Below are 118377 nucleotides of genomic sequence, written 5' to 3'. Positions count from 1 at the left end.
AAATCAACACTCATAAAATTATGAGTTAAATTACTGCCTAAACAGATCGTTGGAGAACTCGAAAAAATCAATTGTTAGTCTGTATAAAAAACGGCAGAATCGTGAACTCGATTAAAAATTATTTAATGTATCATATATTACCCTCTGTTCTAGTGAAATGGTATTCGATTGGTAAAGCTTGACGAAATAATTAGCAAACAAAACTCCACACGGTAATCAAATTAATACCCTATATATACCTATACCGCATAGTATGCACGGTGTACGCCAGGGAACGGTCAGTTTACTATCTGCGGAGCTATAGTAAATCTAAAATACTAAGCAATGGGACGTGGATGATAAAAATAAAAAGGCACTGCAGCCAAGAGAGCAATTTGACTCGTACGTAGAAGCTAGGCGCTCGAGCGATCCCTATAGATCGCGTATACGTATAATCAAGCTCCGTAAAAGCTGGTGCTTTGCATGTGCGGGTGATGGTGCGCGCGCGAGGGTGGTTGTATCGTGTATACATACACATACGTCCCGAGTCGACACCGCGTCTACGTATAATATACGATACTTTTACACACGTGCTCGCCTATGTACGCGACAGTAGCAAACAGAGGTGCACGTATATACACGCGTATCGAAATACGCACATACACACGGCAATATAAGATCGTCGGTGCACTGCTGCGCTGCTGCTGCACACCTCTCCGCGGACTGGTGCACACGACTAGCGTGGTGTAGGCGCTTGCGCAGTCGCGTCTCGCAAGCTCGCAGTCGAGCCGCGCGCCGACACAAGACAGCAGCAGCAGCAGAGGGAAAGAGCGAGAGAGAGAGAGAGAGAGTGTGTGTGTGTGCTCGGCGGCGCTGAAAGCGAGACGCGGGCGGTGCTGTGTCGCTAGTACTCCACCGACAGTAGACCCGGACGCGATAGAGAGAGAGAAAAATTGAGAGTGCGAGAGAGCCGCGAGCAGCTTCCTCGCGCGATTTTCGGTGTGCATCTAAACATTTGAAAAGTAAGAGGCCCGTCCGAGCGACGATTCTCGCAAAGGAATTTTACGCAAAGTAACCAACGCTCGAGAAATTCTTCGAGCAACCCCCTTGATTCTCTCCGTCGCAGTCTCGTGGTCAGTTCTACGTTAAAAATACAAAAAATAAAAAGTAAATAAATAAATTCACGATAATCGATCCTCTCCCCCCGGAGTTAACCGAATACGAATCGCGAGGCCGGTGCTTGTGTGAAGAAGAAAAAAAACTCGTTAGCCCGTGCGCGAGTGCCCATCAGAGGCTCTCGGATGCCCGCGTGCAGCCCCAGCCCCCCAGGTAGCGGTGCAGCAGCGGTAAGCAGCAGCAGCAGCAGTAGCAGCGGCCAAGCCGACCAACGGGCAGTGCCGCCCTCCTCCCATGCCAACAGAGGCCTCGGTCGGCGGCCCACAACAACAACAACAACGTCAAGAACAAGACAAGCAGCAAGACCCTGCAGCTGCGCCGATGCTCCAGCCACCGGTGTCGCTGCTCGAGATGGCCTCGTTACGACTGCCCGACTCGGACGAGTTCGACCTGGAGCGTAGACGCGGTCAGGCGGCGGTGGCTGCGGCGGCGGCCGAGGCGACGAGGCAGTCCTCGCAGCAGCATCCCAGCGTCGTCTCCACGACCGGTGGAATCGTCGTCGGCGGTGGCGGTGGCAGTGGCCTGACGGCTCTCGGCGAGCTGCGCAACCTCGTGGGCTCGCGGGCCGAGCTGCTGGCCGACTACGTCAACGGCTCGCTGCAGGATCTCTTCGTGCTGGCGAGCACCCACAGGCCCGGCAGTTCACAGTCGATGTCGCCCACCGAACTCGGCTCCGGTGCTAGTGGCAGTGGTGTTGTCGGCAGCGGTGCCGGTGGTCTGAGTCTGGGCGGCCTCGTGGACCCCACCTCGGCCGTGGTCGACGACGACTTCGTCCTCCAAGCCCTGTTCAACGCGACGACGAGCGCCGCCGGCGGCGTCAACAATCTGTCGCTGGAGCACGTCTCCGATCGCTACTACAGGCACAGCGTGGCCATGTCGGTGGTGTACTTCGTCGCCTACTGCCTCGTCTTCGTGGTGGGCCTGATCGGCAACAGCTTCGTCATCGCCGTGGTCTATCGGTCGCCCCGCATGCGCACCGTCACCAACTTCTTCATCGTCAACCTCGCCGTGGCCGACGTGCTCGTCATCGTCTTCTGCCTGCCGGCCACCCTCATGAGCAACATTTTCGTTCGTGAGTAGCAATTACCGCACCAACCTCTCTCAGCTTTGTATACGTTCGTTTGTTTGTGTATATTGGACAGGGGAGAAACTTATTTTGAAATTTGCCGCGCTTTTTGCTGCACGCGTAGGTGCGAGCGACAGCCGAGCGGGGGCGCAGTTATAGTTCGCGCGAGAGAAATAGTTTCGAAAAGATACAAATTGCCGATTTGTGAAAAATATAATAATGTTTAAACGTCATTGGTTTGCTTCAATTTTCGAGGCGATACAGTTTCTTGACTTCCAAAAAGAAATTTTCTTTTGTTAAGCATTCGGGTGGTGAAATACGCTCAAACGTTGAGATAAATTTTAAACTAGCCCTAAAGTACAACCAAATATTGTTAGAAATTGGCACAGACGACTTGGAAAAAAAATAACAGAGTCGACGCGCGGATGTACTCCTGACAGCGCGAGTGGAAATTTTTATCGAAATTTTTTTGTCGTCGCGAAAATACGCAATTGTCAATCGTGACGAATAACCAGGCAGCCGTCTTTTTTTTTTACCGTACTCGCGAACGAACGCAAATGATTCATTAATCTTGCTATTTTTCAAACAATTTGCCGCGCACTTTTTCTCGCGTCGGTACACACAATGATTCGATCGACGAACGCACACAAAAAAAAGGTACAACGAGCCGTCCAATTAAAATTCCTATGTACGAAATTGAAAAAGTACTGGAAAAAGTACTCCGAAAATTGGCGGATACATCCCAAAAAACTAACACACACACACACGTGTACACGTTATTGCATATCGTTGCGGCTCGACGAAATGTAAGTCAAGTTTTTTTCATACGTTCGCGAGCGCAAAGGGGAACGAGACGAGAGGCTCGCGGGCACGAATGAGATAGAGTCCGTATTAAAGACCACTCGTAATACTGCGACACTTTTATTATACACACACACACACACACACACGTGGTGTACGTATGTATGTGTATGCCCTATCGTAATTCAACACACAGCTTGAAATACTGCGCCACCCTCTAACTTTCTCAGTACCTGTCTATGCTCCAATATATACACACGGCGCAGTAGAGCTTGCAAGTGTGCAAGTTCGATAGTAGTAGTGGTATTATACACGCGGATGCACAGAGAGACAAGAGATCCGCGCGTCTTGACATGCCCGTTACGTATATACATAAGCTTCGTCTCGCTCTCTCTCTCTCTCTCTCTCTCTTAGCTTCCGTATCGTACACTACATGCTCTCTATACATACGCAAGATGTATTATGCATATTAATAGCGCGTGTAGCATGTATGTATACACGAATATTTTGTCCCAAACACTTGGCTATGCAAACAGGCGAGCAACTGCTGCAGCAGTGGCAGCAGCGACCCATGTATCTATCGTATATTATTATGATGTACACGCTTATAGCCCAGCAACGAGCTCGTATATATACATTATAATATTAGCCGATACGATCGCGAATGATACGGGTACAGATAGACGCGAGTTTGTGTGCGTATGTTATTATAAAAGATCGAGTGATGCAATCGAGAGAACGAGACAAACACGCGTTGCGGCACACGTTTTGCGCGAAATTCGCTAATGAGACATCATTAGTGCCTTTCCACGCGCGCAAAGTCGACGATACACACGTATGTGATACGTGTATTCCATCTTCTCTCGCGACTCGCTCTAGCTGCCAAAGACTTAATAAATGACGATGAAAATTTGCGCGTGTACCGACACGTATTACATGCTCGTGCGGGCAGTCGCGCGTTTCGAGCTGTTTTAGTCGCGAGTGCATCGGTGTGTTTGTACTGTACTTATTCGTACGCTTTTAGCGATGAAAAAGAGAGAAAATTTACTTTGGCTCGAAAACCGACCGTACGTCGTGACGGCTGGCTCGTGGTCGAGCTTGCGATCGTTGAAAAATTAATGCAATATTGTATATCGCGCGTCGCGAGGAAAATCGCTGTACACGACGAAACGATCATTGTAATATCTTTCGATTAATCGATCGTTCGTCTCGATGACTTCGTTGAAAGGTAATATCAAATATAGCCGGTTAGCCCGAGTCCGCAAGCATATAAGAGCTTTTTCGAATTTGAAGTACGTCGTTTTCCAATATTATTTTATTGTTTTTGGCAGTAAGTCGAGCGCGTCGCGCCCGCTGCTCGAAACTTATTTTCCCGCAACCGATTATTGGACGCGTACACACAGACTCGACGTACAGACTCGTCGGAGAGAGAAGCGGTAAAAACACGTCGCACGTCGAGTCAACAAATTTTCCTCGCGTTTGCTCGACAGTTCGACGAACAAAAAAAAATGCACTCGAACGATCGAGCTGCGCCGGTTGTATAGAACGCGCACGAGAAATATGTATGAAATTTTTCTGTATGTGCGAGTAGCAGCAATCGAGGCGTCATTCATGATGTCCTGCCCTGCCAACGGCCTTTAAGCGCCCGCATTGTTGGGCTTTTCTTTTGTTTTCGTTATTTTATTTTCGCGCGTCGCTGGGCAAGGGCTGTATCATTGACTGGAGAACGACTCTGAACGTTACGGTATGCGAAGATCGCCACGGTCCTGAATACAATATACGGCAGGCGTGTGACGTTTGCGTGAGTGTGTGTGTACGATAAATACTCATACATAGGCTCGAGGTGAAGGCGACGATGGACTAATGAGCTAAAAAAAATAATATCGAAATTCCCCGTGTCCTATGATTTTCCTTGCCGCGGGGGGGATGATAGATTAACCGTTATACTTATTTTTTTAACCCGAAACATTCGATGCGATATTTTGCAATGAATTTTCCTTATTTTGAATGGCTCGACGTAAAGTAGGATTACGAACTTGAAAATCGCGACGCGTCCACGTTTGGATTGAACGAGACGAGTCTCGGTCAAATGTGAAATTCGATATTGCTCGAGGACGAGAGAGAATTTTTATCGTGAAATTCTTTTCTATTAGAATATGACTTGATTAAAGCATTTTATTCAGCGATGATCAATATCATCATTGAAATTTTGCGAACTTGAATCGGGCTTATGCGGAATAAAACGTGACAATGTCAAACTGGCATCGATGAAAGAGCAGAGAGCAACAGCGCCCATATTTGCCTTATGCAAACAGAATCTCTCCTTCGTTTCTATTAGATCAGTGTATAAATTAGTAGAAAGAGGGTAAAACACCGAAATCCAATTAGCTTGTTCAAATTGATTTTATTTGACAAAAGATACATCAATTTTCAAATCATCGCATCGAATGTACATGAGTTAGGGAATACGAGAATTATGTATACAGGACTGTATGAAGTACATAGGAAAAATGAAAATTCAGATATACATTTTTCAAAATACTATAATTTAATAATTACATTTTATGCTTTATATTCATGAAAAAATCACAAAATAATTGATGTACGTAAATAGCTTCCGTTTTTTGAAACAAGTTGAAATAAACGAAAAAAGTTTATCATGCTTAAAAATGCGTAAGGTATTCTTGCAACGTTTGATAATGCATATATCCAGTTTTTTTTGATATTTAAGAGGCAGATAAACCAATTGTTTCAGACAAAGGATATAATTATTCGAACTTTTCAAGGTTGCGCAGCTTTTTTTTAAGCCGCATCCCCGATGCTCCTTTGATCAGTCGATATCGAACGTTCAAGGTTGCCCGTTTCCCGTTGCAGAAAGAGCTAGAGCTGCACTTGACTGCGCTTTTTCGCTTTATTATTATTATTTTTTTTCTCTCTCTCGCTCTTGCGATACGAAAGCAAACGGATGCAGAAAGGGAGAGAGGGTGAGGGGGGATCTCGTTCGATGCAACAACACACCGGAGGGGCTCGGAAGATTACTTTTGATACAAACAAGCTATTAAGAGCTACTTCGTGCGTATAAGAGCGCTCTCGACGTTAAGGAAAATTCAATTATTCGACGAGCGCTCGATTCCGCTCGGCCAGGATTAAACAAATGGAAAACAATATTTTTCTCTCGGGATCGTGACTACATCGAAACGCGAGCTTTCGTCGATTTAACGATGATTTTTACACCTGTTTACATCTGTCACTTCATAAATAAACACATCGATTTCGAATGATTTACAATTAATAGAGAATATTCAAATCAAATATTGACGAATTTTCATAGATACTACGGCTTTATTTACGTTTCGGGTGAACCAATCAAAATAATTATCTAAGTAACCTCTCCAAACTAATTACGAGACATAAGTTAGCCTCGACGTGCAATCGTCACAAATATCGATGTATTACATCGAAACTCGCGAAGTTAAAAATCCAGCCGCATTGCCATCGACCATATTTTTTCAAAATTAAAAGATTAATCGCGTGCTTGCGAACGGGCGACTACTTACTCGCCGTTCGTAATGAAAATGCCGCCTCTCGGAATAAAATTACACCACTCGCGCTCGGCTAAGGTAGCTGCACAGAAGTTTTAAAACCACAGCCTTGACCAGAACCTACGTATAGATCGTGCTTGCGGTTGCGGACGCGCGAGAAATCACGGCGATGTTCCTTGCTACGTACATACTTTCGTGCACGCGGCTAATCTCTCAGCGAGTCGGTCAAATTTGTTCTTTTTGATGTCGATACCGCGGAGCTTTTTTGCGAGTTGCTAATTTTCATAAAGGGGAAAAAAACGTACGACGGAGAGTAATTGACTTTCTAGGCTGCGAGAGCAAATTTTCTTCTCTCTCTCTCTCTCCTTCTCCACGTGGTGCGCCGCGCGGCTAATAAAATGAAATTTCAATGCCGTCAAAGTGTATTTAATTCTCGTGAAAATTGTATCACTCGGCTCGTTACTCACGCTTATTACAATTATAATTGAGAAAAAAATGTGCACACACACACACACAAACGACCCACACACGAGTTCACCAGTACATGCATACATCATTAAGCGCGAGACTCTATAATGCGAAAATGATAAGTCTTGAACTCGCGGGCGCGCACACGCGGCGGCGGCGGCGGCGCTAAATAAACTTTCAATGTTAAATTATACAAAACTAGATCAAGCTCAAGTTCGCGCTCATCTTTCAGCACTTCATTACAGATAGCTCTCTCGGCTGTGGCAATGTAACTTTTCAATTAAATCATTTCGATGCGTATCTGCGCCGCCGCCGACACCGCTGCAATGTATAATACAACGAATCTATTAATCGTATCCACTTTTCCAACTTCGAATCGCAAGGAATATGCATATATATAGCCGCGAAATGAAAAGTAATGCACTTCATTTTCGAGAGAGAGAAAAGAGAGAACATGTCACAAAAGTCAGTCACGGGCTAAGAGGTTTAAGATTAGGCACCGAGCGCGAGAAAGAGAGAGAGGATTAACCTATTTTAAGCTACTGTCGAGTGCATAATTTATCGATTCACCAATTGTTTTAATGAAGAACTCGGCTTCGGATTTGTTTCTTTCTCGAGGATTTATATATAGTTTTAGATGATTTTGTAAATTCATCAAGCTTTATATGAATTATAACGTTCTACATTTGCGCGCTTGCGAAAACTCGTCACGTTCTACAAATTTATCATTCGTTATGTGTCTATTAAAAAAACGGAAAGAAAAACATTATTAATAACGTTAACAACGCAAGCATGCATTGCTTAATCTAACTTTGATTTTTATAACAGTGGTGAAGGTTAAAATTCGCAGAAGGCGATTAATGTGATTAACATTATAAACCATGTATGGTATCGTCACAATTATCACCTACATTCTTATCCTAATTATCCTCGAGCCATAAAAAAAAAAACGTTGTCAACTGCATTATAGGTCAATTTCACGATTACTTGTAAAACAAAAACCGCGAAGAAAAAATGATTTGGTATTCCGAGCATGAAGCGCGAGAAGTCATGGAAGTAACGCGTACATACACACACACACAGAGTATAACGGCTTCCCCGGCAGCAGCAGCGTAGACTGAAATGAAAAGAAACCTTCACCCATCGACATCGTTTTCCGCGCTGCTGCTGCTGCTGCCACTGCTCCTGCCGCTGCTCTCGCGAGCGATGATACGATGAAGCACCCCTGCGAGTAGTATATCTACACTCGCAAACGGCGGAGAGTACCAAGTCGGTTATAGATATAAAAAAAAAATTATGTATCGTGAGCTAGGCGAGGCGAAAAAAAAAATCCGCGAATATGCATTACTTTTATTATATATATAATAGCACACGGAGTGGGAAATGAGATCAGCCGCGTGTGCGTCCAATAAACCCTATACTTTAGTTCGGCTGTTGCAAGCACGCATATGTGCACTACTGTGCACTACCAGCACACAGGGTTTATAGTTGCTATGTGTGTATACGCGCGCTGAGGCTGAGGTCGATTATATACCTCGGCTATTCGCTACCTCCTTTAAATACGTATTATATATATAGTTCGCTATTTATTTACTCGCGATATGCATCGGGCACTAATGGAGCGCGAGTATAACGTAATATTTGAGCGCAGAAAAGAGTCAATTTGAATATAATCTCTCTCTCTCTTTCTGTGTAAAATGGATCGCGAATACAGGGAGCGATCGCGACGCGCACCTACCTAGGTATTTGGGACTCGACGCGCTGCTCTATATGATTGCGTTCAGGAGACCCAGAAATCGCGATGGATGCAGAAAAATAAAAGTTCAACTGTCGAGTTTAGAGGAAGCATTCGTTCGAAACGAGGCACTTTTTGGCTTAATCTTTTCTCTCTTTTTTCGTTTGTTTGCATACTGTACGCGGATTAGATTCGTACGGTGTCGTTTTTTCATTGTCGTCGTCGTCGTTCGTTGAAATTTTGCATTCCGTGCGTGCGTCGGTGGTATTATACACGCGCGCGTACATCATACAAGTAAGTGGTTTATCAGCTCTCGGCGCGCAACAAGTTATACTTTTTTTTTGACATATATATACAATTGCTCACAACACACGCGGACAACGTATGTATCTATAACTCGTGCTGTGTACGCTTTCACGGTTGCGTACTTCTTTTTTTTTTTGTTTTTGAAGCGATTACGTTTGTCGCTGCACGCGGTCGTGTTTATTGTTTTGTTTTTTTTTTTTCAATGCCTTCGCGAGACAGAGGTCCCCCCGTATTAACGTTCGATTCAGTTATTAATTTTTCGCGTACAATGTTCACAGTTGTGTACGGGTTTTGTGCGCTCGAATAACATCTTGTAAAATCCAACGATCCATAAAACTCGTTAACGAATCCGCGCGCGCAGACGCGTTAAAGCTCCCGCGTTATAATTGCCGACAGAAAAACATACAGTTGTATATAGCGTAACTATCATTAGCCTATAGTCGTTAAATTTTCCACCGCTAAAATGAGAATCCGAAAGTCAATTACACACTCGCAGTACTGCAGGGTAATTCAAACTGCGATTTATTATAACTATCATCGCGCGCGCCGGATCGTTGTTGTATATATAACGCCATATGATTAAGAGTCTTGCTCTCTCTCTCTCTCCCTCGATGCATCGGACTGATAAACGCGAACTGTGTACGTGCGTGTATATGTGCATGCGTGTGCTAGCTGTGTGGCCATGACGATGATGTGGGTGCATGTGTGTGTGTGTGTGTGTGTGTGTATAATACACACACGCAGTGTCAATAGCCGCGGTTGACCGAGCACGTTCTCTCTCTCTCTCTCGCCGATACACACTGCTGCTGCTGCAGTCTCTTGTACTGCTGCTGCTGTTAGACAGTTGTAACGGCGCGGAAACTAGGACTCAACCCCCTGTTCGCTCTCTCCCACCCAACCCCTCCTACCCTACCCCGCACCTACCACCTAGCCACTACCTGAGCGCGCGCCGTGCCGCGATTTCTCGATCTGCGCGCCCGGCGTATATATATATACCCGCAACCAAATCAACTTTTGTAGGCCACGCTCGCGCCCGCGAGCTCTCTCTCTCTCTATATAACACAACACAGACAAGGTTGACGAAGATGTTGGATGACTCGGTGCGATCTGTCGTTGCCGTTGTAGATTCCGCATCGCTGCACTTCTCCCTTTTTTTTCCTTTTTTGATACTCTCACATCGAAGCGGCAGAGCTGCTTCTTAAGCCGCGCGACTTCGTTAAAGATATATTCTTCTTCCTCTTCTACTACTTTTTTTTTTTTGGTGTAAGGAGGTCGAGTGGCGGTACGCGATTTTTTTCATAAGATCTGTAAATTTTAAGCCGTTTTTCTCTCTTTTGAATCGAGATTAATTAATCAGCTCGACGACGACGACGACGCTCAAATATTCCTCGTTCACCCATTTTTCTTTTGTGTGTGTTTTTTAATGGAACGCTTGGGCTGCGATGATTACGGCCTGAACTCATTTGATATATCGCGCGAGAGCTTCGAGCTGAATCGATTATACGAGAGTAGGATCGCACTAGAGAGCGAAACATTCTTTGTGATCTCTCTCGTCTTTTTTTTTCTTGTCTTTGATTCGCGTCTCGAGACAAAAATGAGTTAATAGGCGTTCGTAATTGAGATAGTGGAAAAAGTTAAATTATTCTATCAAAACCACTATGCTTACTGTACATCTTACTACGTACTATACTTACTTTATATCTTTCTAGAATTATTTTGCCACTTGCGAATTTACAATACGCCATCTTTTGATGGAATCAAGAAGCTCATGATCAAATATACGACACCTTCGCTCGCGATAAATCTTGTTCAAATAAAAAACAAATTTTCGACTGTTGCTCCTTGTCTTTTTCTATAAAAACACTACTTCCTTTCGTCGGCGCATAAGAAGTTTTACGTCAAAAAATGTTGACAAACTATTCAAAATAGCGTAAAATCATCCTCTCGATCTGCTTGCGATCGCTTCTCATCTAAAAATAAAAAAAAGTACATAAGCGTCAGTGCACACGCGCACAGGCGTTCCATTCTTTGATGTTTTTTATCGGAAGATACGCGCAGCAACGAAAACGGTCGAAAGCTTCAATAACAACGCGGCGCAGCAGCTGTGCATAGCGGGACTCGGGCTCGAGTTATTATCATCGCCCGAGATCGATTTCATAATCGAGAGGTATGAGCGGCAATAACTACTTTTTTTTTTCTTCTCTCGACGCGCGATCGATTCTTTTTATACGCGCTGTAAAAACGGAGGGGGGGAAATGATAATTTTCCTTACAGTGGCAGGCAATTATTTCGATGATGAAAGCTCGTTGCATCGCGGCACTCGGACGCATCTCCGCATTGATGAACTTTATTTGAAAAGGCGATCGCTCGACAAAAAAAGGCGAACAAAATAATAGCTGTCGAAGATGCGCGCGATTTTTCGAACCTTCGCACAGGCATATAGTATTATAAAGCTCGAGAGAAAAACCTTCGCGCGTTTCCATCGTCCGAGTCTTTTGACTGTCGCATAGACATGAATTCGAAAACGCCAGTCCGCGGTCATCTTTTGTGCCTATGTAAATGTACATTAAATACGCTCCTATACGATATCATACAGACACACGACTCTGGGGGAAGGGCGGCTCGTATTTATGCAGCTCGTGTATACGCGTGTAACGAATTCACAAAAGCTCGCCAGCAGCGAGCACTTAAAAGCGACTTTTCAAGGCCTAGGTCAAAGCTCATCAGCCGCTGCGCTGCTCTGCTTTTACCGGCGCCCAACGTATGTATACAGACATGGACTCGCATTACCAAGAATCGTGTTTGCCTTAGCTAACTCGTGCATACAGCACTGCGAGCGAAAAAAGCTCGCTCGTTTCTTTCTTTCTTTCTTTACACACGACGCGCCGAACTCGATACATTTCGTGGCTAATATCACGTCCGTCACGAAGCAGAGGCGCAGATGTAGCGAACGTTCGGCAGGGCAAGAGAGATACACACAGCGAAATCGCTGTTCGAGGCGCACGCGGAATGTTGGAGGTCGCGGAAAAAAACGTGTATTTGAAAAGCGAATGAACGGACTTTTGAAAATTCACCGCGTGCACAAAAATAAAGATGAACGATGCCCGAGATGGTGCGCAGAAAGAAGACAATAGCTTGTTTGTTTAGCGGGTATGCGTGCAAAGCGTGTCAATTCAAAGTATACAAACTTACTTTCTTGAGAATGGGCTGTGGAGCTTTTTTGGGCTGTTTCTAGTTTCGGCGTGTGTATAGTGGCTTTGGATGAGGAGAGTGAATTTTAAAACATTACAATGTCAATATACATTTTACATAATGGGAGGAGCACCGCGTAAAAAAAGGGCTATAAAAAGTTTAGAAGATCGCGTTGCAAAAACGATGCGTATACGTTCACTTTTATTAGCTCATCCATTACGAGCTCTTATAACCATTTGATCGGACTTAAAAAAAGGGTAGGAAATTAATTTAAAAACAGAGTCTTCTGATCTTTTCTGTTGGAAGCAGAAAAAAATATTGCGAGTCCTGAATTTCTATTGTGACATATCATGATCGATTTATTCGAATGATAAAGTTTTCGAAAAAAAATTTATTTGATTGACGTCGGCTTTGTGTATTGGTCGATAAGCTACGCGTCACTCGACAGCAACAGATGGGAACTCCAGCGTATACACATACGCGCGCGGCACAATAAACTGGCACTCGCGCATGCATACACGTGTGTGTGTGTATAGAGAGATGCAATGCATTATGTATAGATATTATATACTCGCGGCTCTCGTAATTGAAATCAATTGCTCTCGTCGAAAATTCAATGTCAAGTATCAAGTGTTATTACGCAATATGAGCAACTATGATGGTAATACTGAATTGTCTTTTTGTCAGTCGCGAGCTTAACGAAAATTTGTTTCGCGCGAAACTCGATCGAACGCAAACGTTATCATCGATAGGCTTGTTTTTGGTGATCTTTCTGTTACAATGATGTATACAAATATTGAGAGCATTTTATATGACCCGAAAATGACCCTTTAAATGCTTCAAAGCATGTAGAACAGTTTCCAAAACAACGTTAGTACTGTAATACCGCTTCAAGCTTTTGCCATTAGATGGCGAGTACCTTCAAAAGTAAATCTACAAGTGGCAAAGTGAAAATAATTGTATAAGTTATAAAATTTAGAGCCACGTACAGTTTTTAAAAAGACTCTCACTCTCCATCGAGGGGAAAAAAAAACAATTTTTTGGCCATTCGATTTCGACAGAGAATCGGCCACACATGCACAAAAGTTACAGAAGACAGATACGCCAAGCAGACAATGGCACGATGGGCGAAGGTCGCGTGAAATTTTGCGGTGACCTCCACGCCTAGGATCGTAGAGCCGCGAACATATATACGTGTATTTAGCATGAGTATGCATACATACACACACACATAAACGAGGCAGGGAATCGAAGAAAAAGAGAATAAAAAGTCGCAGCGCGGGCGAGGTACATATAAGAGAGAGAGAGAACGGGTCCGCGCACGAGTCGAGGCGCAGATAGAAAGAGAAGCAGATAACCTGCAACGATGTCATGGCAAAATGCTCAGGCCAACACACTCTTGCCTGACCTACATTCAGGCAGCGGCAAAGCACACCGTATATACCGAAACACCACTACCCTCCTCCACCTCCTCCGCGTCCTCCGCGCAGCTTTCTATATACCTCCACCTCCTTATTTTCGCACTAAACCATTATCGCGAGCCGAGGGGGTGGCATGCAAACACGCACACACACAAACACACACACACACACGTAGACGCATGCAAATTACACACATTTATATATAAAATGTGTGTGTGTAGTTATATGCTCGAGCGCACTTTTACATATACGTGTGTAACCGAGATTCTTAAATTTATGCAGCCCTTCTTCGCGGCGCTATGTTGTATGTGCATACGATCGCACACAACGTGTCTGCGTGCGAGGCCTGCCGCACATTATATGGAGAGCGTGTGTTTGTGTCGTTTGTGGCCGCACACAATAATATATTATATCGTGTGTGTGTATGTGTGTGTGCGGCCAACGCTCGTTATACGTTTTGCGGCAAACGATTATTTGACTTTTGAGCGAGGTAACTGACTCGTCTCCTCGGGCGCTTTTTTTCCTTGTTTTTTTTCGCCGTCGTTTCTTTCTCTTTTTTTTTTTAGCATATCGTAATGACTTTTTTTGCCGCGGCGCGACGATATATTATAACGTCGTTGTGTGTGTAAGTGTGTGTGTATGCACGCGTGCACGGCACTTTATTATACCGGTTGGCCTTTTTTTCTCTCTCGGTATCTTTTATCACGGCGTGCAAACGAGAGCTGATTTTTTCCCCACTTTTCCAGGCAGGGGGGACGAGAAAAAAAATTATCTCTTGGAGCTTTTATAAAAGTATACCCGCGCGCGCGCGCTCTCGCAAGCACATAAACAAAATCACTTATGGAAATTTATCGTTATATTATTATTTTTTTTTCTTCCAGCATGCGCTCGTTAATCTTTCGGCTGATTACGTATGTCTTTTTTTTTGCCGCGCGGCTCGTTTTTGATCACGTCGCATCTCTTATTACGCAATTTTTTCAGATGCGATGCACCTTGCGCATCGTCGTCATCAAACGCAGCGGACGTATAGCGCGCAGACGCACACACACACACAGACAGTCGATGCAAAATATTTATATTGACTTCTAGAAGGTGCAGCAGCACACTGTGTGTTTGCATTGCGAAACATCGATCAAGCGCGAATGGATCATCGCGAAAGAGAGAGACTCGAGCAGATGCTTTTTTTCCCCCTTCGACGTATATATGTATAGATGAGAGACGAGATCCAACGAGCGAAGGAGAAATATATGGAATTAATGTATTTTCGAGGCTGGAAATAGTTCGGTCCGAAGTAGGTGTAATCGTCGTAAAACGCCGTGCGTATATATACGTCAAAAATATATATACGCGTCGAACAGGAAACAATGCGGTACGTCCTCGATTTACAATTATCTAATACGTCCCGTGCGTACCAGGCCAAAAACACAGGTGTCCCACTGTACTCTGCGCGAGGAGATTCGCAGACGGCTGTATACGAGTGGAGATAAAATCCGCACGGTTGCGTGTAAGTTATTTGCTTAAAAGCTCTCGTCTCGAGGTGCTGAGACGTCCAGTCGTCACTCGCGGCCGGGTGACCTTACGGTGAAAAGACGCTCGTGGCATATATGTGTATGTGTGCGTGTGTGTGTTATTCCAAGCCGTCGATCACGTATCGGCCCAAGACGCGGACCGAGCGAGAATATATAGGACAGAAATAGTCGACAACATTCGTATCATCATCATCATCGTCGTCGTCGTAGTCGTCTTCGTCGTAAATACACTTTCGCAATGTTTTTCGTTACGTACCTCTCACTCACTCTCTATTCAAATAAATCAATAAAATTGACTTCGACGTCTGCTACCGTCCATAATACACGTACATATAATAGAGTCAGAAGCCCCCGTACGCGCGGGATTAATTGTCGTAATAGCCGATGAATCAGTGAATTTTCCTTTACGCATGCGACGACGACGACGACGACGAGGCCAATGTACGCGCATCGGTGTGATTTCGTTTTACAAGCACTCGAGTTGTAGCAGTACAAATATAGCGCCAAACCGCACACGTGTGTTTACGTGATGGGTGTGTGGGCGCCTGTCTCGAATATAACTCTCTCTCTCTCTCTCTCTCTCTCGCTGGATGCTTCGGTCGTTGGATTTTTTTTTTGCTTCATTTTCTCGAGACTTTTCGGACTTCCGAGGAAAACTTTTACGACTGTTTGTGTACTTTGTCCTGTATGTTTGTAGGGGCTCGGATGCATTCGCTACTGGACGCGAGCCATTATTTTTTCTCTTTTTTTTCGTATGTACACGCTGCTTAAAATATTTCCATTATAGCCAAAGACGGAAACCAAAATTGTGATTTAACGGTTGTTTAAACCACCACTTATACTGTAATTTTCACTTTGCCACTTGCAGATTTAAAGATAAAAGGGTATACGCCATCTAGTGGTGGATACTGGTTTTAGCTATATGATTGATATTATGTTTTCATACTTTTTTGGGCAATCAAAGAGAATTTTTAATCAGTATTGAATCATTGATTTTCAACCAAAATGTTTAAATTTAATTTAACCGCTTCCGTACCTTTCGATGTATTATATACAAAAACGAAGCAGTTTCTCCAGTTTAACGATAAATTTCGTGTGAAATGAAAAAAGAAAAAAAAAGTTCAAAAATGAAAATTAGAACGTGCTGATATATATTATAAGCAAAGAACAGCTTTGAGATACTGCATATCGCCTTCCGCCTTTTTTTCTTTAATGAGTTCGCGCGAGCTCGCTGAATTTGCGTAAACTAGAATTATAAGCTCCGAGAGAAAGAGAGAGATAAATTTTAGCATGTCTCGGTTCGAGTGCAGTGATGTAGCGTCTCTAGTCGCGATGCACGTATTTAAGAGCTGCAAATTTCGAATTCTACATGTAAGCACGAGAGAGTCGAGGTTCACAGGTGTTATAGGTTCGTTGTATTTTTTTCCTCCCCCCCATCTGCGGCTACTTCAAACGTATAAAGATGTCGATAGAGACGAGCGAAGAAATAAAATAGCCGCGGCCCACCCCGCCGTACACGACCCAGGAGCTTTTGTAAATTGAATCTTCGCTCTCGCGCTTTCACTTTTTTTTTCTCCTTCCTCGAGTTAAAGGCACACGCCTCACGTAAGAAATTCGACGGAAGTCGAGGCTCACAGAGGAAGAGAGAGCCTATTGGGCTTCTCTACTCTCGAAATCAACTTGCCTTCGTGCAAGTATAAGCGCAAGAGAGGAGTGAGAGAGAAAGAGGGAAAGATCAAGAGTCGCAATGAAGAAAAAAAAGTTCAAGAGCTCTCATGTGCGGCTAATCTAGTTTTTGCTCTTTGAAGGATGTCATTTGAGAGAGTAGTTTTTCGAGCAAGTTCCTCGTAAGCAATTTTTCTACCTTCTACCTCTCTTTTATCGATACCGATCGTCAGGATTTTTCGAAAGATGTATTATTTTGTATCATAGAACTAACATTTAAGCTTACTCATTGTATTGTTAGATCGTAAGAAAAAAGTTTATCGTCCGCAGAAAAAAAAACGCACTCAATTGACTCCATAGACGATTATATCTATGCATACAAATCCATAGTACAGTTTAGAGGCTCGTTAACGCGTTATCATTATGCGCATCGTCGAGAACGAGAGAGGGTCAACTGCGCCGCGGCAGTATTATTGCAGAACGAAATTCAAATTTTTGCACATATCGCGTACAGCACAGGTCGTTTCAGCAGCAGCGTATAATGTACGTGTATATAGCCAAGGCCTATCAGTTCAAATAACTCTTGAATAGTTACTGGCCTAAGCGCGCACAAACTACGGTCAATATTAGAAGAATAAAAAAAAAGTCAGCGAGCGAGCGAGCGGCCATGTACTGCAAAACCTTAACACAGAAATGTAAGTGTGAGTGTGTGAGTATACGCGTTATGCTATACTTTGGTGATCGGTGACTCGATTACAAAACGAAACAAAACAAAAATTAACCGTGACCGTAAGAAATCAGAACATAATTCGTTAGAAGATATCAGGAGGTAATTATATGCACACACGCGAGTAGCTGATCCTTGTCGTATCATCGCGTCAACGAAAAGCAAAAAAAAAAAAGGGCAGCTACACAGCATTGCAAAAAAAAAACCACGTGTGAAGGGTTCTTCTGCATATTTTTATCATTAGTACCTTTTCCAAGAGAGAGAGAACTTTTTATTTTCTCATTTAAGGCACTCCAAGACGGCCGCTTCGGCGACCTTGACCTTTGCTTTCGGCGCGGAGCAACTTCGTTACTATGTCATGATACACAGCATTGAAAATATATATAATATATAATACACAGACACGAGCACCCGTGCGTGTATGTGTGTAACGTGTGTATCAACTTTCGGAGTTTAGAAGTCACGATAGAACTCGACTACCTCTCTCGTACACGGTACGTGGGTAGAGCGCAAAAATTTTTCATATTACATCGAATGCAAAAAAAAATAAATAAATCGACGAGAATCATTCGATAAAAAAAAAGAAAAAGGAAAGAAAATTGCACGAGCTCCGCGATTGTTTCGAATCGTATAAATACCGCGGCAAGAATATAGAATATAGTACGTAGTAGTAGTAGTAGTAGTAGTAGGATATATAGGAGTTAAATACCGAAATTGGTCACGGACACGGCGCGCCGGGCTGCGGCCGAACATAGCTATATAACCGTTATAATATATAAATATATATGCGCGCGTGTGTGTATCGTAAAAAATTCAAGTAAATTTTATTAAATTCAGTTAATTATATACTCATCTATCGGGTCTCGTCATCTAATTGACCTAAATAGTGCCACGCGCGCAGGTATATATGATATACCTGAAAATTCTCGGCGCTTCGGTGCCGAAAACTCGGATTCGATTCGACGAGGTTTTATCTACGAAAATCAAATTAAAGAATATACCAAACGAAATTGGGATATTCAGAGGTACTCGAACGTACCACCCACGCGTCGTGTCGCGCGGGGGCAATAAATTATCAATCAACGGTTAACGCATGGACGCGCTACTATAAAGCACTCTTCCTATATGTTATAAAAAAATACGTGCAATTATTATATTGGCGAAAAAATTTTACGAAAATCACACAAGGTAAAAAATTTACATTATACGGGAACCTCTCCTATCTCATATTTGATATACGGTTAAAAAAGCTCGCTCGCTCGTGCGCTTTATATTACATATCACGAGCATAAACTCGCTCGCTCGTCGTCGCTCGTCGTTGGTGCGATAACCGCAAAATAATTTCCGCTGCAATACACGATGACGGCCGTTGCCACTGCCAGTGCCACACGCGCGCGCAACGAACGAAACGAGCTGATAAATATAATTAAGTACTCGCATCGAAAGAGAGGCCACTTAATGCAAAGCACTCATCGGGTCGTATTATATTATTATACGGTCGCGCGGGCGTATCAACTCGAACGCGTTAAAACATTATATCGTCGTCGAGCTTGCGCATGGACGAATCTATTGCTGCTGCGGGCGCGGCGCTCGGCGATCCCGCGGACTCGTTGTGTCGTGTCGATTCTTGAATTATTGAGACATAATCAGCCTGCAAAAAGCGACTCGAAACTCTCCAATGAAAACTGTATGTATCGAATGTAGAACTTTGTGTCGACGTGTGTGTGTGTGTGTGCAACTGCGCATGGAAAACGATATGAAAGTCCAGTGCACGACTGCGCGTATAATACCTCGAGCCTGAGCTATATCGTAAGAAATCTAAAAGCAAAAGCTTGGTCGAGAAAATAGAATAACGATAATAGGATAAGAGAGAGAGAGAGAGAGAGAGAGAAAAGGAGAAAAAAAGGTAAACAGCCCGCGTCGTGTGTGCAGCTGCATATAGCTAGGATGTATGCGCGACGAAGGGGGGATGGTGGTAGTAGTGCTTGCCACATGTGCACATTTATGTGTGTGCGTGTGTGTGAGTCGCGGAGGTTCCCACAGTAGTAGCAGCAGCTCAAGGCCAAGATATGTATTCGTCGGCTCGAATTTCCACAAGCCCGAGCGGTACGCGGCGGCAGCAGCAGCAGCAAAGTCACGAGAAAGAGAGAGAGGTGCCACACAGCTGACCGGCCGCGTGAGGTCGCTACGGTGCAACTAGGTCGGCGACCTAGTTACTTGCACCTTTGAACGACTACGACGACGACGAGTGCACCGAGCCGAGCCACCCACTGCCAGCACCACCCCCTCGCGCGCACCTCCCCCGTTATAGTGTGCAGCAAGCACCCGCGAGAGACTATGCATATAATGGCACACGGCGAGTATCTCAGCTCACGTGCTTATGGCCTTTTATAATGTATAACAGAATGCGTGTACGTATACGTGTCTCGCGCTTTCTCGAGTTTGCGATCGAGGAGCTTTATTATATTTATCCGAACGTTTGTTCAACGGTCGCGAGTATACGGTATGTCGCTTGTGTTACTTCGATATTATATTCTATCCAGTTAATGATGATCGCGTCGTTTATTATTATCCAAGTATTCGGTGGAGAGGTTTGAAATTTGTCTAGGGTAATTCGGTTGGCTATTTTCTTATAAATAATTCATACACTCTACGATTTGTCAAATTTTACTATCGATTTATCGAAGAGCGTTTCATGAGTTAATTGCAATTTGAACGGCCATTTGCATTCAAGTAGATCGACCCAGCTTTGGTCAGACGGGGTGCATTTTGATATTGTCAAAATTTAATTCAATGCCATTTCGGCACATTTTAGTAGACTGAAAAAAGCCATATGATATTAATGAGTTGAATACCTAAAAAATGTCAAGTAATTACTAACTATACCCGTTTTTCAATTATTTTTGAAAATGATTAACAAATATAAAAAAATGTTTTCATTACTGGCATTTCTTACCTGTCTGAATAAACTCAATAAAAAAATAACGATTACACTTCCCCTTACTAACGAAAATAAAAAATTCACAGAAAAAATGCAATTTAAACTATTTTTCATATAAAAAATGTTTAAATATTTATAAGACAGTAGCTTTAGCTTTAATATCACAGAGGAGAAATTTTTCCAACGAAATCCCGGAGCAATGTCCAGCTTATTCGCCGTATAAATACTAGAGATCAGTCTGAAACAAGAAAAACACTTTCATTCCAAATTTAATTCGATGTCACGTACGCGAGCTAGGTGCAAAAAAAAAATAACAGAAAGAGAAAGAAGGCACGAGATAGAAGAAAAATAAACAAGCAAGAGTCAGCGAGTGTGTATAGGATTTGCGCTAAGAGGCTAAAATCTCGAGTGCGTTATTGAGTAGTGAAAATCGATTTAGTCGGACATTGAAAGCTTCGGCACGTTTCGTGGGTTCAAATCGTTCGTTTCTACTGCTGCTGCTCTCGACCGCTACTACTGCTACTATACTCTTTACTCGAGAAAATAGGCTAGTGTCGGAGCTTTGCTCTTTTTTATTTTGCTTTTTTTGAGCTTTCGAAGATTACTTTTTAATTTCTCGGAGTCGGAGAGTATTTTAACGCCGGAAAGCATAGAATTTTCAATTCATCGATTGGCTCGGCGTTAAAATACTTTTAAGCTCTCGAACGATACCGAAAAATGAGATTGGACCTTCGAAAAAGCTTTTATCTATATTCAATAAACTATATTTATGCTACGTTCAAGAGCGGCATTGATAACATTATGATTTATACATCCACGATTTTCTTGGAAAAGAATCAAGAGAAAATGAAAAAAAAACCACTTTAAACGCATAAACTTGGGTAATAGCAAGCATTAAGGAATAGCTAACATACGTATCTATATACCCTCCGATTTGGCCAGTGGCCCGCGGTGACCGACCATATTATACATACACAACAACAACAACAACCGACGACGAGTGTGTGTACGCGTGCAAACTTGAATTTTCCAACTGTCGTGTGTCGGCCAGTGCAGCAGCAGCAGCAGCAGCAGTAGTATAAGTAAGCTGCACGACTGGTCAAGGGTGCACAGGCACACAGGCAGTCAGGCTAGCGACGAATTTACGATGCGCATTCTCGCACACACACGGACAATACGTATTAAACGCACGGTTACACGCTTGTCGCTCATTCGCACGTATGCATTTATAATCGTGTGTATAATGTGCGGGGCCGCTGCGCTGGCGGCTTCACGGTCGTCTTATCTAAAGGCCATTGTCATCGCGCTATATACAGAAAAAAAAACTTTTAGACAAGATTTGAGGCACTCGTCGCGTGAATAAATTTCCGGACGCGCTTCGTGCCCGATAATTTACCTAACTTTTATAAAACGCTCGTTCTTTCAAAGTGCACAGCGGTGTATATAAAACAACGATAAAAAGTAGACGGCGCACAGCGTTGGCCGTATCGACGTTATAAGAAGAAAAAAAAAACAAACCAACGAGCTATACGAGCGAGCTATGCTACGCTTTAACTCTTCGAGGAAAACTTTTGGGGGGGTGCGCGCGCTCGAGCATATTGCCGAATAACATTGCGCACAAGTTCGATGGCCTTGAAAACGAAGCCGCAGGCTGGCAGGCTGGCAGGAGGCGGCATCCTAGGCATGCAGCTGCAGCAGCGAGGTACAACACACACATACATATACACGCGCGAGAATGCAAGGGATCCACTACGGGTAGTATTTTTGATCTTGAACCAGTGGCGCTCCGTGTGTAGGCGCATTCTCGCGCGCCTCCCGAGCGGAGGCGGAGGTGGTGGTGACACACAAATCTTGACATGTTCCACTTTTCAAAACGTTACCTACTTTTGCCGCCTCGCGCCACGAGTATAGGAGAAGTCGCATCGCCTGCGCCTGACTGCCTCTCTCTCTTCCACATAAGTCCTACGGATTTTCCGTTTTACTCTCTCTGTCCCTCTCTCTATATATCGAGTCATGGCAGAGAGAGAGAGAGAGAGAGAGGCTCGAGTTGATGTGCATGTATCAAGCGCGAGGCCTCCCGATATATGTATAATATAGGGATGGGGTCGCGCGCGGGAGTCTTTCGTGCCATCCCCCGCACACACACAGACATACACAGGCAGATAGATACACCGACTCTGTTGCTCGTGCGATCGCATTTAATATATTCGTATCATAAAAGCTCTATATATGTATACACACGCCTCGTTCGGTATATGCATATGCATCCGACACGCGCGCGTCTGCTCCGTTTCGTGTTTGTATATGCATCTATCTGCCCAACGCGATCGCTATATATTCAAAAGCGGGCAAGAGAATATCGTTGTCGATTATTCCTGGCAGTAGCCTAGCGACTGTGTGTCTGAAGCTATCCTTGAAACTTGCTCCGTTAAAGACTCTGCTGCCTCTCTCTCTCTCTCTCTCTCTATATATATATGCGCGGGAGAATTTTAAAGTTTCGAATAAGCCACGCACGCGTGCGACTACGACGACGAGGCATTGCGGCAGTGACTACATGTAGCGTGCATTTCTCTAAGTCCATTTACGGCCACGTACAGGCTCGCGCGCTCGGCGCGACGTTGGGATTCCTCTCCGACTCTGAAAAAGGCGCGTGTTTGCGAAACTAACGCGCGCGCGTGTGTGTATGCAAGCGAGCAGCAGCATCGTTGAAAATTTCGACGAGCAGCTCGCCGGCTTGGCAAATATTTGTACACACGAGAATGATATTTTATACGGTACGCAGCAAAAAAAAAAGTCGTAACGAGTGTACCTGATAAGCTTCGTTATTTGGGTTGATGAAAAAAAAAATCTACGTAAAATATATTGGGTCGAGTTTTACATATGCTGAGTTTGTGAAACAACGACAATTATCTATACGAATTTCGAATTTCGATGCGGCGATCGTTACACATTATATAGCTCGAGCGCCTGCGGCTATATTACATTATACACACGCGCGCGCATCGAGCTCGTGCCTATATCCATACAGCACACGAAGATCGGCTCGCATAGAGCTTTGTAGAGTAGGTATAGGTACACATGCGATGTATATACACGAACCCGACGACGACGACGACGACGACGACGACGACGGACAAGCGATAATGACATTCTGAAAGGGCCGAGGAAAAACAATGAAATGCCTCGGAGCGCCGAAGGTCGTTGCCTACTATCCGCTGCTGCCGGGGCGCAATCCATATTATTGTATGTATATACACACGCAGCTATGCGCGAGCGGGTTGGAGGTGGAGTAGGAGGAGGAGGAGGAGGTATGGATGCACTGCACACTGACACACTCGCGTACGGAGGACTAGTCGCGCGCGGGGGCCGTATAGGCCGAGTCGTGGAGCTCTGCACCACACGCACACACACACACACACACGATTCGCATCCAGCTAGAGGTTGAGGGCAGTAGGACACCTGTACCCGAGGCACACGAGAGAGAGAGAGAGAGAGAGCGATAGCAGCAGCAGCAGTTGGAATTCAGGTCATGTATCTCGGGCACTCGGTACTAGGTCACCATGCACACAGCTGCTGCCACTGCTGCTGCAACCGCTGCTGCTGCTGCTGCTCTCGCTCTCGATCCGGTGCAACCCCCCTAGTTCCTCGTGATCACTTTCTCTCTCGATTTTACCACCTCCCCCTCTCTATATGCAGCGGGTGCACGACGGCACCAACTACTGCTGCTACTACTACTACTACTAACTGACATGTCTCTCTAGCTCGAAGACGCGGGGATAACAATTTTTTCCTTATACTCTACTCTATACTCGCCTCGCGCGCGAAATAAAAAAAAAGTACTACGTCTAATTTGGAATTCCATCAGTACGCGTTCTAGATTTGCAAGAGAGAGAGAGAGAGGCGTGATGGGACTGTACAACGATGGGACACTTTGCGAGCGCGATGCACACACACAGGTGCCGGTGTCGGTATAATACACGCGTGCCACGACGTGTATATAAAGCGACGACATTATAACTAACGATAAATAAAGGTACAAGGACGAAGCTGTAGCTACTCGACCGTGTGCGATCGTGTGTCCGAATTCGGATGGCTAAATGCGCTCTGACAGACACAGAGAGAGATGCTCTCTTTTGCTATTTATGTACGCGATGATAATGTATGTTTTCGCTATATGCGAATGATTGCTGTCGTATCGGATAAACGATCATTTGATTTATTATTGACGACGATCGGGTTTTGTAGGGAAAATTTTTTGATTGGTTTTCATACCGAATAGTAGAAATTGTTCCGCACACAGTAGAAGCGGGGATACGGTTTTAATATTTTACCTAATTTTCGCAACAGAGATGGGTGTCAAGTGGACGCCTCTACAAAGCCACTTTCTTCTTTCTCTTCTTCTTCTTCTTCTCCTCCTCTCTCTCTCTCTCTTTCTCTCTCTCTCTTTCTCTCCGTCTCTCGGGAGGCTTTAAAATGATAATTTTCCAAAATGCTCTCGTGTCTGCAAAGAGAAACCTTGAAGAATGTTATCTCGAGCTTTTGTAACTCGTTAGCGGAAACTTTTCTCTCTCTCTCTCTCTCTTGGCGCGAGCGCGAGGGCGAGGGTCTTCTCTCGAGCTTTTGTAAACGTGCAGTCAGCTCGTTTCTTTCGCGCGCATCTCAATGCACGAATACTCCACTGTGCCGTGGAGCTATAGGCGAGAGAATAAAGAAAGAAAGAAAAAAGAAAGAAAGGAGGTGAAAAACTCTTGTGTTGTGTATGCGCGCCTCGAACGAACGCCCCTGCCCAACGTGTACAGCATTATGTAGGATACACGCAGTGGAGATACTTTAAAATTCTCTCTGCTTCTCTGTAAGAGATCTCTGATCTCCCTCGACTCGATCCTCTTTTTCATCGATCACGCGTAGAGTCTTAAGTAATGAGTTGCGCAAGCCGCGAATCATTTGGTTTTGGACAAGCTCTACATTCCAGCGACGAGCAGTCGCCTTACCTATACGTATAACTTACTTACTCGATCAAGAATTTGATTACAAATGGCTCTTCTGAGAATTTTCTCGCTTCTCCAAGAGCCTTATGAGCTGCGCGCGACGCTTGGCGCAAGATATCATTGTCGACGTTACAGCTTTTAATCATCCTGACATACATTCATTGCGCATAAAAAAAAATAAATAAAACGAAAGTAATCAGAATAAAAAGAGAGAGAGAGAGAGAAAGCAATGCTAAGAGAGCATTACAGCCGAAACATCGTGCATATAAAATTTGTCCGAGGGGTGAGGGATAAAGCAGAAAAAAGAGAGAGAGAAAAAAACAGGAGAGAGTGGAATAATCAATTAACCTTCGCCGTTAACACTGCCGAGTGCACATCGCCTGGCTGGAATTCTCTAGCTGCTGCTGCTGCTGCTGCTGCTGCATGCGCGCTCCTTTATAGTTCACGTGAGCCCGACCTTGAACGAAATCTGGTCAGGTCAAAGTGCGAGCAGCAGCAGCAGTGGCATATAATCCTGTGCACTTGTCGACACACACGCGCGTCCACCCCTTCGTACGGTACCGAGAAGCTTCCATATTAATTTTTATTTTTCTTTTCTCCAAACGTTCGATCCAGCTGCGCTTACGAGGTATTTGCCAAAGAAATGCATAAATATCGCGAAATGTTATAAAGGAAAAAAAAGTACAGAAAGAATCGTACGAATTCATTGGAGAAATGAAGCGTGTGTGTGTGTGTGCATTCGAAAGAGGGAGAGAGAGAGAGAGTCGAGCTCTGTGCTGCCGAGCGCGCGCGCGGGAACGAGGCGAGGGAGTGAAAAAGTGTATAAGGTGGGAGAGAGAGAGAGAGAGCTGCGAGGATGTGTAGAGAGAGTATCGAGCCGGCGAGACCTTGAAGAGGCAAGTCGAAACCGGGGCAGTGTCCGCTTAGGCCGTTGCGCCGGCGCAGCGCCGGTTTCAATAGCGCACCGGTAAGCCGGGCTGTCCTACTTTCCGGCGCTGCTCTCGTACTGTATATAATGCTGCTGCTGCTGCTGCTGCTGCTGCTGCTGCACGAGTGATGATGTATACATGTATATTATAAAACACACACGCCCGAGCGAGCACCTTAATACTATATATCGCTACACCTGATGTCTCTACCTGCGAGAGCGTATACGTGATATTTTTTTTTTTTTTTTTACACCCATTCCACCCTGCGCTGTCAAAGCTCGCTGCGATTTTTAACGCTGCTGTTTTTTTTCTTCAAGTTTGCGGTAATCGAGCTTTTGATGAGTATAACGTCAAGGTTGTTGAGCTTTTGTCGATTCGATTCGTGACTTTTCGATCTTTTATTTTTAAAATTACATTATTTATAAAAAATTAGATGTTCTCAAGGACTTTTGATTCGATATTGAAGGATTTGAAAAATTGAAGACACCCAGATGATGAAAATCGTTCTTGTTAACAACTCTAACTTGAAACGATCGCAGACCAAGCTCGATTCGATAAAGCGATACAATTTTCAATATTCTGCGCGCGCGTGCAAATTTCGGGAGATACCGATTTCCTTTTTTTCTCTCTCATACAGATATTCTATAAATTACTTAAAGAGCATAAAATAGAGGCTGCCCTTGATGTAGGTACGCGCAGTATACGTATATTCATATAGCCGCAGTGTTGTATGATTCGTCAAGGCTGCATACACACACACTGACAAGCCTCTCTGCGAGCGCATGGTCAATAGTCATGCCGAACTAATTACTAACGAAATGTTAGGCAAACTTTCGTCGAGTTAAGGCACAATTTTACCTTTTAATCGAATGCAAAATTTCACACTATCCATTGTATATAGATGGGCGATAAATGAAAGATTTATCCATGCAGGATTTCGATAAATGTTGAAATATTTTTATATCAAAAAGGAATGCGCGTACAATAAACGAACGCTCATTAGTAATATAAATCTTAAAATAGTATTCTTACAAAAACTAAAATAACTTAAAAATAATTAGGTACTGGTAAAAATCGAACCAACGTTCATTTTTTTTTTAAATTAAGTGTTACTGAGTAATTAAACATTCTTCAAAGAAGCTTCTTTCAGACTAACACTTTTTCGAATCTCTAAGCCCAATGCTTTCGCGAGAGGAGGAGGAACAGCGTTACCGATCTGACGATGTTTTTCTAAAATATTCCCATAGAACTGGAAATTATCTGGAAAACCTTGAGATCTTGCACATTCGCGAACACTGACCACGCGATCTTCTTTGGGATGCAGAACTGGACCCTAAAAATCACATGAACTTATAATCAATCTGAAGATGTATCATTTTTAGCGGAGAGAAGTGTATTACATGTTTTCTCATTGGCTCTGGATTAGTTATCGTAGTTAAATAGCCATTCCAATCGATGCGTCCGTAAACACCAGCCCATTGATTGTTCTTATCAGCTGTGTGTGGTAAACACCATGGTATCAGAGTGTTTGCTTGCCTATATTTTGACTGGCAAGATTTATTTTTGTCGACGCAACTGCACACGCCTCGCAGTGTTTCCTTAGTTCCTTTACCTTCTTTTTTAAACTCATAATAAACTCTGGAATAACAAATTTCAATTATAAGCTTTTCACTTTTAAGAAAACTTACGTAACAAAATAATATTTTTGTACAATTTATTTGTTAAGGATCCATCACTCAGTTGGACAACAATATTGGGTAAATCACGCCAATCAGATCCACTTCGAAGGGGAATATAGCTCATTCGTTTATTAGCCAAAGGTCCTAAATCTTTACAAATATGATCCATCAACAAAGATGGATTTTTCATATTGGCTCTCATCTGAAAAACACGAATACATATAGTTCAATACCTTAATTTCAATGATACTATTTAAAGATGAGAAGCATACCATTTTTTGGAAATGAGTTTGTGAGTCTTTGCTATATGTCATAGTGATTTCATTAGCTCCGCTAATAATAGATGGCAGATCCGACAAGGCATCTTTAACGGTAATTGCTCTAAAAGGCCCAGATGTAAGAGATTCATCGAAAGTAGAATACTAAAAGAATGAAAATTTTTGTAAATAATTATTTCAATTATTTTATCGTTTTTATAAATATATTACCTTTACGTTATCAATGACCATACTCAACTCACAAGCCGATTTACTAAAGGCATGCAGAGGTCTAGGGATGTTTGGAAGTATTTCTCCAGGAGCAGCGGCAATCAATATAAATCTAGAAGAATAACCCGTTTCAAAGAATGATGTGTTTTATGTAAAATGAACGAACCAAATGAAAAGTTACGTGAACAATGGTACCTTCTGCGAGTCTGTGGTACGCCATAACTACCAGCTTGAAGTATCCCAAATGTGCACTGATAACCCATACGCACCAAACAACTAATAGTTAATTTTAAAACGGAACTGTTTTTATACGAAACAAAGTTCCTGACATTTTCCATAACGAAAAATCTTGGTCTGTAGTAATCACAAAATGATAATAGACTGGCAATCAATGAGTTTTTAATGGATGAATAACTTTTGCGATCAAAACCATTCACGCCGCTCAATCGTTGGCAAGGTGGACCTCCACATAATAAATCTACTTCTCCTGGTTTAGGTACAGGTAAACTATTTACCACTGTTTCACCCTAGAAATTCGAATATTCAATTACAATTTACTTGAAGGGCGATTGCTAGAGTAAAAATACTAAGCAAAATTTTACACTCAAAACTTTTTTCAAAAATTGATTACAATCCATAGTAAAAACTTTGGCTTCTGAATTATTCAGACGATAAGCGTGGGCAGCAGCCTCATCTTGTTCAATAGCCCATAAGTTTTTAGTTAAACCGGACTGTTTTAAGCCTTCTGATAAACCTGTATTTTATAACATGGAATTTATTACTCTGCATGAATGTTGTAAAAGAATTTGGCAAGTGTGAATATACCTCCACAACCCGCAAAAATGTCAAATGTTCTTAATTTATTTGAAATTGGAGCATGTGCAATGGGTTCATCTAAATCCTTTTTGACTGCTCTGATACTTTTTGATTTTGATGTCTTATTTTTTGTGTGTATTAGTCCAATGCCCAGGGTATGATCGGGTAAATCTACCACCTTATCGTTTATACTATCGTAAGCACGGGTAAAATAAAAACGGTTTGGTCCTAGAGAAGACCACTTATCACAATCAGTTCCCTCTTCTAAATTTTCAGAATTCATTAAATAGCACTTTCCAGTGATTTGTTCCTGTTTAACAGTACATACTGTAAAAAAAATAAAGTATTAGTAGAATTATTATGTAAAAATTAATGTTAATTTAAATTAATACCTTCGTCACTCCAATACAATTTATTCAAGTCATCACTGTGAACTGGGGATTTTGTATTTTCAATGCGATACATTTTCTTTACCTCCAAAAATAAATTTTCATTTCTTACACGTTGGGGTTGGGTTTTGGAATATATGCGAGTCACATATCCTACATTAAATGGTTCAACGGTATCGAAATTTGAACCTTTTATTAAATTATTTGACTTTCTATATAATTCAGAGTATGTCGCAGCATCTGCTGTTTTAACAGGTTCCACTTGGTCACCTTTATTGTTGTGTTTAAAGGAGAAAGTATTTGGTTTCAAATAAACTCCACTACCCACTTTTATTTCTTCATTGTGAAGAGTGAAACTTGCATATTCCACCATCCCTTTTTCGATTTCTTTATCAATGGGTTTTGGAAGATTTTTTTGTGCACCTTTTAAACAAGTAGGACAACAATTCGGCACATCTTCAAATAATTCTGTTTTAGGAAGATCTTCAAATCTAGCTTGAACAGGATCATATCGTTTTCGATAAAATATTTCATCCTCTTTGATCGAAGCTGTATTGTTTCCTAAAATTAAGTTCATCATTGAAAAATAAAAATGATTACTTTTAACAATATTTACATTAAATGCAGATTCTGAATTACCAAAATGTTCTGATGAATCGTACTTGAGAACTTTAGCTTTTTGTTGAACATAAATGAGTGGCACATCTTGACATTGATCAACCATGAAGAGTTCGTTTGGATGAGCAGTTTCTGCTAAAATTGTTCCACTACCCCTCCACAACCAGGTACCATGAAACATTTTATCGCCTTTTGAGGATTCCCACATATATCTGACTTTCATTACTTGTATAGGCATAGAGGAATCTTCTGGCGTAATAAAAATATAATCATCTTTTTCTATAACTTCCGAATCCAACTTAATAGCAGAAAAAAAAATTCCCTCAAGGGGTTCTCCTATCCATTCGATAGAATCATGAGCTTTCTTTTTAAATGAACTACAAAGTTTTCGGTGAATATCTATGCTTGATTCAGTGACTTTGTTTGATTCACTGATGTCATCATAATTTTCGTCCTCAACGTCAATAGAGTCCTGAGAAATATATTTGAGAAAATTAAATAGAAAAAAAAGTATTCAAGATATAACTTACAATTACTTCCATGTACGGGCACCTTCGTTTTAGGCATGCTTGTTTACTAGTGCCAGGTCCACCGAATCTAGGCTTATCTTTGCACGAGGCACATTTTCCACAATCAACTTCCAAACAAGCTTCACAGGTTCCACATCTCCTACGTTTTAGAACAAGCTTGTCAGATATATTTTTTTCTTGATCTGGAAAAAAATTTTCAAAAAATTTGTCCACAAATTCTGTGGTTGTTGCTTTTGTCAAAGATAGCTTTTTTTGCTTATAAGATGGTCGAGTCATAGCATTCCAACCACCTTCATTTTTTTGAGAAATTTTTTTTCCAGCTTTCTTTGAATTTTTATTAAAAATCACACCGGGCGAATCAATGAGCATTTTAATGCATGGGGCATAAATCAATTTAACATCACCCTCATCAGCAGATTCATCAAATGAAAGAATTTGATCAACAATAAATTGAGCATGCTCTGTTAACATATTTTCTGTCAATTTTGATATTCCGTTTGGCGATGGAATCATCTAAAATACGTAATATTAAATATTAAGGTAACTATTTGATTAATAAATTATTTTATTAACTCATTCGAACATACATTTAATTTAGCAAGCAAATCTTCATATTCGGATTCTGGATCTTCTAAAAGTATCTCTATAACACTCTTACTTAAGAATGCCTTTTCTTTGACTTGTTTCATAAATGATGAATACTCATCAGATGGTTGTATCAAATAATATTCACTAGTATCTGTATTAACAGATATTACTGCATCTTGAGAACCATCAAATCCCGTTACGTACCATGCCGAGATGGGTCCAATATCTGCAGTAGGTATAGAATTTTCAATTGATGGATCATCACACCAAATTGCATTGGTATAGCCAGACATATAAATATCGACACCACTCTCTATTAAGCCAGTATCGAAGCGGCACAAATGCTTTTCTTTACAGTAAAAACTAAAAAAAAACAATAAGATGTTAAATATAATTAAACTTTATTTTTTAAAAATTGTATTTACCTATAAGCAGTTATTTTAAAGGCCGAACTTTCATAATCAATTCCTTCTATTATGATTCGCTTATCAGTCGCTACCGCAAATTGATCCAGTGCGTTATTGGGATGACCTGAGTAGACCTTCAAACTATCCAAATGCTGACAACAATTTATACAATGGGTTTGATTTTCTGCTTCCTCCATAGAGGAAGCTATTTTTTGGTTGTTTGTTTTACTATTGTTCACATTGTTTTGTGTTGGTATATTGTTTTTTCTGGGTCTTTTATTTTCCTTGCTTTTTCCTTTTGACGATCGATGCCTTTTGATATTTTCATCATTATTTTGTCTTTTTTCCGATCTGGCTCTCAAATTATGATTTTTACTTGTTGAAGTAGTTGGCTGGGGATCAAAATACCGATTTGACGTAGAAGCTTCCTGCAGTACTTCATATCCTATTGGAATCACTTCCCCAGGTTTTTCTTCTCTATGAATAAATTTAGCTTCACCATAACTATTGACCGGCGAGGTCAATTCTGTCAGGTCATATGATTGTATATTCTGTATGTCTGAACCTTCTAATGTTACGGCCACAGCATTAACCCTTTGCAGATCAACGAAAGCATCGGGTGAAATCATTTGATCGAATCCTATTGCCATGAAATCTACGTCATTCATTTCTTCATCCGACATGATTACAAAGTATTACGAGATTTTATCTTGTAGAAAAAATAAAAAGTATCACTTAAAATTGTCGAATCTTTGAAGGCGAATTGACGCACAATTGCAGCACAAAGAAATCACTTGCCGTAGTCGTCGAGATAATTCAGATTTACTTTTTACGCCACCACACAGGAAATCGTAACGTATATGTAACTGCACACGTGCACGAAGCTACACTATATACATGAAATCGTCGCCGGCACTATAAGTCCTATAAGTGGTGGTCACGAGAGCGCCGTAGTACAGGCGATTATATTCATCACTATTACCGACTATTAAAGTTATTTTATTAGTTTTTGATTAAGCAGCACTATCATTAAGATATTGCGGTGTCAACCGAAAAATCTAGTAGCAGCCACTACTGTTGTCACTTGCTCGGATTACTGGAACAGTCGGATTTAGTAGACAATAACTATGACAATTTTTTCAGAGCATAAGTGTTTTTAGGCACGCACACAGATACAGCTAGAAAGACACTGAGACACAGAAGGCTACAGAACTTTTTCAAAAAGACTACTTTCATCGCGTAATATCTACGCGCGAGAATTTTTTGGCGGGAGACTTCGCCGTTCGATCAGTTCGGAGCTCCACCCACAATGAGCACGAAATTCAAATTTTTTTAAAGATGTATAATTCAAAAAATCGATTGTAAATTTTTTTTCTATATTTGTCAAAATCAATATGATTACCACTCTTATATTATGGCAGTAATTATATTTTTAATTTAATAAATGCCAAAAAAAATTTTACAATAGATTTTTTTATTCAAAAATTATGAAAAACAAATTTTTGCATTAACGATTTTTTGTGAATTTTGTTAAAAAAAAAATTACAACTTAAAAAATATTTTCGGACCTTATAACCGATTCTAAACATAAAGGCACTCTTGTAATTTTTTTGTCCCACACCTTTTCAACGAATGAAAAATATTAAAAATTATTAAACTCACGAGTAATAGCAATTTTTGCTATTTTTTCATAAACGCAAAATTGTCTATAATTCTATTTTTCTAATGAAACAGCATCGTACTCTAATATCAATTTTTTTGTGTATTCATTCATCTTTTATGATTTAATTAGTACGGACTAACATATCTCAAACGTAATTTAATCCGTCACTTTTGTTTGACAATTATGTGAACAGAAAAAAATGTTGAACATTTTTCAATGATGATAAATTTTTTCTCGAGCACAGTTAAAACATTACACGAAAAAAGATTGCACAAAAATACTCACTAAAGATATTTTTTAAAACTTTTTCTCAATAGTAAACTGTAAACTAAGGTTTTAAATACCTCCCCTTCTCGCTCTCTTACTTGATTTCACGATTTCACTGCTTGTGCCCAATGCAATTCCGAAATTTTCACTTATTAAAAACCTCATTTACATTTTACATAAGACGCAATGTTTTTTATATCGAAAAATAGAAATAACGCGTAAAGCTCGGTGCAAATCTCAGATTTGTTTGCTCTTGTTCTCCCTCTTTCGCACACGACTTTGCTCGTCACCGCCAATGCTTTACTCGTCCATGAATCAGTATTTCTTCTCTCTCTCTTTCTCGAGCTTTTAAAGAGGATCGTCACTCGTGCCAAAAATATGAGATAAGCTCAGGGACACGGCTGCATGCGCGGCCGACGCTGGCGGTATACCGACACGAGCTGCAGCTTAGTATAATACGAATCGTCGTCCGGATCAACAAGGTTTTTCGATATCGCGAGCTTGCATTATACGAACCAATGCAGCCGCACACGCAGCTCGATGAGAGCGAAAGCGCATCGAGAATCGCGCGATCCTTCTTCTCTTTATCCCGGGATCACGAGTAGCGCGATATGAAAAATATTTTTTCCCGCCATTATGTATACTACGTAATGGCCGTTTAGAAAGAAAAGTTTAAGAAAGCTTGGACTTGGAATTGGAAAGATTTACAAAACCCCTGCTTTCCCTTCTCTCTCAACTATATATCATTAATTGTCCCATTTTTGGAGCAAAGATTTTTACAAAATTTCTCCAACTCCTAAAATATAAAGGATCATGCGTTCTCAGAATTGGAAGGGGGAGATCCTTGTTATACATTGTAGCTCATCTTTCTACGAGGAGTATTTCGACATTCATCTCGCCCAATCTGACAGGAACACATTGGCATATTATAAACGCGCTTGCGTGAATATAACAGTCGCGCGAGAAGCTGCGAAGGCTGGCCGCGCGCGCGCACATGTTTCGCGTACGTATATATACTCCGTTTTTTTCCATAAAGCCTCAGAAGTACACTTCTATAAAATGGGCTATGCTACGGGAGAAAACACAAGCTGTACGCGCACACCGTACAACCTATATTTACTGTGGATGTTTGATTTACGCGTTGCGCTGAATATCGCGTGGCAGCGGCGGCACGCGCGTCTATCATCGCGCGCGCGCACGCACGTTAGTTTGTCGGTTACAAAGTATATCTGCGTATGTGTGGGATTACATGTATATATGTAGATATAGATACAAAGAGCGCGCGAGTATCTTCGAGTATACGCGCGCGAGACGCATATACATAGGTTTATGTATACACAACTCGCGCTACTCTTACTTTCACTCGCGGCGTTTGCCTACATGGTACCGGTCTCGGACTATATATGTGCGCGCGTGTACACGAGCAGCTGTGAATCTGCGTCCGCTCAGCGCGACTATATATACACACAGCTAGATATTGCAGAACAGAAATTAGAAAAGTATATAGTACAGAATGTCGTGGCGCCCGCGTTGATAAGAGTCGTTGTATACGTGCACGTATACACGTATACGGGCCATTTTCACTCATACCTATATAGTTATTAAGTTTAATATGTCCCGTGTTTATAATAACAACATAATAGTCGAGCGCCGATGTTGGCTATAATATTTATCCATTATGAGGCCCGGCGCGGTGTACACATTAAGGCGAACCGCGAGAGAGAGACGCATAACTATTCAAATTACGTAACCGAATCTTGTGCGGGACATACGTATAATGAGATATTATAATGCACAATATAAGCACGAGACAAAACAACCTCGTTGTCATGTGCGTGTGTGCGTTACGGGGTGACCGACGAAAATTCCTAAGACTGTTTTCTTTCTTTGTAAATACTATAGATTGACAGATTATATTTTCGTTACACACTTGCATTTTTCTCTCGATAATTTTCATTGGGTCACTTCCTTACCGATCACCGTATATGATAAATTGCTCGGGTACGAGGATTATGTTTTGGGACAGCATATATATTCGATGTATGGTAACGCTTCTAATCGCTGCGCCAAGAAATCGCGGCCGTTTAAGAGGATTTAACGAGAATATGTATTCCATTAATGTGTGCATTAAAATTTCTCGTTGTAATTAATAATGTGTGCTTTAGTCCAGCTTAAAGATAAACACGGCGTGTCTATATATACTAGATCTGCGTAACGAATGCGCCGATCGTACTTAACTGAGTACGACTACAGGAAGAAATGCAACGTGTTGTATCGCACCGGCCCCGAACGCGCATGTAATATCGAATTTATGAGCGAATTTGATGAGGCGTGTCTGCGATATATTTATTAATAAACGATATTCATTGCAAATATTATTCGATTAATGTATCTCACTCGCCGGATGTAAAACGGCTTTATAATGCATATTTAACGCGCTACTATTCATACGGTCTCTTTATTTTTGGTACTTATAAGTAAGGATGTAGACGTAATAAGCAAACGCACACTTTGAATTCCGAGGAACGATTTGTAAACTGATCCGAGAGAGTCTTTCGCTCGCTATTATTCGCAGCCGGTGGCGAGAATCCGCTTGCTCATTTTTGCTGCGTTGCTGCTCTGCGCTGATACGTGCGGGAATCCCTCGGTCAAACGCGGCTACAGTGTAATTCACATCAGATTGGTTAGACTCAGTACACGTTGCGACCCCGTAGCTTGAACAACAAAGGAAGATCGCATCGACTGTAGCAATTGATAAAAATATTTCATTTTTAAGTGACTGTTGTGCGTGAGTGTACACGAAGATGTCTTTGTCCATGTTAAAAAGTGCGCGTGAAAGGATCAATTGGGAGAACGAAAGAGAGAGAGAACAATTTTATAAGGTTTTTGAATATTTAGTTCGAAATTGGAAGGGGCCACTTCCAAATCTCCGAGACTTTTTTCGACGGGAAGAAATCGATTGGCTTCTCACACAGTGCGTAATTTATCACGATGATAGGTTCATTGAAGTAGCAAAACCTATAGACTTTGTGATCAGATCCGGCTACAAGGACGAGCCCGACGTAGACGAAGGCGAAAAGCCATCGCTGCGTCGCACTACACCAGTGCATCATGCGTTTTATCGCAGGTTAACCTGTACCATCTATAAACTATTCCAAATTTATAACAGATTTGATATCGTCACCCCAGCGCAGGAAGGTATCTATTTGCAAGCTGTAGCAAGAAGGATACTTACTCGCGCGCAGAGGCAAAAAGGTATCTAACTCGAGCTCAGCGGCAAAAAGGTATCTAATTCGAGCGAGAAGCAAAAAAGTAGCTTATTCAAACGAAGTGGCAAGAAAGTTTTGACGCGCTGAATTTAGGTTGGCAACGGAGCCGTAAATGATAAAATTTTGTTTCAACATTCAACATTCAACATTTAATTCAAAGCTATATGTAAAGCCGATAACTTCTACTTTCCTTTCATAACATACAAAGTTCTCCATAAGTGGCAAATTGAGTCGAAATTATGGTGAGATTGATTTGTTTGCTCGCATTTCAAATAGATGTAACTCATTACACTAGTTCAAATGTTTTTCGTCTTTTTTGCTCTAATACAAAACAATATTTTATCATTTACGGCTGCGTTGCCAACCTAAATTCAGCGCGTCAAAGCTTTCTTGCCACTTCGTTTGAATAAGCTACTTTTTTGCTTCTCGCTCGAATTAGATACCTTTTTGCCGCTGCGCTCGAGTTAGATACCTTTTTGCCTCTGCGCGCGAGTAAGTATCCTTCTTGCTACAGCTTGGAAATAGATACCTTTCTGCGCTGGGGCGACGATATGAACTACGCCGACGAGGTCGGGTTTACACATTTTCATGTGGCTTGCGGGTGGGAGTGTGAAGACGCCGTCGAGAAATTTCTCGAACTCGGCCAGGATCCCAATTGTCTCGTACCAAAAACAGGCGATTCGCCGCTTCACTTGTCTCTGCAATGTACTAATTTCAAGATATGCGAATTGTTGCTGAGGAATGGCGCAGATCCAAATTTAGCCAATATTGATGGATCGACTCCGCTGCATATTATTGCCAAGAAATCCAAAAGCGGAAACTTGGCGAGGATGCTGTTCAAGCTCAGCGAAGCAAAATATCAGCCGTTGCACATCGATGCTCGGGACAAACGCGGCTGGACACCACTACGATACGCTCTGGGCACGGCCTGCTGGTCTGATGAAAAACAGACTATCGAAATCCTGATTCGAAATGGCGCCGATCCGAATTCAACCTATCAACATGGATCGACTATTCTGCACATCATTTGCCGGGAATACCCCAATGATAATTTGCTTATAAAGACATTCTTTGAGGTTTGCGATAACATGCAGCTGACGTTGCAGGTCGACGGCTTGGACAATTTGGGTCGGACACCGCTGCAATGGGCCGTAGCGAATTTTTCGCCCCGGATGGTCGATTTGCTCTTGGATCACGGTGCTGATGTGTCTAAATTCATTTTTCCCACTGAGTACTATTTTGGCAAGTCATCGAGTTTTCGGGCGCATAACTCTTCGTTAAATGCAGAACTTAGACTAGCGTCCGCCGCTCTGATGATCGTCGAACGTCTCGAGAATAGAGGATACGAGCTGGACCGAAGCGGCGCCTTAACTATCGTGAAATTTTTAGATAGGTTGAAAATTTTCAATAGTTCGAAGCATCTTCGGGTGCCTTGGTATTGTTACGGTGTCGGGTATTCCGCGAATATGTTGCCATACGACGTATTCCGGTTGCAACCCAAAGAAGCGACGAAACGTTTCAAATATGAGGACTACTATGAGTTCTCGGAGTCAGCAGCAAACCTTGGTAGTATTTGCGTCATTCAACTGTGCGAAAAAGTGTCGAGAAGATTTTTCCAGCGATGGGCACTGGAATTTTTCATGGAATTGACGCATTACACACTGCCGATTCTCTGCTGTGAAAAAATCATCGAAAAGCTGATGAATCAAGATTTAATTCAGATTTGTATGGCTGCAACAGGCCAAAGTAATTAGAACAGTAAAGGATCTTTTTTTCTTGTTATAAAATAGATAAAATAAGCGAAGCAGATAATGATTCATAGCATATTTATTAAGCGGCAAAAATATTTGCAGTTTTTTTTCAATATTTTGTGTTATTTTCAATGTTGCACATTTTCTATCTAGTTCGAATAAATAAACATAAAAAAATAAAATCAACTAATATGTCTGGATTTTAATTTCTTTCTTACTTCAATTTCGTTCACATAAAATCATCATCAAAAGTTTCACATCTTTTTCCTTTTGTGGGTCGGCACAGTCGGACCAATATCATTAATACATCATTGACACGTAAATATACTGTCCAGACCAGACTCTTGATCTCCCATTAAACGTTTATAAAGTAGTCACGCATTTTTTCCAATTCCCGTATAGTACAGTCTCGGGCGCGCGACCACTTAAACACACACACACACACACAGCACACGTTTATAAATAAATATAAATTATACAGGTTACTCACGCGTGTACAAAACTGCAAACTACTCTCGTGTACCCCGGCAGGCAGGCAGTTGTGCATTCACTTTTCGCGCACTCGATACACATATATATATTCGAGCGAGACGCCGACTCGTTGCACGAGTATAGAATTATCCCGCGCCGGTCGTTTGTCGATGATATAATTATGTAATTGTATAAATGCTGCGTGTGCCCGCACTATACGCGCTCAACTGTTGTAAATAATGCCATAAAGTTATGATTACGGGATTGGTTGGTTTATAGCGATTATCAATAAGACAATTGTGTATGTATACGCTAATGCCAATTAATTGTTATATGCAATACGGATATTCGGATTAGCTTCACGTTTACTTTTCCTATCTTTTTTTTCATTCATTCGTTGAGTCCGTAAAATATATCTCATAATTTCCGGGGTGTCTGCGAGTAGACGCTCAAATTAAAGAATCGACGACCTCATTTAATGAAATATTTTAACCAGTTACGAACAATGAAGTCGAAAGTTTTTAAATAAATCGTGAAAATTTCTAAATTTTCCACACGCCACCGGAGTACACACGATAATGTATTCACCTATTTTCAATATCGCGCCTAATGCGCTCGCGAGACGTAAACCGGAGAATCGATTAAACTCTCTCGGCATTTTGATTGGATTCCGGAAATGCGAATGACGCGCCGCAGCAAACTTTGGTGTGTGCGTGTGTATATGAGTGCGTGCCTTACGAAGCTCTGTGAGAAAAATGTCAAAAGTACGAAAGACGATATGATGCACATAGGGTCGTAGAAAATTTGCAAAAAGGGATCGGTATTAGAGCGGTTTTCTGGATCTCTGTTTCAGGAAGCTGCATCGGCAATCGTTTCACGCGCGTAATAATACGATATGCATAAATTAGGTATCGTATCAAAATGTTGCGCAATTCCAAGTTGCGTTACGAATTTCGTCGTCCGTCGCGCCAGACGCGATTATGAATATCGCGGATAAATAAAATGTAGTTTTTCAAGCCTGGAACTTGAAAATCGCAAGAAAATCACGGTATAATGATATATACGCAGGCACGCGCGTAAACGAATTTTGACAATTCCATCTATCTGTCGTAAAAAAAAAATGCTCTCGCACGGCGAGCTAAATACTACCAGTGCCAAACGTGTTTTTCCAAAAATGTCTCTGTCAAGGCGCCCCATTTGTTTTCTCCCAGTCACTTTTTCGCCATCGTTCGCACCGCCGATCCCGTGCGGGCAATTCGCACACGCAGTGCGATGCCTTTAACGTATACGATTCAAACCTGAAATTTGGCCATTTTCCATCGGCGGTCGCTGTAATAATGTTCGATTCGAAAATGCCAATAGCGCGAGAGAGTCAGGTCGTTTAATGTGTGTCGCGCACGTGAAATACTTTTTTACGCCGAGCGATTTGACATACCGGCAGTACGACATATTATGGTCCGATAGAGTAATTTTTTCAATCAAGTTCACTGGTTCTCAAGCTACTTAACTGCGCTATTTTATGGTCTTAAAAGTCTCGATAGGTATTTAGCGAGCGAGATCGTAAAAGATTCAAAGTTTTTATAACGTAGAGACGTTGCGATTTCCATTATATTCTCATCTCGCTCGCGACGATCGCAGCGCATGTTTTTTTTTCAACTCTTTCACTAGAGTCGTCCGGCATGTATCATATTTATGACTATACTCTTCAGCATTATATGATCCTTGTTATGATCTTTTCGCGAGTATACATACGATATATTTTCTTGGCAACTTAGTCGAATAGCGAATATGAAAAAGTGAAAGAAAGAGACCTTCAATGATACGCAACCTAATGTGGCCTCCAATTTTTTTTTCGGAGTGGCGGAGGTCAAAGGTGCAGAAAGTGGTGAGTACGAGGCTCCTGCGAGCTATTGCGGAAGAGCAGAAGCAGTACTACGGCCCGCGCGTTATACGCTTAGCTCGTTTTTTCAATATTTTTAGGTAGCTTCTCTCTCTCGGAATACACGCGTGTACTACGTGATGTATTTTTCGTGCAGGAAGCTAAACGCTAGGAGAGTAGAGTAGAGAGAGAAAGTTCAATTTTCAAAAGTGCAGTACACGTTTAGAGGTCGTGCAAGGCAGAGGCGAGTTTCTTCTTCTTCTTTTTTTCATACATACGTTTAAAGAAACTCGCCCGTCTAGTCTTTTAAAAGCTCTTCTCTCTCTCCCACTCTTCGTTTTATCTTTCTTTCAGCTTCCTCGGAGGCTGCAGCAAGCTTTCTTAAGGGTAAACACACAGACACTCACACACAAAGTATTTTATAGACAAAGCTGCGAACTCGTAAAATATTATATTGGCGCGTGCGTTTTATGCGTCCCCCCGCGCACACATAACTCGCGCTCGATTCGAACCGCGAACGTCCGGTACTTACTTCGCTCGGGCAAAAGAGTCGCCAATGGCACGGCATGCATTAGAATACGTACAACAGTGTGTCTGTGTGGGTAAACATTATATACCATTTTGCACGTGACATTGAGCAGAAAAAGAGATGGATGTGCGGTATGGCAGCGATTACTTTCTTGCCTTCCCTCATACACACACATACCGCGATTTTGTGACAAAAAAGCTCGCGCTCGAGGCTACCGCAGCACACGGCGTTTACACAGCGTGAAAGCGCGCACAACTGCCACGGAAGAAAGAAAAATCCGAATCCTTGTATGCGTATACAATGCGAGCGATTTTATTCCTGCGGCCAATATTATATGACTCGTGTGTGCACTTGCACGCGGCGCGGCCTTGAGATAAGACTCCTCGTCGTGTATATAGACGCTCTCCACGAACGAGTGACACTTTTGTGTGTTAATTTAAATGGAGACGCGTTACCCTGCGCGTGGAGAACCAGGTCTTTCAATAATACTAATTATTTTGGAATTAGTATATCTTGTACGATGTATCGTAGTCGCATGCCTGACTATATTGTTATTCTTACTACTGAGACAAAAAGCTCGCGCCGGACGGTCAACACGAGTTGAGATGCCGATGCTGTCGTGTCCTAGCCTTGTTTTCATAACCACGTAAAATATTGCACTTTATTCGATATAGAGCAATAGTCGTTAATCCCGCGGTATTTTAATACATATATTCCAATTGATGCAATTCATGTTTCGCACCCCAAACTGATGTAATATTCCCGAGAAGTTGCGTGCCCGCGTGCGTTTGTACTGTTCAAGGCTGACTAAACATTAAAATAACTCGACTGCGTGTAAATTAGAAAAAAAAATATAAAATGTATATTAGTATAGCCGTTGCACGACTGACCGACAATCTATGCGCCGATCGGTTGAAAAATAAAACTAAAAAAAAATAAATTATTAGCGGATCAGATGTATACAAAGAGGTTGTACATGTGTCAGTGAACGCGTAAACCAGTTATCTTTAGGACTGGATGATTAATCTAGGAACGAAGGATATTACAGAGCGAAGGAAATAAAATTGGATTAAAAATAAAACACAATGAAACACAAAAATATTCAAATTTAAACAAATGGATTCAAATTTTTTTATTCATTTTGATTACAATAGTAATGGTTAAAAAATAATAATAAGAGAGCAATTACAAACCAAGCAGCCAACACAAAAACATTTTAATTTTAGCAAATGGAAAAGATTCTGAATTATTATCTATATTTATTTTGATTGTAATAATAATAGTGGTTAAAAAAATAATCATAAGAGAGCCATTACAAGCCAAGCAGCCAACACAAAATTATTCATTTTTTAGCAAATGGAAAGATTCTTAATTTTTTATTTATTTTGATAGTAATTAATGTTTAAGAAATTATAATAAGAGAGTCGTTACAAGCTTTAATTAGTAACTGCCAAGCAAATACGATACAAGTCTTCGTTCATTAGCTGATCGATGATTTTCTCGCAGCACAGAATCGGCAGCTGTTGGCTCGTCAGCTCCACGAAAAAATCCACAGTCCATCGCCGGAAAATTTTTCTCGATAATATCTGGCATAGATCTGTAAAGTATATTGAAATGGGCATTTTATGTAACCATATAGAATTTTCTCCCCGTGCGAAATCGAAGCAATCCGAAAGTGTGACTAGCTTCGCCGCTTCCTCGGGTGCTGAACGGGTCGCCAGTTCGTAGATCGAAAGACCGGGCGTTATCATTGTTTCTTCCATCATTTTCGACGCCCGTTTGAGGCTGATTTCGCGCTGAGCGTGCTCAGTGAGTAACGCATTCGCGTACAGTCGAGGAGAGCAGCGCGCTATGTGGCGACAATTCATACTTCTCCTCGCACTGAAATCAATTGAATACAGGTCGAGGAGCCCTGATTACAGTCGAGGAGAAGTGTGAATTGTCGCCACGTAGCGCGCTGCTCTCCTCGACTGTATGCGATCCCGCAGACTCGAGCCAAGACGACTCGCTCAGCTCGCGTGCGTGTAGCCTGTGCTGTCTGCTACATGTCAAAGTGGCGGGCCGACTAGCGCTACCTTTAACCTCTCTTTCTTGAATGTAAACATATCTACATGAGATAGAAATGTCATTTTTAAGTCATGTTTGTGTTCGCACCAAACACGATGACTGTAAAAATGAAGCAGTAGAAACTGAATAATGGAAAGAAATGCAGCGTGACCGATGTTATACCGACTCTACTCATCAAGACACTAGGAAAATCAGTGTAATGAGATTCAAGTTGGAACAACTAGTGCTTTATGTAACCCCTCGTTTTTCAGAAAAAACATATCCACACAAGTTGCATATACAGTATGTACACGAGAGCCTAAAACTAGCGGCAAAGTCACAGTTTTTAGTTTAGAGTGCTATAAAGAAATTAAATGGAACATAACAATTATGCATGATATAGTTCTCAAAACGAGCTCTTATGCAGAAAAATTTTTTATACAACAAGGGCTGAGTAGCGGTGTGGATACGTCTCAGCGTGTTTGCAGCGTTGGAGACGCTGTAGTGCCTCGGCCGCTACGCGGCCTCGGCGACTACAGCGCCCCAACGATGCAAACACACCTCGACTGTATCCACACCGCTACCAGCCCTTGATGTGTAAATAACTAATTTTATCATCTCGTGTATTTTTTTTTTAAATTCCTTTTTTACGAAAAAAATTGCGACATTGAACTTGAACTTACTGGGTGTGTGTGTGTGTGGCTGTCGCAGCTGTTGATGTCGAGTAATTATTTTTAAATTACTCGCCAACGCACCTCCGGCACACTGTTTGTTGCTCTTGTTGATTCCAATGAAAATTGAATAATAAAACAAGTACATACTTCGAATACGTTTATTAATAATTTGTAATTTTTTATTTTCATTTCAGCTTGGGTTCTAGGTTGGTTCATGTGTAAAACAGTACCGTACATCCAGGGCGTCTCCGTGGCAGCTTCAGTTTACAGTCTAGTTGCTGTATCGTTGGACAGGTACGTAATTTTCCAAAGAACCTTTCGACGAATATCGGTCTAATTTTCCCATATTCACACGCGCAATATTATGCAATTGCACGAAAGCGTGCACATACCCGAAACGCGAGTCGAAAAAAGAAAAAATATCTCATTTCGTTCGTCGAACTGCTAGGAAATATTCGAACGAAATGTGCTCACTGTCTTCTCGTACGCGTGTCTTGTAAGTGTCAGAATCGGGCTCTCGACACTTCCGCGTGTGTAAAACGGCGCGCGCTTTTCGTCGTCGATGACATATGCGTGATTATCATCGATGCGTGAAGCTCTCTTACGTAGAAAAATCAATATTTAGTAGGTTTTTTTATTTGACAGATAGATTATGTAAAAAATTGAATAAGGTTGAGGGGTGTGTTTCTATTTTTGCTCAATAATTAACGTTTAGGATTTACTTGTACATAAAAAAGTGAAACAAAATTTATTGAATGAACTGGACATGGTTATTTAAATGTAAATATTGATCTTATAAAAAAACAATTAAATCACAAATGAGCTAAAATATGAAAAGATCCCTTATAGCAATCTTAAGAAATTATTTTTGAATTAATATAAGCATAACCACTCAGACAGCTACCCATCCATCCCCCCAAGTATGAAACTCGGAGGAGAACGATCATCGATGGCAGGCCGAGCCTCCGCAATGGGAAGCTCGAGGCCGCCAGCCTCACGCTCAGAATGGGCAGCCACGTCTCATCCTCGTGGCTGCATCGACTCCTACTTTGGGTAGAGAGTCTGTGAAGATACACTACAGAAATGATCCTGTGAAGTATGATCTTGTCTGATCGAACGAACGGCCCCAGTACTTAAGCGCCAAACTTTGATGTTTCACTTGCGAGTAGCGATAGAAAAACGGGTCGTAGCCACGTATCGTTGAGATCGTGAACTATTCGAGTCGCTTCGATGCTCGACGCTGTGAATGCGCAAGACGACACGCGTGCGCTTTGGTTCGGCGCGCGTTGTGGCGCGCACGCTCGACTCATTCATCGATCAATTTTATTCGTATGGTTTTATAGAAAAAAATTAAAAATTATATTTTTGGAAAAATAAGTCGAGACACACTGTAAAAAATTTTACGACGCAATAAATTAATTCTTACTAGGTAATTTTTATAACATTTTCAATCATATCCCTAGGTTGCTTTGTTATTTTTTTCGAAAAAATTTCCCCGGCTCGATCCTGAATCAATCGGGTATCGAATTATACAGCAAGTGTGTATAGAGCGCAATACTATATACAAGCAGTGCAACGTGCATTCATTCACCATAGTCGTCGTTGCACACGCCTATCTCTCTATAAACGAACCCGCCGGGATATATATCGAAAGTTTCGTACGAACAGGTTTATCGGCAACAGCCGCCCGTGTTGCACTGCTGGCCTGCTAACCAATAATATAAATGTATGTATATACCCATACGTTACGCTGCTCAGCTGTGTAACGCGACCGCCCACGCGTTGCATCCATATATACTCGAATATAACCCTGCTCATATGATATTCGTATTATTACGGATAGATCGCGAGTTCTCCCGTAACGATTTTCAACTCGTGTCAATTTGTCATGAGTTTGAAAATAGCGCGGATTATTTTTCAATGTGTTTTAACCTGTGTGTATACGCTATTTGCGAAACACCGGTTGAAAAATGCCGACTCCATAAAATACCGCACGCACGCAGTTCAAGCGCGACATCACAAAGCAGCTAGCTAAGGCAACATATCGTTATGATTATTAATGTTATTATTTTTTTGAATTATAATTATACTACGATCGTCGTCGCGTACGAATTACGCACGTGTTTAGCGTATCCGCAGCCCCTGTAAAGTTAGCACACGCGAGAAAAAATAAGGCCGCGGATCTTAAGTACGCCTCGATTTCGTTTGATTATGGATATTCGTTCGCGATTATTTTGCAATACATGTATGCTTATGTATATTATTAATACGCGTTTCTGTGACTGACCCGTACCTCTCCTGTGTTCTCGTCCAACACAACCTGTGCAGCAATCCACGCGATCTTTCGCAGCTCTCGACTCGCTCGACGTTTTAATTATTTATATTTCAATTACCTGCACCGTACGCTCGATATAATATACGAAAGAGCCGGAGAAGGATTATACCGCGTGTACGTACGATACGCGTTGCGTACGCGCCGGCCATAATGCAATATAGGTAGGGAAAAATGAATATAATTTTTTATATTTAACGAGACTAGAACTCGCGATCTGGCATTTAGATACGAGCGCGTAAAAAAAAAAAAAAAACTTTCGAGAAACGAATAAAAATGTTCGTACCGTATATGCATCGACTTGCGAAGCCATACGAAATACATATAGAGATACATTACGGACAGATTCAAAATATAATCGCTCATTCAGCCGCGCGTTGCGATGCATCGACGCGCCGTTTAGTAGAGGTGTGTATTTTAATAACGCGTCGATACTATAATATCCCCATAAAACGTCGATATACTCGATACAACGCAACACACACACGCACACACGATGATGATGCCCATTATAGTTTGCAGAATCGCTTTATAGCCGCGACTCATCGTACGTATACAGATGTAAACATCGCGCGGCCCATAATATACAATACACTCGTATAATATATCATATATTAATCAACATTCTTCCAAACGCGTGTATATACTACAACGCACGCAGTGCGCCGCGCGCGGTTAAATTTCCATTATGCAAGATTCGTACAAAAGTTTTTCTTTTTCTCTCTCTCTCTCTCTCTCGATACGGCCGATATTACATAATGCATTTTAATTTAATGTTTAAAGAAATTGAAGAAATTAACGAAAGCTTGGCTCTATGTTTTACGTAAGGTATAGGCTACTAGAGTCCTCGTCGTCGTCGTAGTAGATACGATGTTTGCCATACGTTTGCTGCACGTTGATGCAATCTCGCGTTTGAGAAGAAAAAAATAATAATAATAATAAAATGTAAGGGAAAAACTACAATTGCGATCGGTATGATAATTAATTTTGTCGACCCGCGGGTTTACGCATATAAAGTACATCCGTACGCGGCAGCGTATGTAATGCGCGTCTTGGCTTAGCTCGAGTCTCGCGCGCGCGCGCTCTGATTTATAACAGGGTCATTATACACACGATCCTGCGATGGCGATGGTCGCGCTGCAGCTGCGACCGATGTCTACACTTGCACACACGCGCATCCAGGACGCTGCAAAGTGACATGCACAAAACGTCGTCGCAATAATAGAGCCGAGCCGAGCCGCGCGCTGCAGAGCTGTAATTTTTATTTGGAAATAGCTTCGGCAATAGTCAGTGCGGCAGTGTCTGCGCGTTGTGCAAATTGGGAAAAATTTGCCCACACGCTCGATCTCCGTGCTGCAAACTGTATACATAGCTTTGCCGATCGTCCCTCGCGCACGATGCTCCGTATGTGTGTACTTGTCCGCTATGCGCGCGATCGTCGCAATTTTTGCCGTTTGCGAAAGCATCTCGATGCCAATTGCGCCGCATATATATATAGGCTCGTCGCCGTGGAGTGCGCCGATTGTCAAAGAGCCTTATATACTATAGTTGCGACGCGTATACGCGTATGGGACCCAGCTATATATATAATATACCGATTAGACTACCAGGCGAGCCTGGTGCAACTGCACACGCACACTTACACACATATACCTATATGTAGATGTGTGCCAAGGGGGGCAGCGGCTCATTGGTCGATCGGCCGTTCCCACCCCCCGTGTTTTACCTGCAGATTCGTCACTAATGTGCACTGTGCGGCGTTAGAGAAAGAAAGAGAGCGGCTGTGCGATTTTTAATTTCGGCGCTTAGGTATAAAATGCCAAATGCCAGCCGATCTGGACAAGCAGTATCCCGCTGTCTCTTGCCTAGGTGTACTCGTGTAGTGTGTGCCCGTATCGACTGATCTCTCTCTCTTAGACTTCCCCAAATCAACATGTTCAAGTTGGTAAGTCGAGGGAGCGCAGTTCATCGGCAGCGATAGTCACGTATAATACTTTGTTTTCGCTCGTTCGAAAAAAAAACATCGGAATAATATCGACGGGTAGTGCATCGGTTGAAACAGCATCGACGCGAATTGCGACTAACTAGTCTTTTTCATACCGAATATACGTATATACGACAAACACATACAAATGTAATGTATGGGTGTCTATCCGTTTCGCGAACTCGCTAACGTGACGGGCTCTTACGCAAATTTGTCGCAGAGTTGCGAAATAACCGTGAGAAATAATCATTCCTAATTCTCCTTGCAGCCGTATTCAAATACATGCGAGTGTATACGTTCGTGTTTCGACACAGCCATATAGTTATGGGGATAATAATACTCACGACGCGGTGACGATTAAAAAATAAATAGTGACTGAAATTTATTTCGAGCCCGCGCGTGTGCATAGAAACGAGCGAGACATAATCGTGGGCTCGGCGATCGCGCGATTAATAAATCTTCGCGCGTGTATGCATAAATTGTGTCGATCGAGCTCACCCGGGATCGATTGTATCGTATACGCACACACGAGTGACGCGATCGCGTGTCACGCACCGCGAGGATATTGAAACTCGCGCGCGAAAATTGATAATTGGCGCGACGAGATAAGTACTTTTTTTCGCGTGCTTTAAAATCGCAAGTAATTTCTCTTTTATCGTGAAGATTCATAACGATATAATAAGTAATAATGCACACGCGACGAGAGAGAAAAACATTTTCTCATTGCGATCGATTTTTGCGTTACGTATACGCGTTTCTGAAATATTATACATCACACGCACGGCTTGGAAAAAAGTACATAATAACGCGGTAACGTTGTAATGGTTTTAAATCTCTTCGCGGTGCTTATACAATAGAGAAGATTGTTAACGATCGCCAGTCCGCCGAGCTGCAAACGAATAATTCGACTTTAGAGCCAATATCAATTTCTCTCGATAAATGTCCTGGCAGGCAGTAATCGCAGCCCTCGTGTCGGTGGTGTGCGCCCGACCGGGCGGCCTCACCGGCCACATCCTCGACCACGGCCTCGGCCACATTCACGCGCCCAACGTCGTCAGCCACGATCACGGGCATCACGTGGCTGTGATCGCCCAGCCCGTCTCGCACGCCCATCACGTCTCGCTGCATCACGCCGCGCCCCTGATCCATCATCACGCGCCGATCGTGTCGCATCATCACGCCCACGTCGAGCCGCTCCATCTGGTCAGCCATCACGAGGTTCATCATCACGAGCACATCCCCCATCACCAGCCGCTGGCTCCCCACGTACACGTGGCGCCCATCGTGACCAAGACGGTGCTGCCCGGACACGACCACTACGTGCCCGTCCATCACGAGCATCATCATCATGGCTTGCATTAGGGCCCAACGCCCCGAGAGCTTAAAAAAAAGTGGCGATACTTTTTGTAAAAATCGCGTCGAGAGTCAATGTGTTTTTTTTTTGTTTACTCGATCAACGCTGGACTGTAGCGTTTTTTTAATTTTTCATATTTATTTTTGTACGAAAAAAAAGAAAGGAAAAAATATACCTTAAAAGCCGAGAGAGTCGACACGTTGAACCTTATTTTGTGATGTCCTCGTTATCCCTTGCATCCATCAAATTTTTCGCTAATAAAACTTTTTCAACTCGTGAAATATCGTTTTACGATCATTGAAATTTGCACTATGATGTCAGCACCAAGAAATGTGTAACATCTGCCAATGACAAAATAAGTTGTCTAACTTATATACGATTGTTTTGACTTCACGACTTGCAGATTCACAGATCCAGCCCACTCGCCGTCTAGCGGCGAAGGCCTGAAGTAGTATTTGCGCGTTGAAGTGCGCAATAATATTCTAACATAACTTCAATAGAAAAATTGCCAAAAACAAACCAGTTGGTCGTACGAATATTTCAAATAATTTTCGTCTGCAGAGACTCTTATCGATGCTAATTAGCATTTGTAGCAAGGATCTCCAGAATCAACGGAAATAGATTGTTCCATTTGAAGTAGTCAAATTTTTCATCAAAAGTATAACATCTGAACAATAAATGATAAAAAAAAATGTTGTCTCGAGGTATTATAAATTAAAATTTATTGTTCTTGAAAAATGTAAAAACTATAATGAGTTATACAAGGAATACTGAATACAATCGTGTGGTATCTGGCTCGAAGCGGTACACATAATTGACATGGATAAATTACATTGTAAAAAAAAAAAAACAGGATGATCGAGCGAACCTCGTGAACATCGCTTCGTTGGGTGAGGCGGGTGGCAAGATTTCAGACAAAAAAAAAAAAGAGAGTGGAGAAGACAACTTTTTGGAGTCGACGAAAGTATAAAAAAAAGCACAACATCGATACATGTGGAAAATAGACTGCTGCTTCCGCGTACATTACTCGCGTTATACATGTATACTTACATATCCTCAAAAGTCGTCTCTCTCTCTCTCTCTCTCTCTCTCTCTCTCTTTACGGCTCGTTCTAATCCGACACTTTTACACACACACTCATACATCGCGTGCATCTATGTGTGCGTGTATAAATTTACGTAAATGCATGCATGAGTCTTGTCGCGCAGGACTTGTGTGTGTGTACAAAATTCGTATTATGTAATATAACTGCAGCAGCAGTTATACGTATATAATTGCGCGCGCCTATACGTACATAATACTTTGTGAATTCAATATACGCGTACGCGAGTGTGTGTGTACAAATGCATTAGAAAGATCAAACCGAGCTCTGGCAGTGATTTTATCGCACGAATTACGATGATTCACTCGGTTGCGCCGCGGAGATATAGATACACACGTTTACGTCTATCGTCGAACTTCGTACGAAATACTAATACAGCTCTAATAGTACGAGACGTAGGGATAGCTGTAGCTGCTGAGCGAGCTGTAGGGATAGCCGTAGCCGTAGCCGTAGCCGTGTCCGTAACCGCCGTAGCCGTAGCCACTGCCGTAGCCGCCGTAGCCCAGCTTCCTGTAGTACAATCCGCTGCCGTGCGCCGGATAGCCGTTGAGCGGGTAGCCGCTGTAGAGCGAGCTGTAGCTGTAGGGGTAGCCGCCGTAGGCGTAGCTGCCGCCGTAGTACGGGTAGCCGCTGCTGTAGGCGTACGACGGGTAGTGCAGCACCGACGAGTACGAGTGGGCGCCGAGGCCGCCGTACACCGGTGGATAGGCCGACGCGGCGGCGACCGGCTCGGGGGCTGGTGCTGGGGCTGGTGCTGGTGCCGGAGCCGGGGCCGGGGCTGCTTTGGGCGCCGCCGCCGCGAGAGTGGACAGCAAGGCCAAGATCACCTGCGTAGAGAGATGTGTGTGAATGAGAGATATAGTTCGATGCGTCATAATACGTGCCGCGAAACAACAACACGTAGTATTATAAGCATGGTGTATAACGGCACTCGCTAACTCGAGCGCAAACGTGCAACAATAAGTGTATATAATACGGCGTATGTAGGTGAAGGAGTTAGGTTGTTACTTATTTCATGTGCTGTCATTATCACCCGAGCTTTTTACGTAAGAATCGAGAACTTGGTATAACTTCTTGTGTCTATATACATAAATAAATGAATGAAGAAGAGAAGAAAAAAAGAAAACAATGAATCGGCCTTAAGGATTACATAAATCGCGGCGCTTTTATTGACTATATAATCCATTGTGTCCTGTATGACGCTCGATTCGCGATATCTATTATTGAATGAAAAAAAATAAAAGAACAACGTTTCGAATCTAATTGAGACGCGCGTTTTGCATTGCCGAGAGAGCGAGGGAATCAGGACAACGGTCAATTAAAATTATATAGTTGAATGCTTATGTACCACGTCGAGATTGTATCTCTTCGTTAAATTTAAGTGTTTGATCGCGTCGTATTAAAATGAGCGAGATTTATATTTCTAATTTGTTTCGAAAGCCATTTTAAAAATTGCAAAACTAAAGTTTAGGGTGACCAAGTCAATAGATGGACGATCGGTGCAGAGAATCATTTTATGACATTCAATGATCGTGACTGTTTTATTAACTTGAGATAATTTTCTGATATTTTAAAATACGGCTCTGACCATTGAATATTATAAAATGATTGGATCATAAATTAATCATAAATTTAAATAATCATTAAAAACCCAATCGTTTATTTATTAGCTTGGTTACCTTCTACTTGTAAGCGAATTTAACCAAAATTAAAGTTTAAATAGCACAATTTAATAAGTTTAATAAAATAAAAAAGTACAAACATTTGGATATTTTTACAATTCAAACTAATGCAAATTAATTTCAATAAATAAATTTATTAATTGAATATTTTGAAGTATTGGTCAATAATATTAGAAAAATCTCAATGATTTGATTTTCAGCCCATACTAATTGAATGTAAATACATAATAATCATTTTTGATTGCCGTATTGAGTGCGATATTTATCAGTTAAAAAGATTTTTAAGGAAGAATCTGCACACTACTCGATAATTAAATGAATAATACGATTTATTTCATAAATATGCACATTGAAACTGAGAGCACGAAAGTTATTGATTTCTCGTAATTAAAATAATGGAAAGTGATCATACAGATAAAAATGAATTATAAAATTTGTTCATAAATGCAACTATTAATTTTTTTTTTGTAAAATGCAATAAGTAAGTAACACAATCAATTAAATTTTAAAAACGATCGAGTATCATTTTAATCTTAAAAATCGATCACTTCAATTAAAAATTGCAACAACAAAACCGTAAGATATCAAGCTCTGCACGCGGCATTATAATACAATCGCTAAGTACTCACGATTTTCATCAGCATGGCGATTGTGTATTAAACGCAGATAATCCCTCTGTCGCACAAGAGAAACTCGAGATAGAGCCGAGATGAAAAGCCGAGCTTATAATCCGTCGTCGAGAGCACAGTCCGAACTCGAATCCCGGAGCCGAGAGCGTCGCGTCTTTTATAGGCAAATAGCTTCAAAACAACAGCAGCAGCAGCAGCAGCGGCTCACCACTACGCGCAGCACAGCGATCCGTATAGTCAAAGGGGGATGAGCTTCGCGCGCGTAAAGCCACGCCGCGATGCATCATTGTTTACCTTGGACTATCTGTAAGCTATAAGCTAGCTAGCTCGCTCGCACACACACACACACACACACACACACATAGGTGTAGAATATAGCTGTAAACGCGAGCGCGATAATCCTTCCCTGGTGCGCGCGAATCTCTGGCGCGAGACGAAGAGAAGAAGAAGAAAAAAATGAGAGAAGAGAGAGAGAGATTCGATTTATTTACGCGACCGACTTATAATACTTAATATATAATCTAATCGGTAAGAGATCGGTACGAGATGGCATGCATTATAAATATGGGTAACGCACACGATCCATCGTCGTAATAAACATAAAGCATATGTAATTATTCGCACGGATAAGTGCGGCTACACCAATACACATATAGATTCTATATATACCACGACGACACGACGATGTATAATAATAAGAAGGCGCTTTTAATGCACAATGAACCAAGGACCCATGGCTGGACTTGTAGGAGCGAGCCTCACCCGTGAATATTCTCACGCGCGCACATATATTTGTGAGAAAAAAAATCCCAAGCGCTTTAATGAAAAAGGTCTACAATCTACATACGCGCACGCACACACACACGCACGAATCCTCCTTTGCGTTTACGTTACATGACGACGATGATCACGGTGCGTAGCCGATTATGCTGCGCGCCTCTGCGGGAGGTGACTCTCTTGTCAATATACACAAACGCATAAACACACGCATTCGTAAAAGAGGCGTTGGCTCGCGGACAGTATAATTACGCCCGTGTACGCACACAACACGATACACCTGTGCGCGGCGCGCGTCGAGAATCTCCTTCGGTTTATAGTTGATTTTTTTTTTGCTTCAAATTTTTTCATTCGCTCGCTGTTATGATTACTTAATTAAAAATCGCTTCGCTCCGTTTATTCAGGCAGCTTCTTTGAAATACCAATGACGACGACGACGACGATCTCTCTCGTAGCAGTAGTACACATTGATTTGCGCGCGCGCGCGCGTAAAAAGATCGTAATATACGGCTTATTAACTATCATATATATACTTTACGGACGAGCCTCGCGCGCGCATAGAAATCTATATAATCAAGCGATTTTTTTTTCCTTCTCGTTTTTTGTTGTTGTTGTGTTTAGCATAACATACACACGTAGTATATAGCTATATAGGCTTTGGAGGCTCGCTTCGTCAATGAACCGTACAGCTCTCGAGTCGCGTACACTGCACCGAGTCTATATAAATATGAGTCAAGGAAAATAAAAACCACGGGACGGAGGCGCGAGCAGCAGCGGCGCACGTTGTGAAAGCCTCGTGCAGTATATATATAATAATAAACGCGCTCGATGACGACTCGTCGTTCGTAAACAAAAAAAAACGAAGAAGAAGAAAAAAAAAATTAGCGTCCTGTCGCCGTCGTCGTCGTTGGACACGTGCTTATAGCATCTGTATATTTACGTTCGTTTAAAGGCCTGAAAACGGAAACAATGGCAAGCTTTGATTTCTATATCGAGTGCGGTCTTACGGTAATATTTGCTATGTAGCTGTTTACGTGGCTGCTAATCGCTCGAAGCATTATGGCTCATCCCTTGACCAAATGTATAATAGACATCGAGAACAATAATCGAGGCTCGTATAGTGCACAATGGAGAAAATGAATTATACGAATGGCTAATCGTCAGCGTAACGCGCGTAATAGGCATGCGAAGCTCTTCGCAGAGACAAGGTTGCTGCTCCGAGTTTTTTCAACTTTACTCTTTATAATTGACGATCGACGATCGGACCCAGCCCTAATACAATGATCAGCGCATAAACACGCGACATTACAATCGAACTTGGCGCGCGAAAAGATAATACATATATACGTAAGATACGTAAGAAGAAGAGAAAAAAAAAGCGAGAAGAAGAAAAGAAAATGTAATTAGCGCATCTATGATCTCAAGATCTATACTCGCCGCTCTTATGCGCGAGAAGCGCCGTAATTGACCCTGAACACGGCTGCGGCGGCGGCCGATCTGCAGCAGATCTTATGGAACGAGGCGATACATAGGTGTATTATAATGTAGTACATCGAGCATCATATACACACACATAATGTATTATATCCATACAGCCGCACGCTATATGTACATCGGTTTGGTGCGTCGTTGTCGTCGTCGTCGTCGTCGTCAACACTATGTTATGCCGCGTATAACGATTTTTTTTCTCTCTCTTCTTATTATTTTTTTTTTTTTTGCATATAGCTTCGATTATCCCATTATTAGACGCGTAAACACGCGCGGATGGCTATATACGTGACTCGTTTAATTTCTTCTCTCGCGCTCTTTCTTTTATCGATGCCGAGACTCATCGATGAATGCTTATTACCTTTTTTTCTCTATTCTCTCTCTCTTATATATCTCGCGCGTAAATAATAGTCGAAAGAAAATCAGAACTATATGGTAAATTACTCCGCGGAGTACACACACGCGCGTATATATACGCAAGGTTACATTAATGTAGATAAAAAAAAGCCTTATTATTTTATTCAAATGCTGACACGGCTATGGCACGTGTTAACGAGCACATCTATACACAAACACACACACACAGCGCGTCTATGGTAATGTAACGTTCATAATGTATAAGTGATTTAAACGAATCCGAAAACAATTTTCAATGGTGAATTTATCGAACTTGGTATTGTGTGGATGAATTTTAGGAATGAAAATATTTACGCGAGTAGGACGATACTTATGTTTTCAAGTACTTATATTTTTTAAAGTATACGTTTTAAATGACCTGAAAATGGCAATTCAACCGTTTCAAAAAAAGTTAGACTAATTTTCAACTGTTTAAATACGCCAGCACTAGATGAGGAGTAAATTTATTCTTAAATTTGCAAGTGGAAAGATAAAAATAATTGTATAAGACTGAGTCCAGTTTTGTCAACGCTCACCGTTGATAGTAAAACATCACCAAACCTGACCTTTAGATGGGAAAAAGCAAATTTGTTTTCAAAATCCTTATTGCCTAAATGCGATAGCACGAACTTTAAACTCCCACCACTAGATGGCGAGTATCTTTAAATCTGCAAATCTGCAAGTGACAAAGTCAAAATAATTGTATAAGTCAAAATGTTGAATATTTCTAACCACGGGACTTATCTTTTGGTGTTCACGTACTATAATAACACGCCTTTTGACCGCGAGCTCAAAAACGTTGAATTTTAATTATCCGACCTAATAATTAAGCTTGACGCGCGTATTCCCACGATCAGATATATCTGCGCTAACGATTATATTATACGCGTTGTGTGCACGCCGCGCAATAAAGCTCAACGAGTTTACATTTATGAATCGGCGCGCGGAGTACGCGATAACGCATAATTATAAACGATCTTTCGTTAAAAAAAAAGTACACGTAAATCAACGAGACTCGAGTGCTTGCGCATCGAAACACGCACGCATATACTCGAAAACAGAAAATATCGTTTGTATTCAGTTGAAATGAAAAAAAAAGGCACGATTGACATTTCATACATGTTGTATGGGTGTCGTCGACCGTAAGTTACGCAATTCCTTCGTGCATCTGTGCCTACCTATCGGGTAAAAAATTGCAACGCAATTCATTATCGGAGCAAACAAAAGAAATCCCGATAGAGCCGCGATGGCCGATTCGCTCCTTGAAATTTAATTCAAAAACCCATATAAAAATCCAAGGAGTTTCTTTGTTTTTCCGAGATTTCACAATTTTTATGACAATAATTGCAGTTCTCAGGGCTCCGACCATGATCGTAAGCAGTTAGTCACGCGAAATATTTTGTATATGCATTCAACGATCGATATACAAATAATATTCCAACGAGATTATTAAGTATCTTTATTCAATTTATGCGCAGATTCCTGGCGATTTGGTGGCCGCTGCGCTGCCAGATAACGAAGAGCCGGGCGCGCATGATGATCATCGTGATCTGGTTCATCGCCCTGACCACGACCTCGCCCTGGCTGCTGTTCTTCGATCTCGTCTCGATCTACAACGACGATCCCGACGTCAAGCTCTGCATGGAGATCTGGCCGCGACCGCTGGACGGCACCCTCTTCTTCATCATCGGCAATCTCATGCTGTGCTACGTCCTGCCGATGATCCTCATCTCGCTCTGCTACGTGCTGATCTGGATCAAGGTCTGGCGGCGCGACATACCCAGCGACACCAAGGACGACCAGATGGAGCGGCTCCAGCAGAAGTCCAAAGTCAAGGTCGTGAAGATGCTGATCATCGTCGTGATACTGTTCGTGCTGTCCTGGCTGCCGCTCTACGTTATATTCGCCCGCATCAAGCTCGGAGGTGAGAGAGTAACGCAGGAACAAAAAGAAAACTGCTCTAGTTTTCTCGTCAAAAAATTAAATACTTATTAAATACTGATATAATTTTCTTTACAAAATCATTTCTCAATCTTTACGTCTTTGAGTTTGGTTTTAACACTTTTTTGTCCTAATTTAACTTTAGCTGCTCGCTTCTTTCAAAATCACTACTCAAATATTCCAAAAATCACTTGAACTTAATAAAAAAGTTCAATTTTCGAAAAGTGAAAAAAAATCATTTTCATTTTTCTAATACAACTTTGTGTTTAATCGATGAGTCATACACAAAAAAAATCTTATTAGTAGATCCAACAAAAATAGACAACTGGATCAGCAAAAAATATTTGTCAGCAAAATATATTTTTCTGCTATACTTGGCAAAATTATTTTGCTGAGGCACTAAAATATCTTCGGCTGATTTAGCTGTCCACTTTTGTTGGATCTACATCAAAGTTTTTTTTCAGTGTAACATTTTTGATTTTAAATTAAAGGTTAATAACTCATCATTCGAAATCCTTGATCAAATACTTCAATTTTAATCATTTTATCCCTTAAAAAAAAAAGAAATAAAAAATTAAAAACTTTAATAACTTTTTAAATATTAAAAATCGAAGTGAAATTTTTTCGGGCTTTATCCTCGACGCAATCGACAATAAATGCAATTTATTTTAATAGCATTCACAATCCGATTATTCAAAAAACTTATTCGATATACATATTTAAAAGTGTCGATTTTTCACTCAAAACAGAGCTTCCTCGACGAGGAAGCAAATCTTGCATTCCATAATAACCCGTTCTATAATCTCTGTCTCGCGTCCGCAGGTAAAATAGCGGAATGGGAGGAGGAGCTGCTGCCGATCGCCACGCCGATCGCCCAGTGGCTGGGCTCCTCCAACTCCTGCATCAATCCGATCCTCTACGCTTTCTTCAACAAGAAGTACCGGCGCGGCTTCATGGCCATCATCAAGTCGGGCCAGTGCTGCGGCAAGCTGCGCTACTACGAGACCGTGGCGATCATGTCGTCGTCCACGTCGATGCGCAAGTCCTCGTACTACGTGAACAACGGCTCGTCGCGGGGGCGCGCTTTTCACGGGCCGCCGGTGCACCAGGACAGCAACGTGTCGTACATCTTCAATCACAAGTCGGCGCCCGCCTAGGACGCGTGGCCGCGGTGAACCACGTGGCAGAGATCCCGTCGGCACCATCACCACCCTGCGCAGCACCAACAGCAGCAGCATCCAGCACAGCTGCAGAGGCAGCACAGCAGCTGCCTCGCGCGCTGACGGGTCTCCGGTATAATCGTGCTCGTTATTGGTAATAATATACAATGATGATTGAGACCGATTATGTCGCAAAAGCGCCACGACTGTCCGATAATTCGAACGCTTCACCGCGATTATTACGATGTAACAAGAGATAAATGATATCCTTTTTAAGGGATATCATGTGCCGACCGAGCCGTGGCTGGCCGGTTCTGCCATGAATACGATATAATAATAATAATAATAATATACACAGACTACAAGAGCAGAGCCCCCGCTGGACGGAGCATATGATATATATACGAGTTTCAACAAAAATAAACAGAGACTCTGGACGATATGGCTCGCTCGTGAACCCCCGTAATTATAATATTATGTACGATATTACAGCAACGAGATCGCCCCGTGACGATTGTCATCGTTATAATAATAAAAATAATAATAATAATAATATTAATAATAGTAATAATAGTAATAATAATAATAATAATAATATGTATATCGATTCGTGTCCTGTGAATACACGTCGATGTTCCTTATAAATGCCGACAAATCGAAGCTTCTTTATCGACCAATTAATTTTCTTTTTCTCTTATCTTTCTCAAAAATCTCTCTTGTCGAGAATGCCACGAACACACAAAAACACACACATGGAAACATTGAAAATATATACGGTATAAAAAACAATATCTTTTAGAGAATATTCATATACAATAATAACTCGCTCGCCATTTTTCCCTCGCTGTATAGAGAATTCGAGTTTCACGATGAAACTTGAACGCAAAAAAGTAAAAACAAATGAATTAAAAGAAGAAAATAAAACTCGTCGCTGAAAATGCACTTTATTTTTCTACGACGTAGAGATTAAGAAAAAATTGTCGAATCGTAGCATCTTCTAGATTATTATATACAGCTCGGACTTTTCTGAAGGAAACTTTTACAGCTTGATGCCGATGAAATGAAAATAGAAAAAAATTATTTGATTTATAAATTTACTGATCTAAATTCCACAAAAAAAAAGTAACAGCATGAAAAATATTTTCTCGCTTAGTTCGAATTGGCACTATATAAAAGGATGCCCCTCCTCTCTTAAAATTAAAAAATATAATAAAAAGTACGATTATAGAAAACATCGAGCTCTCACGATCGTAATAGGGCCCATTACGCCATTCGGATAATATACAAACGTTTAATCGTAAAAAATAAATAATATCGTGTATATCGAAAAATCGAAGGCGATGTTAATTTTAATTCGATATAATATTTTCCGACGATCGTTACGTTAACGTTGACGATTGCCGTGCGGTCGCAATGGACGCACACACGTACACATATATACACAGTTGTAATATGTATACTATATACGTATATTAAAAGAGATAAGCATCGGTCATAAGGATAATAAATAAATTTAAACTATAACGATTATAACGACGAGAAAAAAGTATATATAGTTATACATTTAATCCATATCGCGTCGCAAGAGTCACGCTTGAAAATGAACACACAGCTATTATAAGCCAACATCGTTGATCACATCGTATTCGCAGCGAAGCATTGATTTTTTTTTCTTTCTTTCGTCAAATCAATGGCTATACGACATAAACATTGGAGTTTGAGAATATCCGATGTGTGTAGACTATTGTGATTTACTCAAGCTCCATTGCACTCGCTGTCTCTGTTGTATACTTATTACTTTTGCTGCTTTTCCGCATTGCAAGAGAAAGATTCATATAGAAAAATGTTTTATAATTGTTTTTTTCTGCGTCGCACTCATATCATCTACGATTCTCGAACGAAACAATAAAAATCTGCAATAATTAGAAATTATGCTCAAAATCGTTATTATCATTTCTTTAAAAGGCTTTAAAACGACGGACTTTTCTCTTGCAAATGTAATGCCCCCCAAAAAACATATAAAATGAGACGAAAAATAATAATACTTGTGTTCAAATTGTTTTCGAACGAGACTTTGTTATTCCTCAATAATATTTCGAGCAAATTTTTTTGAAAACAGTCTATACTGTGACTGCCGAATCGCAAATTCGTCACTGCCTTATTTATATCGCGGGTATACATGGTAATTCATGCCACTATGTCAGCGTAACATGTTCCAATATCTCCAATAACCAAAATTTAAGAGATTTCATAATTACCATGTAATATCGAGCAATTTTTTCTTTAATCGCTCATCCGCGGCGACGACGACGCGCATCTTCATCGAATCACACATGTATAAAACAAAAAAAAACAAAAAAAAAAGAAATAGCTTACTTTCACTTTTCTTTTTTCATTGAGTTCAATTTTTTCGTGACAAAAAATTTCAAACCCGGCGGAAGATCAACGAAATGTAGTAGGATAGTGCATGAGCAAATTTTTTATACGACGGTGAGGCAAAGGTGAGTTGTAGACGAAAAACGTGCTTATGAATTTATACTCGCGAAATGTAAAAGTAATCGGTAGATGTTTATATTTTTATACTAATCATTATTGCACAAAACGAGGTTGTTTCTTCTGAAATTGTTCGGTTTTTTCAAAATACAAAAACGATCGCGTCAGTTCAAATACAACGACAAATGTCTATATCGACGAAACAATATATTTTCCGTGAAATTTTCTTCATCGATCGCATCTACGTACGATATTTTTTCAATGGAACTAACTCGTTCGCCAAAAAAAAACATACGACATATCTCTGAAAAAAAAACGAGCCGTCAAACGATTAGTCTTTAAGTTTCAACGCGCGATAATAACCCGATGAGTCGGAGGTGCAACAAAAAAATCATTGATTTTCTCTCTTAATCGTATTGCAAAAATGAGTTGAAGTTGATACGTAGCTTTAAGATAAAAATTCCATCTAGACTCTAATTTGTTGTTATACGGATTCGAATAATTATTACAAATATAATAAATACTACGATAAATAAATAAAGACGTATGAAATACGTATATTTTTAGGGACAATAATAACTATTTTACGCGCGCAAATCTATCAATTTATGCGAAAGAAAAGATTGCATCTGCATCATTTTAAATATGTATGAAATTTAAAAAAAAAAATGAATTTCGTCGGTTGAATCGTACGTACTTACAATGTAACAGATCTTATTAACTATAATGAAATATTCATAATCGTTACGTGAATATTATTATATTTTAAACGATCCGTGGATGAATATATAAAATATTATAAAAAATTATCGATCCATAATAGCGATATATATTTTGAGTGCGAGTCCCCGGAGCTACATAATATACGTTATTATACTCACACACATTTTTAGGGCATATCGTGTTAAATATTTTAGCCGCATAAATATATTTACTTATATACAAAAAATAACTTCCCTGTCACACATTATTAAATCGAGTGCTTTTTTCTCTCTTCGCTAATTATAATATATAAAACTATATAAATCCAATTTTACATCGTTTTTATAACTGCTTAGCTTTTTGAAGGCTATTGGGAAATCCGTGTAATATTTAACGATTTGTGTACTACAGCAGCACTCGTATAAATGATATTTACAAATGTCGTGGGCATTATACTATAATAATAAATATAAATATATATGATTGAAAACAAGCTTTTTTGATAACGTGAAAAATATCTAACGAACTATTTACTACATATTATATGATATAAAATACATGAGTGTGTTGTAATATACATGTATATAAGTATATGATATATCGGACGCTGTTTCTCGTTTCGTTATAAAATTGTCCTGTCGTCGCTTGAAACATCAACACTTTTTCTTTTTAACTTTCCAACCAGAGTCGCGAGTTCTAATCCTGCTTAGTGTGGCGTGGATGTGATCGTGTCATCGAATTAAAAGTCGACAAAATTTTATCGCATATATCGATTTCCAAGCGATTATCGATTCTAAAGAAAAATTCAAGCTATAGTGTCAAACGTACTTTTTTCGTTGTTTTTTAAAATGAATTGAAAATTTTAATCTGATATGTAATGTGGATCGTGCCTGTATAGAACTATGTGCTCTTATATGAATATGCATGTCGATGATTTTTGGCATTTTTTCTTGAAACATGGAAGATAAGGCGATAAATAGAAGAAAATATATGAAAAATTAAAAAAAAAAAACAGAATAAGAAAATAAACGTTCGCGTACGCAAATGTGCGTGCATACGTTGGCGAGAGAAGATATATAACTTTATTTTCGTACATTGATATAAATGCAAGCCATGGAGAAAAAAGCTTGAATATTTTCACAACTTGAAATTAACATTTACACGAGCACTTTTTATGCAAAGAGACAACAAATTGTATGTACATCCCTTAACGGTGTAGGTAAAAATAATATTTGGCGTTACTTGTCGGACAAACACACACATTTGTAGTTGTGTCTTTAGATGTAACGTATATCAATTATAAATACGATGCCCTGTCTTTTAGATTCGATTGTTATATACTTTTTCGATGAAAAGATTCGTATAAATATACATACATAATAAGTGTAGGAAAGTATATCTGTTCGTATTAAAATATGTGTAATGTGTATCGACTACTGTACATCATGACGAGAAGTTTCCAATTTTAAAATTTTATCATTCAGCTAAACAAAAAGCAAACGATTTCAAATGGGACGTCTATTTAAACATATTGAATCAGTGCTTTATTCATTTTTACACCATATAATGGTCTTTTAAAAATGATTATTCTCTTCGTGTACTGTTCTCAGGCGTGTACATTAACTTGGAATCAAACAAAATGAACCATAAAAACTTCAACGAAGTCCATATTGCATTCATAAAAAAAACAGAGCAACGTCAACCATCGGCAAGATGTTAAATTTTCTGTTTTTTAACTGCTCGATTACTAATTATTCAAGTACTTACCTATATGACGAAAATATTGTCTGTTATTGATTTTCCGTCCTACACGTTACGCAGAAAGTACATCGATTGTTTTTGATCTTGAAAATAATAAAGAAAAATAATTTATATCGAATTCTAATGATATAAAAACAACAACAACTACTTGAAAAATCATTTACAATGTGATGCAACGTTTCGTTCAAATAATTTATCAAATTTTGCTGCAAGTCTTTGCGTTATTGTCGAAATGAATTCGTATTCAATTGAAACGAGGAAGTGGAACAATGTGATAAATGTACGATATTTTAGGGAAAAAATATAATTAATCATTCGTTAGTGAGACGAGAAAGTGGCCCCCGAACGTACGAATCGTACTTGCCATCTTAAAACCAGTGACAATGCAAATAGTAGTTTTGCTATTTGCTGCGAGAAATTGACTTTTCAAAGGAAACCTGAAGTGGAAATCTTGAAAATTAAAAAAAAAAAATAAGGACAAGTTTAATTTATTCCTACGAAGAAACATGAAATAGTGATTACCCATCCCGTGGGTGATCATTCAAATTTTATCTCAGCTGCTCGCGATTAATTCATCGATCGACGCACGATCTGTACAAACATCTCGGACAATCATGATAATCGTTGAAAGTGTAAAAGACTTGATTTTCTTTTTTGTTATTCGCGCGTATCCGGTTCCTTTGAAAAGTCAAAATTTTGTAATATCAATAAATCAACATTTAATAATTGAAAAGCCTTGGATTGTAAAAAGTAAAAATGTAGTTAAGTGAAAATGACATTATTTACGATGTAGTGATAAGCAGATATTGTATCGACGTACGTGAGAGCTAAAGCGAGCGTTTAGAGGAATTGTAAAATAAATGTATCATTATTTTCGTAAAGATTTTATACGTGCGACAAAGAATGACGTCGATATATTAAACAAAAAAAAACGATATTCTAAGAGAAGTTGTGTGTAAAAATGAAGGATCTTGTATAGCTTTTTAAAACTTTTAAAACTGTATAAATTATCTTTCACCATCGCGCGCGATATTTCATGTATAAAAAAAAATCGATCTGTTTCAACGTGTCGTTGTTCATGCCAACATCCTTGGTAATGAAAGTTATAATGCATCTCCGCTATTGAGTTCGAGTTTGCATCAAGTAAAAATAATCAGAAATACAAAAATTTACCGACGACAGTCGATGAATATTTTGTCATTGAAAATATTCTCGCGAGTACAAAAAAAATTCGTTCATTATTACGAAGTAAAAGCAAAAAATAACTTATCTCATTCGCGTCGATAAATGGGATGTAATTATTGAAATATGTTTAAGGTCAAGTAAGATGGATGTAAGATGAAATATATCAAGCTCATCTAATATCTGTAACTTTGTTGTATAATAATGAATATTATCGTTTTCATCTCCACTCATGTCGATGTGAGAATGTGTAAATGAAAATGTGCGTTATATGTATATCATGACTGTAAAATAAATTCGATGTAACTGAACAAATTGAATATTATAAGAAAATTGTTCAATCGCTTCACCGCGTTGGCATCGTATACAGATATTATAATTAATTAAAAGTATTAAAGTTGAAAAATCTTCTATTGTCTCTATATAATTAAACCGTAACGGCAACGTCTTATTTAATTACTATCTCTTAACAATTTTATAATCATTTTTATATAAAAGAAAACTTTGTTGTAATAAGATGTATATTTATAATTATAAAGCAAGAGTATAACAAATTAACAAGTGCTTCAACGATTTTTCTCTGTAATAACAGTTGTTACTTTTCAATCGCTTTTGCAATTTTACACGTTTCACAGTTGTCGATATTTTATCACTATCGAAAATAAAATGAAGAAATGTAAAACACTTCAATGATATAACTCCTTGTTTAACGAAAAAAAGGTTTTTAATGCAAATAATAGTTGATAAATTCTGGAAACTACAATTAACGACGCACATAGATGATATGGTTCTTATAATTTTTCGTTGTGGTTCACGATCTATGTAATAAAATTACACGGAGAATTGCAAAAAAATCTAAACAACTTGTACTATATGTAAAAATAAATAATGATTATTATCATATGAGAACATTGAATTGCTTGACAAAAATCGATTCAGATGCATGTTTCGTGTTTAACGATGTTTTACGTTTAATCATTATCATGTAAACTTGATAAATACTACTATAGCATTTATGTTTTGCTTTGGTTTCAATATATAATATTTATATGTTATATGGATAGGCAAACTTGTTATCCGAATAACAATGAAATAATAGAAACATACTATAAGTAAGAAGATGGGCACCATTGAAAAGAATGCATTATACAAAGTACTTGTATAAGTATATCTGAACAATGAAACGACGTAACGTCTCTAATGAAAAATGATTGTATATAAATTTATCAAAATGTGTAAATGTACCAATATGTTCATAGCGTTCAAAAACTTAAAATATTAACTGATATCACCCGCATAACGAGATGTTGAAAATCTGTATAATTTAGAAATAATTCTAATACAACTATAACTCATAACTATAATATTAATAATAATAAATAATATTAATGATAATATTAACATTAATAATAATATCTGCGTACAAAAATAATAAAAGTACAGAATAATACCATATAAGTTTTGATTGTTCATGTGACTTGTACTAAAGTGAATGTGAGAGTGTGAGCCAGAGTGAAAATTGAATAAAATGTTTTTGAAGGAAAAAATACAAATTTTGAATTTGAAAGAGTGATTCATTTATGACTTAGGTCACAAGCAAAGCACAAAAAAATATATATTATACATATTTTCTCAAAAGATGGAATAAAGCGTAACTTCACCATAAAATTGTTTTTTATTTACACAAATCATTTCTAATGCGATTAACCCAAAAGTTGTGCATGTAATAAAGAACAGAATATAGTTGATAATACTTAATTAATGAAAGGCAGAAATTAATTTTTAAGCTTTTTTTTCTTACTAAAAATAATAATTTTAATTTAATTGTTTTGTTCATAATTTTTATAATATTTTTTAGAAAATTACAATCAAAGTAAACACTCCATAAAGTAACAAACACGGATATGCAATAAGAAGGCGTTGCTTTTCCTCCCCAGACATGGCACAAAACAATCTAGAAGATGATAAAGTAGCCCACAAAACTGCTACAACTGCAAAAATCAAACCTCCCGGACCTTTGAGACTGGTAAAAATACCTATACCTGCTAAGCCTACAACTGGTAGAATACAATAACCCAAAACAGAGGCTACCGATGCAAGAGTTACATTTCCTGAACTGCTCATTAGATACTGCAAAATGTACATTAACAGGCAAGATGTGACAGCTAATCCATAAACATATCCAAAGTGTGCTTTTGATCCAGCCAATACTAAGAAAGAAGCCAGGGCCAAACAAAAAGCAAGTGGACCAGCTAAATCTGCATCTTGAAGTAGGTAATTGGCATCGTCTGTTTGACCTCTTCTATGAAAAGGGTTTAGAACTGCCAATGTTTTTTGTATAATTCTATCTGGATCGATACCAAGCTCTTCTAATAATGGTGGCTCGTCTTCCTCATCAGTAAATGTGTTTCCTTTAATGAGGAATAGGTAATTTTAGTAACATACTCTTATTATTTATTTAGATAGTAATGTTGAAAAATAATTGCAAAATGAACCAAAACAAACAAATCATTACTATTGTAAATGATGTAATTAATAAATGCGCAAACCTTGATTGTAATTATCAGGGGTATATAAGTCTCCTGAGTAAGTGCTTTGATTGGGATTTAAATATTCTTGTTGATTATATGCTCCATATTCACCAGTTGTTTGATCACCGTAATTTGCAAATTCAAATTGTTGGTTAGGCTGTCCAAAACTATTACTGTCAAAATTATATTGATTGTCCGGGGGTGGTGACCACGAAAAGTTATCTTGTTGAGGGTAGCCCGACATTTTAAAAGTCAATTAAATATGTTACACATCAATTCTAATCACAACAAAATACTTCTGATTTTCGGAGTGCTGTTAGCTGACAGAACAGCTGACGACGTCAACACAGTGATTCGCGCATAACAGTTGGCAATTTTTGCATCGGGTGCTGCCAACCTTTGATATGACGGCAGAAAAATTAAATTTGCGTAAGTCATTTACATTTTGTATACAAGTTCAGTAAAATTTTTAATTATAATATTCGAGATTTAAATTATTTTTTAATTATTAAAACATAAACATTTACAAGGTTTAAATGATAAATTTAATGTAATATAATTCCCATAGTAAATAAAATTCATGATTTTTTATTATTATATACAATCTTTTCAATTAGGAATGCAATCAGATAGAGCAATAGTTTTTTTTTATATTATTTATTAGCTTTTCAAGTCAACCATTTGTAAAATATAAGCTCTTAATTTAATTATTTTTAATTATTATTGTATGTATAACAAATAACGTAATTCAATTTTTTTACATTCAAGCTATGTACAACTGTTTTTCCATACTTATTGCAACAAATTCCAGTGCATATTTACCAAGTACAATTTAATTAATAATAGGCTGGATATGTATGTGACAGGAATGAATCTTCACCTATACGTCACTTGCATATCATTTAAATTTCAATATAATCCATAGCACAACAAACGAAGCAATAGCAAAAAGAAACAGATAGAACAAATAATAATTGTGTCTTCCTTTTGACAGCCTTAGAACTCGAGCAACAGTTGAAGTAAGAGACCCACTCGTTCTGTCAACATCATCATCCTAAAATTAAAATAGATGTTTGAATGATATAGAAATAGTTATCAAAATTGAATAGTAAGATTGTTTAAATTTTTGGCAACCATATGGGTCACTAAGCTTTCTTTAAAACTACTCACCATATCTCTCAGTAATCTGTCTTGATACTTGACTTCTGTGCTGATGTCAATTGACAGTGACTTTAGGGCATTAATTTTATCTTTGAGTTCATCTGCCATCTGATCATTTTCTTGTTCCAATGAGTGTGTAGAACTTGTTGGTAATGGTTGATAACCATAACCTGATAAAAAAAAAATTAATTATCAACATTCGTACTCGAAAATGAGCGTAAACAAAATTTACCTGAATGAGCCCGTCTCATTTTTGAACTGTGTGGCTCCACGATGAATCAAATTTTATTAAAAATCGCAATTGTTATTCGATTCAAACGTACTCGGTTGTTGATAAAGCCACGTTAACTAAAGTATATACACTGATTGCACAGCACTGACACTAGGCAAAAGCAACGATGTCGTCCGCAAAGTGTTGTAGGTACGTACGCCAGCTGACGTTAGACAAGGACAGAACTACACGGCTCATGAGCTGAACGCACGCGAATTATAACACACTCGGAATACATTTACCGAGTGCAAAGTTATCTGTGAAACAAAGTGCAGATCTAGTCTATTTGTTGTTGGTTTTTTGAGATTTATACCGCACTTTATAGTCAACAGAAAAAAATGAATGTCATTTCAAATTTAAGCCGGGTAAATAACTTTTTTTAATAATGTATTTACTCAATATTTTAACCTTATTTACCAAACATTTCTACTTTACAAGTTGAAAAAAGAGAGTTTTTTTATCAAAATTAAGACAAGTTGCTAAGATATGTATATTTTTAGGTGGCACAGTCCATGGAGCAAATGGTGTTAAATAGATGTATTCATACTACGTCAATAACAAATAGAGTTCAATCAGGGCGATACAGAGTCACATTAAAGAAAAATAGGCCTTTAACTTATGAAATGGCCTATCAACCTTGTCACATAGCTCATAAAAAGTCATGGAACTCGTGGAATACATGTGAGTCAATTAATAAAAAACAAAAAATGAGATAAACTTTAAAAATTAAAAAATTGTTTCGATTTTCAGCTAACATTGACGGAGGTAACAGAGTGATGGAGACTACTATAGAAGATATGTTCATTCGCAGATTCATGACAGGAACATGGCATGCACTGTTTGTTAGTGAAATTATTATCAAGAGACATCACAATATGGTTAGAATAGCAGGAATCATATTACGTAATCTTGATCCAAGGAAAATTTATTTTTTGACTGGTTACAGTGAAGAATTGTTAAGTTATTATTTACACTGTCCAGTAAAGATTGAAATACAATCAGTAGAAAAGAGGGAAGATGTTGTTTACAAATATATATAAAAAACTTTATTTTAAGTGTAAAATATAAAAATTAGCATAAATCAACATTCATATAGTTTACAATTTTATTCCTTTTGATTTAACAACAATATTTTTGATTTATTATCTAGCATCAAGTAAAGAAACTAGCTTTGAGAATCGCTCTGACCATAAATTCATTGTTTCTTGTGGATCATGCTAAAATCAAAATATAGATTAATGAATTTTATATTATTATCTTAAATTTCAAATAATTACCTGTAATATGTGAACACTTCGCTGTGTTTGAATGACCAAAACTTTTACTCCATCTCCAGCTAAATCTAAATATTTTATAGAGTGAACTGGAGCATCAAAAAGTTTTTTGTCTGTTAATTTCCAGGTATCATTGATTGATTCATATATAAGAACTTCTTGTTTATATGTGCCCAGCAAGATTTCATTTTTACCATCCATATTTATATCTGCGATGCAAGAGCAAACAATAAAATCAGAAGTTGATTCATTACCACCAAGAGTTATATCCGAATCAAGCTGGTTATGCAAAATATTTCTGAAAAAACATACAATTTCAACAGCTTTTATCTTTGAATTTTTGAAAATATTATTAGGTTTTTATTGCATAATCTTACTGAAACACAACTGCTTTGTTTCCACTAGTCAACATCACATTTATTTTATTATCCTTCTTAACATCTAGAAAGCAATTGAATATTCCAATGAAGAAAATGAATGAGGAAAATTTAAGAATAATAATTTCTGAATACATACTAAGTTCATTGGATCTAACGTTTAGACATGCCGGTAACTGTACTCCAAATTTATTAGGAAATATGCGTACGCTACTGACTGGATTATCATATCGCAAAGACCATTTTTGAATTATTTCTAAACTATCTACATTGACTTTAGCCAGTTTCAATAAACCACATTCACATGAAATAGCTGTTAATCTCCTGAAGTATGAAAAACATAAATAAAAGATGAATAGATCTTCTTTTAAGAATCTTTTGAATTTTAGTTCTATTCATTTAAATACCACTGGAAATCATCGTAATAGTATATATCAATCCATAATGCAATTGCTTTTAACTGATCCAATTCTGGGAAAAATTTGTCCAATTGAAACTCAGTATAACTATGATTCTGTTTATCTTCACGAACTCCATGAATTTTATAATCGCTTCCAGATATTAGCCACACTATCTGAACAATCATTAAAATTTAAAAAATTTTTATAAAATAAATATGATTATTGTACTTTGAATATACCTCTTTATCAGGAGATTTTGGAATAATTGTGTGATAAAGTAAGTATGGAGTGTAGGATAACTCAACCATTAAACAACTCTGAGCTATCGATTCCAAACTGGTTATACTATCATCTCCATCAACAGCACCTTCCGAATATATATTTAAGTATCGTTCCATGCAAGTCTCTCCTGTTGGTTTAATTATACTTATTCCAATAACAAATTCATCCGCAGTCGTTGATTTGTTATAAGCATCGATTGCAATAATTTCTGCTCCAGCTAAAATATTTTAGAATTGTTTCAGTAACAAAGCAGTGATTTTTCATTGTCAGTCTGATTAACAAAAAAACAAACATGGGATATAAGTGAAAAGTAACTCTTTCACGAGCGGTTTTATGTGCCATTCGGAGTGCTTGTGATACTCGCAGGAATAAATTTTACGATTCAAACATGCAACAAGTATCTTGGCCGATCCCTTGCACGATTGCAAAAATGTCAGAGTGTAAATGTTGCCCTGCGACGACAGCGGGAACCAATGGGCTTGCATCAGTTTGACCATCTTCTCGAGCGAGATATATTTTTGGCTGTCGTCCAAACTTAAAATCAGCCAGACAGCTTTATTTGTTTGTTTTTTTTTATTGCGAGAGCTTGAGAAATCGCAAACGTGCAGAGGAGTAGCTATTTATCGGCACCGTGCATGTTTATATTACTGTAACAGTCTCGAGTTCGAACGCAGACGAATCCTTTGGTCTGCTAGAGTCGGCTGTATCTATAGATATACTGTGGGACACTTGTAGCGGACGACGCGCAAAAGTCGGCAGTGCACAAACATGGCCGCAATCGTGGAAGCTCGCACGCTTTCAAGCTCCCTGAAGATCTTGTCGAAGAAATGTCCGGTGATCTCGTTCGTTTGCTCGAAACGGCTGAGGCACGACGACTCGTCGGCCGAGCAGTCCTACGACATCGTCATCGCTGGAGGTGGCATGGTCGGGACTACTCTGGCCTGTGCACTAGGTTGGTTATGAAACTGTCAAAACATCATAATAGATTTGCATTTTTGTATTGCCACTATTGTCGCAACAGTCAGACCTTTCAAAATAATGAGGAAAATGAAAATTTAAACTATTATCTTTTCCTTGCAGCTAACAATCGACGTCTGGAATCCAAAAAAATTCTTCTGTTAGAAGCTTCTAACAAATTCAGTTATACACCTCAAGAAAAGTATTCAAATAGAGTTGTAGCACTGAACAAGAACACAAGAATATTGTTGTCAAGTATTGGAGCATGGAAACATATAGAATCTGTGCGACACACTCCTGTACGGAAAATGCAGGTATAATTGAAAATATTATGAGACTTTTATTAAATTGTATATGTATTTATAAAGTTTTTTACTATACATAAAAATATAAGATTTAACTTTAACTATATAGTAGTTAAATAACAATTCAAAGTAGTTATAAAGTGTAATTTAATTACAAATTTTTCTCTTGTTAGGTATGGGATGCATGCTCCGATGCTATGATAACGTTCAACGAAGACCACTTGGAAGATGATCTGGCATACATAGTGGAGAACGATTTGCTGCTACACGCTGTCGATACTATTTTATCGGGAAAAAATTCAGTAAAAGTAATAAATAACGCAAAAATCAATGACATCATTCTATCCAACACAACTGGAGCAGATTCTAGGCTTCATCTGGAAAGCGGCGAAAGCTTCAGGACTAAATTATTGGTAAGTTGACTCTTGAAGCGTGTGTACGAATGAAGGTATGCGTAGATTTACAATGGATGAATCGTGACACCGAACGAATCAGCTGCTACCACCCTTTCCCATCGTGTCCATTCTGGTCTGCATGACGTCCAGCTTGGAATTGATCGTCGCGACGTAGGCCCTCAATTCGGCCGACAATTCGTTCAGCAGACCGGCCTGACTGTCCGGCTCGAAATTGTAACTGGCCGAGAAGCGCTGATTCGACTTGCTGCGCGAGTCCACGTCCGAGTCGAAGGTGCTCTTGAACGACTCGCCCCGGCATCTGTACTTGTGCCTGGTCTTTCTCTCGCTCACCAGATGATAGATGGACTTGATCAGCTCCTTGGGCAGTCGGCTCTCGCGCGGATCGTTCGGTCTTATGTGGATGGCGCAGTGATGGGGCAGCCGTAGCAGCAGAGCGCCGGTGCGACAGGCGCGCACGAGCTTCTTCGGGGCGTAATCGAGCAGCTTGGAGAAGAGCAGATTCTCGAGATGGGCCACGAGCTCGGCGCGGCGCACCAGACGATCGAGGCCGGCGCACTGGCGCAGCTCCTGGATGTCCGACACGGCGAGACCCATCATGAGATTGGCCAGTATGACGGTGACCAGCACGACGAAGGCCAGCATTATCAGGTGGGTCGTGCCCGGATAGAGCACGGGCGCCTCCTCGTCGAAGAAGACGTCCTCGAACTCGAGCTCGCCCGAGAGCATGATGATGGTCTTGAGCAGGCCCACCAGTGGATTCTTGAAGGACTTGTAGCCGCGATGCAGCACGCTGAAGGCCAGCGAGAAGCCGACGACGAGGCAGAGATAGGCGCCGAGGAACTTGAAGAAGTTCACCGCCACCTGGGTGAACATCTGCACGTAGATGCCGAACATGGGAAAGCGGCCGACGATCATCATGAGCTCGACCCAGACGAGCAGTATGGCCACGCCGGCTACGTGATGCTGCCAGTCGCGACGCGGCTCCACCAGCACCAGGGCCGAGCTCACGATCACGCTCCACTGGAGCACGTTCTCCCAGCCCTTGGCGTAGATCGTGATGCCGTGCGCCACCTGGAACAGCTCCTTCGAGGCCAGGGCCATGATGAAGGCGAGCACGAACCAGAAGAGGACGTCGCCGGCGCGCGGCACCTCCCACAGATAGGTGAGGCCGATGTAGGCCGTGAACAGGCCCACGTAGACCGAGTGAAAGCACAGACTGAAGAGAAAGAACTTGCGTATCTTGAGCCACTTGAGATAGAGGAAGCTCTCGCAGAGCGGATGCTTGAGAACGTGGCCCTGGCCGACCTCGACGAGGCAGAGCATGAGGTCGCTCTCGCCGCGCGCGGCTTGCTGCTGCTGCGGCTGGCACGACGACGAGGAAGCTTGGACGAGGGGCCGATAGTCGAGGCGCAGCTCGCAGTCGACGTCGCCGAGCTCGTGGTCGTGCAGCGAGACGGCGTGATCGAGGCGCTTGACGAGCCGTGGCAGCACCTCCGGAGTGCGTCGGACGATGAAGCTCAGGGCGGAGATGCCACCCTTGGTCTTGGCCGTGAGATCGGCGCCCTTGCTCATGAGCAGCGAGACCACCGAGGAGCTCTCGTTGAGGGCGGCGATGTGCAGCGGCGTGTAGCCGAACTTGTCGGCTTTGTCCACCGAGGCGCCGGCCTGTAATAATTTATAAAATGACGTTGTTAAATAACGATAAAATGATAAAATAATACCTGTATGAGGGCGCGTATGAGCTCGTTGCTGCGTATCGACTTGACCACCGCCGCGTGCATGGCCGTCCGCTCGTTGTCGTCCTGCGCGTCGACCTGGGCCCTGGCCTCGAGCAGTATCTCCACGGTCTCCACGGACTGGGCCAGGGTTGCGAGGTGCAGGGCCGTCTGGCCCCGGGCGTTCTTGGCGTCGACGGGCGCCCCCGCAGCCAGCAGCAGTCGGACGCACTCGTAGCTGCCCTCCTCCGCGGCGAGGTGCAGCGGGGTGACCCGCGCCTCGCCGTAGCGCACCCGCACGTCGGCGCCGTGCGCCAGCAGCAGCTTGAGACAGTCGGCGAGGCCCAGGCTCGCCGCGACGTGTAGCGGCGTTTCCGTGTACACCTGCAGAAAAAAAAGTATCGATTACCCAGTTGTTTGGAAAAAAAAATCGAGCTGATAGACTTTGAGATTGAATATCCAGTTGGATTTTATATCTAGAAATCTAGCTGAATTTTGGATTGTCCAACTGCCCTTGTGGATTTCTGTGTAGATTTTGACCTGAAAATACATATCGAAATCGATATGGAGTGGAGTGTATTTTAATGTAGATTTCTACATAGATTTCCAGGTCGAAAAGCTTTGATCTTCATATTGGTTTCCTATTACATTTTTACGTCAAAAATACTCGTGTTAATCATTTTTTTTTCATAAGGAAAGCTGGAAATCGATGTAAATTTTTCAACCGATAAATCTTTGTAAAAATCTACATGGGATTCACTCAACTCAATGGCCACTTTTGTATGGATTATCAAGTCGAAATAGGCATTAAAACACACTATTTTTTAACAGGAACAGCTCGATTTCAAATGATTTGGTTTTTTTTTTTTTTTAAATCTGCACCCAGATCGCTAATCTAACTGGATAATTTAAATTTACCTATTAATCCAGCAGAATGATTTAAAGTCAATTTAAATCATTACGTGAACCATCCATCGATTTATTTGCAATTATACCGATAAAAATCGGTACACGAAAACTCACTTGAGGATTATTGGGCGAGGCACCGGCCAGCAGCAGCGCCTCGGTGCAGCTCGTCGAGTTGCTCTGGACGGCGTAGTGCAGCGGACTCTTGCCCGACAGTCCGGCGTTCACGTCGGCCTTGGCCTCCACCAGGGCCCGTAGGGTGCGCGGGCAGCCCGCGGCCGCGGCGCAGTGCAGCGGGGTGCAGATGCGGCCGAAGTCCCACTCGTTGGGCTCGGCGCCGTGGGCCAGCAGAAGCTCGCAGATGCCCGCCGACTGGCCCGAGCTCGCCGCCAGATGCAGGGCCGTTCTGTTGAAAAAACGCAAACACGGATTGGTATTTTTAATCGAGAAGACTCGCATGTGTGTGCGGCTCGAACTCACCGACCTTCCATCGGCGTCGCGACAGCTCGGCCGGGCTCCCTTGTCCAGCAGCAGTTTGACCAGGCCCTCGTTGTTGAGCCAGGTGGCCACCAGCAGACAGGTGCTCGGCCACTTGATTATCAGATCGGTCAGGCTCGACGACAGCGCGGCCTCGTTCTCCGCCAGCAGCGATGCTTTTCTCGCGTAACTGCAAAACAACAGTTAACAAAAAAAATCGAGTAGAAAAATCGGCAAGATTCGAGAAAGCACTCGATAATAACAGTAATAATAATAATATTTACCCGCTGGCGAAGGTAGGCACGAGAAACAACGGATCGTCCGACTGCCATATCTTCTGATCCTTGATCTTGTCCGCGATGGCGTCGACCTGTTCCGGCTGGGTGAAGCTCGGCAGCAGATTGAGCGCCGCCTCGCCCGCGGGCAGCCTAGCCAGCGATCGCTCGATCTCCTCGCGGTCCCAGAGCAGCCGTAGGTGCTGCCTGCGATGCTGCTCGCTGTTAGCTGAGTGATGATACCGATCGTCGTTGTTGCCCGCGCCGCTCATGCTGCACTCGGCCGGCTGCACCGAGCTCGACTCCGACGAGATGCTCGCGCTGTCCTCCTCGTCCATCATTTTTTCCTTCTTCTTCTCGTCGTTGTCGTCGTCGTCTTCCTCGTCGTCGTTGTTTTTTTTTGGTTTGACTTTGTCCAGCCAGGCGACCTGTGGCTGCTGCTTGCCGTTTTTCTGCTCGAGCAGCAACAATTACACGCGAGGTTTACACACTTATACGTTATTACACGCGGACGAACGAGCGAGATCGCTGGTGTAATAGGACGCGAGTTGTTGTGTTAGGCTAAATGCGGAGCTTTGTTTGGGTACGGAGATTAAGTGCCTTGCTCGCGCACACGAGCGCGCTCGGCCTCTCTCTCTCTCTCTGCATTTTCATTTTAACGATTCGCGAATTATCAATTAACTAATGACAGTTCAAAATAAACGTCGGGGCGTCGAGCATCGCATCGTGCTGCTGCTGCTGCTGCGAGGAGGAGGAGGAGAGGAATTTTTTCGTACTCAAAAGCTCTTTCATATTATAGGCGATACTTGGAAACGAAAGCGAAATTTTTTACTCGCGAATAAAAAAGTCTGTGAAAATATTATACTCTCTTACCTCGACATCGATGTAAACACTCGGCGACTCTTGAGTTTTTGTCCTTTCGTTCGACATCGCGCTTTTGTTTTCTGCGAGCTTAGCGAGAAAAAAATAAGATAAATAAACGAACCGATTGAAAAAATAAAATCTGGTTCAGTCTCGATCGTCTACGTTCTCCAAACGAACATCTAATGGATCTCTCTCTCTGTCTCAAGAGACGTTGGCAAATCCAAACGTCTCTCTCTCTGTATATATCTATCTAAAGAATCAAAGTCGTATAAACAACCGCGCGCGTATCTTCTCGCTGACTCAATTTTCTCTCTCTCGAGATCTCGGAGCGACCAAGACTCTCCGCGGCGATTGAAAAATGTCGTCGTCGTCGTCGTCGTCGTCGCGCTGCTCAATGACACAAAATAATAAATAAAAAACTATATCATCTCAACAATTTCACTATACCGCGTGCGCGCATGCAGTTGTCGGTTAAAAACCTTTTGATTTCTTTTTCTTCTTCTATACGCGCTCGATTTCTTCGAACAATGCTGCTACTGCGCGTCGTCGTCGTCGTCGTTTTCCTGTTTTCTAATATGATGCACTTTTTTCGTCGTCGTGGTCGTCGTCTCGCGCGATGATGATGATCGCGGATAGAACGAGAGAGAGCTACTGCCGCGGCTGCCGATCGCGCGCCCGATGACTACCACCGTACGCTATTCACCGCGCACTGGATTTTATTTTTAGCGTTTGGATTTTTTATAGAGAGGATCTCGCGGCGGGCTCGATTTTTTCGAATCGGCGAATCATTTTTTTTTGTTCTTTTTTCTTCTTATTTTCTTTTTGATACTTCTAGATGCGCATACGACGAAGACGACGACCGCACTGACGTAGTCTCTGTCGCCGCCGTGGAAACGATGATCGGGATTGTGAAACGAGTTTCGAGATATTTTTCCTGTCCCCCCAATTTTTTTAATATACATACGCGTTTTGTGAATTAATCAAAACTTTTATTGTACGCTTGTAAAATATAAATCGTTTACGATCTATTTCTAATGCAGAAGTTTTACGCCTCTAATCGCGCGATTAAATTAAACAGTAAACAAACACACTTTTGGAATTAAATGAAAGGCAGTAAAGAAAACAACGAGAGAATCAACGATTAGATCCTCTCTCTCTTACTCGCGCGGATGAGTCGATCTATCGCGCGTTCGAATCTAAGAGGAGGAGGAGCTATTTCCGGAGACTTTTGTTTAACGTTTGTTCCGATTCGAATCGCTTCCCCATAACTCGACGTTATTGTTATTATTGTATTTTGCTGTGGTGCACGCGAGGCACAATCGTTAATCTTGCCCACCGTTTAAAAAGACGAATGATCATGACATCACTCCAGAATTTCTTTCCCTCCCATGATATTGTATACATAATATCGATGGAAAACAAATGTTTGTTGCCCTCCGGAAAACTACAAAGACTTCGAATGCGTGTTTAGACTCGCAGCGCGCTGTAATAACATAAGTATATAGGACTCGTTCCAGCCATGCGTAGATCTAAGAATTCGAGTTGCGGTTATATTAACGATGTTTTTAGTTGTTATCCTTTTTTGTGCTAAAAATCGATTTTATTTGCAGATCGGAGCCGATGGGCATAAATCGCGGGTCCGACAAGCCATGGGTGCCAAGTACGTCGACTGGGATTACGGACAGATGGGCATCGTCGCTACGGTTCAATTATCCGAGGTACGTTGAAAAATGTCTCAGTACAACGTAACTTCAAACTCGACACAAATTTAAGTTTAAATTTATTTTACAGCCTACGGAAAACATCGTCGCTTGGCAGAGATTTTTACCAACCGGACCCGTAGCCCTATTGCCGGTGAGTCGATGCGATATGTAATTCATTCAAAAAATTAATAATAATAATAATTACTCGAACCCAATCAATTTTCCACATAATTCGCAGTTGACGAGTTCACTGAGCTCTCTGGTTTGGTCGATGACGACCGAGGAAGCCAAGAGATTGCTCAAAGCCTCCGAGGAAGAGTTCGTGGACAACCTGAACGACGCTCTGTGGAAGTCCTATCCCAAAGACACCATCGTCGAGGGGGCGATGAAGGGACTCACCAAACTGCTCGACGATCTTCAGCTGCAGAACGGAGCCACGAGACAGCTGCAGCCCTCGATCTCGCACATCGTCGAGGGATCGCGAGCCGCCTTCCCGCTGGGATTCGGTCACGCCGTGAAATACGTCCAACCGGGTGTCGCTCTAGTCGGGTATAAGATTTTTCAAAATATTATATAATAAATTTTCGATTCGACTTTGCCAATTCAACGATCGATTCTTGTGATATTACAGCGACGCGGCTCACAGAGTCCACCCGCTCGCGGGTCAGGGCGTCAATCTGGGCTTCGGCGACGTCACGGCCCTGGTCCAGGTGCTCGGCGACGCCGTCGAGCACGGGGCCGTCGTCTCGGACGAGGCCTACCTGAACAAGTACGAGAGCATGAGGCAGTGGAGCAACATACCGACGATGCTGGCCATCGACGCGCTGCACAGGCTGTACAAGGGCACGGCGACGCCCATCGTCCTCGCCCGCAGTCTCGGATTGCAGCTGACCAACGCCATCAAACCGTTGAAGGTATATATAAGGTGCAGATTTTTACCGGACGTTGAACGATTTATTAACGTTGACTTTTTTTTTCTCTCTCTCTCTCTATACAGAATCTTCTGATGCAGCAAGCGTCGCAGCGATGAATGGATCGATGAATGTACGAGTCACGCGGGCACGTTTCAGTACGCCGAGAGTTGACAAATTCGAAATTATTTTCAGTTTTTTATTGTACAGTATATGGTTCAATCCCAAAGGAAATAGATGTGCTTTATAGTATTGCTGCGAAGACTTATGTATTAAACTTTTTTTTTCATTTAAATGTAAAAATATGATGCACTCACGGATTGATTCTCAGCCGGATATCGAAAGAATTAGCGCTCGATCTTTGTGAGCCGATTGCTTCTTCTTCTTTTTTTTTTTTTAATTTATTTCTATCTAAATAAAACATTTCTCGATGGAAAAAAGTTAAACTTTTAATTCAAGTATATGAGCTTAAGTTTATACTTATTTTTAATTTTATGATAATGTTTGTCATTGTACATAATTATGTAATTTCTTTTGTATTACATATCTGCTCAATAATTTTTTGTTACAAGCACAAGGTTGACATTTATCAGTTGATGATATTTTTCTGTACTTGAATTATTTAATTTATCATATTGTTTTTGTATAAATTTGAAAAAACACGAGTATAAATTTTGAATAAATCACAACAATTATAATTCATATAAGATTCTTGTAAATTGCTTTAGCTTTATTGAATAATTGGAAAAAATAAAATGTTAATTACATCACTATTGATAAATATAATTATTTTGTCCAAAACTTTTTCATCTTAATATTGAAATTCATGCCCCAACCATACATTATATTTTCACGTGTTTTAGAAAAGTTTCCACTGTATACATTCACTTTGTTGGTAAATTCATTTTAATACAATGAACAATTAGCTATGAGAAACGCATCTAATGAGTACTACATTAGCATTATACATCGCAAAACAATGAAATAAACGTTAGTACGTTTTCGGGGCGATGGGCAACGTTATGATCGTTAAATTTAACGTAATTAATAAATTTGCAAAAAATAAATCAATTTAACGCGAAATCTGAATTACTTTTGAAGTGCTTAAATTTTTGTCCGTTACGTGCGGGTGGGACAGACATTTTCATATTTAGCTGATTTGTATCGCGACTCGCGAGTATATCGTATCGATATCACCGACGAATCATGCGAGATTCGAGTTATTTTAATTTGAGCTTGCATAACATTACAAGCATCACTAATTTAAGCAGTATTTTTAATTTGTACTTAAGCATAAGTAGGCTACACCAAAGAAATTCCCCTACTCAGTGAGAAGAGAAAGTATTTTAATATCCATTAAGCATTAATCCATATGAGTTATTCTTAGGTTATAAGAACGTCGATTTTAATCAACATTAAAATTGTTTAAGGTACGTTTTTTTGAAAATCAAATACTTTATATACTAATAACTTCAATCGCGTTATTTTATGTCAATTTTGATTGCAATTTCCAATGTGAAAGTTGGTCTGTGGGGATTCGAAATAACGTCTAAAGGATTTTATTCAGGTTATTACTAGTGAGTTCATCATTCAAATGGATGATACGTGAATTTTTATTGCATTAAATCGAAATTTTTAAATTCAAATTTAAATCTTTGGCCAATAATATTGAAATTTAAAAAAATCTTAACAAACATTTCACAATGACAGTTGCAGTTACATCATAACTTTACTAACATAGCATGTATCTATGACATATGTGTCTATTTCCTTGTCTACATTTAGTTTTAGTTAGACTGTGTACACATTAATTATGCTATTACTTTGCTTTTCAGATAAAATTAAAGATGTTTGTTTCCAAAAGAACTCTGAAAATTGGTGGAGCTGTTGCTGTGGGCATTGGTACTTTTGCTTCGCTAAGAGCAAATGAATATGACGTTGGATCTATTGGGATTGTCAGATTAGGAAGAGCTGCAGTAACAGTGTTTGAAATTGGTTCACATTATAAAAAACATTTATACAACAGTGGTTTAGAAAAAGACTCAAAAGAATATTTAGAGAAGAAGTCAGATGCACACACATATGGGGCTCAAAAATTATTGGAACTCTGCTGCGCCAATAAAGGAGTATACATAAAAGTTGGCCAGCACATTGGTGCTTTAGATTATCTTTTACCCAAGGAATATGTTAAAACAATGAAGGTTCTGCATAGTTCTGCTCCTCAATCTAATTTTAATGATGTTTTGACAGTGCTAAAAGAAGATTTTAAAGCGGATCCTTACGAAATATTTGAATCTATTGATAAGAACCCGCTAGGCACTGCAAGCTTAGCTCAAGTACATAAAGCCACCTTAAAAGATGGAAGTCAGGTAGCAGTAAAGGTACAACATCGATCTGTGAAATCAAATTCGTATGTAGATATCAAAACTATGTCTGCATTAGTGAAAATTACTTCATGGGTATTTCCTGACTTCAAATTTGACTGGCTTGTTGACGAAACAAAAAAGAATATTCCCAGAGAACTTGATTTTACTAGAGAGGGTAAAAATGCTGAAAAACTAAAAAGTTTATTTACTAATTATGATTGGTTGTTTGTACCAAAAATCCACTGGAATTTATCATCCAATCGTGTTTTAACAATGGAGTACATAGAAGGTGGACAAGTAGATGATTTAAATTACTATAAAGAAAATAAAATTAATCCACTTGAAATTAGTAATAAAATTGGCGATCTCTACAGCCATATGATATTTATTACTGGATTTGTCCATTCAGACCCACATCCAGGAAATATTATTGTCAGAAAAAGAAATAATAAAGCTGAAGTTGTACTTTTGGATCATGGATTGTATGCAGATCTATCCAATGAATTTAGATGGGAGTACTCTAAATTGTGGCTTGCTATTTTAAATAGTGACAAAGTTGCTATGCAAAAACACTGCACCAATTTAGGAGTTGGTGATATGTATGGATTACTTGCTTGCATGGTTTCAGGTAGAACTTGGGACACCATTATGAGTGGAGTACAAAAAACCAAATATAGTTCAAAAGAAAAAGAACTTTTCCAAAAAGAAATTCCAGATCTTTTACCTAAAATTACTGAAGTTTTAGAAAGAGTTGACAGGCATATGTTATTAGTATTAAAGACAAACGATTTAATACGCAATATAGAATTTAATTTGAAAACTCAAACAAGAATGTCTGCATTTTTGCAAATGTCAAGATGTTGTGTGAAATCTGTTTATAGTGAAAAGTTAAGAAATTGTTCCACTACTTGGTCTAGGTTCTTTACCTCCTTACAGGAACAGTGGTCTCTATTTAAAATATTTGTTTATTATGGATACTTGGGTTTAATCAATTTTAGTCTTAAACAAAGTATTTTGTCAATATGGAATCAAGATGAGTTTTTGGGGTGAACAATACATTTTTTTTTAAATAATGATATGCAAGAAATGGAAAATTTTAAATGATTGACCAAATAGTGGTTTGTACAATATTTGTATAAATATGTAAATATTTTGTTGAAAGTTGATTTTTTATGCATTGAATTTTAACCATCTATTATAATTATTGACAATTATTTTAATTTTTTTAAATGAAATATTTGAGCCAAGCCATAATAAAATTATTTTATAAACATAAATGACAAAATCACCAAAGATATGGCTTATATAATGCATATGTATCAATCAAAACAATACAAAATCTTTCATTGCCATATTTTGTTGTTTCTGTTCAAAAAATGTAAATGTATACATAATAGTATTCAGAGAACAATTCTCATTTCATTCTCAAGATGAAATATAATTTATATTGCCTGGTGCTATATAAATACACATATTTTTAAATGTGTTGTTATTAGCTTGTATAAAAAAATGTAAAAGTTTATATCTGTTGAACATGATAAACATATTTTGTACAAACATTTCATCTTAAAAGTTATTTATTTTCAATAAATCAATTATTATTAAAAATGATTCATCTACCTGTACTTTATTTATAAATATAAACCAATGATATAAAAATAATAAGCTGATACTTTTATTAACTTTTGTCCTTTGATATTGCTCAAGTTTATCTGATCAAATAAAATTAAAAAGCTTGCTTGGGAAAAGAATAATAAATACAAAGAAATAGTTAATGTTTGGCAAAACATTTTTAAACCTAATTTTATTTACATAAAATACAGAATCAACAAATTTTCTACAACTATACAATTCATATTGACATTTAACCAGTACGAAGCATCTTTGCCTCTCTTACTGCTTGTAATTGGGCAATTTGCTCTTTGACTATTTCTTTTCTTTCTTCTAAGAATTTCTTATACTCCACTGGATCTAAATCACGAACAATCTCAATACCAACAGATCGTGCTATACCCGTTAACATTTGTGTTATCTGTTGTAAAGACATCAATGCTAGAGCCTCATCTTCAGATTTTATCAGCGCTATCTCATATAAATGTTTAAGAGTTACTTTTCCAACAACTTCATCGCCTGAAATTCATTTAAAAATTAGTTAATGCACAACTAAATGAGATGCAAAACATGTAGTTTCAAAATTGATTGAACGCACCTCCCATTGTCCCTCTTTGAATTCCAGCTGCTTGTTTTAAATAATAGACAGCTGGGGGCTTAGTCATGTACAACTCATAACTTCTATCTGGGTTTACTTTTATTCTACAAGGGATTGGAATACCTTGTTTGATATGAGCTGTCTTTTCGTTGAAGTCTTTAACAAATGCAGCTATATTTATATTCCGCTATAAAATTGATAAAAATTGTCATTACAGTGTTTCAAATTTTTTCCAGCAAATTATCTATGAACATTTCTACAAAATGTTTCAATAAATCAAGCTGTTATCAACCTACTTGACCCAACTGAGGACCTAAGGGTGGACTAGGATTAGCTAATCCTGCAGGTATATTGGTCTTGAGCACTGCCGAATGTATAACTTTTTCAGCCGCTTTTTTAGCGAATTTCATTTTTCCAACTTTCGACATTTTTGTCAAGATTCTTTATGCACCAGTTTCTAAACACAATGTTTTTCTAATTTTTTAGAACTACTCGCATTCGTAAGTATGTCTGCTATAACCTCTCGCACATTTGTGCACAGATGTCGCGTTGAATTCTGAAAATCCATTTTGCCGGCCAAAATATATAGATATATTATATATGCCACACAGCACAATGCGATGCGACATGCGTCAGTATTTATATTTTCATGCGTTTGAAATTTGAAAGTCTTCAAAATATACATTCAAAAATGAAAATTCGTAATAATTTTTATGCTATGCTTGGATTATTGTAGTGATTTTGAATGCCAAAGTGATATAAATAATTTTGACGTTTCGGTGACATACTTTACATTCAACAATTGTAAATAACTTGTGCGGCGTCCCTTTTTAACCTCAAATGAATAAAATTATAATATATTGTATGTAAACACAATAAATAATGTTATTCTGTAAAAATTTTTTTATTGGAATTTAATTACTGATTTTTTAGATAAATATGCGTAATTGAGTGCATGATCACTGATTGAACTGATAAAAAAAATTAACTGTCACAATGGCTTCCTATCAATCCTTGGAGAATCTTTTGACAGTGCAAACACAAAAGTTGCAAGATTTAGAAACAGCTACAGATTTGATACAAAGTGAGTTTTTAATTACCATTGAGTTATTACAGTTAAATTTTGAAATACATTAAAATTGACAATCAAGTAATTAAAAAAATTTTTATGTTCAGGTAAAAGTTTTATTCAAGAAGAACTTGTCACTGCTTATGGAGAAGTATGTTCTATTGCAAGAGATATTCAAGATTTGAAAGAAGATGTTAAAATAATGAGAGTAGACAATGATCGGTGTAAAGTAAGTTAATTGCAACAATATTCTTTTCTTTTTAAGGTATAATTTAATTGAATTTTTCTCTAGGACTTATTAAATTTGCTGAAATCTTTGGATAACCAAATCAGGCATATGGAACAAAATATTCCTCTTAAAATTCAAGAATATGTTAAATCTGAAATTCCAACTAATAATAATACTGATGATAATAGTTCCAAACCAAAAGAAAAGAATGAAAATGCATCATTCAATAACACAACATTCAATAATGCTACATTCAATGGCAGTGATGCCCAGAATGCCAACAATACCATCAATACCACTGCCACTACAGCTATGAAAAACTGCAAAAAAACATTATTCAATGAACCTGAAATACCTCAAATGATACCAATTACTCCAAGTGAATTTAGTAAACTTCCTAAGTATATAATTGGAAGGCATACTATTGATACTCTTAACAGCTTAGTATCTAGTATCAACCAAATCATCAAATCAAAGTATTCACTAATTGCTTTGGGGAAAAATGGATCCAGAAAAAAAGGAGAGTTAGATTTGTACTTACATTACAAAAAAGAACAAATGAACTTGGGACCAGATGAAGGTAATAATATATGTCAGAAATATTAAAATAATATTGCAAGAACTTGAAAATTAATTATAAACTATTTTTCCAGAAAATACCTATTTTTTCACGGCAGAAGATTATGAAAAATACATCAAAGCAAGACTTGATAAAACGAAATTAAATTTATTAATTGCTCTAAGGCATTGTAAAAAATTACGTGAGATCAGAACAACAAAAACTGTAAATTATGCATTAATTTTACCTAACTAATAGATGTCTATTGTGTAACAATAACAATATAGTCTGAATTGTGTGAATGTGCAAAAAAAAGACTTTAAATTTTATGAAATGTTGAATCTCAAACATATATCCAAAGCTATATAGACTTGACTTTATAAATTTGGACAACAGAGTGGATTTATATTGTAAATTTCTAATGAAAAATTATTTGTACAAAGAAATTGAAATGTTTCTAACTTTTCAATACAATGATTGCAATTATCACTTCAATAATTGCATTATGGTCTCATACTAATATAATCAAATTGTACTATTATAATCAAAGTGTAATCATTAATTTAAGTTGAAATGTGCAACAACTAGATGTATATCACGAGTCAAAGAACAAAAATAAATTTATAATCGGCTTTAAAAAAAAGTTTTAGTGTTTAAAAAAAAACCTAGTTGTAAAAACTGTAGTTTTTATTTGTTCAACCCGAAGAAGATAACACCGCTACTGCCGAAGGAATTTAAATCCAATACCCTTTTTTTCTCTTTTTTATCAATTAAAACGATAAGATTTGAAATTCGAACGAAGTTTTGATCGTTCGACAATTCATTCGGCTGTCACAAAGTGGTCAATTTACAATCGCAAAATGACTACCACAAGTATCAAAAGATGCATTTTTCTCGCTCGTCTGACTTAAGTGCGCCACTGTAAGCGGCAGTATAAACAAATCAGTTTGAATCGAGCATCGCGAAGAATCATCATGACTAGTGCAAGTATCATTATTTTCAAATTTATTCAATCGTTTTCAAACACGATAAACTAGAATAGTATAAAGAGAGAATTTTATTTTAATTACAGACCATGAGCAACGAACAACCGCTAAACGTTAACCCCGAAGTAGGAAGAACAAATGAAAACGTAACAATCAACTGAATTTTTGATCACCAAAGAGCCTTATTTTTCATATTTCACGTATGATTTTAATTGTTTTTTTAGATCAACGAGCCACGGTCGGACGAAAGAGCCATGGACGTGCAAGAATCGCCAGATCAACCGGCTCCGCGTAGTCCGACGAACTTCGCGCGTAGGCGCGGCCGGGGACGGTTCGGGAGAAACTGTGGTGCATTATCTTATCGTCAGTATATTATTTCATCAATGTTTTTAAGTTTCACCGTAATTCTGTACCAACGATCTTACTTCGATTCATTTCGATCAACAGTTCAACGCTTGAAACTAGCTCAAGAATATGGAGGAGGATTAGGATACAGCGGAGGCGCGCGCCGTCGAGGATCGTCGACGCAACAGCCGTTAACTCGGAACGAGCAACAATCAAATTAAAAATGATAATTACGATAATCATTTGTTCTGAATATTAGATTAATTTCATTAATACATTTTGTAATTTCATACCAAATAAAATTAAAACTGTTTTTTACTGAGTTTATATGATAAATATATTTCTGACTAATCTTTGAAAACCGTCATTTATTAGAACGAGGGAAGTTTCGATCGCCAACCGTCGTGTCATTGGGATTCGATACTTTCAAAATTTAGCGCTGCAAAAATTCTCATCGGAAGTTACAACTATTTCAAGCGGAATTGACGTGGCGCGAGTCAACTCGTGGCAAAAGCGCCTATAATTCCATATCATAGACGTGTGTCTGCGTGTCCATATATGTGCGCGCGGCAATTTTTCACAGAAACTCATCGATCGCAGTGCCGAATTTCGAATTGGGCCTTCTATTTTATGTACGGCGACTACCACACCGATATGACACATAAACACAGACAAGCCTGGATGTCGCAATTCTGCCTGCTCGGTGGCGGAAGTCAGGGGCTCGCCGGCGGCCGCGGCCCCCCCATCCCATGGCGAGTTTGCGCATCGCGCGAATCTGCGGCGCCCATATATATACCGTATTAGCGGTGGCTTTTCAGCTCGCGCGTTGTGTCGCCGCAATATATTTCGCCCCGTTTTTACTCAATTGCCGTTTGCTCTTTCGCCACATCACAGGTAAAGTTTCATCTCGCGCTCGAACACGGTTTTGCAAAAGGTTCAAAATCGCGTTCTACGAAGATCTCGATAGATAGAGTCAACGCTTAATACGTAATAATCATTTGGTTTGTGTGTATTTTTGCAGATACATTTACTACGAGCAGTCATGGGAGTCAGTGTCGAAGTTATTTCCCCCGGAGATGGTAATAAAATTCAATAGTACAATATCTTAACCTCTTGCGGTGTACCAATTTCGCTGCTAAATATTACATTTTCATAATCGACATTTCTGCTCGTTATTAACGGACACTGCGAATTCGCATCTTTCGGTGAAAAATTTGCTGAAATGTATGACGAAAACGATGAAAATCCGCCAATGTATTTGTTTCATTCTAGATCAATGAATATATGTTTGGTGATTTGCATCGATCAATGCACTATAAACTTTAGTGATGAATTGAAAGGAGAAAAAAAATTATTATGAATGAAATTGTATTTTTTAATATTATGCAGGTTCAACCTACCCAAAAACCGGTCAAACCGTGGTTGTCCATTACACAGGTATTATTTGTTTTTTAATTTACTTTTTATTGAAAAGTGAAGAATATCCTCCACGGGAGAAACTAATTAAAGTTTTAACTCGTCAGGTACCCTTACTAATGGAAAGAAATTTGACTCAAGCAGAGACCGTGGAACACCTTTCAAATTCAAAATTGGCAAAGGTGAAGTAATCAAAGGCTGGGATCAAGGAGTAGCACAAATGTCTGTTGGTGAACGTGCCAGACTAACTTGCCCACCTGAGGTTGCATACGGTCCAAGAGGACACCCTGGCGTATATCCTTTAATGCAATTTTATACATATTTCAATTTAATTATTTCATTCTGTTCGATTGCAAAATCAATTGAATTGAATGATCATACTTGAGTCTGCTTATTCTGGGTCTGAAAAATGTGAATATTATACGATTAATATTTTGTCATTTATAATACTTGAATTGTATAACAACTTTTTCCAAAAGAGTGCATTTTAAAAGTTAATGAATATGATTTTAGAAAATATTTGGACTGAGAATAGTAGACTCTTTAATTTTCATAAACATTTCACATTATATTATTTATAATTTTGAATAGTTTAAAAGTACAAAACATATTTATCCTTGACATTACAACACTATCCCACCAAATGCTACCCTTATCTTCGATGTTGAACTCCTGAAGGTGGAGTAAGGCAACATTCTGCAAGCCACGATCTTTGGAGTTTTCCTATGGCACAGGACAACTGAGGTGCCAAAAACTGAAGAACCTCTACAAATTAGTTTAAGTTGAATGGCATTTTGTACAAGATTAAATTAAATTCAATCGTTTTAATCTTATGTTACTAGTGCAAAATTTGCAGACAGTAATAAAAACAAACCCATTAACTTAAAATGTATAGAAAAGAATAAATTCATTTAACATCAATCAAAGCAATTTTACTCAAATGAATAGTGTATAAAGTAAAATTTTATGCATGATTTCAAAAAGAAACTACTGCAAATTAAAGCGATTGAATTATTCTTGAAGCATTTGAAATTTTAATATTTGTGTTCATTCCAATTATTGATACTTTCAATTTGATAATTTTTCTTATTAAAAATTTTGTATAAACTTCACTTAACAGTTCTATTGTATATTGTAATTCAAAATACCAAAACAATAAAACTTTCTGTCTGCCATTGAGGTGTACTTTTTTAATATTTGCAAATAGTTACAAAAATTACCAGTTATTCATTCAGTTCAGACTTTTTGGAACATGATAACTTTAATCAATACAGTTTTACATTTTAACAGGCATAATAATATTTATAACATTTGTAACATCATTTTGTGTTTTAGAATGATACTTATTCATAAATAATTTTGAACGAATAACATTAATATGTACATTTACGAGTTATATACAATTTTCAGTTATCAACAAGTCTTCTGATAATTTACTAAACAATTTTTTTTAACTTGCTTAACATAGCCGTTGCACTCGATGCATTCAAATATCACTTGAAAATATTGCACTAATTAACAAACAAACATTTCTGGGAAATGTAATTCATAAGCTGGGGTTTGCAATTTAGACTCTGGTGGCGAAGTAGCTGATGTTGGTGGCGAACGATGCTCAATCATCAAGTTGTTGAAGATATCAGATAACTTGCTTTGCAAAACTTCATGCTATTAGAATAAAATTTTCTATTAGTTTTATAATCAATTAATATATGTATAAAAAAAATCTCTTCAATTTACCTTTGGTTGTGTTTTTTTGACAAGATCTTGAAACGGAGCATTTCTGAATAAATGAGATAGTTGCAATCTTTTCTCATCTTCCACTTCTTGATCATTGTTAGTTTCAGTTAATATCTTTTTCATACTTTCAAATGTTAATTCTTCTACTGGTAATTTCTGTCAAAAAAAAATTTTAATTTTTACTATAACTATTATTTTTAATAGTGCATATTTTTTAACTTAAATAATGTACCCTTTGTACACCAGGAGATGATCCAGCACTATCCAATTCAGCTCCACCGTTTATGTCTCCTAAAGAACTTCTTCCTGGGTTATCAACCCAAGAGTGCCTTAGAAAAATAAATCAATTAATATAATTTCATAAATTCAAATAAGTCAATTGTTAAAATTAATTACCTATACTGCAAAGAAGTACTATATCCAACTGCTTGTTGTAATTTCCCTGTTTCTAATCCAATCACTTTGAGGCATTCCATTACAATCGTTTGGTCAACTAAAAGTGTATTTGGTATTTTTGAAGGCAAAGATGAATCATATTGTGACTTTAGATCGGGAAGTAAATGTGGTGCTTCTTTACTGCGACTTTCAACAATCTGTAAATTAAGTAATTAGGCATGAATAATATTTAAAGTATGATTATTATTTAAAAATTTATTGATTTACCTTATTTGCATAGTCAATTAGTGTAGTAATATTACATACATTTGCAATCAAAACCAACAAACTTATTACTGTAACATGTAAATTGAATTTGATTGCTATACTGATTTGGGAATTTTTTAACGCAATGTCTTGCAAATCCATAACTAATCGTAACATGTCAATTACTGTTTCCTCTGAACAAAGTTCAACTATCAGCAAAGCCAATGTTGTGTAAATAGACTCAATATTTTCCACTCGATTACTAATCAATTCCAATGAGTTCTTCAAGATTACGTAAATTTCAGGGCCATATTTTCTAATGAAAATGACATCAGGTCTTGTAGCTTTTTCAATTGCAAGATCCAACTCCACAACATTAACACTGAAAGAAATTATCGTTATCAACAGCTCACAGTTGAAAAAATATTTTATAACATTTTAAAAAATAGCCTTACGTTGGTTTGGATAATTTATCACTGTTCTTATGCCGATCTATCAGAGTATGAAAAATCTGTTGTACTAGTAATCGCATTTCAGAATCAGATGCCAGAGACATATTGAGTAGAGGTAGAAGAAAACTTGGTGGGAATGTAGTATTTAGATGTATTGTTTGGTATTTAGTTCCAACCTAAGAATTAATAAAATTTTAAATCATTACAATAATAACAATTAAAAACTTGTTAAAAGTTACCTTTAAAAGTGATTTTAATAGAATGCTTTGTAATAATACATCTCCTTTTCCAGCAGAAGTAACTGAATCTGGATCACCATATGGAACTTTACCCATAATGAATTTCATAATTTCTATTTTTTGATAGTCTGGTAGATGATTTGCAAATTCTCCTAGCGCATTTATCAAAACTTCTTGATACAGTTGTTCATCATTTGTTGATGACATATTTCTAGATACACTAACTCGTAAATGTGTTAATAATGAACTTATAATTTCTAAAACAGAAGGACCAACACTTTCTCCAGCAGCTATGGATATAATTTTGGACAATGTATCAGCTATACTTGTTCTAATTTTTGGAGATGATTGTGAATGTTCATCCAAATGGGTCATCAAAGCCTCAACTACAGTATATGAGTATTGGGACTAAAAAGATGATTTATTGATTAAATTATTTTACTTCCACTTATTTTATGTAAGTAAGCTAATCGAATATACCTGGATAGAAAACATAACAATGCGGAATGTGTGAATAGCAAAATAATTTGGTACCCATAATTGGTGATTATCTAAATGATTGAGAACTGGTTTGATAACACATTTTATGTGACCAAAAGATGCTCTTCCAACTAGTTCTCTCATACAAGTTTCAGCGAATTGAGGAGGATCTGATCTTTCTTCTGTTGGACTTTCAGGGGTAATATTGTCGTTATTTGAATACCTGTTGATAAAAAAATAATAAATGAACATTCAACTTTATTAATTCTAAATTTCTATAATTTTTACCTTGAATTTTGCATATTGTACAATAATGATGGTACAATTTTTTCCATATGTACCATGTTCCAAATATTTTCTACTAAATCATCAGATACAGTTTTTCTCACAACACCCTATAATGAAACGATACTCAGAAATAATATATTATATGATAAATGAAGTAGAAACATTGAATAGCAAAAAGTACCTGCAATCCTTGAATTCCTGCAAGCCGAATCTGTTTCCGCATCGAGGGATCATCATTGTTAGAGTGGCACATCGAAGAGTATTTTGATACAAAGAAATCGTAACGTGTGTGATAAGATGGTGTATCTTCTTCGATATTGGCAAATCTAACAAACTGGGAGATAAAAGTAGTTTGTTCAACTATGCATTAATGAATGTGTAATATTCTTGAAAATGATATCAATTTTCTTGTAGCAAACATTACTAAGCGATTTCCAATCGAAAACGTTAGTAAATGCACACAGAAAATTAATTTACAAGTCAAAGGAATAAAATGTGACAAACACCGGACTTAATTTTAGTACTTACTGATTGTGTTGCCAAAATTTGTAACTGAGGATCTGTAGATTCCAATAATTTTTGAACCATTTTTAAAAAACTTTCCACAAACAGATTCAAAGTTTGTGCATGGCAAGCAGCTAATAACTGATCCATGGCTTCCATAGCAATAATAACAAATCCATTCCTCCGCCTTCAAAAAGAAAGATCAAATTAGAGGGTACTTATTGTGGTGAAAAAGTTTTTGCTTACCTTGAAATGTCTCTGGATGCCCTTTGAAATAAATATTCGCCAATTCGATCAAGCTTTTCTGGACTACTCAATGAATAAAACATCAACTTTTCCATATTATTTTTTATCAAACCATCCTAAATGAAACAAAATAAATATGACTAATGAGTACTCGAGAACAAGTCAACTCAATGAATTGGAGCAAAAGTGAGCTTACCTGCGGATTGACGGGAAAAATATTGTCAACCAGTCGTTTGTACCTTGGTCGCAGAGCTGAACAGCACCAGCAACAGCCTGAAAACAAGAGCTCGCTTAGCAAATCTCAAAAACAAACAACAAGGAATATCATTATAATAAAATGAAACATTACTAAGAATATTGTTCGACATGGTTCTGAATTTGTCTGCTGGCTTATATGCGATAAAAACGAAACGAGCGAGAGAGATTGTCAAAAATTGGATTGTCAAGAGCTTGGTGCGTTTGTGTGTGTGTGTACAAAAATCAATCGATCAAAACTCCGTCACGAGAGAGTTTACTCGTTCTCTCAAGCCTGCATTCCACCAATATATTTCTCAGCGATATTTTTTATTTTTCTCTCGATCTTGTATTTCGAGGCGTCGCTGCCTAACGACGTCTGCACTGTTTTTTTTTTTTTTTAATGCCGTATAAGCGTAACAATAATAACTGAATCACTGGACACGCGTTCGTGTAATCGTCAGTAAAAATAGCCACTCATCTGCACACTCGTAACGATATAAAATTCGCAGTCGCACGTATACGTAACAAAACAATTACACGGATAATCGCACACGGACACGGACACAAAAAATACGGACCATTTCGTTCTCTCGCTCGCGATTCCACGTATTATTTTTCTACACTGCTTTCGAGTTTCGCGTGGCACGAGTCAGGAGGTTTGTTATTCATTGCGCGCACTGTGATGTCGTATATAGAGCCTTTCGAACTACATATATTATAAAATATTAAAACTTGGTCGCGCGTGGGTCATGCCTGCTGCCCTGCCACCATCTGCGCCACTAAAGCACAGTGTGCATACACGCTAACACACACGCACACAATCAAAAACTTTTCAGGGACAACTGTCGTAAGCGTGCGTGTATGGCTTTGATGTTGCAGCAGCAGTATAGTAGCAGCAACAACTCCTTAGACATAAGCTTCTGCTCGATCATGGCGCGTGTGTGCCATCGTGTCTATATCAGGCCTCGACAGCTAGATAACACTATACTAATGCGTTTGGAATTGCCGCAGCAGAAGCAGCGTTGCCTCGACTTTTGATTTGTTGTATTACTATACATAGCTGCTGATCGTGTCTTGCTGCACGGAGCAGTCGAGCGTGTGTTTTCTTTTTTTTTGTTGTCTCGTACACAGCTATATATAACGCGTGGCCTATTTTTAACAGCAGAAAGCATATCGTGTATGTATACACGCGAATAATTATGCAATATTCAAGTCCCTAGTGTTTGGCGGTGGAGGCGCCAATGTAGAACCGTAATGCCTCGCGTGCAAGCGCACGAAAGACGTCGACGAATCGCGAATCTCGCCTGACTACGCCAGTGACATTTCCTAGGGATATTATATCTCGGCGTACATAGTGTTTTTTTTGCGATCATCGAGTTCCACTGTATTTTTCAATTCTTTTAGTAATGTAAAATTTTCATAATGTCGGATTATACTCGTGTTTCGATCGATATAATAACAATAAGCACTCGAGTACAGCTGATAAGTTCAACAGATTTTGCGGATAAAATCGATTGATTTTTTGATAATTTCGAGTACCTACTGAATCGAATACTTACGTACACACGGGAGGTGATGACAATATTTTGGCTGCACGTTCCTAAATTTACGAGTACCGTCAACAATTTGAATAGATCGATACCCCAAAGAATTTCGTCGAATTTACATTTTGTCGCGATATCGATCCTAATTCAATGTATTGGCCTGCTAGGCCCGCATAGAGCCTCGTGGTTTTTTAATGCGGTTCGCTGCACGCGCGAGTCAAGCATAAATTGATGCGCCTATACGAGTGCACAGGCACACAGTCCCGAGCACGTAATAATACCATTGTTTTCTTTTTCTGCTCTCATTGATCTATTTGAAGTATATACACAGCTAGGTATGCAACACACAGACAGACATAAACTATGTATTCGTCCACAGGGACTATGTATGTCGCATGTATACCGTATACTATGCTATACAAAAGCTATATGCATTACGATCAATCGGTTTGCTTGGAGCTATATATTCCACATAAATCGCGGGACGTTTGGCTCGACCAACAGGACCATATAAAACTCGTTAAATCCGTCGAAACGATATTCGTTCCTGCGCCACGAAGTATTTTATTGCGCCCGTTTAAGCGCGAATATCCTGTTACATATCCGCGGATTCAATCGTCTTTTTCTTTCTTCTCGTCTTCGTCCATAATCGCGTTAAAAGTGCTTAATCGAACGAACGCTCGGGAGAGGAAAAAGGGTTGGGACAGAAAGTACAAACGAACCCCTTTTTTTCTCCTTCTAGTGCACTTCGCACGTTGTGACTCGCGTAATATACATTAATTAATGCCGCCTGATGTGTGTGTGTGTGTGTGTGTGTGTGTGTGTGCGACTCGTACGTGCATAATTATAATATAGCTCTCTGCACACGACCTTATAACGATGCTATAAGCAGCGCAGTCAGAATGAGACACAAAGTGTAACGACAAACGGGCGACACTTGTTGCTTCGATGTGTAAAAAAAAAGGATAAATTATTATTTATCGTAACTGACGTTCTTTGGCGTGGATATTTAAACGAGTAGGGATCGAATGAAATGGATTATTTTTAAGACTATTATGCTCTATGATTTGTATCGATGAGCATTGATAACTATGCATTGAGCGATTTTATATAATTATAAATATGATTTCGTAAAGTGAGAGTTTAAAGTGCAGAAACAAGGAGAGATTATGATATCGTGCTTCAGTCATAAAGACTCATAAATTGAGTAAATAACGAAGCCAATATTCAAAACAACGCTATATTGAACAAATTTTTCAGGATTCTTACTAAAAAAAATCCCTTAAAAGTATGCTTAGCTATTTGAAGAACTAGATATACATCGGACTTTATTGACTATAGTTTTAAAAATTTCATCTACAAAGACTTCCTACAGCATCCGCTCACGATATTTTCTCTACTAACTGAGAAAAAAAATCATTCACTAAAACCATAAACTCGTATGCACTCCAACCTCGTACGATTAGAAAACACGAATCCAAATTCAACCAGTCAGTGCACACGAGAGATGCCGAGAGGAGGATGTGCCGCGCGCGTAAATCGATAAAACGTGGCCTGGCATCGTCCGTACAGCATACACATTTATATATAACACAGAGAGACTTCACGCATGAAAAAGTGCGTTAACAAGTGGCGCGCGTCGACCCGGGACACTACATGTATACGTACATCCAATAATGATCTCTCGTTAAAACGTATAAGAAGATAAGAAAAATGAATCGTAGTAAGTAATATCAATTCTGACTCACATCCAGGATCGGTACACTTGCTGAGCACGGAGTCGAAGAAGTCCGGGCCCTCGGCGTCAAAGCAGCACTTGATCAGTGCCATGTTGTTCCTTTAATCCGCGAGCGTCGTCGAGTCCACTGCTGCTGCTGCTCCTCTTGATACACCTACCCTCTCTATACGCGTGCTTTAACGATACTACTACGAGAGTACGAGGGGGTAGCAACGGAGAGAGAGAGAGGAAGAGAGAGCAGTGTGTGCTGTGATTTTTGTATCAACGAAGCCGCCGATGTCGCACAAAAACAACGTATTCGTCGTTGCGCTGCAGAGCGAGAGCAGCAGCGACGCTTTCGCGCGCCTCTGCCCCACTGACCCTTATTCGGGCCGCGGCGCGGAGCAAGAGCCAGCAGCAGCCAACAACTACCCTTTCTCACACACACACACACAGCTTATGTAAATGCATGTGTACGTGGGAGGAGGTGTGCGTGTGCGCGCAGAGGCACGAACTCTATTCTCCGAGTAGAGCCAGACGCAGTCGGAGCGCCAAAGCTCTCTGCGCCGGGGAGCAGTACGTACGTGTGTACGCGATTGCTTATCAGCGCGCGCATCCCTACGTAGTTTAATACATATACGCGAGCAGCAACAGCAGCTGTATACCGTGTGTGTGTGCACGATATATACACAATGTTTCCACGTTCGATTTACCTATATAAAACAAATACACGTATAAGAGAGCTGTGTGCCTGTTCGCGCGCGATGACACTTGCTCCGGATTTCTGCCTCTCTCTCTCTCTCTCTTTGTTTACTCAGCTGCGCTAAAAAAAATGATTATATTCTAATTGATTCTCGCGACGATCGAATGTTTATTATATCTATCTCTCGCTGCGTTGCAGTCCGCACGAGCGGCTTCGATATTATCTCTAAAACGATCTCTGTCTGTTCTCGAATTACGTGAAAAAAATGAAGCTTTCGACGATCGTTATAGTTTTGATGATTGACCCATCGTTCGAGTTCTGGGAGTCGTGTCCGATTCGCATTCCGAGGGACTGCATTTTTTATATTTTGGGTAACTGAAAATTCCAACGAGAAGCGATTGGGAGTTTGACTGGTCGAGCTTCAAAATCGATTTGATTCGTTAGCGAGAATCAAACCAGAATTGAAGACTCTTCATAATTTGGATTCGAATGATAAAAGCACGTCCTGAAATTTCTTTTGAACAATTATTTCAATAGTCGTTTGATCGTCAGGTATAGGATGAATATGCTTTAATGAGAACATGATCTTTCCTATAAATAGTCGATGAATAATAATTCCGGCTATATCCGTTACAACCCAGTCACGAGACTCGAGATAAGAAGCTTCCCGTCTCTTCTTCTAAATACGATTGGAATACAATCTTTAAGTGTAACTAGAAGACGAAAGATTATTCATCACATGAGATAGCACATTCGAACCTAATGCTAAAACTTTGCTCCTTCTCTTTTGGATACACGGAGAATTCCGCCATCGCCATCTAGCGATAATGCTCGAACTTTGAACGAAAAGAATATTTTTTCTCGCTTTGATAATATAAAGAAATTTGCAAGCCTATTAGCGCAGGCTCTTGATTTCATTGCGTTTAACAATCCGTACTGACTTCCGACTCAATATTTCCCAAGTATTTGACATTATAGCGCCCGCACCACCTCTTACACTCTTTTGCGGTTGTTTTTTAGTTTCTAATACTTTCCAATGGAGTTTAGCCGTTGATCTCATTCGATTCTTCGCAACTCAATCGCATCTCTTTTCGATCAATTTCGAGAATCGTTTTAGCAATGATCAATTTCGTTTTTTTTTTTTTTTTTTAATGACGTGATTCTATATTCTGTGATTCTGAATTAAAAAAATTAGAACTTTTTTTCCATCGAATTTTGCAATAACAATTAGTTTAACTCGTAATGCATTATTGATGAGATACATAAGTTACTTTTGTTTGAATTCTTTCTAGGGTGTTCCTAGTAGATCATAAAGTATTAAGGGCTCAAAGGGGGCTCAAATAATTATATATTTCTATTTGTAGTATTAAGCTGAAAAAGTGAAAAAAAATTTTTTTTCAGAAAACAGACATAAGAGCCTTTTTCAATACCCCATTTGAAAGTACTTTGTCCAGTTAAATACTTACAAACACATAAATTAACTTGTATCAGCCTATGAGCCCTCAGCGAAGAGCATTGAGGATATCTAAGCTGTTTGTCGTAAGATTCTAAGTGATGGCTTGACACGACTAAGTTCTATGTCATTTCATTTTCTTCAATGGATCATTATCCATCAACGCAACCTTAAGCTAAGCATAAGATCCACTTTGACTACTTACACATACAATTTAATAAAATATTTTATTCATTAATGATTATTTTTGATAAATTTTAATAAAATATTTTATTAAATTGTATGTGTAAGTAGTCAAAGTGGATCTTATGCTTAGCTTAAGGTTGCGTTGATGGATAATGATCCATTGAAGAAAATGAAATGACATAGAACTTAGTTGTGTCAAGCCATCACTTAGAATCTTACGAAAAACAGCTTAGATATCCTCAATGCTCTTCGCTGAGGGCTCATAGGCTGATACAAGTTAATTTATGTGTTTGTAAGTATTTAACTGGACAAAGTACTTTCAAATGGGGTATTGAAAAAAGCTCTTATGTCTGTTTTCTGAAAAAAATTTTTTTTCACCTTATCAGCTTAATACTATAAATAGAAATATATAATTATTTAAGCCCCCTTTGAGCCCTTAAGAGAGCACGTATATGTATTCTCACCGTTTTAAAGAGGATAATGATATTGTGCTTATTAATGGACAAATGGAAATTCGTTTTATTAAATGTATTTATTTATTCATTGAAACAACACCATGTACATAAATCAAAATATTCCAAATGTAATTATTGTCGTCATCGCGAGTTTTGCCCGGCAGCCGCCAAGCAAATACCCGATCATCTTTTTCACTCTTTTTACATTTTATATTATCATATTAACATTCAATTTTTAGCCGTTTTGGCGCGCTTCCATCTCCAACAGATCTTTCGTTTTTACGTTTTATTACATTTTCTATTACATTTATTTTATCTTTCTCATCAGTTTGACCATTAGCCGCCAAGCAAATATTATATAAATCTTTGTTCGTTAGCTGGTCTATAATCATGTCACAACAGGGAATTGGCAGCCGATAGTGTATCAATGCCGTAAAGCATTCCAGGGCCCATTCGCGAAAAAATTTCCTCGATACTTTCTCGCACAGACGCAAAGCACAAGTCTGCATAGACGCGCTGGAAAATTTGGACAACTTGTACGAGCTCGCGAACTCGAAGTAATCCATATACGTGGATTTTGCCGCCATCTCTTCGAATATCGAATCGACCAAATCGTTGACATCCTTACTGATCGAAACATCCGCACTTTCATACAATTTGTACGTGTCGTAAAATCCCATGACTTTCAGGGCGTCGTCGAAGTCCAGTTCGTAGCTTAATTTTGCCTCGAGCAGTTCGACGACGGCCAGCAGACCAGTCGCAACAGCCAATTTCAGTATGGTACAACAATTGGTAAAGAGTGATGATCTATCACGAACGACTTCCCCGTGGTAATCAGAGTCCGTCGGGGTCGGAAAAACGAAGCCGGACAGGTCGGCGCCACTCTCCAGAAGACTCACGAAGGCCGGCGGACAGCAACTCGCCACGGCCCATTCTAGCGGCGTTCGGCCCAAATTGTCCCGGGTGTTGATACGCACCGTCTGCTTCGTGTCTCCGATTACACTGAAAAATCGCTCCATTCCGCGGCCGTGCTTGGCAATCATGTGCAGAGGAGTCTCTCCTTTTTCGTTGGTTAGAGACGGGTTCGAGCCACGTTTCAGCAGCCACTCGATCACCTTTACGTTTCCGCGCGAAGTTGCCACGTGCAACGCTGTGTTGCCTTCGTTGTCCCGAATATCCAGTTGAATCGGCTGACGCTTGAGTTTGCAGATACGGAAGAACAGTGGCAACAAGCTACCATTCTCGTCGCTCCCGGAAATGACGTGCAGAGGAGTCTCTCCTTTATTATTGGCCAAAGTCGGATTGGCGTCTCTCCTCAGCAACAATTCGACGATTTCTCTATTCCGGCTTTCCAGTGCCACGTGTAGCGGAGTATTACCCGAATTGTCACGGGCGTCGATTTTTACCGGCCGACTTTTGTCATCGCAGAGCTCAAAGAGCATCTCCGCCATGTCCTTGCCAATATTGTCGATGACGTGAAAAGTAGTGTATCCGAAACCGTCGGGCATATTCGGGTCAACGGCGTGTTTCCACAGCAATTCGACGACCTTGACGCGTTTGCCCATCAAAGCCAAGTACAGCGCCGAACGGCCCATTTTCCCTTTGAAGCAATTGGGATCCTGGCCGAGCTCGAGGAACTTCTCCGCGACGTCGACCAGTCCGTACTCGCATGCCACATGGAAATGAGTGTTGTAGCCCGACTCGCCGATATAATTTGCCTGAAATTTGTCGTAAATTTCGAATAATTTTCTCAACGCTACTCTTTTCGAAGTTCTCCAGTTGCATTCGTCTATCAGGTGTACCGCTGTGGTGCGAAGCAGCATTGGCTTGCCGTTCTCGTCCAAGTCGGGCTCGTCCTTGTAGCCGCAACGAATAAGGAAATCAACGAACTCCTGAAAGAGTTGACTGCACATCTCGAGGCTCGTGGCGAGAAGCCAATCAATCTCTTGTCTCGTAAAAACGTCGCCCAAATTTGGAAGTCGTTCTTTCCAATCGCTTATCAAGGGTACCAATTCTCTGATAAAATAGTATCGATGGCTTTTTATCTTCAAGAAGTAAGTAGTTGTTTCTCGTAATCTCTTCAATCTATCTAGCTTGGGATGCTCGATGCGCTGCTCCTCGGATCTGACACTTGACGAAGACATTATAAATTTTGAACACTGCAACACACGACACACAAACAGCGATTATTTAAAAAATATATTAGTTTTTTCCTTCCAAAATCCACGAGACAGGTTCGCTGCTTACACGACGACGTCGTAGCTTCTACTGTTCTGAACTATATGGTCTATATGCCGAGAGTAAAATAGAACATGTGGTCGGCGCAGCTGCAACTTGAAAGTGAAAGGTTCCGGTGTAATCGAACACATAGAAGCACATAGACGACGCCCCCATATACTGCGCTGGACTTTCTAAAGTTTGATCGAGACAACCCTGAGTATACATGTTTGTAAGTCGTCAAAACGAAAAGTTAAAAAGACACGAGTGACGGCCATGTGTGTTGTATACAAAATTTTCATACCAGCGGCCCGAAAGTGACTACTTACCTGCAGCTGCGCAAAGGGGGAAAGAGCTATTTTCGGGCCAATGTGTTTGAATAATAGTATACAGGCCTATGCCGCGAAAAAAGAAAGCCCCAGAGCAAGTGTTTATCGGTCTCGGCTTCGCCTCGGCCACTAATTACACGTACTCTGGGACTTTTCTGTTTTTCGCGGCCTAGGGCAGTAATATACTATTTATGCAACAGTAAGCGAAAAATGCTTTACATTTTAAACGAGTCATTTTACCGCACACAAATGCCCAAAAACGTGTTTTACGCATTAACAATGTGTGAAATAAGACATTTATTGCATCGATTCAATTACATAGTTACATAGTCTATTACTAATAACAGTCTCTACTTCAAATATTCTGAATTAAAAATTTCACTTACATTCGAAGAGAGAAACCATACTCGCGACATTGAACACCTTGAATTTTCGCGGCTTTTGTTATTTTTATACGCATAATGTATCCCGAATTAAATGAGCTTTTGCGTGAATCAAAATTTCTGCGCCCTCTATGACTTTTTTATTTGCATTTATATCACTTTATCGACGCGTAATTCTGACGCTTTATTAGAATCGTTTTGTTGTCGTTCGAATATCGCGATCATCGGATATTTCGAGTATTATAAAAGCGTGACGACAACGCGACCAAAGTCAAGTATCGAATTTGGGCCGTTGGTAGAGCGAATCTTTGGGGGTCGACGTCGCGTCGCAGCCAAATTCTAGGGCCTTATCCAAAATAGTAAGTGATTATTGGATCTGAGAGACCTACTACAATCAACTTCATTGTCACTCGATTTAGAACTCACTAAATCTGATCTCAGAATTCAGATGTAAGATCGAGCGAAGATATGAAGCGAATCAGAAACGGTAAAAGGTCAGTGACTCCACTGTAGCCGAACACGCATATTTTATGAAGAATCACCTTGAAAGTCTCGGTACGTTTGCACTGCATTTATGTATTCTTCGCGATATATATCTATAAAACGAATGCGTGCGTGCGTTTGTCGGTGCAACTACTGTCAGTGCATGATCGCGCACTCGAGTTTGTAAATAAAATGTAATGTATATAATCGCGCCGCGCGCATGTGTATACTCGTGAATTGTCATTAAACCCTTGCCAAATAAAACACATAACTGTATAGATATATATAGCTCTAGCGTGGCTGTATATACAAGCGTAGTATTTCAAATGGCGATTCACAGTTACGACGGGACAGGTGGAATTTCGTGAGCGCACGTATACGCACGCACTCGCAGGCGGTGTCGTCATGAGTTTGTTGATCGCCTCGACGACGCGGATAGAAAAAGTTGAGGTGAACAAACAGAAAAAAAGGAACGAAGAAATCTTGCGCGAAGTGTCATTGGTGAATGACACGAGACATAATGATCAGCCTCCGCACTAACTCGTTTGCAGTCCGAGTGTTTCTATAATATAACCTTATTCGCGAACTGTCATTGGTGCTGTTGTTGCTGCTGCTGCTGCTGCTGCTACTGCTATACCGCTGCAATATACGTCGAAGTTTACGTTTATTTCGTGCGTTTATAAATAAACACATTAAGACGAATAAAAATTGCTCGCCGATCGTAGAGAGATTTTTCATGATACGAATCGAGCATCGATCATCAATGATCATTCGCGACGTCGATCGAACTTCCTGCGCGACGTTCATAGCGTTATTCACACACGTGCGATTCGCAACAATACGAAAGTGCTGCATTATTTTGCCGTCGGAATGAGCATGCAATATTTAAACCAGCTGCTGTTGGTTAATTAATGGTGAATGCGTTTGACTCGAGTGCCTATTGATGCTTGAATAACTGGTAGAATCATGTTTTCGGCATTCTTTCTTGACTTGTGGAGCTACTTTCAGAGCTACTTTAGTGAGTTTGTTTATTGTCAAAATTATTTAAAAATAACAAAGACAATCTGTGATAATTTTTATACTCTTTTTGCAGTTGACTATATAGATATGGATGTCACATTATGGCTACTGATGCCATTGTTGATAACTTTTCTGCTTCCTTTAGTTATTGTTCTACTTTTGTATATAACAGCATTAATTTTATATGTATATAGATTGCATAGGTAACTTTTTTTCTTAACCATTTTATTATGCTGGAATTATTTTGCACACAAAATATTTATCCAACGAATTTTTGCTTAAAATTTTTAGGCATAGGCTGAGAAGTGCTTACGGATCTGATTGGAGAAATGCAGCTCGCCATGTTGTAGCTGCTGTATGGGATGCTCATGGATGGATATGGCATGGTAGGAAGAAGCTCAAAATGTATCAAGAAATAATTGCGATTCCGTTAGTTTTACTTTTGCTTTTTCTTTCTCTCGGTCTTTTATGTTATAAAGTATTTGATAATAGTAAGAATTTTTTGAGCACATTAATATATGAGTTTTCTTTTTACAGGATACGAGGTAGTTGGATTAGAAAATATTCCAACAGATCAGCCAGTTTTATTTGTTTACTATCATGGAGCGATACCTATTGACCTTTACTACTTCATATCTAAAGTTTTTTTGTTCAATTCAAAACTCATTCATACTGTAGCTGATAGATTTTTGTTCAAATGTCCAGGCTGGAGTATTATTTCTGATGTTTTAAAAGTTATTCCTGGCACAATTCAAACGTGTTCCTCAATACTTAAAGATGGAAATATGTTGGCTATTTCTCCCGGAGGAGTTTATGAAGCTCAATTTGGAGATGCTTATTATCAATTGATGTGGAAAAATAGGCTAGGTTTTTCTAAAGTAGCTTTGGATGCTAAAGTGGTATGTTAATTAAAAAGTAAATTTATAAAAAAACTCACAATATTGTTATATTTTAATTTGCATTATGAAAATTATGTTTCTCAGGCTATAATACCAGTATTTACAAAAAATATAAGAGAAGCATTTAGAACTATTAGTTTGGGAAGAAGATTGTGGTTGAGATTATATGCAGCAACAAGATTCCCTTTTGTACCTATTTATGGTGGATTTCCTGTAAAATTAAAAACTATTGTTGGTCAACCTATTCCTTATGATGGCAGCCTCACGCCTGAAGATCTACAGATTAAGGTGATTACTGAAATATTTTCCAAAACCTTTTTATTTGTATTATAATATTACAGTATATTTTGAATGGTTTTTTTGTTTGATTATAGGTAGCTGCAGCTTTAGATAAATTAATTAATGAAAATCAACAAATCCCAGGAAGCATTTTTCGTGCTTTAGTTGAACGATTTCATGATTTCAAACAAATTCCTAATAATTCTGTGTACAAAGCAAGAAGTGAATGATAATTGTTATCATCATTTAATAATCTTTTAATTGTTGAGATTTAAAATTTTATTGAAGATGATTATTTCCTAAATTCGCAGTATTCAAGTTTTCTTACAGCAAATACGATCAAATTCAAGTTTGCTTGACAATTAAAAAAAGTCAAAGAGATTTTTTATTAGATCAAATTAAAATATGTTCATGCATAATAGACTCATAACATTCCAAGTTGATACTTTGGGTTGTAAAAAAGGTAAATGAGTGTATAAATTTGCTCTCTCCCAAGAGTATTGTCATAACACTGAACCTTTTATCAGCCTTTCACACTTATTTTTAAGAACTTTACTAGTATATGTTTTTTATATACTTATCGTAAAATTTATTATTAAGCGTTTGAACACTGCTCAATTTGTTTATAAATTTAATTTCAAATGAATGTTGATTCACATCTTCACAACTCTGTTCATAAGACTTAGTGTTTAATAATTTGTTAAGTGAAATTTTCAAAGACTTGAAACTTATACAACTTTGATGAAAAAGCCTTTATCTGTGCACAAACTAAGCTAATTTTTGATGTGAAACATTTTCTTAACAATGTGCAATATGTGTTTTTACAGTTTATAAAGTTTTTAATATAAAATGTAAATGGTGATATTGTTAAATTTATCGTTAATTATTATGGTGCGAAAGAATTCTCTAAATGTACTTAAAAGGTGAAACGATTGCTCTTTATGTGCAATAAATACAAAAATAAATAATAATTAAGAGAGTTAACGTTAAAAAATTGTCATTTTTATTTCACATTTGTTATCTTCCATGTTTATTTAATTTTGAAATATTCTTCATATTATAAAATTAATTATTAAATTTTAGTATTATGGCTGAAAAATTGTCACTTTGAAGGTGCTTAGTTAAAATACTTTAACTTTAATAACGACAGTGGATTTAAAAACGTGCTATGCTGTCATCGCTTTTTTGTAGTTCGCAGACCGATTTAGAGGGCGCTGAATTACAAAATAGCCAAGCAGACTGCAAACGTGCATCGTATCATGTATGCAGACAGCAGAAATGTCAACAAGTAAAATTTGACACTTGATACGAATACCTAACTTGTGTGAAATGGTTGATTTTGTACATAATTAAAAAATTTAGTTTGTTAAAAATAAACAATGTTTAAAAAGTTCTACATTTTCAAATTGGTTTTATTAAGAAGATTTATTTAACATTGCCAACGAGACAACGAAAATATACATAAGACTCTTAATTTGCACATCCATCAGAGAAAATAATTTTTCAAGTTAATAATTATTGGTCATATAGTAAAATATAACGACATAAAGTTATAAAAAATTAAGATATAATGTCTCTTACTATAGGTTAGTAGTATAACTTATGATTAAATAATTAGTTTAATGAAGCCAAAAGTTGGAGATAATTTTATTTTAACCGAATTACAGAGTCTATAATCGGATTGGTAACAGTTGCCTTATTCTGGGGAGTAACGAATCCTTTTATGAAAAAAGGAGCAAAAGGAATTGATTCTATCAAATCATCTTCGCCGGTTGATCAGTTCTTCAAAGATGTATACTTTCTAGTGACAACTGTAAAAGTAAATTTCGTGACACCCATGAGCAATATTATATTTAGCGTTACGACGTATTAATTATTCGTTTTTTTCAGTACATGGTTCCTTTCGTCGTGAATCAAATTGGTTCTTTGTTGTATGTTTTTCTACTGCAGCAGACTGACTTATCACTGACAGTTGTAGTTGTAAATTCTTTAACTTTTCTCTTTACTGCTGTAACGGGATCCTTTTTAGGAGAAGCCAAAGTTCACAGAAGTAAGTAATTTGAAATCATTGTTAATTTACTCTGTGCTACTAAGGATAAATTTCGAATTCATTCTAAAAAAAATCAAACAAGTTCGTCGAGTTATATTTTTATAAAATAGTGAACGAATGAATTTTTGAAATTTTTATTAAGCATTATTGGAGTTTTGGCTAATGATAAAATATTTGTGATGTCATATTTTACTATTTGTATGACTATTTATGATGAAAAGAATTCGTATATTTTTTTGAATCGTAGATGAGTAAATTGTCGAACTGATGTTCTCCAAGTTAACTCCTTATTTGAAAAATTTTTGCAATTCCAAAAATACATTTTTATCTCGATTTTTCGTTTTTCAGATACTTATCTGGGAGCTGCTTTAATTTTAACAGGCACCACCTTATGTTGTATGGACAAACTAAAAATTACGTAGAAAATAAAGATATATTGAAACATTCAGTATTGAATTACATTTATTTATTGCAAACTGTTAACATGTGTTACAAACATAATATATCATGCGCTGTCTCTATTTAGGACAATTCGTACTTTTACATTTCAGTAAAATGTGCAATTTTATTAACACTAATAATATCAATAATTTTTATATATCTATCAAGCGTATCGAAGGAATTTCATTTTGTATATAAAAATTTGATTCACTATTAAAAAAAATAAAGAGCTGTATAATATGCAATTTAAGAATTTCGAAAAGGAATTTTAATTATGGCTGTTTTATCGATCATTGTAGCGGTTAAATTGTCTACATGTATAAAAACCAATTGAAGAGATCAGCGTGAGAGATTCAGAATTACTTCTTGCTTCAAGTAAGGGATTGATACACTGATAAGAAGTAGATATTCGGAAGATCGTATTTATATATCTGTGGTGGAAAGGCATAACGACTTAAGTCCATTTTTCGTATTTTCGAGAAAAACGCGTTTTAAGTTGATTGTGCCAGCCTAACTAGACGCGGACGAGTTGAGGTCTGAACCTATGATGTTTTAAGCTACTATGAGGTAGCTTTTGAACTATGTACTTATGAAATTGAAAGGCGCATCATAGCGATGATAGGGAGCAAAAAATATTGACTTAAGTTGTTTTGCCTTTCCACAGTTTGCACTTAAGTCCACTTTTGGCAGTCACACTTTTTTCAATATCGATAATTTCGCGCAGTTTGTTCGCACAACCTCATTTAATGATATTACATTGATAAGATAGCTCATTTAACGTTATAGTGCTGTCAGATCTCAAATCTTGCAACGAAAAAAGGCCAAACTGAAAATCGAGAAAATTGCCCCTCGCGTATCAAATGTAACAATCATATAGTGTAATTCACAACATTCGAAGAGTGTGGAGCTATGTTTAACATTCTAATATCATTTTCTTTCATTTTCAAATAAAATTAGACTCTCTATAGCATTTTGAAACTCGCAACGGTGGACTTAAGTCGTTTTGCCTTTCCCCAGTCTTCGCGAAATGGATTTAAGTCGTTATGCACGATGCTGCAACTAACACTAGACGCTATATTCGTCTATTTTGACCCTTGTACATTAAAATAGACACTAAATATAGACGTTTTTCATCATAAAATCGATTTTCAAAAAAATGGACTTAACTCGTTATGCCGTTCCACCACAGATATTAAATTCAATGTTTATTCGAAAAGCGAGTAAAAGTTTTCTCATAACCAAGGCAAAGTGAATAACTATAAGATTGTTCCAAAAAATTCTGAAAAAAATCAGACGTGTTCTTTGATCAATTCTAAACACTTTTTATTCTGCAACTTTTTCTCGTAAAGCTGATCGTTATCGAGTTAAAAATTGTCTAAACCATTTTATGACATACAGGTCTTCGGGAAACAAATTTATGAACCTTCTTTCCGTGTTAAAATTTGAGTTAAACAAGATTTTTTTCTCAAAATTTCATGTTTTTGTTTACAAAATTGTTTATAACTTTTTATTGAATAAATTTTTGAAAAATCTGACCTCCGATTCAAAAAGTACATCAAATTTTACGTGAGAAATGATATCTGAAAAGTTTTTTAAACAATTTTTACTCAGTGTAATTCGTCGCTGTGAATTTTGTCCAAAAATGGTCATTTCAGGCGTTTGAATTTTTAAAACTGTGTTTCTTCGTCATAAATTTGTCAATTTTCATCCAATCTGCGCTAAATTTAGCCTAAATACGAACAACTACACTAGAAATCTGTAGCAAATACTATCCAGGCTTGAAGTTGTCTGTAATTAGTAAAAAAAATTGAGAAAACCTTCAATTTCCTCTGAAAAATATTACGATTTAGCCTAATTCGGTCCATGCGCATGCGCGGGCCGAACAAGCGAAAAATAGAATATTTTCAAAATTGTGTTTTTTCGTCATAACTTTGTAGATTTTTATCCTATCTGCACGAAATTTAGCCTGAATACGAACAACTGCATAAACTTGCACGTTCGTAAACATGCATTAACATGCATTAACGTGCACGTGTGTTACGGTGCAGTAACGTGCATTATACTATGTGGCTTGAATTTCTCCCACTGAAAAATAAATGCAAAAAAAAATTAATTAGTAATTAGGTTATTAATTAATTGTATACATTAGTTTTTAGGTTTTGTTAGAAGTACTTGGACAAAAATTAGAATTAAAAATTAGATTAGTTAGAAGTACTTGGATGAAAATGATAAAAAATTACCTGTTTTGTGAATGTTGAGCTCGCGTAAATGAGATACTAAGACCTTCAATTTTTTTAATTTGTCGCGTTCTTTGAACGCCTTCACTCCTTTATAGTAAAAATCTGGATTATTCATGAAGAAAGTTCGCACGATTTCCTCGTAAATCAAATTTTGCTCGTTTTCCATCTTAACCAAAACACCAAACGCAAGGACACACGGCGAAGAGTCGATCTCGCTCGCTCAAAATACCACAACAATATGAACAAAACAGCAAACGCAATGAAACACCGCGAAGAGTCGGTCTCGCTCGCTCAAAATACCACAACAATATGAACCGATTGTCTTTCGTCACTTCTACTCCGAAAATTCGAATCGAAGCGGGACTCCCACTCCGTCGTACTCCGTAGCTTTAGATGGTATAGAACGCGGAACTGATCTTCTTTCGTTTTTTTGCCCTTCCTCGCGTGCATTGATCTTTGCTACCGGAAGATAGCAGTCCACAATTTTGCTCCAAAAGCAAAATTGGGGGGGGGGGGGGGGGGNGGGGGGGGGGGGGGGGGGGGGGAGGCTCCCACTCCATAACACTGCTGGTGCGTGTACACGCTAGGCATACGTCCATTAGTTAGGGTGCGAAAAACCGAGTCAATAGTTCTGTGCGAAAAATGGAGTAATCTGTTAAATAAGTATTAATCTGTTTACTAATGGATCCGATACAACAGATAATTATAAGGAATCTCATTCAAGGGGACGATTTTAATTATATTTTTGATTCAAAGAGGGTTCAACATAAAGTCCAAGAAAAGATTCACAATTTCTTTTGCATCGTTAAAAAGTACAAGAACGTTTGAATAATGATAAAACAGGTAAGAAACTTTCATGTTTACATTACGATTATTGGATTCGGGAGCATTCGCCTCATGAATTACCAAATTCTGTTTTTTTATTTTTTTTAGCAAGCTGGACGATAAAAAAAATTTTACCAAATCATAGAAGAATGATTTTGCTTTTCCTAATTAATCGTCACAATAGGCTTAATTTTGCTTACTTACTCTTACACAAGAAATTAATTACAATATAATTAAATCGTAGCCCCTATACATTTTCTAGTTCATTCTATGCTGAACAACAAGACTCGATACCATAACTCACGTTTTACGCTCATTTCTTCCAACTTCTCCCCTTAATTTTTGTTTCATTTTTGAAAATGATTTATTTATTTATTTTTTAATTAGCTTGATATGTTTTTTTAATTTCTAGCGGACTGGCTCAAAAAAGAATGGTACTCCATGAGAAAAAAATTTGTTGCAATCAATAAAAAAAAAAAGAAACCGAGAGCCCATTCAACTTTCGAGTGAAATGTTTTACAAGGAGATGATATTTTTAGAAGATTACATTTCTCACATTTCTCATATAGGAAGGGAGTGCGCGCAGATTGGCTGATGCCGCGAGGTGGGGACGAGTGCAGCAGTGCACGACGTTTGAGTGGGGACGCAGGCAGGGGTCTCGGCGTTAGTGGGGATAACAATAAATTGGATTCAATAATTTGTGTACATTTTATTATTTTGTTTTTTAAATTAATATCAGTTTTATTTGAAAATATAGGAATTTCACGTATTGACCTTGTTTTTATATAGCCATGTTTATCGATATTAACATTGTCAGTAAACATTTGCAAAGCTGCTGGGACAATTAAGAATAGTGTGTGAAAAATTTTCAAATTATTATCAAACATTTTTTAATAATTCATTCGACTATATACTTTTTTGGCACTTATTCTAGGAGATGATCAAGTAAGTTTCGAACAATTAAAAAAAATTATACGTGAAGGCCGGTATGCAAAAGAGTGATTAATATTCATCATTCGATTATTATCATTCGGTGGTCCTCTAATTTGTCTTTTAACTTTTCATACTTCGTAACATTTTTAAATTCTTTCCCTGATAGCACGGAAAGTTGCAGCAACGTTGCGGCAACCATATTTTNCTCGATTTTGGACTGGAAATCGATCGATTTCAGATCAAAAATCAAACTAGATTTCAGGCCAAAATTCGAGCTGGATTTTTAAAACTCGAGCTAGATTTCAGATCGAAAATTGAGTTGGATTTCCAGTCAAAAATCGAGCTAGATTTCCAGTCAAATACAGCTCGATTTCTGGTCAAATCGAGTTCGATTTCCAGTCATATACTGCTCGATTTTTCACCTGGAAATCCAGCGATTTTTTTTAAACAGGGAACCTTTCATAAACAACGGTATCCTATACTCGCCCTACATTTTGTTACAATGCACATTCATTTTTATAAAAAAATAATTCATACAATAGATACTTGTGGAAAATAAGCAGTATTGGTTTTCAACCTTTCATAAAGAACGGTATCCTATACTCGCCCTACATTTTTTTACAATGCACATTCATTTTTATAAAAAAATAATACATAAAATAGACAGTTATGAAAAATAAGCAGTATTGGTTTTCAACCTTTCATGAACAATTGTATCCTATACTCGCACTAAATTTTGTTACAATGCACATTCATTTTTATAAAAAAATAATACATAAAATAGATAGTTTTGGAAAATGGACAGTATTGGTTTTCAACCTTTCATGAACAACGGTATCCTATACTCACACTAAATTTTGTTACAATGCACATTCATTTTTATAAAAAAATAATACATAAAATAGATAGTTATGAAAAATAAGCAGTGTTGGTTTTCAACCTTTCATGAACAACGGTATCCTATACTCGCACTAAATTTTGTTACAATGCACATTCATTTTTATAAAAAAATAATTCATACAATAGATACTTGTGGAAAATAAGCAGTATTGGTTTTCAAACTTTCATAAACAACGGTATCCTATACTCGCCCTACATTTTGTTACAATGCACATTCATTTTTATAAAAAAATAATACATAAAATAGATAGTTATGGAAAATAAGCAGTATTGGTTTTCAACCTTTCATGAACAACGGTATCCTATACTCGCACTAAATTTTGTTACAATGCACATTCATTTTTATAAAAAAAATAATACATAAAATAGAACAAATATTATATTATTTAATTTTTTTCATTCTGGCCTTTCTCTTGTAATGAGCGAAAGTATCTCTTCTTTGCCTCTTTCAGCCAAGTCTCAGTAGATTTCTTTATTTCAGTTCTCGTGTAGTTTTGGTTCGTTTTACGTAATACAACTGCAATTTTCGTTGAAATTAATAACAATTTTTATTCAAATTAAATTTTAAAAAATCCATTATTCTCTTACCAGGCTCTACTAATTTTTTGTAAAGACGAGTTTGTTCAATACCCATTTTTTTAATCTGTTTCCTTACTTTTCCTTTGAAATTAAATTTCATGGCTAAATCATCGGTCATCAATGCAGCCAGTATGTTGCGTGTTGTAAAGTGTCCATCTTTGCCTCCAAAACCATTAAGGTACTTTTTCTGAAAATAAAAAAGAAGATATAAAAACATATCTAGACAAACTAATTCTTCATATCAACCCAAGGTACTTACAGCTTTAGATAAAAAGTGTTTGTCCTCAGCTAAATTCAATTCAAATTGGAGGAATTCTTCCATCGTTTTTAGTTTAAGAATATTAGTGAACATTTCATCAGTATCAATGAGGTCCTGAATACTTGCATCATTATTTTGTAGATTCATCAAGTCGTTTTTAATTTGGGCTTGATTCAAAAGTATCTCTTCGAGTGATCCTGCACAAAAACAATATGAATTAGATACCAAAATCATTTTTGACTCTATTAATGACCTTATCACGGTTCACTTACTTATAATAATATCATTGTTGGAAGACAAATTTCCGCCCAAAAGCGTCCTCTTGGATACTGGCAACAAATTCGATCGAATCGGTGTTTTACTTTTCTGTTTATGATTGCTTGGTCCTGGATTTTCTTCATCCCATGAAGTAGATGCCGCCGAATCGTTCGAATGATTATCGCTGTGTCCATCGGGAACTCCTGCAAGAGATGCGACCTTTTTCGCTTGTTCGTCACCCTTATCCGGTACAGAATCTGTTGGTTCAAAACTCGAAAATGAGCAATCGCCATCCAATTCATCATTTCCTAGGAAAAAAAGAAGGAATTATGTAGCAAAAAAATATAAAGATTTAATAATTACTTGATGTAACGATTACTTACTGAATTTTTTTTGGGGGGGCTCTACATCTTCACGAAGCTCAATCTCATCACTATTTTGGGCTGAAGATGAAAGTGAATTGTCGTCTTCAGACGTCGTTCCTTTTTTTATGTGTCTGGAATGTCTCAATTTTGCATTAACTATTGCATTGTAGCGTTCTTCAACATCTGAGTAGTCTTGCCTTATTTTTAACTTCGTCTTGCCGATCTCATATGTTTCTAGAATAGCATAAGGTAGAATATCTTTATCATTTAGCCGAAATAAAATTAAATAAAACAAGTAAAATTATCTCATACATACCAGCATGATCGATATTTTCTTCGATTTCCAACAAATCCCATGTAATACAACAAGGATTCACCCTTTTTTCAGAGGCTTTCAAAACTTTCTGGTCAGTCTTGAACGGAGGCCAATAACACTCTTTACCAGTGCTTGAAATCCAATTATTTGGTACAACGAACAGTGTCCCTTCCTGTTTAAATTGCACTACACACCAAATCCATCGATCGGGATAATAATGTTCGAACATGATTACTAATCAATCGTGAAATTAAAAACAAAATTTACCGCACATCTACACTTCACTAAATGACTATAGATATTACACGCTCGAGCTCGTAGCTTCAACTAACTATACAACAGACAGGGTGTATGTGACCTTCGAGAATGTAAAAAAAATGTGCGACTACACGATGCTCAGTTAAAATTCACATAGCATAAATACTACCGCGTTCTACGCGCGTAACGCGGGATCAGATGATCGACGTTTAACGCTGTGTGTGTCGGCGTCGTAACTGCTACTGCCTACCAGTTTGCGCGGCAGCGCTGCGCTTAGCCCTGGCATATACAGCGTGAAACGACGACAAGTTACAACGTGATACGCGTCGGCACACTTGTCGATCGTCTAATTTTTCTCTCAGCGCGGCCCCACAACAATGTTATTCTAGCGTCCAGCCGAATTCGAGCATAGTGTACTCACTTGTATTATTGTTATTCGAGAATATTGTTATTCGCTACTAGTGCTCTGTGGCCTTTGTGCGTGTTATATAGGTACACATCAATTGTTTTTGAGCTCTTTCCAACTGCACAGGACAATGTAAGTTCTTCTAAAGTCTTAGTTATCATTTTATTATAAATTCACAGACAGTGTCGAGATCTTTGGAAAAATTGAACTTTAGACATCATATTTACCGTTATGTACGCATAACGTGTGTATCTATTCCCGCTCGACGCAGCTCTGTGTATTCGTCTGTGCGTTTATACCGAAAAGATGTACAATCAAATTAATGAACTTTGCGCGCTTTATTGATGACTTATAATTAATGTACCAAGCATAAAATACGTTTTTTAATAGTTCATTTAAATATACATAAAACAAAAATCAAGAGTACTTGAAAATTTAATTTTACTGATCAATTGATTCTTGATTATAATTTTAAATTTGATTAACTTCAAGATGCCAAAAGTTAATCAAAAAAAGAAAAATTACTATAGCCGCAAATTACCACAGTTATGTAGTAAACGACATCAAAATAGAGTAACTAGAAATATTTTCATGGAATCAATAGAAAATATTCAAAAATTAGAGACAAGCTCTTTAAGTTCATCTGACGATGAAGAGTTCACATCGGAACCATCACGTGAATCTCTAGCAAAAGTTTGTGGTGAGGAAAGGCGACCAAAAGTGTTAACAAACTCGTTTGCATCAGACAAGAATAAAGTATTTGATGATTCAACCAATGTAGAAACCGAAGAATGTTATTTAATTAATAATTATTCTGATACTGTGTCGATGGAATTTCTTAAGATCACTCTTGAAGACGTTTATTCCGACGAAGTCGATTTACGCTACAGTTCCGAAGAAGATGAAGACGATGCTGAAGAGATAACAATTGTTAAAAATGACGAACACTTTTTATCGTCATCGCATTTATCAAATAAATTTTGCAGTATATTATCTCAATGGTCTATTGATCACTGCATAAATCACTCTGCAATTAATCGACTTTTGCACGATATTAGGGATGAAATTCCTAGTCTATCCAAATTACCTTTGGATGCTCGAACTTTACTAAAAACCCCACGAAATAATTGCAGTCCTGTGACAATGGAATCTGGATATTATTGTCACTTTGGACTAAAATATGGTCTGGAAAAAATCATTAGTCACAGGATTATTGAAATAGACGACGATAAAGTAATAAAACTTTTAATTAACATCGATGGAGCACCACTAGCACAGTCATCAGAAAAAAGTTTATGGCCAATTTTATGTTCGGACGAAAAATATTCTGAAGTGTACATAATTGGAGTTTTCGCGGGTGAATCGAAACCAAAGGATCCCAATATTTTTTTGAAGTGTTTCGTGGAGGATGCAAAGGAATTCATTGATAATGGTTTTTTTTATGAAGAGATGAAATATGAGGTGATAATAAATGCTTTGATTTGTGATGCTCCTGCAAAAGCCTTCGTCATGAATGTTAAGTACCATAGTGGATATCATTCATGTACCAAGTGTACAATAGAAGGAGAAATGTATGATTGCGTAACGTTCCCGTGGGAGAAAGATTATATCGTTGGAATAAAGCCACGGCTTCGACTTGATGACGAATTTCAAAATAACATGTATTCCCAAAATTATCAACGAGCAGAAAGTATACTTTGCGAAATTCCTCGATTCGGCCTTGTATCAAGTGTACCCCTTGACTGTATGCATTTGGTGTACCTTGGTTGCATGCGCAAGTTAATATTTCTATGGATGTTTCCAAAATCGATTCAGAAATTGCCGCAAAACAAAGTGGATGAAATATCGTCGAATTTACTGTCGATCAAGAAATATATACCGTACGAATTTGCACGTACACCAAGAGAATTGAAATACGTTAAATTATATAAAGCAACTGAATTTCGTCAAATTTTATTGTACACAGGTATGATAGTATTAAAAGACCTAGTAAGCAAAAAAGTATACAACAATTTTTTAACTTTGCAAGTGTCTATTACAATTTTATGTAACACAACACTTTGTAATCAAAATGAATGGCTAGACTACACTTCTAAATTAATGGAAAAATTCATGTTTGATTATCAAGAAATTTATGGAAAAAATTTCGTTACATACAACATTCACAATTTGATACATTTAGTCGACGATGTTAAAAAGTACGGAGCGTTAGAAAATTTTTCAGCATTCCGATTTGAAAATCATATTAGAAAAATTAAAAAACTATTAAGAAAAGGTAACCAACCATTAGCCCAGCTTATAAAACGCTGCGCCGAAATTGATAATTGTAAAATAAATATTACCAAACAAAAGTCAAACTTCGATGTAAATTTTTCAAAAATAAATAATCTTGGTTCACTTATACTTGGACTAAAGATTAATGAAGAGTATGTGTTTGCTACTTTTAAAAATTTTAAATTGAATTGTATGGATGGAAAAAATGATTGTATTATGATAAAAAGCGGCGCTGTAATAATTGTTAAGAATTTTGTAGTAAT

At 38.8% G+C, this 118377-nt stretch overlaps 17 protein-coding genes and 1 non-coding gene across 21 annotated transcripts; 9 read left to right on the top strand and 9 right to left on the bottom strand.

Moving 5' to 3' along the window:
- The first annotated feature begins 907 nt into the window (after positions 1-907).
- On the top strand, positions 908-67169 carry LOC106658108 (neuropeptide SIFamide receptor-like). Its single transcript, XM_014379927.2, has 4 exons — positions 908-2227; positions 44724-44823; positions 57752-58197; positions 59037-67169. Exons 1-4 carry the CDS (start codon positions 1390-1392, stop codon positions 59369-59371), a joined length of 1719 nt encoding a protein of 572 aa, XP_014235413.2. The 5' UTR covers positions 908-1389; the 3' UTR covers positions 59372-67169.
- LOC111693845 lies at positions 45417-45635 on the bottom strand. The gene has a single exon (XR_002763499.1). It is a non-coding gene; the product is annotated as a small nucleolar RNA U3 (small nucleolar RNA).
- Positions 48795-50207, top strand: LOC106658104 (histidine-rich glycoprotein-like). Its single transcript, XM_014379924.1, has 2 exons — positions 48795-48806; positions 49797-50207. Exons 1-2 carry the CDS (start codon positions 48795-48797, stop codon positions 50205-50207), a joined length of 423 nt encoding a protein of 140 aa, XP_014235410.1.
- On the bottom strand, positions 51299-53723 carry LOC111693826 (glycine-rich protein-like). Its single transcript, XM_023459633.1, has 2 exons — positions 53613-53723; positions 51299-52128 (listed from the first exon to the last, which is right to left on the bottom strand). The coding sequence occupies exons 1-2, from the start codon at positions 53625-53627 to the stop codon at positions 51682-51684; spliced, it is 462 nt and encodes a 153-aa protein (XP_023315401.1). The 5' UTR covers positions 53628-53723; the 3' UTR covers positions 51299-51681.
- Positions 67170-67307: 138 nt separating the features above from the next.
- LOC106658100 (protein YIPF7) lies at positions 67308-68390 on the bottom strand. The gene is made up of 2 exons (XM_014379921.2): positions 68062-68390; positions 67308-67923 (listed from the first exon to the last, which is right to left on the bottom strand). The coding sequence occupies exons 1-2, from the start codon at positions 68285-68287 to the stop codon at positions 67367-67369; spliced, it is 783 nt and encodes a 260-aa protein (XP_014235407.1). The 5' UTR covers positions 68288-68390; the 3' UTR covers positions 67308-67366.
- A 356-nt stretch (positions 68391-68746) lies between these two features.
- On the bottom strand, positions 68747-69588 carry LOC106658105. Its single transcript, XM_014379925.2, has 3 exons — positions 69437-69588; positions 69214-69374; positions 68747-69097 (listed from the first exon to the last, which is right to left on the bottom strand). Exons 1-3 carry the CDS (start codon positions 69453-69455, stop codon positions 68942-68944), a joined length of 336 nt encoding a protein of 111 aa, XP_014235411.1. The 5' UTR covers positions 69456-69588; the 3' UTR covers positions 68747-68941.
- Positions 69589-69680: 92 nt separating this feature from the next.
- Positions 69681-70546, top strand: LOC106658103 (28S ribosomal protein S24, mitochondrial). Its single transcript, XM_014379923.2, has 3 exons — positions 69681-69840; positions 69976-70156; positions 70226-70546. Exons 1-3 carry the CDS (start codon positions 69814-69816, stop codon positions 70513-70515), a joined length of 498 nt encoding a protein of 165 aa, XP_014235409.1. The 5' UTR covers positions 69681-69813; the 3' UTR covers positions 70516-70546.
- LOC106658098 (KICSTOR complex protein kaptin-like) lies at positions 70532-72324 on the bottom strand. Its single transcript, XM_014379919.2, has 7 exons — positions 72102-72324; positions 71767-72026; positions 71534-71700; positions 71266-71450; positions 71127-71190; positions 70753-71047; positions 70532-70692 (listed from the first exon to the last, which is right to left on the bottom strand). The coding sequence occupies exons 1-7, from the start codon at positions 72304-72306 to the stop codon at positions 70618-70620; spliced, it is 1251 nt and encodes a 416-aa protein (XP_014235405.1). The 5' UTR covers positions 72307-72324; the 3' UTR covers positions 70532-70617.
- Positions 72325-72478: 154 nt separating this feature from the next.
- On the top strand, positions 72479-81105 carry LOC106658097 (ubiquinone biosynthesis monooxygenase COQ6, mitochondrial). Its single transcript, XM_014379916.1, has 8 exons — positions 72479-72761; positions 72890-73080; positions 73245-73484; positions 79335-79442; positions 79516-79578; positions 79666-79976; positions 80059-80341; positions 80425-81105. Exons 1-8 carry the CDS (start codon positions 72578-72580, stop codon positions 80455-80457), a joined length of 1413 nt encoding a protein of 470 aa, XP_014235402.1. The 5' UTR covers positions 72479-72577; the 3' UTR covers positions 80458-81105.
- Positions 73469-78526, bottom strand: LOC106658093 (transient receptor potential channel pyrexia-like). The gene is made up of 6 exons (XM_014379914.2): positions 77734-78526; positions 76870-77312; positions 76593-76775; positions 76226-76514; positions 75209-75586; positions 73469-75152 (listed from the first exon to the last, which is right to left on the bottom strand). The coding sequence occupies exons 1-6, from the start codon at positions 77788-77790 to the stop codon at positions 73563-73565; spliced, it is 2940 nt and encodes a 979-aa protein (XP_014235400.1). The 5' UTR covers positions 77791-78526; the 3' UTR covers positions 73469-73562.
- Positions 81106-81385: 280 nt separating the features above from the next.
- Positions 81386-83908, top strand: LOC106658096 (uncharacterized aarF domain-containing protein kinase 1). The gene is made up of 2 exons (XM_014379915.2): positions 81386-81768; positions 82174-83908. The coding sequence occupies exon 2, from the start codon at positions 82186-82188 to the stop codon at positions 83752-83754; it is 1569 nt and encodes a 522-aa protein (XP_014235401.1). The 5' UTR covers positions 81386-81768; positions 82174-82185; the 3' UTR covers positions 83755-83908.
- Positions 83909-84487: 579 nt separating this feature from the next.
- LOC106658102 (39S ribosomal protein L11, mitochondrial) lies at positions 84488-85341 on the bottom strand. Its single transcript, XM_014379922.2, has 3 exons — positions 85210-85341; positions 84914-85100; positions 84488-84834 (listed from the first exon to the last, which is right to left on the bottom strand). The coding sequence occupies exons 1-3, from the start codon at positions 85339-85341 to the stop codon at positions 84569-84571; spliced, it is 585 nt and encodes a 194-aa protein (XP_014235408.1). The 3' UTR covers positions 84488-84568.
- A 216-nt stretch (positions 85342-85557) lies between these two features.
- LOC106658099 (spindle and kinetochore-associated protein 1-like) lies at positions 85558-87413 on the top strand. Its single transcript, XM_014379920.1, has 5 exons — positions 85558-85775; positions 85847-85997; positions 86090-86211; positions 86275-86791; positions 86865-87413. The coding sequence occupies exons 2-5, from the start codon at positions 85910-85912 to the stop codon at positions 87023-87025; spliced, it is 888 nt and encodes a 295-aa protein (XP_014235406.1). The 5' UTR covers positions 85558-85775; positions 85847-85909; the 3' UTR covers positions 87026-87413.
- Positions 87414-88888: 1475 nt separating this feature from the next.
- Positions 88889-90692, top strand: LOC106658107 (12 kDa FK506-binding protein). Of its 2 annotated transcripts, none has more exons than XM_014379926.2 (5): positions 88889-88995; positions 89123-89180; positions 89491-89538; positions 89625-89811; positions 90150-90692. In XM_014379926.2, exons 2-5 carry the CDS (start codon positions 89144-89146, stop codon positions 90202-90204), a joined length of 327 nt encoding a protein of 108 aa, XP_014235412.1. In that variant the 5' UTR covers positions 88889-88995; positions 89123-89143; the 3' UTR covers positions 90205-90692. The 2 variants fall into 2 exon arrangements, with proteins under 2 accessions (XP_014235412.1, XP_023315453.1); XM_023459685.1 differs by lacking the exon at positions 88889-88995 and adding an exon at positions 89010-89035.
- A 55-nt stretch (positions 90693-90747) lies between these two features.
- Positions 90748-97970, bottom strand: LOC106658095 (protein EFR3 homolog cmp44E). The gene is made up of 14 exons (XM_023459661.1): positions 97635-97970; positions 94302-94378; positions 94106-94221; positions 93884-94046; positions 93537-93689; positions 93356-93462; positions 93068-93290; positions 92588-92995; positions 92352-92524; positions 91918-92278; positions 91651-91847; positions 91487-91583; positions 91255-91410; positions 90748-91182 (listed from the first exon to the last, which is right to left on the bottom strand). The coding sequence occupies exons 1-14, from the start codon at positions 97714-97716 to the stop codon at positions 91033-91035; spliced, it is 2463 nt and encodes an 820-aa protein (XP_023315429.1). The 5' UTR covers positions 97717-97970; the 3' UTR covers positions 90748-91032.
- Positions 97971-103994: 6024 nt separating this feature from the next.
- LOC106658090 (transmembrane protein 68) lies at positions 103995-106939 on the top strand. The gene is made up of 6 exons (XM_014379910.2): positions 103995-104830; positions 104906-105035; positions 105124-105218; positions 105370-105731; positions 105816-106019; positions 106106-106939. Exons 1-6 carry the CDS (start codon positions 104779-104781, stop codon positions 106238-106240), a joined length of 978 nt encoding a protein of 325 aa, XP_014235396.1. The 5' UTR covers positions 103995-104778; the 3' UTR covers positions 106241-106939.
- A 259-nt stretch (positions 106940-107198) lies between these two features.
- Positions 107199-108482, top strand: LOC106658086 (transmembrane protein 234 homolog). Its single transcript, XM_014379904.2, has 4 exons — positions 107199-107596; positions 107678-107829; positions 107901-108060; positions 108409-108482. Exons 1-4 carry the CDS (start codon positions 107581-107583, stop codon positions 108480-108482), a joined length of 402 nt encoding a protein of 133 aa, XP_014235390.1. The 5' UTR covers positions 107199-107580.
- A 4470-nt stretch (positions 108483-112952) lies between these two features.
- LOC106659517 lies at positions 112953-115804 on the bottom strand. Of its 3 annotated transcripts, none has more exons than XR_002763497.1 (7): positions 115177-115804; positions 114879-115094; positions 114510-114803; positions 114238-114434; positions 113988-114165; positions 113440-113916; positions 112953-113318 (listed from the first exon to the last, which is right to left on the bottom strand). XR_002763497.1 is itself a non-coding variant. In XM_023459701.1 (6 exons), the coding sequence occupies exons 1-6, from the start codon at positions 115403-115405 to the stop codon at positions 113786-113788; spliced, it is 1245 nt and encodes a 414-aa protein (XP_023315469.1). In that variant the 5' UTR covers positions 115406-115804; the 3' UTR covers positions 112953-113785. The 3 variants fall into 3 exon arrangements, 1 of the variants encoding a protein (XP_023315469.1); XR_002763498.1 differs by having other exon boundaries at positions 113170-113197; positions 113319-113916; XM_023459701.1 differs by having other exon boundaries at positions 112953-113916.
- Between the last annotated feature and the right edge of the window lie 2573 nt (positions 115805-118377).

This window comes from Trichogramma pretiosum, unplaced genomic scaffold (genome assembly GCF_000599845.2).
Source record: "Trichogramma pretiosum strain Unisexual culture from Peru unplaced genomic scaffold, Tpre_2.0 scaffold127, whole genome shotgun sequence".
NCBI lineage: Eukaryota > Metazoa > Arthropoda > Insecta > Hymenoptera > Trichogrammatidae > Trichogramma > Trichogramma pretiosum.
Note: the sequence above shows the minus strand (reverse complement) of the source record. Positions and strands in the feature narration are given on the sequence as shown.

Bases quoted from the DNA above. Each gene is read 5' to 3' on its own strand.
- LOC106658100 (XM_014379921.2), bottom strand. From the start codon at position 68,287: ATGTCGGGCTACCCTCAACAAGATAACTTTTCGTGGTCACCACCCCCG. The intron at 67,924-68,061 runs GTTTGCGCATTT...TCCTCATTAAAG, and splicing joins CCCTGATAATTACAATCAAG to GAAACACATTTACTGATGAG.
- LOC106658097 (XM_014379916.1), top strand. From the start codon at position 72,578: ATGGCCGCAATCGTGGAAGCTCGCACGCTTTCAAGCTCCCTGAAGATC. The intron at 73,081-73,244 runs GTATAATTGAAA...TTCTCTTGTTAG, and splicing joins CTCCTGTACGGAAAATGCAG to GTATGGGATGCATGCTCCGA. The intron at 73,485-79,334 runs GTAAGTTGACTC...TTTTATTTGCAG, and splicing joins GCTTCAGGACTAAATTATTG to ATCGGAGCCGATGGGCATAA.
- LOC106658108 (XM_014379927.2), top strand. From the start codon at position 1,390: ATGCCAACAGAGGCCTCGGTCGGCGGCCCACAACAACAACAACAACGT. The intron at 44,824-57,751 runs GTACGTAATTTT...ATTTATGCGCAG, and splicing joins GTTGCTGTATCGTTGGACAG to ATTCCTGGCGATTTGGTGGC. The intron at 58,198-59,036 runs GTGAGAGAGTAA...TCGCGTCCGCAG, and splicing joins CGCCCGCATCAAGCTCGGAG to GTAAAATAGCGGAATGGGAG.
- LOC106658090 (XM_014379910.2), top strand. From the start codon at position 104,779: ATGTTTTCGGCATTCTTTCTTGACTTGTGGAGCTACTTTCAGAGCTAC. The intron at 105,219-105,369 runs GTAGGAAGAAGC...TTCTTTTTACAG, and splicing joins TCATGGATGGATATGGCATG to GATACGAGGTAGTTGGATTA. The intron at 106,020-106,105 runs GTGATTACTGAA...GTTTGATTATAG, and splicing joins CTGAAGATCTACAGATTAAG to GTAGCTGCAGCTTTAGATAA.
- LOC106658093 (XM_014379914.2), bottom strand. From the start codon at position 77,790: ATGTCGAACGAAAGGACAAAAACTCAAGAGTCGCCGAGTGTTTACATC. The intron at 76,515-76,592 runs GTCGGTGAGTTC...TTTTTTCAACAG, and splicing joins TGTCGCGACGCCGATGGAAG to AACGGCCCTGCATCTGGCGG. The intron at 75,153-75,208 runs GTATTATTTTAT...AAATTATTACAG, and splicing joins TCATACGCGCCCTCATACAG to GCCGGCGCCTCGGTGGACAA.
- LOC106658098 (XM_014379919.2), bottom strand. From the start codon at position 72,306: ATGGTCAAACTGATGCAAGCCCATTGGTTCCCGCTGTCGTCGCAGGGC. The intron at 71,451-71,533 runs GTATTTAAATGA...TTCATACTTCAG, and splicing joins TATTACGATGATTTCCAGTG to GAGATTAACAGCTATTTCAT. The intron at 70,693-70,752 runs GTAATTATTTGA...TTTTGATTTTAG, and splicing joins GAAGTGTTCACATATTACAG to CATGATCCACAAGAAACAAT.
- LOC106658095 (XM_023459661.1), bottom strand. From the start codon at position 97,716: ATGGCACTGATCAAGTGCTGCTTTGACGCCGAGGGCCCGGACTTCTTC. The intron at 94,379-97,634 runs GTGAGTCAGAAT...TCTTGTTTTCAG, and splicing joins CAAGTGTACCGATCCTGGAT to GCTGTTGCTGGTGCTGTTCA. The intron at 94,047-94,105 runs GTAAGCAAAAAC...TTCTTTTTGAAG, and splicing joins GCATCCAGAGACATTTCAAG to GCGGAGGAATGGATTTGTTA.
- LOC106658105 (XM_014379925.2), bottom strand. The intron at 69,098-69,213 runs GTGAGTAGTTTT...TTTTAATTTTAG, and splicing joins ACAGATTACTGAGAGATATG to GATGATGATGTTGACAGAAC.
- LOC106658102 (XM_014379922.2), bottom strand. From the start codon at position 85,341: ATGTCGAAAGTTGGAAAAATGAAATTCGCTAAAAAAGCGGCTGAAAAA. The intron at 85,101-85,209 runs GTAGGTTGATAA...TCAATTTTATAG, and splicing joins TAGGTCCTCAGTTGGGTCAA to CGGAATATAAATATAGCTGC. The intron at 84,835-84,913 runs GTGCGTTCAATC...AATGAATTTCAG, and splicing joins TCAAAGAGGGACAATGGGAG to GCGATGAAGTTGTTGGAAAA.
- LOC106659517 (XM_023459701.1), bottom strand. From the start codon at position 115,405: ATGTTCGAACATTATTATCCCGATCGATGGATTTGGTGTGTAGTGCAA. The intron at 114,435-114,509 runs GTAAGTGAACCG...GTTTTTGTGCAG, and splicing joins CAACAATGATATTATTATAA to GATCACTCGAAGAGATACTT. The intron at 113,917-113,987 runs GTAAGAGAATAA...CGAAAATTGCAG, and splicing joins CAAAAAATTAGTAGAGCCTG to TTGTATTACGTAAAACGAAC.
- LOC106658099 (XM_014379920.1), top strand. From the start codon at position 85,910: ATGGCTTCCTATCAATCCTTGGAGAATCTTTTGACAGTGCAAACACAA. The intron at 85,998-86,089 runs GTGAGTTTTTAA...TTTTATGTTCAG, and splicing joins AGCTACAGATTTGATACAAA to GTAAAAGTTTTATTCAAGAA. The intron at 86,792-86,864 runs GTAATAATATAT...CTATTTTTCCAG, and splicing joins GAACTTGGGACCAGATGAAG to AAAATACCTATTTTTTCACG.
- LOC106658107 (XM_014379926.2), top strand. From the start codon at position 89,144: ATGGGAGTCAGTGTCGAAGTTATTTCCCCCGGAGATG. The intron at 89,181-89,490 runs GTAATAAAATTC...AATATTATGCAG, and splicing joins AGTTATTTCCCCCGGAGATG to GTTCAACCTACCCAAAAACC. The intron at 89,539-89,624 runs GTATTATTTGTT...TTAACTCGTCAG, and splicing joins CGTGGTTGTCCATTACACAG to GTACCCTTACTAATGGAAAG.
- LOC106658103 (XM_014379923.2), top strand. From the start codon at position 69,814: ATGAATGTCATTTCAAATTTAAGCCGG. The intron at 69,841-69,975 runs GTAAATAACTTT...GTATATTTTTAG, and splicing joins TCATTTCAAATTTAAGCCGG to GTGGCACAGTCCATGGAGCA. The intron at 70,157-70,225 runs GTGAGTCAATTA...TTCGATTTTCAG, and splicing joins ATGGAACTCGTGGAATACAT to CTAACATTGACGGAGGTAAC.
- LOC106658096 (XM_014379915.2), top strand. From the start codon at position 82,186: ATGTTTGTTTCCAAAAGAACTCTGAAAATTGGTGGAGCTGTTGCTGTG.
- LOC106658086 (XM_014379904.2), top strand. The intron at 107,830-107,900 runs GTAAATTTCGTG...CGTTTTTTTCAG, and splicing joins TTCTAGTGACAACTGTAAAA to TACATGGTTCCTTTCGTCGT. The intron at 108,061-108,408 runs GTAAGTAATTTG...TTCGTTTTTCAG, and splicing joins AGAAGCCAAAGTTCACAGAA to ATACTTATCTGGGAGCTGCT.